Below are 143,279 nucleotides of genomic sequence, written 5' to 3' on the forward strand. Positions count from 1 at the left end.
CAGTGCAATGCCAACTTTTACTGTTTCAAATATGTGGATTTTTGCAGCAAATGCCTGTGGTCTGGGTCTGTGACAGTAATACAGTGCCATGGGGTAGTACTCGGTAACATTCACATTTTAGTTTGCAACCACAATAATTGCTGACATAAGAACAGAATTTCAAAGATGTTAAAAATGTAGTTGGGACCATAAAAACATTTTACTAAAGGTCAGATTCTCCCACAGCTTTCAGAGGGGATATTGGAACTACCCAGTTTCAGTACGTTTGTCTCACTGCACTCTCCTGCAACTTTAAACCTACAAATACATTTGCATATCTGAGTCTTAGAGTTTACTCATTTGAAATAAAGTGTGATACAGTTTTAAAGGGATGAGAGTTTTAAGGGGTTTCTCATGATTTCTAAAGATTCACAAAATGAATGTCAATGAATGGAATTTTAGGAAGCTTGTAAGTGTTGTAGATCCACCATTCAACAGTGGCTCAGTTAAAGAGTATTTCCTTACTGTAGGAGCTGGGCTATTAATTAAACAGCTTATTAAATACTTAAATAATTATAGAACAATTAGGCCTGAGATTAAAGTACAGTCAATTATTGTCAAACAATTTTACTAAATCACCATGACTACATTTTCTGTATTGTTGATATATTTGGTTTACACTGAGTGGAATAGTGAAATTGTGGTGAATGGTAGAACTTCTACAGTAAATGAAATGCATTAGCTGTGGGCACTGGTGTGTACAGTTCTTTTGTGTCGTAGATACTCAGGAAGTTATTTACAATCCATTTAGAGGATCTTCTGATGAACATTTATGCTGGTGAGTAATTCTACCTGCTGAGACTTGCACAGACTAGACATGAGTAAAGTTTTCATCTCATAAAAGTTTGCAAAGTCATGTCCTAATATGTTACTTTTTTTATATGTAAATGCATTGATTTGTAGCTCAGAATTATTTGCACTTTTCAACACTTTGCAGTTCTCTGTTCCAAGTTATTCTTTTCAGGTTTTTAATTAAAAAAAAAAAGGAAGAATACTAAATAATCATGAGTGGTCAAACAGTTTTCCTAGAAGTCCATAGAAAGTGGAGTATTTCCTCAGAAATTATCATCAGATGAAGGACTACAAATTCTTGATTTCATGTTTAGAACTACAGCATAGCAAAAAGGAATGAAAAGCAAATATAACAGTGAGGTTCCTCCGTGCCTTCACAGAGCTGTGAACACTCGCAGGGAGGTGATTTCCCTGTCCTGGTGTTTAAGCACTGAAATGTTTCTTCCTTGAGTCAAACTGGAATTTTCCTTCCTGCAAACTATGTCTACTCTGAGGAAAGTCTGACTCCGCAATATACCTATAGCACTACAGAAAACATTTCATGATAGGATTTATAGAAAATGTACTCTATTTAATTAAGATGCATGGTATATATATGATATATAACATCTAAAACATAGACACAATTTTTAGTAAAAAAATGTAGGCAAAGCAAAATATTTTGAAAATAAGTATCTACCAATTCCTCTTCAGATTAATATATTGTTGACACAGAGTAGTTTTCATTCAAGGCTATAAACTTTTGACTTATCTATGATTTTGTAGTGGACATCTTTATGCAGTGAAACATCTTTCTCAGTACCACCTGTTAGATGAATTGTGAGCAATACCTAGGTTAAAAAATAAGACTTATATTTTAGTTGTATAAAACAGCCCTTATAGTTTATTCTCCATCTTTTCATGAGGCTTTTGTGTGCTATAAAAAGCATCGTGGGCATCCTAAGATTCGTATAAATGAGTCAGAGCCTTGTGAAAAGCCAGGACAGCTCTATGTTCCCTTCTGTTATTTCTACAGGTTGACTTTTACCTTTGTAAATAATGGGATAAAATAAAATTTTGAAAAGACGGAAGAATGATGATGACTGCAAAGGCAGGGTATGTCACACCACTGTGCTTCTTGCCTGAATAAAGAAGTACTCTGAAGGTTTTGTCCCAACTGCATTAAAGAAAATGCCTGTGTCACCACTATGGTAACAGCTGGATAGCAGTGGGAAGTTATTTAGCTTGATGGCAAATACAAGGTTTTCAAGGGTGTAGGACATTATCCAGCAAATACATAGCTGGAAAAGTATCAGTGGTAATTTAAACTTAGAAAAATTTATTCATTCTTGGTTTTCTAAATAAATACTGCAGACACCCCTTAGGAGAGCCAGAAATGTACTGAAGCAGAAGAAATAAAACATCCAACAGCTCATTTCCTCTGTGTTAACCAGCTCCATGGATTCATATGACAAGGCACAATTTTAACAAATTACTGCCTTGGTTTGCTTTTCATGCACAGACATTTAACATTGACTGTTTCAAATAAAATGTCCTTTATTATTTGGCTTATCATGTCCATGTAAGAATTAATTGTCCTAAATTCCTGATTTTTTTTTTTAATCATTCATTGTTTGATGATTGCTCTTGTTCTTTTTCTGGAGACATTTCCTAAATTCTCACACAGAAGATAAGTGATACAAAGAAGTCATGCTTCCACATTTTCCAGATGTTTCAAATAAAATGTCCTTTATTATTTGGCTTATCATGTCCATGTAAGAATTAATTGTCCTAAATTCCTGATTTTTTTTTTTAATCATTCATTGTTTGATGATTGCTCTTGTTCTTTTTCTGGAGACATTTCCTAAATTCTCACACAGAAGATAAGTGATACAAAGAAGTCATGCTTCCACATTTTCCAGATGATTTCCATTTGGTAAATGCTGTTTAGGCAAGTAAGAATAGCTGGTACCAGCTGTTTCCATTCCTCTGGGCAACTGAAAAGAGAAACATTCTCTGACAGCGATTGTCAAACACCTCTTACAACTTTTGGAGTTTTTTCATAGCTAAACTCAGTGCCGCTTCATCATCTTGAGCTACAAAATGTCCCTGATTTAATTAAGATCAATGGATGTGGAGGATCATACTGTTTGGGAAAGGTTTGCTTGTTTTCAGCTCACAGAAAGCAGCGTTGTTTCAGTCAGAGTTGTTGTTATTTGCCTTTCTTACCCACTTGCCAGCACAGGCAAGAGCCAGCTTCAGGCTTTGGTTCCATTTCCAAACCCTGTTGACCTGGAAGTCTTTTAGTCAAGGCTTAAGTTGTTGGTTTTCTGTGTATTCATGCAACCTGCTGGTGAAAAATGAAAGGCAGAAAGACTAATTAAACTCTTCCACATAATGCCTGTTAAAAATGGTGCTGGGAGCAATGCCTGGAGTAATGTGATTGGAACAGTATTTGATAGGCAGCAGATCAATTATTTGCTTCACAGTGTTTCACTCCTTCAATGTGTATTTCTGTCTGATCAGAGTGTGTAGCTCCAAAGACTCATGTTTGGTTTTTTTCTTGATTAGCATTGACAAGGAAGGACAAAAAGACCCCCCAAAATCTCTGTTTCAGCAACAGCTTTGAACAATGGAGAAGTTTATAAATACAGGAAAAGCATAATTATATCTTTAATCACAGACTCACCAAATGGCAAAATGTTAGTTCAGAAGTAGAGATCTGTGAGACACTGCTGGGATTTGTTTGAAAGATGGAGACAAGCTGTTCTAATGGGCTTTACTCCCCGCCTGTGCTGGAACTATTGCATGGACAATTCCTGTTTCTCTGCTCTAAAGAATGATGAGACAAAAGAAAACTAATAAATTCATCATCATCATGGCCAGGCTTTGTGAATGAAGATTTGGGAAGGGCTTTACCCACACTTGCTGCAAGCGTGCTGGAGGCTAAAAAGGCCGATGCAGAATAGGCAAGTCCGGTCGCAAAAGGCACAGCAGAAAACTAATAAATTAATTAAGAAACATTCTGTTTTCCAGGACATACACATTCCTAGAAAAGGCCTTATCAAGGTCAGTTATTGGAATTTCAATATAATAGCATATAAAGCGTGAAAATGTGAAAAAGCCCTAGGAAATACTGCAAGCTGAGCAGTGACAGTATCACTGCAGTGCCATTTAGAGTCTTGCAGTGCTTCCTCAGTCTTCTCATGCAGAAAGGCAGAGTACAACTTGTAAAGCAGATATTCCTGGGCTCACAGCGATCACTCGCTCATTGATCTAATAGCTGGATATTCTTCAGGACAGGTCTGTATTGTTACACCTCTTAGACGACACACATCTCCCAGAAAATGGGATGACTTACTGCACTCTGCTGACAAAATCCCTGTGGTAATTTCAGCCCATCCTCAGCCTGTGGTCACGCATATGAAGGGTTTGTTGCAGCAGCTCCCTGGCAGTGTCTCTCCAGCGCTGGGAGAGCCAGGCAGCCCATGCTGGTGCCCCAGCAGCTCTGCAGCAAGTGTTACAGCTTGTGCTCCTGCCCCTCTCCTCTGCATGTGTGCAGTGGAACTCCAGGTGGCTGGAGCCCCCAAGGAGGTTGGCTGGGTGCTGGTGATGCAGGAGTGTAGGAAGCCAAAGTTTACAAAGTCAGCACTTTCCAGTGTGTGGGCAGTGCCTACTAGAGCTGTTGGTGTGGCTGTTGGACAGGCACTTATCCCAGACACTCATCCCATGGCATAGGTGCCTCATGCTGGTTTATTGTGAGAGGTAAGGGCATTTATTAGTGCTTTGAGAGAATATGAAGGTTTGAAGGTAAACCCTGAATTTGGTAGGTCAGACTCTGACCAACACAGTCCACACCCTTGTTTGGGTTGTGTACCCCAGATACCAAGTATGTTAAAAATGAAAGCGTGTCTGTGGGTAATGATAATCATGTGAGAGAAATCCTGAACACCTACCTAAACTCGGGGTTGGCAGACTGCTAGCAGTCAAAGAAGCTACTTCTGAAACTCTGGGTCTTGATTGTTCATTCTTGATCCCAGCCTAGAAACAGAATGGGTCATTTTGTCCATTGCTCTCTGTTCTGCTGGGGCATCACTTTCTGGTAGATGACTCTGAGTGTGTCCAAAGTCAGAAGGTACTTAGTAAATACACCTGCCTTTGACATGTGAAGAATATGCTTTTTAACCTTCTACTTAAGCAGCAGTGTAAAACGTTTAAAAAGTACAGAAAAGTTTGCTCAGCTAAGATTTGCATGGTCATGTTGAGTTTCCCCCATGTATAGGAATTCTCAGACATCATCAACAGGATGTGGGGAAAACGAATGACCAAAGTGATCAGTTAAAAGGGACACGTTTGTTAACCACAGCATTCATCTTTGCTCCTCTTTGCCTCTTTTCTCCTATGAGGGTATAACATGGAAGCATGCAGGGAATAGGGAAGCATGCAGGGAATGGCAAGCATTGCTCTGAACTTGGCTTTTCTTCTGCCTGTTGTATCAGACTTACACAGTACCTGTGTGCCAGTACCAGCTCGAAGGAATTATGAATAGAAAACCATGTATGTGGTTATATGCCATGTTTGTTAAGTCCAAAGTCCCAGCTCTAGATAATTATTTCCTTCATTAATCAGTTCAAACAGAACAGAAATAAATCACTAGTTTCATGTTTACCATTTTCCTCTTCGTTTGACATTTATCTTTGCTTGCCTGTGCAGTGAATTGTGAAAGAAAGTAAACACCGTTTGTCCCTGGTTTGACACCACAGGCAAGTGAACTTATAAGTAAGCATCAAAAGAATATTTAGTTTTTACATGCTTAAATCTAACTTTTCCACAGGGCATGTATTATCAGGTTCAGTACTGCTGCCATTATTTCACAGTTTTAATTTTAATGAGGAGGCATTTTATTGCATTGTCTGATCAGCAATGGATTTGGAAGTTACAGGCACATTTATCCTGCATAAGATTTCATGGCTAAAATTCAACAGGCTCATCATGTTTTTTCAACTTTTCCTGTTTCTGTACTATAATAATACCTCTATTTATCTCAGACTTCCCTTGAGACTTTTTCACTACCTTCATGAAAAATGTAATGAGAATGATGTCTATCACTGCTTGCAACAAAAGAAAAGAAAGAATATGCTGTAATAGTAAGTGGTGTGGATAAAGGGAAAGGATGTCATACTGTTTCAGAAGAGAGGACCAGATTTGATCTTCTGTGGACCAGCATGCAAATGCATGGCTTTCCTAGCAAATGACTGCATGTCTTTTTTCCAATGATAGCAAGAACACTGGATGTAATTCATGGGGAAAGGCAGCCTTCACACACCTGTAACTTATCAGTTATTTGATTTTCTATTGTCATGTTCATGAGAAAATGTTCCTAATCAAGGCACTGCTTTGTCATTTTTCCATGTTTGATTTTCTTTCTCTGCTGCACCCCTGAAATTCCAGCTCTGGATTGCATAGCTTTTTTCACTCCATTCATTAACCTGATATTAATGGTCCAATTGATTAGTCAATGAGATGGGTAGGAAATAAATGACATTATTTTCTTAGGGAATATGTCAACAAACACAGTTTCCCATATAACTTGTGATCCCTTATTGACGCCAGCATTGCTCGCCCTCGCACACCGAACACAGAGTAACTCTAACATTTATTTAGTCTCTACATACACATTCATTAGACTTATGCATAAACATTGTAAGTACATTGTTAAGCAGTTTAACATATACCACTATAGCTAAGTTACTTTTACAACCCTAGTGATAACCCCACCATAAATTCTGATCCCCTTAGATGTGGGAAAGTTTAGCTCTTCAACTTTTGTGTTACAATTCATGTGGTCTTTGACAAAGTTATAGGAGATAAAGTGATTTAACACTATCCTGTTTATCTCTCCATATGGGTGTAAGTTGGAAGTTTTGGTTAATTGTCTGGCCATATGTTTCTTTTCATGTCACTATAGGAGCTCCAATAGCTCATTCGTTTTACTGCCATGAATCACATTCATACTTGTCACCGTATACTATAGTTAATTATAACAACCAGAAGCTTTGAATCAAACTGGGATTTTAGTAGGTGCTGGACAACAAAGTGAGAAACAATCCTTATCCAGAAGGGCTCTGAGCCCTGGATCTGCAAACATTCTGGTGCATTGTGTTATTACCCTTCTCTCCTGATACTGTCCCAGACAATCTGCCACAAGTCTTTGGAGATACATGATCTGAAGGAAGTAACTCACTATTGTTTGTAAGCACAATGGGAAACCAAAAATGTTTGAGGGTGTTGCTCCCAGTAGCTGAGCTTTCTTGAGGACAGCAGGAAGGAGGTTCTCCACATCCAGCCAAGTGCCAAAATCTGTTGGGCCAGCCATGAGGGCTAAAACAGAGAAAAACGTTAATGAGATATTTTACTGTTCAAGACCATCTCAGTCTTAGTCATAATGGTTACATGATTTTGCCTACCCAAGAAAAAGAGTCTGAATTTTCTGTCCAATTTGGACAATTCTAGTCCAAAAAAAATCAGGTTTAACAGATTTAAGTCTTAACAAGCTGTTATTGTGCAGAGACAAGAGGTGAGAGCAAGGGGAGCGCAGGGACCAGAAACGGCCTGGGGAAGATGTGAGAGACAGGAAAGGGGTGCCGGGGAGGCGAGGGAGGGGAGGCGAGGCGGGGCGGGGATGGAGGGGTGAAGAGGCTGAGGGAGCAGAGCGATTTGAGGGGCTGAGAGGGTAAACGGCTTTGAGGGGCTGAGAGGGTAGAGGGGTTGGAAGGGTCGGAGCGGTTCAAGGGGCCGAGGGCTCTGAGGGCTCCCGCGCTGCAGTTCCCGGCGCGGCCGCCGCGCGGCGCCCTGTGCCGGCTGTGCCGAGCCCGCCGCGGGGCCTGCCGGGAGCCGCCATCTTGTCGGCGTGCGCGGTGCGGGCGGATCCGCGCTGGGGCCGCGCTGGGGCCGCGCCGGGCGGGACGGGACGGGATGCGCCCGGTGAGTTGTCAGGGAGCGCTGACGGGGCCCGGGGCAGCGGCAGGACCGGGGGCAGCGGGCGAGACCCCCGGGGCGGGATGGGTTGCACGCCTGCCCGCTGTGGCGGCCCCCGCTGCTCTGCCGGCTCCCACTGCCCCGGGCGGCTCGGCGGGGTCTCCGCTCGGGGCAGGGGCGTCGTACCCCCGCGCCGTCCTCACGGAGGTGCTGGGGAAGGGCCGGCGGGGCCGCCACTGTGCCCCGGCCCTCGCAGCCCCGGCGGGGGTGGTCCTGCCGGCTGGGCGTTGCCATGGGGACCGCGCCGCCACCGCCGGGACGGGGCTGCCCCGCACCGGCCCCCGTGCCCGGACCGGCCCCCGTGCCCGGACCGGCCCCCGTGCCCGGACCGACCCCCGTGCCCGGACCGACCCCCGTGCCCGCACCGGCCCCCGTGCCCGGACCGACCCCCGTGCCCGCACCGGCCCCCGTGCCCTCACCCAGCCCCGACCCCCATGCCCTGACCCCTTAACCCAGCCCCGAGCCCGCACCCAGCCGTGCCCTGCGGTCTCCAAGCAGGACCGTCGGTGCTCTGTGCTCTCTACGTTCCATGCTCTTTACATAAGTTGAAGGAAAAATTTGCGCTTCTGGTCGCCTCTGCTTGTTTTCACATATTTGAATATTGTCTCCCCTTGCCCGCTCTTTTATTATTTTTCATTTATTAGACCCATCAGACTTGCTAGAATGCCTTTTCTGCTTCTTGTTAATAAAAATAGAATTTTGATCAGTTTTGCTTTGTTAAGATTGCAGTAGTTTTTAAGAATTCTACAGGCAGAAGTTCACTCTGGCAATACTTTTTTCAGCTGTGTTTGAAACTTCCAGCCATTCTCTTTATGCATATATGTTTCTCTTTAAGTGTATTTCTGCTTCTGTACTACTGTCTGATGCTCCTGTGTTGCTGCTAGAAGCCCTATAAATGGTTGTAAGTACTCACTTCAGTCTGTGTAATATCTGTCTTGTTTAACTGTTATTAATCTGTATCCTCTATGAAGCACAAATGTGTTTGCAGTGCTGCTTTCATTATCCCTTCACTGCTACAACTGCTGTTTTCATTGCTGTGCTTTATGTAGCTAACTGGGAGCATTCTGTTTCTTCAGTGAACACTTTAAAACCACAAGGTCTTAGTTAGGGTAGACCAGCTTGGAAGGAAAAGCAACCAACTGCATGAAAAATCACTTTTTTGTCAAATACCTTTTTTTGAATCTGATACCTTGACAAAGAACAGTAAGATACACATTAACTTAATCTACTCATTGTTTATCCTGAAGTAAATCACCATATAACAGAGAAGACAACAGTGAAGTATTCTCTTTCAGAAAGCAAGTTTGGTGTGATGTATTGGTTGATTAAACCTCTGTTCGGGTATTTTTCAGTTTTCAATTGCTTCAATCTGCTTGATTGCTTTGCAGTTTTCTTTGAGATTATTTAAAGAACCCACAAGTACTTCCTTCCGTAGCAAGCTTGGCACCCACAGCACTTGCCAAGGAGGGCAAAGGAACAAGTTAATGATTGTTCTGTGTCTCCTCTGACCTTGCCCTTTGTAATCAGCAGCAAAAGGGAAAATTCTGATGAGGGTGGTTGGTTGATTGTGGGATTTTTGGGCTACTCCCACTGATACAAGGCAGACTTGCATTTGTTACCAGAAAAGTAAGAAACTGTGTGATCCTATCTCGATTTTTGGAAGTATGAAAATCATTTCATTTCAGGCCATATGTGCATGTGACGGGGCTCCTGTGTCTGTTGCTGCCCTCCCAGGGTGGGTGAGGCAGGGACAGGGAGCTGAAGAGTTCCAGAAAACCCAATTTATAATCAGATACAGAATTTCCTGAGAGCGAGAAGTCTGGATCGTGGGATTTTATTCTGTCTGCTGTTACAATCTTCTTTTGCTGCCCTCTAGTTTTTAATTCCAGGATTTTGTTTTGTTTACTTTGTATTTCCTGGAGTATCTCCAATTCATGTCCCTTGCTAGTTTTAGTCAAACATCTAAATTTCAGACTTTCCCTGACCTCAGACTCATTCAGCTTTAGAATATGTTTTAATTTGGATGTCATGATCAAGAGAGAGAGAATTTTAATTTTTTTTTGGCTGTAGTTTGAAGTTGTGCCTTCATAAACAATGCTGAAGGTTATGTGAAAAGGAAGATTTTAACCTCTGTTTTTTTTCTACCAACAGGAATGTAAATACTGGAATTTGTTCTAAAGATTGGTGCAAAATAAGGATGAAACCAGTATCTGCTTTCATTAATCTATTGCTATACTTGGTCAGATTGGATACTAATTCCTAAGGGAAAAACTATTGTAAGTACCTTTTGTATTTTTTTGTTTGTTTATTTCCAGAGTGAACAGCATACAGTCATTTGCTGCTTTTTATTTTTCATAGCATGTGGTCATTTTTGTGGAGTTCTAACCCAAAATACTCTGAATGCCATGACTGAAAGTCGGGCTCTATAAATAGCAAAGATTTTTGAATGTGAAAAAAGTAGCTGTGTGTGAAGATTGAAAGGCTGTTAAGACTGAAGAAGGCAGAGCTTGCATGGAGTGTCACTCCTGTCATAAAAAATGTAAAATGGAGCTGCACATCCCTTGCAGATCATTGTCCTTCCCCTTCCGTGTTTTGAAGAATTTCTTATTATGTAGAAAGGCAAGCAGAGTGTTTTCAACAGGTGCAACTTTTCATTTTTGGTACAATACTATAATTAGAATTAGTCTCCAAGTCATCCCAATTTCCTGACAAACTTAAAATATAGAGGATAATTCAAGACAGATTTCCAAGTTTACAAAATAATGAGGTCTGTTTGTATAAATACTACATGTATCGCCAAACTTCAGAACAAAGATTTGGGCAGGGCTCTCCCCACCTGGGTAAGCCCTTCCAGTCTGCTCAGTGGATGTTTTAGGTGAGGCTCAGCGTGCGCAGAACTGGCCCCACCCTTTAACTCCTCAGGTCCATCTGCCACGGCCGAGCGAGCTTGGACAGTGACAGGGAAGTCCTCGGGACTGTCACAGCACCCGGTACTGACCGGGGCTGACCCTGCTGAGCATCCGAGATCTGACGGGATGGGTTGGCAGGGAGGCTTTAACTGCCAGGGGACGGTCCCACTGAGACTCGACCTCAGGTCCTTGAGATTCAGAGTCCAGAGTGCTCTCCATTACACCACGGGACCACCCATTATAAATACGATAGATAGATAGATAGATAGATAGATAGATAGATAGATAGATAGATAGATAGATACCCACACATGTAAAATATAGATGCAGAGTCTTCTCATTCTTTAATGGCATAACATTCATGCCAGTGCTATGATAAGATACCAGGATGCTGCCTCTGCCTCGGGCTGTAGTTGAGTGACGGTGCCAGGAGCTCAGGGGCTGGGCAGGAGCTCAGGGGCTGGGCAGGAGCGCTGTCTGTCTGCCCCAGCACTGTCTGTGTCTGCCCCAGGGAATGCCCTCGGCAGGGGCGAGGCAGGAGCTGCTGGACTCTGAGCTTGGGTGCTTTTGCAGCTTGGCTTCGGAATCCAAGCGGTTCAGCAGTGTTGCAGTGGCATTAGTCATGTTGCTGTAGCTAAAGCTCTGTGTCATTGTATCTCCCTGATGAAAAATGCCGCCTTCTATATTTTTCTTCAACTAACTTTAAAGGATTTGTAAAAGAATGTAACTCTAAATCTGAAGCACAGCTCATACTCAGGAAAGGAGATGCAACCCAGGACACTGCAAGTTTTGATGGGCATTTTTTATTATGGGCTGTTCTCCTTACTAACCCCTATTGTCTGGGTAATTTGGGGTTTTTTTTGGCCAAAGGAGCAGTAACTTTCTTAGCTTACAGCATGCCAGTTTTTCCTGTAGTGGCTGATATTTAATCCTTCTGATGCATACATCTAAAGTTCTTCTGAAGACATTTAACATGCACGTTCACAAAAACAATTAGGTTTTTTCTCTGCCCTTAGCAGATGTAAATTTGTCCCACTCTTACCTACTGAGAGCACTGCCATGAACCCATTTTTATTGTTTATTGCTCTATTCCATACCCATATTACTTCTTCATGAAGAAAAATACAATGTGAAAATAATTCTCAAAATGGTGTGTGTCTGTAGGCCTGGTTATGTACATATCAGAGATGGGGGGAGTGTAAATGTCTTTGTGAATAAAGTAAAAAATTAGGAGGATATAATAACCCATAACCTTAAGCAGCTGATGGACTCCTTGTGATGACAGACCTTGGTGGGAGGTTAAGTAGGACCTGTTTGAAGAACAGACAGATGAGGCTGAGCTGATGGGTTACATAAGCTTTGGCACTGAGTCAAGAGGCATTCTGTAGATACAAACCCTCTTTCTAAAATAAACTAAAAAGAATCTCTAGGCAGAGGGGTTTTTTAAATGGCTATTGATAATTAGATATAAACATGCTAAAATTTGTAAAGACTATTCAAATAAATCCTGTGTTTCTGATAATTTTAATCTTTGTAAGTACACTTCCAGTTAGCACACACCTTCCTTGATCTAATTGCAGCTGAGCAGGCAGAAACTGAAGTTCATTGAAGTGACATGTGCATAATCTGTGTGTCAGCTGGTACAGTATGTTGTGTTTGATATTTACTTGGTGCACTACTCACATTTCAGAATTCAGTCAACAATAAACTCTAACTCTGCTCTTGCAGTCAGCCAGGCAAGGCGTAGAAGCCCCATGTTTATGTACCCTTTGGTCAGGAACATGAGGCTGTGCAAGGAGGTTTCTGATTTGGATGTTACTGCCATGCTTGTCATGTGGACGAGTTAAAAATAACTCCTTAAAATGCCAATCTGTTTTAGGGTTAGGGATAGAAATAATCATATCTAATAAAATATACTTGAAAGGGCAAGCGAGTTCTGTACTTTTCCTTTGAAGCATTTCAGATCTAGGTAATATGATAATGTCATATTTTTGCATGAAATTATACCTGTTAATATTTTTTAAGCTGAATTGAGTCCGTTTTCTTGGCAGAACCAACTTTGCATTTTGAATAAGTTAACATTTTTTGCTCTAAATGTTTGTGGGTTTTTTTCTGAACCATAATCAGTAGACGATATAAATTGGTAGTTTAGCTTGAAAGTGGGAGGTGTCTTGTGACAAATAACCTTCAGACGTTTAAAGGCAGGATTAAACTTGGCTCATCTTCTGGAAGCCTTTCAGGCTAAAATAGATTCTGTTTACTCACTGTATAAAAAAATTACTTGATGCTTCAATAGTAGTTAAAATATTTGGGTGTTAGAAGTTAAGATGATCTTTAACATTTCTGGATGTTCTATCTTTAATTCTCATGTGCCTAATTAAAATCAGTGCAGAAAGGTTTAATTAACTTCAGCATACATAAAGTATACTCTGAACTCAGGTTTGCTGCCAGTATGTGTTATAAAGTCGTGTATACCTGTTTTAGGTGACTGTTTTTTGTGAATTTATGTTTCTTAGCCATAAACTATTCACACATTTACCATCAGTCATTTTTGTTCTGCAGTTAATACCTGTCTGAGTGCTGTTGTGGTGCAGGATATTGCTCTAAATCATTGCTCCAACTGACTGGAGTAAGGCAACTGTTCCAATACCTGTGCAGAATATTGTTCAAATGGCTTTAGTAAAATAGCTTCTTTATCTTAAGAAAAATAAGTTCCTTCTTGAAGTGCATTCATGTTATACTAAAGCTGAGCAGGTCATCTCTGCTTTGCTACAGTTACCAAAGAGGTGTAAAAGGCATTAGCCATTCCAAGGCCTGGCTTACCCAGCTTCTGCAAGGTGCTCCTTGTCAACAGGGTATATCCAAGATACCATAATCAGACTGTTCTGGTTATCAACTAAGTACAAAACAGGAAAGTTAATATGTAAAAATTAAAACAGGATGAGCATTTTTATTGTTTCTGAACTAATTTCTATATAAATAAAAGAGGAATGAAGACGTGCTGCTATTCATACAGTGAAAGCATGGGCATTTGTTCTGGTTTTTCAATGGGCAGTGTGAGGAGTCTCTGAAGGATCTGAGGTAGGCTTTGTGTTCTTGTAGCAAGTCTTTTAGGCATGCAGATAAGAAAATTAGTATGCAGCTCACTGGTTTTGAGTAATACCAATTCTTTTGTGAGTGCAGTGTAGTATTAATGAAGATAAATGCAAAAGGTCACTTGAGATCTTTACAGAAACAGTTCTAGAGGCTTTAAAATAAGATTTTAAAAGAAAGTAAGCATGAACCTTTAAACTTTTATTATAAAAATCTATTTGTTTTCTATAAAAAATAACATGTTTTGTGACAGCTTTCATATTACTACATGTAATTGCTGCTTTGGGGTTTCTTTGCCCTTCAAAGTCACAGTGAGCATATAGGTCACATTTGTAGGGCAGTCAATGTAATTTATTCAGAGGCTATTTTTGAGTTTGCTAAGCTAAAACAGAAAGCTACAGTATAATTTCCAGTGTCATTACATTAGTCATGAACTGACATACAGAAGGAAATGAATCTGGTGCTCAGGAGTGCTGTGATCACGCGCAGCATTCACGCTGGGGCTCAACGTCACGTTTTCTCCACCTGCTTTTATGTTAATTATCTTTGTCATCTTGGCAGAGGATGCAGCAATCCTGCAATGCACAGGCATTTTAATTTCCCCCTCCCATTTCTCAACTCTAAAAATGGTTTTGTCGTTCCTGTAGGAGCTAAATCTGGTATTATGTAAGCAATTATTATAATTATAAGGTCTGCATTGACCTTATGGAAAGTATAATCAATATTAATGCAGGTATTGAGGAAGCTCAATTTTTGCCTTAGACAGATGAGGACTGGAAATAAATAGAAAATGGAGAAGGACACTTGTTCAAATAAATATATATTCCGTTCTTCCCTACAAGGCTTTCTCTCTGCTAATTGTTGAATTATTACTGCTTTGCGCTAAGAAGTTCATTTGAGCAGTCTCATAATAATTTCATTTACCACCTAGAGATGTGCATGAGCAACAGCCAAGACTTTCTAAGTCAATAATGTCACTGCACTTGAATTTTTACTGTGGTCTGACTTCATCCATGTTGGAATGAAGGCAATGACTGTGCCATTTGTGGTTCTTTCACAGGACCTGCTGTAGCCAAGTTGCTTTCTGTCATCCTCAGGAAGGTGGGGCTTGTCTGAGTGCCCTCAGGAGCCTTTTGGCACAGGAGGGATGGTGGGCAGGACTAACAGGAGTCACCCTGAGAAAGTGTAGGCAGGAATAGGAATGTGCAACAAGTGGTAAGAATGACTTCCTTCAGGAAGGGAAGGGAGGAAAAGTTGAAGGGATGGCAGAGGCACAGGAATTTTTGGTAAGAGAGTGTAGGCAGAGCATGGAAAAGTGGAAGCAGATGCTGGGCATGAACTCCAGTGCGGGGCAGCCCCAAGACAGTGACATTGAAAGCAGTGCACAGCTCCTTGTTAAAATGCCCCAGTGAAATACCTAACAGTTTATTTCACAAGCTATTTTGCTAAAAGGTAAATTAAGGTATGTTGTTACAATATAATAAAAGCATGAAATCTTATTTTTTTTATACTTATTATTTTACCTGTTGCTACCCACCTGTAAAGGGCAGGGGAGTCACGGCCTTCATAGGGGGCTAACAGATAGTTGTGTTTGAGACGTGGGTTCTAAAATCTTGCAAATATGGTCTGGTTTAGACCTGTATTTTAAATTGAGTAAGTTTGTATTTCAGGTTCAGAGGCCTTTTGTGGTAGGGTTTTACCCAGAAGTTTTGTTAAATATTTTGTTGATTTCATTCTTGCAATCTTTAGTAAGAAGTAGAACATGCTTTTGGAACTATAAACCAGTGTGTTTTCCAGGTAAATCTTTATAGGCCTGTAAAACATTTTGATCTTCCTGCCTTTCTTTACACTTTTTTTATTGTTTTGGTTTTAATGTTTATGGTGTTTGCCTTTGCGTGGCAGGTAATGAATGGGTGAGGTGGGAGGGAAGAAGGAGGGTTGTTATTTTAATACATAATGGATGGTAGTTGAATTTAACCAGTTTCCAGCTTGTGTTTGGGTATGATCTGTCCTCTCTGTGAGACTAAAACATACATTCTTTGTTTAGGAACTCTAAAGGAGGGCCCTGCTAGTGCAGAGATGACGTGCAATGTCCCCCATGATTTGGAGGCCTGTGCCACAGACACTGATGGTGACCAGGAATGGGCACAGGAGCGCTCTCGACTGGGAACTTTCGCTGAATTCCCTCCTGGCTGTCCAGTTTCGGCATCAGCACTGGCACGAGCTGGCTTTGTTTATACAGGAGAAGGTGACAAAGTGAAGTGCTTCAGTTGCCATACAACTATTGAAGGATGGGCGTCTGGGGATTCTGCAGTTGAGCGACACAAACAACTTTCCCCAAATTGCAAATTTGTTACTGAATCTGCTCTTCTGGAAGATGACGTGGATCCTGTCGCCCAGAACTACCAGCACAGAACTGAAAACGGTTCCAGTGATTCAGCCCTCCCTTGTGCTCTGGATGACTCTGATTTGGAGGCAGATTATCTTCTGAGGACTAGGCAGGTTGTGGATATGTCAGATATTTTGTATCCTAAAAACCGGGCTATGTGCAGTGAAGAAACAAGATTAAAGTCTTTTCACAACTGGCCCCTCGGTGGCCAGCTGACACCAAAGGAATTGGCTAATGCTGGATTTTATTATACAGGTGTTGGTGACCAGGTGGCATGTTTTTGTTGTGGAGGAAAATTGAAGAACTGGGAACCCAGTGACAGAGCTTGGTCAGAACACAAGAGGCATTTTCCTAAATGCCTTTTTGTACTGGGTCGGGATGTTGGAAATGTTTCAAGTGAATCTATTCCTGATGAGTTTGGGATAAGTGGTCTGAACAATGCACAGCACCCAAGGAATCCATCTATGGCAAAATATGGGAGACGTTTACAAACATTTTTATCTTGGACATACCCTGTTGAGAAGGAGCGACTTGCAGAAGCTGGGTTCTATAGCGTGGGTAAGCAGACCTTAGAATGGCTCATGCCTTCTACAAGTAAATTGTATATGAGAAAATCTCTTGTTTTGGGAAAAAGAGGCATTTTAAAAAATTCTAATATGGAATGATTTTCCAGAATTTCTTTACTCTGTCAACTACTTTTCACAGTTCTTGTGTAAAATTATATAGATTATATCAGGTATGTTCAGCAGCAAAGTATAAACTTGATCATAAATTTGTTTTTAGCAGTAAAACAGCCAAGTGTTTTCCTTGCCTGCTAAAACCCTCATAATACATCTTTCATAATGGCAATTATTGGAGTTTGTATTTCTTAAGAATTGAAGTGCTGTCCTCGAGACCTGAGGTGTAAGGAGTGGGTCTGTGCCTGCACAGAAGTCTGTGAGCAGGACAGTGCAGGTTGTGTGCCATTTCACTTTGTTAACACGTGTCTGCATTATGTCACATGGACACCAAGAACTGGCCAATGCCACTACTGCCCACTGCCAAAGCTTTATGAAGACAGTGATGCCAGGGGAAGAGCTTTTACTCTTAGACATGTGCACTCTTACTCAGATAAGACTCCAGTGTCTCTGTGCGTTGGTTTCCCCGTTAGATGGAATTGCACATGGCCATTCACCACCACTGAAATTCCTCCCTGAGAGCTGCTGTACAGGGTGTTGCTCTTACGAGGTCACAAAGAAAAGGGGATTATCGGAAATAATTTTTTGCTCTCATCTTAATTGACTTCTCTGTTAGGAGATCTCAGAAGAACTTTTTAATCTGATTCCATTTGTTTTACTTGTGGCCATAAATAATACCTTTGATATATTCCTGTATGGGAATTCCTGTATACCTTTGTATATTCCTATGTTGCCATATGTATGGCAATATTTGTACCCAGTAGAACTGTTTTTATTGATTTCTTCTTGGATTCCTGTAAGTCCCTAGAGATTGTTGTGAAGGCAAACTGACTGAGCAGCAGCTTATCAGACCATGGATGGTGAGGTGATTTCTGTGAAAACTCTTTCCTGTGGCCTGAGAATAACTTAACCCTCTAGGAAAAGTATCCCTATCTATCTCGTTTCAATAAACACAGTATGTAAGCAGTTTCTAGTGCAGTCTTGGCTTGCAGTAGACAAAGTGCTGGAGCAGAGGGAGTGCAGTTCTCCTCAGCTGGTTGTGCTGCTGCTGCACAGGGCCTGTTGAACTTTGTGGGGAGATGGAGGACCAAAAAGGCAAGCAAACATCCCTGATTCCCTGTGGCAGGCATCTTCAGGGCTTGTTTAGCATTGGATCGAGTTACTTGATAATAAATGAGCTTTTGCTTTTTATCTATAATTACTAAAATAAAATTCAGGAAAACTTCATGCTACTCTGATTTTGTATTTTTTAAGCTCAGTTCTCTCCTGGATATTTGTTTTAAATCATGTGTGTTGTCCCATGTTAAAATGTAGTTCTTTTTAGTTGAAATTGTGAATCAGTAAAATAAATACTTTAGTTCTTAATAATGTAATGTTTTATTTGAAAACTTAGTGTCATGCCTGCTAGAAATTGTTGTATGTTTTCTCAGGGAATGGTGATCACGTTGTGTGTTTTCACTGTGGTGGAGGATTGCAAGAGTGGAAGGAAAATGAAGATCCGTGGGATCAACATGCCAAATGGTTTCCTGGGTAAGGTATTTTTTACTGTTTTCTTGGTGCATATCTGAGTCTTATGTACAGTATATTGCATTTTAATGACAGAGCATACTAGTAAAGGTTTCAGAAGTTTGATTGTGCTTAATATTGTTTAGATTTGGGAAAATAATTTTATGTTGGCTTATTTGTGAGCTTTATTAAAGGGAAGGGAAGATCTCTGTGTCTGGTTTTAACTGGTCTCTCAGGAAGAAGAATTAGAGAGTTTTTGTGAATATGTATCTGATTTTTTTTCTGGTTATCAAAGTGCTGCATTGTAATGGTTGTTTTTATAACTTCATATATGTCCAAGTTATACCAAGATATAAAATGACTAAACTTCTGTCACAGTGCAAACAAACCTGAATAAGTCAGTGGTGGCATGGAATTCAAAACACAGTTCTGTGTAATTATAAAGCATGGAGGATTCCAGACTCAGCATTTTTTTTTAGAAAGACTGACAGCGTTGTCTTAAGTCTGTTTTGAGGAAAGCAAGAATAATATATGATACGGCTCAGCAGTTCGTACAGGTGGACAGAACCTGTCCACGTACAAAGACTCAGTTACTTATATAATTGATAAGATCAATGTCTTTCATGCATTTGTTGCCAAATTTCTGTGGTGAAAGGCTCTCTGGAGGTGTGAGATTGGTATTTATGCATTAGCTGTTCCCTCTTTTAATAGAGGTACAGGCAGCTTTTAATGATTAGCCTCTGTCACTCAAAGGAGATACCATTCCAAGTTTTTGGCTTGGTGCAGTAAATGGTTAAGATGTGTTTTCTTGCCATGTTTCACTTCTCTTTAAATGGGTGCGATTTTGGTTTAGGTTGCTTAAATTATGTCAGATTTGATTACTTCCTCTTAGGTCATTAACAGTGTTATTTGGGAGTTTGTTGCCATGTCAGTCTCCATGGCAGTGGGTCAGTGTGATGTAGGAGATTTATGAAATTCATGAAAGCTTCCAAAGTTACGTGATCAATTTTTGCTGCTTATGTAGTTTTAGTAAAACTAAATATTTTCATTTTTAGGTGCAGATTTTTGAGCAAGGAAAAGGGGATAGAATTTATAAACAATGTTCACTTACGAGACGTGTGTAATGATTCAACAGTAAGTGCCTTCCGTATTTATTGTTTTGTTAAAATAGAGAAAATGTTAACATAATTTTCTTAGGAAGTTTATGTGTCTATCCTTTAATCCTCTTGCTGCTTCTTTCATTAGCAGAAAGTGAAAGGCATGGAGTGTGTTTTGGTTCTGTCCATCAGAGTTTACAGATCTCCCATTCTCTGTAGCAGGTCATGGATCACAGCCAGGGGACTCTGGATATGGTGTATTTGGGTACTGAATAAGTGCCATTTCTCTTATAGCCTGGGAGCCCAAGGGCTGTGATGAATATAAGTAGATCAATTTTCTTTTCTTATTGGTAGAGCATTGTTAAACTTGTGTGCAGCCACTAAAATGTAAAACTGATTATATTTTAGAATTTTTCCATAGATTAAGGATCATGTAAGTGTGATTGTTGCAAAGATGGGTTGAAATTAAAATTTCAAACAATGTGAAAGAGATAACAAAATACTGGTAGTTTTGCAGTTGTTGAGAGGAGATTTAATAAATAACCAAGATCAAATAGCTATTTTCTGTTTTATAGCTCTGTAGGTTTCCTTCTACTTCTCCAGAATGGTAATTCTGTCTTTTTATATTTCCATTTAGACAGAAGCTGCTGAAGGGACAATACTTCCTAAAGGTACCTGTTCAAAGCAAACAACTCCCTCTATTTTGGAATATCCATATTTGAATGTATAGGGAAGGGAATGGTTAAATTTAAAAATAACTCTATTGTGTTTTTAAATAAAGCATGACAGGCAAATTGTTGGATGATGCTCTTCCATTGCTTCTGGAGAACTGCAGAATGAATTTTATTTCTCTCAGGGGAAATATACTCATGGTTTGGTAAATATTGTAAAGCAGAGATTGCTGAACCGTGGAGGAGGAATGTACAGGATGCAGTTTGTAACTAGTGAGTCTGCACCAAGCATGGAATGAGCAGTGCTGTGGGGTGGATATTAAGGAATACTGAACTGAAACAATCCTTTTTCCTGGGCCAGGAAGAGTTGGCAAGGACTAGGAAGCTGAGAAGGCTGAAGTAGTTTGTGTGCTTCAGTATTACACATTCCTGCAATGCTTTTCAAAAATACCAAGCAATAAAAAGACAAGACAGTTATCAGGGAGGGCAGTCAAGCAGCGTCTTTCCAGGGAGTGAGAGCTGTCACTGGTAACCTATTCTAGAAATCTCTCACAATGCTCATTTATGAGTGAAAATTAAGTTTAAAAATTTTGCTTTTTAAACAATATTGATAAGTAAGAGGAAGGGAAAAGTCTGACATGCTGAAAAGTGGTTTCCCAAAGTAGTGTTGTGTCTTACCAGGGACAGACCTGCTTGCTTGCTGGTGGTGCTGTGTTCTGGTTTTATAAAACAGAAATATTTATTGGTTTCTCTCAACATATGTGTGATTTTTTCCCCCCGAATTGAATTAAAATTAATGTAATGTCACCAAATACTTTTCCATTGTGCCTTGGAATTTTGGATGAATTTCAGTTAACATTCAGTTACAGAATTTATTATATTACATGAGACGTTGTTTAACTAGTTGATTCAAACAGCAAATCTAGGAGGATTTCTATATTTATAAATAGATGAAGGGACACTGGGAAACCTTGTGTAGAAGAAAACTCAAACCAGGAGTTTTGGGTGTTTTGAAATGTAGTTTTTCAAGTAGCAAAATTCTCAATTTAGAAATATGGTTCCTTTGGCTACATATTTGCAAAGGTGTCTTAGAGAACTGTAGTGAATAATGTCCAGTAATTAGATTCATCCTTGTTAAATTGTTTTTGTTTTTTTAATTTCTTGTTTTAGATGATCTCTTACAGAATCCTTTGGTACAAAGTGCCATAGCCATGGGTTTCAGTTTGTCTGAGATTAGGAACACCATGGAAAAGAGATTGCAGATGACTGGAGAAAGTCACACATCTGTTGAGGATCTGGTAGCAGACTTAAGTGCTCAGAAAGAAAATACAAGGGAAGAAGAACCAAATGAATTCCCAGTTGAGCAAGATGAGCTTATTCAATTACAAAACCTCTGTGTGTACTTTCATATCAGCTCTTTAGTCTGTGAAATACCTTTTATTGTTATCTGTTTATCCTGCCCTCTGATCCCAGCCTTTCCTAAGGTGAAGTTACCATATTGTAACTTAAAATTCAAGAGATTTGTGTTTGGACATTCAAAAAAAAACTGAACAAAGAGGGTGTTAAAATACTTGAGTGTAGCAACATTTATAAATATCATCTATAAAGTAAGTCATTTTAGTACCTCCAAAGTGTGTAATACTGCAAGTCTGGTGTGCTTCTGGGATAGGTTATACATGCTAACAAAAAATAGCCAACACTGTTGTGACAATTACATGTCAAAATACAAGCAAGAATAACTCCAGATGTGGGGCATCTGGTGGCGAAATGAAATAGCCAGTGATGCCCTGTCATACTTGGTGTGCTCAATATGAAAACATCTTAGTAGGGGATTATTTATTTGTCAGAATAAAATTTTGCTTGGGGTAGCAGCATTTTCCTTCTTGGCCAATAAGAAGAATTATCCTTGTAAATGGTGTTTCTTTCCAGTTATTTGTGTTCCAGCTTTGCTGGGACATGCAGGTCGTGCTCAGAAAGCCCTTCTGGTGCTTCTGCAAATAGACCAAACCCAGGAGTTCTGATTCAGGAGACTTGTAATTTAAGACAAGTATATGGGTGGCATGTTGGGCAGAGATCTTACCAGCCTACTCCTTTTAATAAGATTTTTAATGGACATTATGGGGAAAAACAACTTGCAGTGCAGCTGGACATTATTTTGGTGGTTGGCTGTGCAGAGCTTTCCCCAGCTGGCAGAGGAAGGTGTCTGAATTTTGTGTTTTCACATAGGGCATACTGGAATAATTAAGAGCTCATGTGAGATGCAAAATTGATTCTTTCTGTATTACAGATTTTTAAGCTGTTTGAAGTATGGGCATTTTGAAAATGGAGGCAGGGAAGGGAAGCACATCCTCAGTGTTTTCACTGGGGAAACTCAAAAAAAAAAACCCCAAACTTCTTAATCAGTACCAATGAGAGTTTTGGGAAAATTGTCAATGGAAGGTCTGTGAAAAGGATGGTTCCTGATTGAAATATGCATATCCTAAATTCTATAACTGTTTCAAGCTATTAGAGATCCAGATAGCTGAACACCCTGCTGGTATTGGCCTGGGGGATGTAATGAGATGAGAAGGGGTGGGGGGGAAAAGAGGATTCCATGCTGTGGCTGGGATTCCTCTGTCTTGTAATTTTTGTTCTTTTTAAGGGTGTGACCTTTAAATCATATGAAGCAAACCTTGTCCTTTTGTCTAAAGAGAAAAAAAGAAGAACAAGATTCAGTGGTACTAAGTCTGTTAACTTCTTTTTATGTGTTTATTTTCCTTAGACCTCAGTACTGAAGAGAAGTTAAGACGCTTGCAGGAAGAAAAGCTTTGTAAAATCTGTATGGCTAAAGATGTGTCCGTTGTCTTCATCCCCTGTGGTCACTTAGTTGCCTGTAAGGACTGTGCTCAAGTACTGAGTGAATGCCCTCTGTGTCGTTCAGATATTATGAAGAGACAGGAAATTTTTATGTACTAGTGAAATACAGGCTGGCACTGGGGATGCAAATGTTTCCTGCTCTATGGCTCTAAATATGTGTAATGCAATCTGAAAAATGCAGCTAATTCCAGGATGTAGCCATATGGGATTGAGATTTTTCTGCTGTCAAACTCTATCCATGTTTTTACACTTCAAATCATATTTCTTAAGTGAATCTTTTATATGTAAAAAGCAATATTAAAAGACAAATATGTATATTTTGTAACTTCAGTTCATAGACCTGATTTGGGAAAGCCCAAGTGATGGAAACCTTTATGTGATCATTCCTTTGCTCTACATTGGGATGACTCCGTATGACTGAACGTTTATGCAAACAGTCCCTGTATAAAATTTGTAAGTTAATATAAAATATTGTTGTATACATGTATATTATAGCTGTTATTTTCACTTCTTTTTAATGTTATGTAAGATTGAAAATATTGTCTTACTTCTGCAACTTTGGTTGTGACATAATTCAGAGAATACACATAAAGCTGCTGCTGCAATACTTCACCTCATGTTTACTTCTGCTATTTTGTTTGTCTGTTTTGATGTATGTCTCCCTGTCTGTTTTTTCTGGTTTGGATGTACAAACTGGCTTCAGTAAACTGAAGTTTTAGCCATCTGTTTTTCACAAAGATCCCTCTATATATAAAATGTACATTAATTTCATTGATTTTTGAGAACTCAGCAGAATTGGAGGAGATTTTATGTACCTTGTGCCCTTCATGAGACATGGGGCAAATTAAGGACTATTCTAATGAGAGTCACTTTAAAATACTCAATTTTTTTCCTACTGAACTGAGCATCCATTTTCGATTTTAAAAAGTATCACAGCTTTGTACTTCAGTACAGCTGTTTTACAATCACTCTCCTTAATTATGTGGCTTCCTTGTTTTGTGAAGTACTAATATGTTCTGTGTATGTATTTTTGAGTTCTGCACACTAAGAGATTCAGAATATAGAATATATAGAATATACAAAATACTGTTTTTCACAATAGAAGTTTTAAATCCAATAGACAGAAATATCTACCTTTTCTATTTTTTTAAATCTGTGCTGTGTAATGTAATGAATATATAAAATAAAGTGCAACTCAGTTGTTCCTTGATCGGTGTATTTGATTCTATTGCAAAAAAAATTATAAGACAGGGCTGCTTTCTGTTGTTTTTTGTTCTGTAACTTAACTGTTATTAATGTAACCAGAGTATTATTAAGGATAACAAATATATTTTAATTGGAGGGGAAATAAAATCTATTGTTTGTATAAATTAAAGTTGGCTAATTATAAAACTCAAATACATAAATTTTGCTAATTTTTTCTGATAGAATTTTGTCTTATGAATAGATGATGAGTAGAAATTCACAAGAATTTAGCACAGGTGTTTTATTTTGCCGCCTTGTGCCTTTTGAAGAGTTTAGTGTTGCAGACAAGTCAAGCATACAGGGATTTTTCAAGGCAGCTCTGGACTGGCAATTCTAACAGGCTTGTTCCTACACCCCTTTTTACCTGCAGGGAGGGTCTTCTGTGCTCTTCATGGGAATTGGAGGGGGCTGTGGGCCCATGAGCTGGTGTATCTTGCCTGAAATACCTTTTTTAGTTAAGGCTGCAAACCGTGTCACGCTGAGATCAGCTCAGTTGGTTAAAACTTGGTTGTAATAATGCCAAGGTCATGGGTTCAATCCCCTGTGTGGGCCGTTGACTGAAGAGTTGGACTCAATGATCCTTGGGGGTCCCTTCCAACTCAGAATAGTCTGTGATTCTGTGACTTGCTTAAGCAAATGGTTACCCAGCCTTGACCTGAGTCATGTGAGAGGCTCTTCCGATCAGCTGGATCCAACTTAGAGGCTGCAGGACTTGGCAGGAGGCTCAGCAAGTCCTGTCTGGGAAAGAGATTGACCAAATTTTGCTTTAACTGTTACAAAGCTAAATCCTAATAAGGGTGTAAATACAGTATGTAAACTGTCTGGGAAAAGCTGAGAAGTAGGACACAAATAGAACCTTTTAAATTGAAATTGAGAGCAAACACATTGTCTAACTAATATGGAAGCAGAGCATAAATGCTTCACATTAAAGCTTGTTAACTTTTAAAAGGTATGCTTCTATATTTTTATATACATACCCCTTACTGCAACTTTTTCCTTAGCATTATAAAAGATACATCAATATAGCAATTCAAATTGTAATCACTTGGGGATATTACAGAGTTAAAAGCCTGTTAGTGAGATGACAAAATAACTGCTCTGTAGGTTTAGGGTTAAAAATACAAAATACAATTAGAGTTCTATTCAGACTAAATGGGAAAAAATAATTAACATAGTCATCAAATTCTGACAGCTTGAATTAAGAAGATTTTTTTTTCAAATTACTTGGATTTTCAGTATCTTAAAGAAACAGAAGAAATTCCATGGCTGCTGATACTGGGCTGAGTGAAGAGATGGAAATGAAGGATGCAAATCCATGGAGTGGAAGCACAAGGGCTTTGAAAAGGAGGTTAACAGCAGGACAAAACTGCCCTGGGACTTGATTTTTATGAAAGAGTTACCTGAGAGCTATGCAAGATATTCAGGTATCAGTATTCAGTAACTTCTACTGACTTGTGTGTAAAACCTTTCTTCCATTTGATTTGTAGCAGCAGAACTGTTTGCTGCTCTGGATCTATGGGAGATTTACGAGGGTTTTCTATGATGCTTCCTGGAAGTGTTGTTTAGAAAGCATGGAAAGTACACAACACCTCATTGAGAAACAGAAGGCTAAACCCAGGAAAACCCAGAGAGTCAATGTTTTCATTGCACATACAGCTTTTTCTCACTGCCTTGAAACATGGAGCCTGAAACATGAGGCTGACTTACCCAGCTGGTTTGTATGTCTACAGATAAGTAGCTGTATGGACTTTTTTTCTTAATTTGTTTTGAGGCTTGATCCAAAGCTTATTGCACAAGCAAAAGTTTTTCGATTATTACAGCTTGGGTTTTGGTTTTGGATTTTTTTTTGTTTTGGATTTTTGTTTTGGGGGTTTTTTTGTTGTTGGGGTTTGGGGGATTTTTTGTTGTTGGTTTTGGTTTTGGTTTTTTTTTAATTGGAGTATTTAAACATTTCTTTCAGCATTGTCTGGTTACTTTTGACCACAGTGCTCCAATGTTTATTTTTGTATGCCGTATGTGCAGTCTGAAGCTACAGGACAAGCTTTCAAAGCATTGTTGTTAATTCAAGGCCTGGGTTTAAATTTACCCCTTATGTTTGTTTTCATTGAATTAACAAAGGTGTAAATACAATGGTGGTTGAACTGAGCTGTAACTGGGTGGGAGTTTGACACAGACACTTGGTTACCCTGTTCATGTGAGACATCAAGCTGAAGGGTTGTACCCTGGGATGGAACCTTGCACGGGGCAGTGGCGTTTGCTGCCTCAGCATTCAGTCACTGCCTGGGAGAGAACCTGCTCTGCCTCTCAGGGTGTGCAAGTTCACACATACTGTGTGTAGGGCCAACCTGAGGGGAGGTTGGCTCTGCACAGTGCAGAGGAGGAGCTGGAGATCCTTCTGGCTCTCGCAGTGTTTCTCTGCAGTGGTGAGTGTGTGAGCAGGGAGTTGTTCCACGGTGTTCCTTGTTGTCCTCTGCTTTGTGCACCACTGACTCCTGTCAGCAAGGCCCGATGCCCAAGAATGGGCTAGAGAAGCACCTCCACTGGTGCTCCTGAGGCTTTACCATGCCAGTCTTGTGCAGATCAGCTGGATTGGCCTCAGTTCTTGAACCTGGCTCATGAAAGGTGCTGCTCCTCTTCTCCGTAGGGTCAGATGGGAAGAGCCCTCCAGTAACATCACCTTAATTCCTTATGAAACTGAAGTTTGAGTGAATACTCTCCCCTTACTACTTTTTGTGTGGTTTTCATGCATTAAGTTTTACTGAGTAGCTTGAAAACTTCATGAGGAAAATCTTCCCTCCCCTGTTCCCCTGCCATGGCTTTGCACTGACTCAGGTTGTTGGAAGTACCTTCCCATCTTTGTGAATGCCACTGTGTCACTTTGAGAGATCTACTGATGCTGCTGTACAGCAATTAGTGTGCTGTAATTACAGTGTGAGGAGGCAAATGACCTGTGGTAATAAACAACCTGTGCCAAAATTCAGATTGTATCTTTAATTTTTTCTTAACCAGGAATTCCTATTAAGCAATACTGACATCAACATTATAGTAAAACTACAAGTGTTAACTCAGGGAACAGGGCTCTGTGACTAACTTACCAAAAAACTTCAGACAGGAAAGAGGACAGTACATATTCAGTTATAAATGGCTTGGATAAACAAAACCCCAGGGAAAATCCAGGGCAAAAAGGTATTAATTATATTGTGGAGATATCATATTTCAAGCCGGATGAAAACTACTTGGTTACTTTTGGATACTTATTAATTTACAGTTTTATAGCCTGGATAGCCTGGATGTTGGCTGAGATAAATTGCTTGATAAGTAAGAATTACTGAAAATGTATTGAAAGATACATGAATTAGGGTTTTGCTCTCAGATTGAAAAATGGTGCTTACTGTCAAAAAATTAAAAACACTTGTAGAGTCCCACTATGAAAACATCTAGAAGAATCACTACAATAATTACTGAAAAGCCAGGTTTAGTATAATGTGTATGGTCACCTGCAAATTTTGTAAAGGGAATTAATCTAACCTGCAGAGACTAAAAAGACAGCATTTAAGTTTATTCATGTGATGTCTTTTTGATCTTGTGAAGTTAGATCTTGCTGTAAAACTCTTGACACAATTTCTCCTATGTAACTTAATTTTGCAGCATATGAGAGTCATCACTTAATCCAAATAGTTAATCAGCTGAATACAAGCCTTTCAAACGTGGGTGTTGAGCCACAGTCATCTCTTCTTTTTAACTCTTGTGTGTAACAGAGAGAGGCTTCTGAGTCCAGGATTGACTTTGCTTCCCTGTCCTGCATAACCGACCCGTGTGATGTTGTTGGAGCCCCTGTGGGAGCTCTCTCAGTAACGGTGCAAGCCACCAGAGAAAACCTTGTTGCTTCAAATGGGTGTTTTGCAAAACAGATGTACCAAAAATAACGATTTGACTCCTATCTCTGCATCACAATTTATAACTTTGTTAAGAGCTGTTGTAAAGGCTTAATTGCCAATTCCAAGTTTCTTTTAGGAAGACCCGTGTTCCAGGTTGGCATCACCTCTGCTGGGCTCACAGCTGGAACCAGGAGGTGCAGGGAATGGAGATATGGGTGGAGTGGGGTTGGGAATCGCTGTCCTCATTATTTATGGTGAACATGCAGGTGTGCCCTTTGCCACAGAGGTGGAAACACTTTGGTCACAGCTGCTGGCACTGAGGCTTTGCAGGACTGTTGCTGTCACTCTGAAGGAAGTTGCAGTCTATAAGAAGTATTTTTATCATAACGGTTTTGAACATCTGTGCAAGCCACCAAGATGTCATAAATTGTTGTATTCCTTGCAACTTGTTACGCATTGTGCCACTTACAAAAACTCATAATCACGGCTAATGACAAAATCACACTTTGCTGTGCTTCCACATCCCACTGAGTCAGCTGAGGAGCAGAAATGGCCTCGAGCCCCAGACAGAACTGGCAGTATGGGGGACTTACAAGAAAGAGAGTCTGAAAGGAACCTTGAAGTTGGTTGATGGTGAAATCTAAACCAAAGGAAACTATGCAAGGGACAGAGATATAGGACCTTGGGAATGTGGTAAGTCAGCCATACAAGTTTATTATCTGAAAGACTAATCTGTTCCTTGACTGTACTTGTCAGTAACAACTCCCCCACTGCCTATACTTCTCCTTTAACCCTCTAAGTTCCAGCCTCAATAGTTTGTGGGGAAAAAACCAAGATACACCGTCCACTGTCATCATCCAAACCTTGTGTTTGCCTTCACACACAGAGGAGAGCTGTCCCATGCATTTCATGGAGGATTTTCTTCAAAGCTTAAACATAAATGTATACCTTGCTGTTTATAATTGTTTTGCTCTATGATCTTGGGCAGAAGTTGATGTTTCTGTCTTAGTTCTGCTTTAACTTTACCTAGACGCAAGCCAGCCTCCTTCCTTGCCTTTTCAGGCAGCCCCTGGCTCCATGTCAGAGTCTCAGGAGGGCTGAAATCCTAGGAAATCTGACCAGCTGCTTTCTGTTCCTCTGGGTGAGGCACCCTACCCATCCAGAGTATGATGTAGTTTCACTGGTTTTTAGCTGTAGCTCAGCTAAAGCTGCCTCCCTGCTCAGTGCTGGTTGTTGCTGTTTGGCCCTGCTTGACCTTATTTCACTTCTTGGCAGCTCCTCACCCCAGCCCTTTTCTGTTGCACAGGCTGTTCTCTGCTGCCTTAACCATGCCCTGCCACTTACCCAGCTTACCCAGTTTGAAACATGTTTCTCTGGTTCCTGTGCATCCTCCTCAGAGTTTGTCACTGATGCTGTCATAGTGCCTGATGCATTAAATGATCCTTGACTCATGATCCATCTTCCTGGACTTCAGCTACACAACACCAGTGTGTCTTGTCTGTGTCTTTAGAAACTTCCCTACATCTGGAAACTAGAGCAGATTGTGTCCTGGATCCCAGAGACGTGGCCTGAATGGTAACTCTTACTTGTTCCTGCACACAGGGTGAGGTGATGTCTGAAGTGAAAGCGGCTCCTCCTGACTGAAGAGAATCAGGGCTGTTCTTTATTTCCTACACAAAACTGGTGTGGCCTTTACACAGTTTGGTGATGGAACTTTAAAACATGACTAAGGGATTGTTATCTCTAAGAACAAGACATAGCAAGAACACCTCACCCAAAGAGGGGAATGAGCACAGGGCTTTGGGTAACACAGAGGACCGAATGAAGCCGCTGCCAATGCAATTCACAGGAAGGAATCTGTGACTTACTGGGGTTCTGCTCATTTCTAGAGCTGATAATGAAGGGGAGTTAAAACTTCCTTTTTAGTGGCACCGAACAAACTGTAATTCTGTGCTCCTTTACAGGTTTGAGAATCAAAGAAAATTCAGATGTGAGTTAAGTGTTCTGGAAAGACCTGGAGAGAAATAGGGGCACACAAGGGAGACTTATGTAAATGGCAAAAGAAAGTATTCACAGAACAGGGAAAGGCCTAAGGAGCTACAGATCTGCAATCTCTCTCCTGCAAATTATGGGAAAGTAACCCATTTTTTGGTTTTTATTTTTGTTTCTTATGTAATAGCTCATCTTCAAAAGGATTTAGAACAGATTTCCCTAGAGTGACTAAGCCAGTTTCAAAAACCTGGGAAAAAAAATCCTACTGGAAAGACTGCTTTTTCCCTCTGTACTCGACTCAACAGATAAAATATGACTGTGGCTTATTCAATACAGGCCATCAAAGTTACCATCATACCTTGGAAGGAATCCAGTATACAAATTCTGGTTTGTTTTCCAATTATCACAAGCACAGTTGTTGTTGTTTTTTTTTTTATTTAAGGTAAGTGATTGTGGGTGTTGTTGCTTTTTTAAAATTTTGTTTTGTTTTGTTTGGTTGGGGTCTTTTATAATAGAAAAGAGGAAATGGAACTGCAGAGGGGGTTCCTATTCTACTGCCCTCAAAGAAAAGGAAGCAGCATGAGCATGAATCAGCCATCTGGCAGCTTGAGTTTATTCTGATCTTCTCCAGTGGTGAACCTTTGGCCATTAATTCAGACATGGAATTGGTATCCGACTTCTCCTTGCTCAGTTTCCTAACTGTGTGACTGATCACTAAACTCTCTTTGGATCAAGCATAGTCAAAGTGCCTGTGGTAAAGTCTTTGTCAAATCCTCTCTGAATTGGGCTCGATATCAGAAATGGTGGCCTTTGAAGTTCCTAAAGAGTAGCTTTTATCAAAAAGATGACAGTCCTGTAGAATACTTTCTCCCAGTTTTCCACAGAACTTCTTTTCTGACAGACATAAATCCTTTCTAGGCAGGTCAGAATTTTAAATATCCCTATTTCCTTATCATGCTTTGATAGCACTTATTTTTCTTTTACATTTTTCATTGTATTGGAAAGGATGCTAGAGTGCTAAAACTATACAGAAACTTCAGGATGTTCTTTGTTTTTTCACAAAGTCTGAACAGATGGTAGGAGCCCTTTCTGGAATTGTTAGTTTAGAAAGAAGTGGTGTGCTCACAGAGGAATGCTTTTCATCTCGCCTTCCCTGTTGTACCAACTGGAAGGCTCAGTCCCAGAAGCACGATCAGTTCACAGGGAAACTGCAGCAGTTAAACTCTTCAGAGAGCCAGTTTGGTCCTCCTTAAGGTGAGGAATCCTCACAGGACACAGCTGACTGAAGAAATTCCTGTCCTCTGATCACTGGAGCAGAGGAGAAACGTTTCCCGGCCTCAGAGGAGAGCTCAGCACCTTCAGTTGTGCTGATGGAATTGCTCCTGTAGTTGTTCTCTAAACAGAGTCTGAGAAATGATCCAGGTTGGGAGGGGGAAGTTAAACCAGTCCCTTAGAAACCAAATGTCCTTCCCCACTTCTCTGATGAGGCAACAGTTTTGCTAAGACAGCAGCTGGGCAAACAGCTGAATGAAACAACTGGGTGGGAGGAAAAGAACTGAAGAGTGCAAAATCCTCTTAGGCAGGCTCTGTGACCAGGGGTTGGTAATGTGCCTGTGCACCTGGAGTCTGCTCTCCAGGGTCCATGTTTTATCACAAGTTTAAGAGTGCCTATTCTGCTGTGTGAGTCAGGACACATGGAAGTGTTATGGATTTGGGCTTCCAAGGCCTGAGTCAGTTTTGGAAATGGGCTGAACTCTACCATGGTATTGTCAGCACTTGCACACTAATTCCTTCAAAAACACACCTGTGTCACATTTCCTTCTGTTAAAGACATTTGCCTAAAATCTCTCAGCTTTGAGCTCCGGTGTGAACTACAGTGGTTTTGGAATAGACCAAATACCTGACACACTTGCCATACATGGATTTCATGCACAGCTGACTGGAGCTGCCTCCAAGTTGTGCTCCTGCCAGCTCCCCAGGAAGCTGCTATAATCTGGTGAGGTTTTGGATTGAGGTTGTAAAATGAGTTAGCCCTTTGTAGCTCAAGTAGAAGACACATTACTGGAATTCTGTGCAGGCAAACTGTCGTAGTTTGTTTTTTCATGGAGAAGTCTTATCTGGCAGCTCTCAGAAGTTGACTTTGTACAAGGGAGGCAAAAATAGATTCAGCTCCTTTCTATTTCTAAGTGTCATTTTACAATCATATATATCATATTTAAGGCTTACTTGAGGTTTAATGTTTTCATTCACAGTTCTACAGTTTTCAGATAGACATTATCACATACACATGAAAGAGCAGCAGCTGCACCTGTAGCTGCAACTGAAACTCTGAACAGAATTGTATGACCAGGCATTCAGGATACTATTTTAAAGTGTTCCCTATAAGGGAACTTTTCTGCTTCTTTTTTTCCCCACAATTTGGACAGGAGGTACAAAAACATTCTCTAATGTGAATTCAAGCTATATATTTTTGTAGGCTTATCTCATGGACCAACTGACAGATTGTATCTAGAATTCCTAGGTGACAGCAGTTTGTATGATGTTGGGTTTTTTAAAACATTCCTTATCTGATCACAGTTGCCATTGTAAGCGTTACTTGCGTTTCTTTGCGTGTGCCTCATGTTAGTTTTGAAAAGATTAGAACTGGTGAATAATCTTAAGTATCCTGCCTTTGTTGGGCAGGTGAGCAGAGTAACTCAGCTGTCTGCTTAGTTATGCTAAGGCTCTCCCAAAAAAAAGTAGATAAATACAAAAGGGTGATTAGAGACTAATTATCGGGACAAAACTATTATTGTGCTGACTGATCTCAATATAAGCTTACGTGCAACTATTCAGCATGAGTAATGTGCTGAGCATTACACAATACGGTGAAAAAAAAGTGTCACAAACTGTGTATCAGGTTACTTTAAGAATTCCGTACTGCTTATATGGGTTGTTTCAGGTTCCTAAGAATCCTCACGTAGGGGAGAAAAGGAATCGCACTCAGAGCCCGGGAGGGAATGCTCATGGCACTGGGAACACGCTCGTGGAGAGCAGACAGCGAGGACGATCCCGCATTTCCACACCGGGACCCTCCGCCCGTGCGGGCTCTCTCGCCTTCGTCTCCCACGCCACGGGCTCCGCCGCTCCCGGCCTCGCCTCCTGGGGCCCAACGCGGGTCCGGCGCCGCTGGGAGCGCCCGGCCCGGGATCCCTCCCGGGGAGCGGCCCCAGCGATCCCAGTAGCTCCAGTGCCGCCACGGCCAAGTGCCCCAGGCCCGCGTGTGGCCGGTTCGGTCCCGCCGCCTCCCCCCGCGCTCAGAGCTCGCTCCTTTTTAGGCCGCGCCGCGTCCCGAGGCCGCTCCCGCTCCCAGATCCCGATCCCGATCCCGATCCCGCCCCGCGCATGCGCCGCACGTTGTTTACCCGCTCGACGCGGCGGCGCCGCTCGCGGCCGGCAGGTGTCGCCCCAGGCCCAGGAGAGCCGGCCCGCTGGGCGGCCGCCAGGTGGCGCCTGCGCCCTCCATTCGCCCGCGAGCCGCCGAGCAGCGAACACCCCAAACAATCCCCGGCGCCGCCGCCAAATTAAATAACCCCGACCCGCCCGCGCCCCGCGGCCCCTCCGCGCCCATAGCCCGGCACTGGCCCGCACGGGCGCGCAGCCGGCCAGACGCGCCGGGCACGCGGGAGCGGAGCCGTGAGCCGGGGCCTTCCTCGCTGCCTGCGCCGACACTGGGCAAGGTAAGTTAGAAAATGGCGGCGAAGCTTCTGGAAGTTTGGCGGGGGGACTCGGGATCGCGGTGCGCGGCGGCGGGGCCGGGCCGGGGCGCCAGGCCGGCTGGCCGCGGGCACTGCGCGCAGCCAAGATGGAGGACGGCGGGGCCGAGCCGCGAAAACACTCCAGCCCCCGCTTCCCCACCCCCCGATCCCGGCGCGCCGCGGCGGGGAGGGGGAGTCGAGAGGAGCGCGGCCGGGAGAGCGAGAGGGCGCCGAAAGCGGCCCCCCTGCTCGCCCGGGGCCCCTTCCTCCTCCCCAGAGCCGGCCGCGGCCCGCCCGGGCCCGGCGCTCGGCGAGCTAAAATGGAGAACCGCCTTCTCCTCCTCCTCCTCCCCCCTTCTGCCGAGCCGAGCAGGGGCTGCCGGCAAGATGGAGGACTCGGGCATTGTGTGCGTGGGGTGTGTGTGTGTGTGCGAGCCGAGCCGAGCCGGGCCGGGCCGGGTGGGCAGCAAGGGGAGGGAAGGGGGTCGGGGCGGCCGCGCTGGGGACAGCGCTGGGCCGCGCACAGAAAATGGTGGGGCGGCCGCCGGTGCCCCCGGGCCGAGTGCCGGGGGAGGCCGCGCAGGGGGGACTCGCACCCCTGACAGCGCCCGCCCGGCTCCCTTCGCCCGCTCCGCGCTGCCCAGCAGCCAAGTTCTTCCTGCCAGCCCGCTCCCGGCGGCTGCCCGCGTAGGGAAGTGCCGAGGGACCGCAGTTTCTCTGCTCCGTCTCTCTTCCCCGAGCTGGGGCAGCCCCGGCCGCCCTTCCCCGTGACTGCGCTGGCGGGACCGGCGCGCCCTCGGCCCGAGCGAGTGAGGACGTGGGGACCGACCTGCGCCTTCCCCCCCCTACTCCCTTCGCTGTGCCCCCCGCCCCGGCGCCCAGCTCGGGCAAGGCCTTTGTGGGGCGAGTTTTCCCCTCTGAGTGACTTTGGCCGAGCTCCTCGGCGGCTGCCCGCGAAGAGGAAGAGTTGTGGCAGTTTCCGTTCAGCTTCCTTTATTTTTTTTTTTTTGTAATGAAAGGGCGCTTGCCAACTTGTGCCGGGGACTCCCGATGCCGGGAGCCGCGTGTTGCTGGAACCCCGCTGGGCTCTCGCCGGCCCCGGTGGGGGAGGGCGGGGAGGAGGAGGAGGAGGAAGGAGAATGGTTCTTACTGGGGGGTTTTGGCGCCACTTTTGTTTTAGATAGTGCTCCTCTGCCCCCTCCTCCTCGGCACGCACTGAACTGAGCTGAACCCTGCCCAGGTAGGAGGCGAGAGCTTTCCTGGTGTTTCTCTTTTCTGGGCGCTTATTTTCCCTACATGGATTAAAAATATCTCTCTGTAGTTGTTGCTGCGGTCAGGGACGGAGGCCCAGGGGGGCGAGCGGCCACAGATGGCTGGGCTGGGAGGCCCATTTTTCGGGAATTCCTGCCCGAGCTGGCCCCGGGGCCCGCACGGCTCTGCTTCCGTGCCTTCCTCTGCCCTGGCAGCGTTGTATAATCCGTCTGTCCCGTGCAAATCCGGGACCCACCGACCTATTTTTTTATTTTTTCTCGTCCCCCCGGTGAGCGGGGGCGCTCGGGCCCCTCTGTCGCTGCTTTTATTTATTTATTGTACTGCCCCGGCTCGGCTATCGCTGATGTTGTCTTCCTACAGGATGAGGCGAGCTAATGGAAAGTTTCCTTTACCGGAGAGTCCGGTGCTCTGGAGTTACCGGGGGAGGCGGTTTGGTGGTGGTGGTTTTTTTTTTTTTGGTTATGTGCTTTTTGTTTTTGTTTGGTTTTTTTCAAAATTTCTTTTTGGCAGCCCCTTCCCGTGCGCCCCCCGGAGCCACACCCCGGCGTGCCGGGTCTCCGAGGCGCCTGGCCCGCCGCTGTTCCCCCGCGTTGTGGCCGTGCCCCGGGCCGGGCGGGCGGGGGCCCAAGTGCGTCACGGCGGGGCCGCCGGGCCTGCTCCGCCGCGCCCGCCGCCCATTGCCCGCCCATCCGCCCGCCGCCCATTGCCCGCCCATCGCCCATTGCCCATCGCTCCGCCGCCCATCGCCCGCCCATCGGCCCCGCCGCGCGGGAGGAGCCGCTTCCGCCGGGCCGGGCCCCCCCGGCCGCTCCCGCCTCGCCCCCCGCGCTGCTCCGCACCCCGCGTGGCCTCGTCCCGGCTCCGCTGTTGCAGGAAAACGCCTTTTGGATCGCTTCCCTCGAAGCCGTTGTACGGCCGCTTTCGTGCTCTCCGGGAGTTTTTGTTGAATCCTGTTTTAAATGACCAGGAACGAGAGTTCCTGGCGTTTCCTACAGCGAGGTGTTTTCCAAGCATGGGTCTCACTGTTAACTCTTGGCAGTTCGGTGTCGATTTGTGATTGATTGCTTCGTTCTCGTTTGTAGTACTTGGCCATTTAAAACAACTTTTCCCCCTTTTCATATTCTCTTTTCTTTAAATCAATTATTTATTATTATTCCTTGAGTGTTTATCTGGTAGTGAGCTGTCCCAAGACTTGCAAAATACCCATGTGCAGGCTGGCTGGTTATGTGCAGGTAAATAAATACCACGGGTGATTGTGCAATTGACAGTCATTAATCTCTGTCGTCTTGGTATCCCTTGCTCGTTATCCTCAATTCATAATTTTGTGAATAAATCTTAGTGGTGATGAGTTCCAGACTCGCAGTACCACGGATCTGGTATGGGGGCTCTTCAATGGGTAGCAGAGTTTGTTTCCCGGTATAGCCATGATAATAGTTTCATTACTAAATAAAACATGGTGTGGGAAAACAGCTGCCATGCTCTTAGCATAAACCTGCAGCTTTTTGCTGCTGAAAGAGCTGTAGCTGAACGGGGTAGAATCCGCACACTGTTTGATGAATTTAACAAAGAAAGCTTCAAAGTTGTACAAAGGAGAAAAATATTAATTGAATCACATCTCTACCAGATAGATCTTTCTCTGTTAGCTGATGGGGCTCATGTTGGTCCTTCTTGGCAAAACCAAGTGATGTTTTACAGTGCTGACTACAGGTGGGCTCTACAACCTCTGAGACAAACCCCTGAATTTCTGTTGTTTATATTAAGGTAGCTGTGGCAAAACTCAAGGTTGGCTGGTGTATAAGCTTAAATTCAAACAAGCAACCAGGCATAGAACTGAGGGATGGCAGAGGCTTTAATTTTCATGTGATACTTCCTAGCACTCAGATAACTCCCAAGTTATGTACTTGGGCCGGAGTTACATTTTTGGAGCTTTTTCATGCATTTACAGCTTTAGGGAGATAATACTGAGTAAAATCAATAAGCAGTGTAAGGGTTTGTTAGATTTGTATTTAAGAAGTTCAATTACAATTCATGTCGAGCTCTCCTCTTTTTGATATAAAGTCTTGATGCTTCGCAACTGAAAGCTGAAATTGAGTGAGTTGGCTCAAATCAAGGATACTGTGGTATTTTAATCCATTTTTAAAAACTGAGTTCTGGGAAATGATAAAAATTGGGTAGTTTCATAGATTATTAAAATACTCAGAAATGAATTATATTACTTGAATAGCAATCCATTTCTAAAGTAGGAGTATTCAATTAGCTGGCTGTTAATCTAACTCAAATTCCATAAATATATCACATTCCAGCTTTATGTGTTCAAGTCTTTAAATGTGCGTAATGAAGTAATTTCCACTTGGAGGGATTGTAAATAGACTTGTCAGTTAAATACTCTCCAGTTTTATTTTGTTTCAGTGTAACTTACCAACAGCAACTGAATTCTTTAAAAAAAGTTATGTAGACAGCTTCTGTTGAATATTACATGTTATTGCAGTTGCCTGTAGAAAATAGCTGCAGGCAACAAACCACTTGAAGGTTCGTGCTCCTGGTGGTGGGAGCAACTGTGTTAGACTTGGTTAAGTCATGAAATGGTGTTGGCACATCAGAGCTTTATGAACTTTTTAAAATTAGGCTTCTCTTTGTCACTTGTGGCTCAAATTTAGAGTGATTTTAGAGTCCTCGTTTGTCATGTTCATTTGTTGTATTACTGTCTCAGTTGTTTTGCTGCTGGCAACCATAGGAGAGATTAGTTTTTCTGAAACTTGTGAGCCAGCAGAAACAGGTTGTGTATTTTACAGAAACATGAAATACTTTTGTTGATTATTTTCACCAAATGAATCCCGAAAAGTAAGCAAATATTTCTCTGCTGCCTACTTGTACTTGTTGTTGTGTTAGTGGAACGCCGTGTTTTGTCAGATGAGACGAGGTTTTGAACTCTGTGTGATCTCTGCCTACAGAGTGACCATTTCGTCTCTGATTGGTTTGAAAACTTAGAAGAATATTGTAAGTGTGAATTTCTAAAATGGTTCTGTTGGGTTTTGGTGGTGGGTGTTGTTTGTTTGCCTTTTTAAAAAGTTTTTATTTTTTTATATGTGTAATTCCGAAAACATACTGGAAAGAGGAATCTGTTGTCGATTGTGTCTCTGTCGTCGAGATGTGAGAATTTCCAAGAGCTTCATCTGCTTCAGTAGTTGTTTTGTCATGGAAAGAAGTGATTGATAGCAGCCATCAACATACCAGTTTAATACTCTTAAAGCTCTGCTTACTTTCTCCCTATCACTTAAAACACTCACATTCTGAAAACCTCATATTCCTTATATGAGGATCATTGACAAAGAGAAAGAGAGAATAAAGCGACAACTTAGTCCTTGGGAAACTGAGGTGAGCAGGGAATTGGAGTTTTAGGTTGGAAAATACAAAGCTTGTACATAGCACATCTATGGAGGAATGGAAAGCTCTTTTCCATGTGCATCACAGTAGCTTAAATGGTGATATACAAGCTTATTGCCTTCGTTTAGATTCAACGCCATCCAGTGTTATAGATAAACTACTCTTTTAAACTCAAAGTGTAAGTAAAAATGGGAGTTCTCCGTGGTCCCGGTGCTGTTCTGCCCCTGGAACAGTCAGGCGGTCCGGGCTGTGCTGGGGCCTCCTTGGCCTCCCGCCCTTTGGTGCTCTCGATGTGCGCAGAGGTCGTACCGAACCGAACCGAACCGCGACCCGGCGGGGACGCGAGAGCCGCTCCCGCAGACCGGGCCGGGCGGGGCTGCAGTGCCGGGCCCCGTCCCCAGGGGGCGCCGCGGCCGGAGCGGGGCTCGGGCAGAGGGAGGGGCGGGCAGCGCGTCCCGCAGGGTTGGCTGGTACGGCTGGAGCGCCTAGGCCGGCACTGGCGCCTTCTCAGAGCTTGCTTGGAGCACTAAGCACTAAGCCAGTTACACTCCTGCACCATTCGGTGCTTCATGTTTGAAGATTCGTACAGTAACTTCAGTTGGCTTTTTATATTGGAAAAAAAGTCTACTTTCAGAAAGTTATGTTTATGTGGTTTAAGGGTTAGCCTTTAAATCTGATGTGACTTTTGACAAGGTCAGGTATTTACTTAAGAGTACTACAGTGAAAAATTTTGTTTTGAGAGTTGGAGATGTAAAATGTAGTTGTAATTTATTTTTTAAGGTATTCTCATCTTGTAGTTCATAAAAATCTGGTAAAGTTGGATTTTTTTTCTGGTTTTTTTTGGGGGAATGAGTGTAAATGCAAAGTAAGGGAAACCTCTGAAGGTGACCCTCAATTAGATCATCACACACAGTAGTAGGACTAGTGCTGACTTGTTGAATTTGGGGAGCTTGAGGGGCTGTTACCTGACTGGCTTCTGTCTTGACATTTTTCACTGTTCAGGTATCAGCACGTAAAATGTGTTCTCTTTTGTTGACCCTCTCAGTTTGGTGGGTGGGATCACTAAGACCTAGACCAGAATCTTAAATTTGATCAGTTATGCTGTTGTATTATTTCACAGAATACTTCACCAGTTTTTAGTATCTCTGTATTTCCAAGTGTTGCACTATTAAAATCTCATATGAGACCTTAGAAGAAGGGAGGGTGAGATGTTTCTTTCATCTCTCAAACATTTTCTGATCTCTGGCAGCCAAGTTTGGAGATAGGATTGTGGGAAAATTTGATCCCCCAGGGTACCCTGTTGGCTTTTATGTGCAGTTAGTTTTTCCTGGCCTTTACTGGCTACGGACTTGAATGGAGGAGCACAGGCAGCGTCTGTTTTTAAACTTCCTTATGCCAATTAGAGTCAGAAATGAAGGACATGCAGGACCACATTTGTATGCAGCTGCCTCTTGTCTTACTGTGGCTTCAGAGGGAAATGAAGTCAGCTGTCAGATCACTGCTTTGTCCAGGTATGCACTTTATTTTTGTCCATTTTTTTGGATTGTGTAGCTGGCTATGATTTCCCACTTTGAAGGCCTTATTTTTGTAAAAGATAATGATCAGAAGAGTGAGTAGATGTAAGAAGATTGGCAGGGTAGGTTGTGATCTGTGATTGAGAAGTTAATCACAATACCTACCCAAAAAAGTATCTGAGAACATGTTGGTTGGTTTCTTTAGTGGCATTTTTTTTTGTTGGCTAAGTGAATGGTTTATTTTCTTATGGCTCTGAATCTGATACCTTGTTAGTCCTGCCCTTACACAACCTTTTATGCACTTGACTTTATGCATGTACTTTTTGCATTTTCATTTCAGTGAAGATTTGTCATTGAATTAAAGCAAGTGAATATGTGTGACATTAGAAGTCCATTTGTTTTCTGCAGCAGTTTTTGGTAGTGTTTGTGTGGCTCTAAAGAGGAAAGTATTTTTGTGTCTGTTCCCAATGTTCAAGGGTTGATAGAGCGAGCTGATGACCTTTGCCTGTGTTCTGAGAAGGGTCTCAAATGGTGCCTATTGCCATGTAATGGTATCTCTGCAGTCATCTTAACTCACTGGATTCCAAATCTCAGGGTTTTCTGTTAACAAAATAATGAAATCAGATATACTGACATTTCATAGAACACAAAACATTTCTGAAATTATTGACCACTTTAAAAAACAACAACAAACCTTAGGTATACATGTTTTATTTAGCTGGGATTGCATTCCAAAACTGACTTGAATTTGCTGCCAAGGTTTGGTGAAATGCTGCTCAGGTTCTGGCCAGTGAGTGGGTGAGTTTGGGTGATGTGCAGGTCACCTGACCAGACCTGCCGGTCCCCCCGTGTTTCTCCCTTCTCTGGTGGTGCCCCACTCATCCAGCACACACCTGTCTGGTGCTTCCTGGGCAGGGGTGGGGTGTGACACACGTGGGCATGTAGGAAAGGACTCGATGCAGTTACTTTCCTGTTGCTCAGTACGAGTGACCTGCCTAGAAAGAAGTGGGTAGTTTTTGTTTGAGGTCGTGTTGCAGTTCTTGCTAAGGGCTGAATTGCAGGTTTTATTCAGCACAAGATTTCAGCCTGAGTTTTAAGACCTACCTTGCAGCACCATATCTGGGAAAACAAATGGACTTACTTTGTTTACAAATAAAAATAAGCCATTCAAGATAAGGCTTTTTTAGTCTTTCATGCTATTACCTGTTATTGCTTTAGGTAAAACTCCCAGTTCATCCCTTAAGAAGGATCAGCTCTGGAAATTTGGACCATATCAAGTCTTAGTAAGCAGATAATAAGCAAGTAATATAATTGGCTGATGTTTTCTATTGGAGTGTAATCTTTGAGCAGGGAGAGTTCATTATAAGGAGTGTTTATACAGCGTATGAGTGTGAATTATGAAGATCTGTATTTTTTCATGTGTTACTCTCATTATTTTGCTGTGGACAATTGAGTATATATACTGAAGATACAACTCCCCCCCAGTCCAAGCAGTAAGTGTTAAGAACACAACTTTGCAATTCATGTGTGCATTTGAGGTCTCTGGTTTTTAATTTGAAGGTTACTTTATCTGCCATGAGTCCTGAAATAAGATGTTTTTTGTAAATATGGTTATAGCAGCTAACTAACTTAATTTGTGGAATAAGGTGGTGCCTGTTGACCACTGGCCATTCCATTCTGATTTGCTGAGAAACAGAGACCTGATTAATTACGATGTTTTTTCCAAGGGAGGAAATCGGGAAGACTTGATCAAGGCTTTTTTTTCAGAACAAGAATGACCAGTGACTGAAGCCTTTGTATCACATGGCAGAGCTGTGCTTGCAGCAGAGAAACAGGAGAGAGAGTTGATATGGACTGTTGTATCCTGATTTAGGGTAGAGAGAACAGTTTAAATGTATTTGAAAAAGAAAGATTATCATATTAATAATTTAAGAGTAATAACATAAGAATTTGTAAAATGTTGTTATTTTGTACTGTTTTGTGATGGGAACTATATTCTTACAGAAAAGTTCCAGTTTAGTGTGCGGCCAAATACTATTTTATTTTTACTGTTTCTTACGTACCTGTTTGAACAACTATATCCAAAATACTTTCTTTTTAGCACCACACACAATAAAGCTTTGCATTATGAATGCACAGTTGCTTCCTAGAAGTGACACCACAAAGAAAATATTACTTGTGGTCTTGGTCACAGAACTGCATAGGTGGGAAAGGTCCCCTGGAGGTTTGGTCCAACCTTCTTGGATCTTGTCCTGTAGGTCAGGAATTTGTCCTTTAAAATGTCTCAGAGGATGGAGCTTCTGCAATCTCTGTGGCAACCTGTTACTCTGTTCTTATTGGAAGGGCCTTTTTTATTTCAGGTCATAAAGTCATCTTGAATTCCTATGAAGTTTCATGCCTTTCCACCCTTTGGTAGATGTTTGTAAAATATTGATGACAGAGGCCTGGGAACCGAATGTCCTGGTTAGGGCTGGTGATTTTTTTTTTTAACTGAGAGTTTTTGAAAAGGAGAGAGATGTGTATGGCCACTCATTGGCTCTTTGGTTGTCTGCATTTCCCTTCCCTCTGGTTGGATTTGCTGCTGCTGTCCAGGCTCAAGCTTCACTACTGCGCCTGTGACAAAGTCCTGCAGGTAAAAGTTCCTTTCTGAAGCATTTACCTGTTCACTTAAGTGCCACTCATACACTGATCAAAATGATTCTTCTTGTAGTTTTCATGTTTAAGCAGTGATATTTTTATTCCTTCTCAGAAGTACTTTTTCTAGAAATCTACAGTTCATTTGAAACTATGGTAACCAGAAAGGAAAGCTGCACAAGTGTCTCTCTTGAATCTGTGATACAGGTCTGTTCTTACTTGCCTAATGAACAGTTGGCTGAAGAACAGGTGAAATTGGCTTTTCCATGTAGATCTACCAAACATAGAAATCATTTATTAAGGCAATTACTTGAAAGACAATGAAAAATGTTTGGGTTTTCCCCCCACTGTATTAATTTGTTACTCTGTTTAAGCTGCTCTGTTTAATAAGTGTGCTTCCATTTGAATTGCTTTGATAAACTGTATTTTCAAAACTGATACATATTTAATATTTTAAAATGTTTATCAACTAAAATGCGAGCTCTGTGTGTGCTGTTACTGCTCTGCGTGAAACAGCAGATTCTGTGCACAGACAACCTGTGGCTTGACAGTTGAAACATAATCAGAAAAATCAGCCTTTAGGCATTTTATTTCTCTTGCTGCATTGCATTGTCTCAGTTATGCTGCTCAATTTCTGTTCAGCAATGCAGTGGTTTTATGAAAGTTCATAAACTTGTGTACTCAGTATGTTTGTACTTCAGAGCAGTAGCAGCTGCTAAGCAAAAATTTTCAAAGGTGGCAAGACAGATCGTTTACATCAGTGTAGTATAAAAATATATACAATATTATAGACACTTTCAATGTCAGTAGCACTGGATGGAAGAACATACAGAAAGTTCCCTTCTTACATGGTAGGTCACTCATTAAGATTCTCTGTATTCACCCACAAATGCAGAAACAACCTCTGTAAAATTGAATTCTCAAGGGTTTTCCTTTCTGTGCCAAGGGGCTATAAACTATGAAAAGCATACCTTGCATTCAAAAACTGGTTGGGGAAGTTTTGTTTACAAGAGGGGATTTATGCATTCTTTCATAATCCTACAAATGGGCTTAGTCCTCCCCTGTCTCTGGTGAAGAGAAGTGTGGAAAAATTCTAATGGTTCTTCTGGATGCCAGATGGAGTTGATGGTCCTGGTAGCTTGGGGATTTAAGAAACTTACTGAAGCTTTTCAGTTCCTTTATAATAAACACTATTTGTTAATATATAAGGAATTAAATGTCCTGGGAGATGAAATAGGATTACCAGGATGAAGGAAAACATAGTGAGGAAGATGGGAAAGGTAGGAAAGTGTAAGAATGTGTTTGTGCTTACTGGAGCCATTTCAGAAGTATATTCTGTGCCCAGTTGTATCACCTTCACATTTTTATGTCTGTTGTGGAATGTGTTGAGGTGACCTATTAGATACATAAGTATCTATAAGTAACTGCTTTAATGTAAAAACAGTGGTGTTGGAATACATTGTCCTGTCAGGTGTGGGAGGTGCAAATGTTTATCTTGAAAGTTTAACTTTTTAGTTCTGGAGGAGAGAAATCAAGCCTAGCAATCCATTGAAAATGTGAAGTTGTTTTTCCAGCGAGGGTAGTTGGTGGGGAGACAGTCACTTAACTGATGTGAAAGAACAGAAATTCGGCAGTTTTGTAGCTGGAAATAACTGGAAATAATTTTTGAACGTAACTCCATGTGCAGAGTTTCCTCCCTCTTTCATAGGGTTCTTCCTTCCATATTTGTTCACTTCCAGCTGCTGCTGCTGCTGAACCTTCCCGTGTCACAGGGCCCATTCCATGGTGTGACTTTGTCTCTGTGCCCTGGCTGAGTGTTCTGTGGTCTGCCTTGTGCCTGTGTTTGCTGCCCATTTGCACCTCACAGGTGAACTGGTTTAAGGTGAAGAGAAGTTTTCTGTGGGTTAAATCCCTGCTGAGTCAATTTGGCTGCTGCTTCTGTATAGAAAGTGGTACAGGAGCTTTTGGCCAGTGAGGATACAGAAGTGTTCAGTATTTCAGTAGCTGAAGTGTTGTGTCAGTTGCCTGATCCAACACTAATGGCAACGTTTTCTGTAATGTTAGGACCAGGAAAACTTTTTTCCTGCTGTCATCGACTACTTTTCTACCTGGTCTTACTCATAACAACCATTAGGGTGATATGCCAGTTCCAAAAGTGGTCCTCTAATCTCTCTACTGATATCCCGTTTTAATTATTTATTTATCCCCCCAACCCCCAAATGTTACAAAGTCTGTCACAGGTCAGTTAGAGCTCTGCAAGGAAATTCAGGACTGCAGGTGATTTGCATTAATTTATACAGGCAGGAAGAACATGTACATTTTTGTTTGGTTTCAGTCTGTTTGCTGGTTAGAAGTTGTACAGGTGTTGATGGGAATAAGATGGAAGGGGTAAGAGAAGATTTTAGGAACAATTATAGAAGACTTTCCTCTCATCAAGGTTTTCTTCCAGCCTTGGAATGGTTAATCAGATGCTGTTGTCAAAATCCTGCTAGACCTCCTCCTTCAGCTGGATGCTTCCCAGCCAGTTGTGGTTAGATCTCATTATGAGCCTTTGCACTCTGGAGTTTTCTGTGGTTTATGGAGGCTGCAGTGCCAGGTCTATCCACAGGCTTTGGCCTGTTCACAGAATACAGACCATCATGTACAATGGTCCTTAGTCCCATCCCTCCCAGCTTCTGAGATTTGTGGGGCATGCTGAGGCTACAGGTCTCACCTTTGGGAGTACTTGATAATTAAATCAGTCATACCCTGTTTTAATCTCATAAAATATTAATATTGTCCTTCAGAGATACTTAGAAGTGCCTGAACATGTCGTGTGCCTCTTCTCTTTACCTCACTTTGGGCTCAGTTCAGACGATTTTGTTTCCTTCCCCTCTCAGGAGAAATCTTGCTGAGTGTTGTTTACAGTGTGGAGTCCTAGCGAAGGTGCTGGTTTCCTTTACGTGTTTGGGAAGAGCTTTACTGTTGGTTGATCAGAAAGTGTGACATTGTGATTCACTGCCTGATTCCTCGCCATTTTAGGGTTTAGATCTGGGGAAACTGGTCACCTCTAGGCAGAACTGTCACCATCGCGGCTTGGCTTTGCAAAGGAAGATTTGGGCAGGGCTCTCCCCACCTGGGTGAGCCCTTCCAGCCTGCACAGTGGATGTTTCAGGTGAGGCACAGCGTGCGCAGAACTGGCCCCAGCCTTTAACTCCTGAGGTTCATCTGCCATGGCCGAGCAAGCTTGGACGGGGACAGGGAAGTCCTCGGGACCAGAACCTGCAGCCCCCGGTCGGCATTGCCAGGAGGTCTCACTTTCAAACACTGACTGGGGCTGACCCTGCTGAGCTTCTGAGCCCTGGTGGGCTCGGGCATCAGGATGGCATTGAACTGCCTATGCAGAACTGTAATTTGTTGAAAATAAACTTCTATGTGAAAATCAAACTGACAGCTGTAGGCTGTGATTTTGCTTTGTGAAGTTGTAGTCAGAAATACCAGACAACAGGCAAGTCACATTTGCAAGATTTTTGGAGTTCTGTCAGTCATTTGAGGGTGTACAGAGGTGTACAGAGCTGTGGGTTGTTCAGTGTGCGTTTGTGCAAGCCATGTTGGAGCAGAGTTTCTTTTCTGGTGTTGAATTTGTAGCAGGCAGTGGGCATTGGCTCTCTCCAGTTTCGCAGGTGCTCCGTGGAAGGGCTGTTGTGAATTTAGCTGCAATTGCCTGAGCTCTGTTTCTCCTTACTGCTGTTGAAATGTTTCTGTGGGACTTCCCTGCTTGGAAGGATGCCAGAATGAGTGTGTGGGAAGACTTAATACTTGCTACTTACATAGCATTTTGTATGTTCAAAGTCTTCTGCAAATATTAACTAATCTTTATTTAGCATTTGTGCCCAATTTCTGTCAGTATAAATCAGTAACAGCCAGTTATGACCCCTACTTTTTTTGATGTCAAAAGAACAAAATGCTGTAACTAGTACAGTAGGAATAATCTTTATTATCTTATTAAAAATACCAGTTTTTGTCACTCTGCTCTTTTGGCTTCATGTGGTAGAAAAAAGTTATGAATAGAGCGCAGTGCTGCTCTTCAGGAGGTCTGTGTGCTGTGGGGTGCTGGAAGGGATGGCGCTGCAGTCATTGTGTGTGGTGCTTCAAGCTTTTCTCTGCTAGTTTTTGTTTCTGTGATATTGAGGTTTATTTCCTTCCAGTCTGGGGAGCTGTAGCGTGTTCCTAACAAGTAATGGTGTGAGAATAATATTCATTCTGAGTTTGCTTCTTAAGAACTGTCACGCATCTTAAAACACAGTCTGAAGTTGAAAATTCTTATCGTTACTCACAGTACACCTGTACTAAAAAGTTACCAAGGTTTACCCTACTTGTGTTCTGGCATTATAAATGCTTGGGTTTAGTTAATTGATACTTACTAAATGTAACCACTGTGATAAATTCATTACTCTGTTCGTGTTCTAGTTACGGTGGGGTTCTTGCAGCACTAAACCCCGAGTAGCTGTGTATGTTTTTGTTGGGATTCCGTACTCTGGTTTTTGTCAGTGCAGTTCATCAACTGTAAATGGCTGTGTGTTGTATACAAGTATTTTGTAGCAACAAAATAATTGGTTTGATGGTACAGTTTTCAGAATTTTGACAAGAAAATTCTATTAGTCTGTAAGTAAGTTTAATTGTAAATTGTAATACACATTAAAAGTTGACTGTTTGTTAAGAGAGAAAAAATCTGTAGAGGAAGGTCTAATCTGTTATGTTGCTGTGTTTTGTCTTTGACCAAACAGTTTGCCAATTTTGTTATGTATTAATTTGCTATTGAGTTTTAGTTAATAAGGTTTTGAGTTGGTTAATAAGGATTTTTTTAATTTGTTGTGAAGTTCAGTAGGTTTAGAAGTTAAATGGCTCTGGGGCTTTAAACCTTCACTAAGTGTCTAAAATGGAGCTTTTTAAGACAAGTAGCATTGTACAAAAATGGAAAGTGTGCACAGGTGGGTATCCCAAATACAGGCCTACAGTTCTAAGAATTGTTCTCATCTCAGCTAAAATGGACAAAAACAAAACAACTTTGGGATGAATGCAAAACCAAAATTTTTTTAGTTTGTTTTCTGGTGGTAACATGAATTGTGGAAGCCACACAGGTCAGTGAAGAAAATAGAAGTAGAACTAGTTCTTGTTACCTACTCTTGGAGTTTTAAACTTCTCAGTGGTGAGCGCTGTCTGTGACTGTAGAAACCTGGTCCTGGCTTCATACGGAGTAATTGTAGATTCTAATCATGTCTCATGTGTGGAAGAAACACTGTAGTAGTAATGGATTACAGAACCTGAATGAGACCACTCTTGGCTGTACTTGGTAAAATGAGCCAGTGGTTCGCTTTTCTGCAGGGATTTAACGTCTATTTCTGTCACATCTCTGCTGCTTTCACTGCCATTTTATGTAGGCTTTAGGCAAAGGTGATCAACTGTTGGCTTGTCAGAACATTATTCAGACATCACAAACCCGAGTGAGTTATGAATTTTCATTACTGTTGTCAGGGATGGCAACTCCTAAAGCAGGGACAGGCCATCCAAACAGCGTGGACATCTCTGTTTCTTCTGACATAATTTGACAGTTGGTTGTGTCTGCCGTGGTGTCTGACTGATGTTGGGGAGAGCTGCTTGTACCAGCCACAGGACTCTGCTGTCGAGACAGCTCAGCTTACTAAACGTAGGAAAGCTAATTCATTCCTAAAGAAATTAATAGATTGTTGCTCAACAAAGGGTCTGGCGAGTGCCCTTGACCAAGAGATATGGCCAGAAGTAAGTGCAGGGGGAAGTGGAATTGTTCTTTCCTAGTAGCAGCCCATCTGTTTTATTGTATTAGCAAACTGCTATGGTTATTGTTTGTAGTTTCATTCATTATTTAGAAAAAAGAGGATAGGTAATCTGTTCAAAAATGTGCCCTTAGCTGATAATTGAAAGGGACAATGTAATAAAATTTGAAATTACTGGAACATGGACAGGTTGTTGCTATTGAACAGCTTCATTTTTTACGGTTAAATGACAACTTGAGAAGGCGCAGAAAAGGCAAAGATTATGAAATAGGGAAGTAAGTGGAAGTGGTGGAAGTGCTTAAGTTTTAGCATGGATTTTGTATAATGTATCCACAACATGTTTTGCATTCTAAGTATTCAATAATATTGGTGTAAAACTCTTTAACCGTTGGAGAGCACAATGGTTTTAAATGTATATGCAATTTTTAGGATTTGGTGGTTTCTGCACAAAGGACTTAATGATGTTTAGAATTACAGAATGTGTGTTACAGGTTAGACATTGGACTTGGCTATTACTGTACTGTAGAACACAGTCTACTCTTGGAAACGTGGGATATTTGTGTTCCCAGACTGCTAAAACTTTGCCATATTGTTACTTCTATTTAAGTGGTTCTCTGGAGCCACTAGTCTGGGAAAAGATTATGCTCCAGATAAAATGCAGGAAGATTCTTCACATTTTAAGTGCACACATAAATGACTGAATCAGTTAAAACAAGTCAAACAGTACAAGTTGCATATTGCTATAAAGGCACTGCTGTTTTAGGCATCATACAAAGATTGCAATGGTCACATTCTGAAACAGTATCTTGTAGCAAATCAGAAGTTAATATCATTTTATGGTAGTAAATAAGCAAAATTATTATTCGTGTGAAAAAAAAGTTAGCTGAAAAATATATTTCACCAGTGTTCACCACTCAGATCTTGAGAGCTTGAAACTGGGTGTTCTGTGCATGTCTTTTCCCCCTTTGTCTCCATTCTTGACATTCCCCCTCCCTCACAAAACACAAAATTCAACTGATGCTGGGTAAAGGAAGAGTTTCTGTTGTCTGTAATGCTGCTTTTGGTATTGCTTCAGATAGTTAATAATTTTATAATTTACAAAACAATCATATATTGTGCCCGGCTTTTGTGAATGAGGCCTGGCAGCACCTTAACTGTCAATAAATCAGAAATGCCACAGCTGCATGTCAGGAAGGTGTTGACTTTCTCTGCCTGTTTGAAAAGTCAGCCTGTAATTCTCCAGCAGATTTGTTTAATCTTCTGTCCTGACAGATGTGGCATTTTGTGTTAATGCACAATTGTCAGAAATGGAGTTGTGGGCCTCTTTCTAAGGCCTGTCAGGGTTCCCTGACTGTGGGATCTGGTCCTGCTTTGTCCAGTCTTACCACCTGCAGCATCCCTATCAGAGGTCTCTGGATGTGCTCCTGGGTTTTGTTGGCACAGAAGGCAGAGGTTTATGCTGAAACCTGGTTGATGGTGTGATTTAGGGATCATGCTGCAGTTTTTGACTGTCCTGTAAATACTGTCTTGTTGTGCTTGGAGTCTTTCTCTGATAGCTTAAATTTTGAATAAGGTGGTTATTTGTTCTGAAAATGCTGTGCAGTTGTTTGGTTGGACTCTGTATGTTGGCACTGTGGGTGGGCAGACCTGCTGGTGTCTGTCACCTGCCTGTATTGCTTTATGGAGGGCAAAATTAAACCCCAAAGTTAGTTACATTATCATGAAAGTGTCCAAAAACTGATACATTACTGTAGTACTGAACTTCTCTTCTTTGAGAGCTTAATTAAAATAAAGATGCAACATACTGCAGAAAAGTCAGTACTACTAATTTTGCTTAATAAGGACTAAATTATATGGTATATAAATATTGTCCATTTCTGAATAGTAGTCCATGGCTGAATATTAATCTTCTGATTCTAATTTGGTAGCATTTGCCTTCCTAAAGTAATTCTTTACCTACACCATTTTCATTTGTTTCCTCCTGCTCCCTCATTTCTGCCCCCAGAGACTCAGATTTATGGGTAGCAGGTCTTGTAACGCTGTGAACTCCTCTGTCTTTTGGAATGCTCTGAAAGACACAGTAGTGCTTCCCTGTTTAATTCCATCAAAAAAGAAAATTTTTCTTTCATTGATGTTTGCTAATTCATCTTGTGAGGTAAAGGGTTTTTGGCACAGGGAGTAGGAGCAGGGGAGTTGTCAGTAACGGGATGGAGGCTGATGGATCCACATCAACAACTGCCCCTGACAAGGCACAGGGAACTCCATCAGGACCTTGTAAGAACACGGGCTGAACTGGACAAAGCCTGAGGGACACCCTGGGGTTTGGGGACTTGTTCATATGTTTACTATGGAAGTCAACTTGATCAGTTAGTGCCAGTTGGGGCAAAAGGCTGGAAAGGGAGAAATGAAATATTTCCTCTGGTTTTCGGATCCTTCTTTCTGTTTTTCACTCACAATTATTTAGCTGGGTGTGCAGCTTCCTGTGCAGTATTGCAAAGACACCTTTAAATTGTGTTTGTAAAAATACATTGTTAGGCTTCTGTGGCTCTGCCTGCCTGTAAGATTCTGGAATCCCACAATCTGGTAAGTCGTAAATTCAAGTTCATAAAGCAGTTCTTGAACTAAAATTTCATTTTACTGTTGTATGTATTGATGGACAGGATAACAACCAAACATTTTTTCTTTTTCCCAGGACAGGTTTCCACATTAAGTCAGTCAACTTTAACTGAAAGTATTAATTACTTTGCAGTTAGAAGTACAGTGTTGTACTTTGGAATAAATATTTCTAAGAAATTTTCTGGTAATAACATTCTCCTTTAAAAGCAGACAGGTTCTGATCTACCTTGGGCCTGCAGTAATGTGTGCTGCACAAACTGGGCTGTGAGACCAAACCCAGGCTTAGCAAAGTGGCTGGTGAAGGCCCCAAACGAACGGGCAGGTGGGGTTTGGTGGGGTTCAGTCAGACTGAGCTGTAGCTCCTGCAGAGCTAAGGAAAGAATTTAAAAAGGTGTGAGCTTCGGTGGTCCTGCTGTTGAGTTTAGGTGGTCTTAGTGGTAGAAACGTGAATCTGAGATGAGCTACAGTGATTCAGTTCTTCAGAGTAGCCAAAATCACCTTGAAAAGTTGAGTGTAGTGGTTGGTCATCCATGTGTAGCTTTGTGTAGCTGGGTGCACTATCCCTTGCTTAAAGGTCTGTTTATAAAACACATTCTGCTGAGAAATTCTCTTAATTTCTTGTCAGTACCATTTATACTACATCAGTGTCCAATTGGGGAAAAAACTGTGTGCTTTGGGTGCTTCCTGTTTTTTCACATAACTAAATGAAGCACATGAGATTCAAGACGTAGCCACTAGAAGAGTGTTTTGAATTCCACAGTGTTCTTAACAACTTAGTGGCTTAAATTAAAAAATAATTTTTCTTGTCTTGCACCATTGGTTGAGAATGTTGTGGCTTTTTCAGGGAACAATTCAAGCCTGCCTTGTCTGAAGGGCAACTGTTAAGGTAATAGCCTGTTTTATGGATTAGGTTTATAGAGTTAAAAGGCTGCCTTTTAAAAAAACAAATAATGGTTATGTATTTGCAAGTGTTTGTGGTGGACAACATTTTAAAATACATACACATTCTCCAAATGGATTTCTCTGAACATCACTCCTGTAGCATTAGAGCCATTGATGAACCAGCTGATGAGTTACTGCCTGGGCTTGTACTTGGCCAGTACTCCCCGTGCTTGTAGGATTTTTAGTTTGGGAATTGCAGAGGCCTTCCAAAAGTTTGTGGTAATTGTCACAGGTTAAAGTGAGATAAAAAAAGTAGTAAAAATGCATAGTCATGATTTCCTTCTGCTCAGTGAAGGCTGTGGGGGGCCTGTGCTGCAGGAATAGATGGACAGAGGTGCCACTGTGAGTGCTGTATGTTAATGCTCAGGAAGGCTTTGAAGAACTGGATATCATCTGTTACAATGTCCTTTTTCCTGCTCCCCACGTGAAAATATGGACAGCACTGAAGCAGCCATAGGAGGAAATTTGTCTGGTGTAAAATGGCTGGGGGAAGACCAGAAGATGAATACTTTTTATTCCAGGTTTGCAGTTTTCTCTGGGCTTTGTGTGTTCATCATTATTTCTGGTTTCAAACAGTTTCATTTCAAGACAGGTAACCTGTGTCTGATGTCACATATAAAAGTTTGTGAAAGGGTTTGCCTGAAGGGAAGTTCTGGCCAGGTGGGGGTTGGTCTCTTCTCCCAGGCACTCAGCAATAGGACAAGGGGGCACGATGGGCTCAAGCTCTGCCAGGGGAAATTGAAGTTGGAGATGAGAAAATATTCTTTGCAGAGGGTGCTCAGGCATTGGAATGGGCTGCCCAGAGAGGGGGTGGATTCCCCATTCCTGGAGGTTTTTCAACTGAGGTTGGCCGTGGCACTGAGTGCCATGATCTGGTAAAGGGACTGGAGTTGGACCAAGGGTTGGACTTGGTGATCTCGGAGGTCTTTTCCAACCCAATCCGTTCTGTGATTCTAAATGACTGGAAGTTAATAAATAATCTTTTCAGTGTTTCTTAAAATACTATTTTTCAGAAGTGGTTTTATGTCTGTATTAAAAATACTCAAATTATCAGTATTTCCTGTGCAAGGCAAGAGTTTTGCCATTTGTGTCTTAGCAAAGGTTTTGAGCAGTATATTCTCTCTACTGATGACAAAATGCACTTGTGTTCTTCCTTTCATGGGAAGGAGAGGACTGGAATACTGTGGTAGTGCCTGATACCTGTGGGCTTTGAACTACTAAGGTTAACCAAGTCATGTGGCCTCTCACCATTTTCCTCTCCCCGTGCAGAGTGGGGGGCTGTCACCTGCCCGTGCACGTGAGTTACTGATGCTGCTTTAATGGACCATGAGATGTTCCTGGAGAACATCTTGGAAACAGTTTCCTTGGGGATTTAATGCATTTGCAGCATCCCACCCCTGATCCTTCTGCTTACAGAATGTAATTATTTGCCATTAGGACTGAATATTCAAGCATGGTCACTATATTGTGTTTCCCTCCTCATTTCTTCCTTCTGTTCTGCTCTCCATTAAGGATCTCCCAGTGTGTTTGGTTTTTGTCTACTTATTCCATGCTCTGTGATGTTTTTCCTGCTCTCATTGTTTCAGCATGAGTTCTGTCTAGTTCTTAGTCTTGCTGACAGAAATGTTGATACAAAATGAATTTTTATACAAAAGGTGTTTTCTTCATTTTCCTAGATAAAAGTTCCTTCCTTTTTTTCTGGTGATCCGTCAGTCTCTGGGTGCTTTATATCATTTCTCCTGCATTTAGCTCTGTGTGTTCCAGGAAACTGAAAAATCACATTCAAAATTTTTGGGGTTTGCCGTCGTGTTGCCCAGGTGAAAACTGCTAACAAGCAGTGTATCATATTGGGCCTTAGAGACTGTGATGTAGTAGACATCAAATAGTCTTTCAACCTGGATAATTTTAAGTATTTTTATTTGGTTTTGTTTGTTCCAGCACACACCCAAAGGGTCTTACTTTGTCTACATTATACTACTGTGTTAGTAATGGACATATTTTAAACCATGTCATTTATTAATAATAAAAATAATATTTAGCCTTCTATTTTAGTAAATTTGAGGGATGGTAGGTATTAAAATTTATATATGTTTAGTTTCAGGATAGGGAATCATCTTTGTGTGTGAACCTTGATGTGTTAATTGGTGAGAGTTGTGGTTTGAATTGGCACTCGGGGCACTTCTGTCTTTTCTCCCTTGCAAATATTGGCTGCCATTTTGAACAAGAATATTGTTTTGGTGAAGGGGAAACATTTAATAGCATAAAACTATGCTACTACTTGAGGGTTGTAAATATTGCAGTCCAGCAAATACTTGAAGATTTCTTGAGCTGGAAATTGCTGCATGAGTTCAAGGTTTTGCCTTGTCTGTGAAGTGAATTGCTTGATGAGCACTTCATTTTTTCAGGGTTATTGGAGGAAATGAAAATATTTTGGTATCTGCTTCTGGAAGTAGAACTGGACAATTGTCTTTTTCTGTGCAAATTGGTGTTTTTCCTCCTGTTTAAATTAAGGCCCTTGATTCTTGGGGAAGTCAGGTGAAGATACATTGATATCAATAAAATTCTCAGTTTATACTACACAGTGCTTCACATGTCAGTTGAAAGAGCTTTAATTTTCTCCATTAAATGTTCTTCAGGAAAGGCTGAGGGGAGTAGCTGTTACAGCAGTTCTGAAATGTGTATTTGGGTTGGGCTGTAATACAGAATTAAATACAGAAAAACTGTAAAGAATGATTAAACCTTCATGCTGTAGAATGTATCTTGGTAATTGGTAATCACCACAGAGTTAATAACATTGTTATATGGTCTGATAGAGAATGGCCTGCAGTTACTGTGCTTGGGAAGAAGAGATGAGTATTTGTATGTGCTACAGAGAAACCTGAGGGATTTCTGTCAGGCCTCACAAGGTAAAATATCTTTTGTGAATTGACCTTTTTTGTAGTCCTTACGAAATGCCAGAATTGTTTCCTTAATGATGTTCTGGATGTTGAGAGCTTTATGGATGTGTTGGTGAGAAAGGTGCACAAACAGCAACAATTTTGATGGAATTCTATTCTTTTTTTATCAGTTAATGAAAAGGCTTCCTTAGGGCTTGTCACTGCTGGTGTTTGCTGTGTGTAAATTCAGTACTAAGACTTGGTACCTACTTTGTAACGTTTACAATTCTTTCTTATTTTTCTTAATATACATGGATCTTAATTGGAGTTAATTGCCTTGGAGACCTGTGCAGAGCTCTGTAAATTGAGTGACATCTCCAGTTCTTGCTGAAGCTTTTTCATTCCTCACGTGGTGTTTGGGTGTTGTGATTTCATTTTGCAGTTGAACAGCTGTGCCTTTGCCATTCTTGCACACCATTCCTAGGGATGCTCCAGCTGTGTTGTTGTTCTTGGACCTTTCCATGCAATGCAAATTCAGTTCAGGAGTGGCTAATTACTCGTTCTGTGGGCTATTACTCATCTTCTCTGACCTTTTGGAAGGTTTGGTGCTGCTGCCCGGCTCCCTCTCTCTGGGCTGCTCTCACCTTTGTTCCTTCCCCGCAGCCAAGACTGGCAGAAAAGGAATTTTGCTGGTTTGTGGCCTAACAAGTGTGTTGTGCCCCCATCAGCTGCAGGAAGTGCTCACACACCTTTCTGGTTGTTTCTCTCTTCTGCCATGTTTTCTTAGCAGGCTGTGTTTAATAGCAGGATCTGCGGTTCTAGGGTAGTTTTTACACTTAGCATGTGAAGCCTTAAGTTAATTCACGTAGTAATAAAATTTATGTTCTGTAATTAATTTTTTTGGCAGGCATCTGTTTCACAGTAATGAATTGGTAGCAGTTCCTAAAATGTCTGTTGACTGTCTAGAGAATTGTAGGAAAGCTGGCATTTAAAAATGTTTCTCATAACTGAAAGAAGTGGGCAGCTTTATATTAACCCATCTCTTCTCAGAAAAAACTTCAGAAACTTCCAACTGAAATCTATACCTGTCTCTGTATATCTAAATCTTAAAAAACAGTGAATTGTTTTTCTCTTGACCTCTGAATTTAAAGTAGTTACTATCTATCCCTTATTCTCAAAACCACCCTAAAATAAAGAATCATGTACTAAGGATAGAGAGTAGTTGTGTTTATTAAAAATGCATAAAATACCCCAATCCCAACCAAACAAAAATCTCAGTTTGGCCTCGTGTTATCTGTTATTGCTGTTGTCTCCAACAGCAGTTGAATCCTGTGGCTCTGATTGCAGGTTCATTTTCCGTTGCTTGCAAGACTAAATTCGTAGCATTTAATGATCCAGGATTTTCATACCCTGGGGCAAGATTATCGTGAGTGGAGGTCAAGCTGAACAACCGCCAGACCTGATTTACACTCGGATAAAAATGGTCTTGTCTAACAATTAGATTGAATGTTATTACCTCTTTCCCCAACTTGTGCTGAAAATTGTTTTGTATTGTTTCAAGAGCAAGGCAGTCTGATGCTAAAAACCATCCCTTGAATGGAATATTAGTCTCACCTTGGGAGTTTATGGAATGACAGAGGATCAGGTGTGTGTGTCAATGGCCTTGGTGTAAGTGTTGTGGAGGAGAGGAAACCTGCCCAAAATAGAGTGTATTTTTAATACATAAACTCTTCCTGGTGTGATATCCGTGTAAAAGCAACAGTCAGTGATACTGAAATAGGGAGAACAAAAAATCTTGGAAAGACGTAACCCCTTTGATTATTGACAATTTGAGTGTGTTTGGGTAGGGTTGATACAGTTCTTCAGATCAGTTGATTGACCTGTAACTGATGTTTGGCAACTGTGTAATAAATCATGACCAAAACAGGGAGATTTTTTAACATCTGTTAGGTGAGCAGTTGAACTGTACCCTGAAACATTAAAGGTAATTACTCCTAGTTATATGTGGGCAAACTGAAGGAAAGGTGGTAAATATGTTTCAGTCAAGCACTGTGTTACTGTAACTGAGCATTGTGTCGCTGTTTTGCCAGGTGATGGGAACTTGCTTCTCCGTGTAGGAATTTCATTTGGGTTGAAACAACTCAAGGTATTAAACGTGTAATCCTGATTGTCAGTACAACAGCTTGAGAGTTCTGTACCCCTGATTTATTGCCAGAGCAATTCTTACCATGAAGTGACTTTGAGTAGAAACCCAAAGTTGGCATTAGGAATGCAGAGAGATTACTGTGGTGTAGCTTATTGTTCATCCAGTGTTCTTATGGAATTGGTGCCTGGGGCATTAAAATGATGACTTGAAAAGATTTGCTACTTAATGATACCCAGGCATACTTAGTTATTTTTTTGTATGAAGGTATCTTAAACACGTATGAATCCTAATCCAGTTACCCAGTTTTAACCCCCTTCCCTTTTCCCATAATGTGTAGGCAACCCTGTGATTACAAACTGGATGTAATTGAATTTTTTTAAAGTCAATCAGAGTTTCAGGAGCTATGAGCTTGCTGTAAGTACTGAATGATTTTGCAGAATCTCACCAGGTTAAAAAGTTTTTATTTTGCCATAATATGTTGTGATTTGAAATGTTGGAATCCTGAATGGTCATCACAAGCTACTGGTGAAAATAATTTGAGAACAAAATCTGTTAGGCATAAGTAACAACAGAGCCTGCAGAGTTCAACAGAGGAGTAATAAATAATTATGTGATTGATGGCTAACTAATTAAGTCAGAAACACTGCTCTTGAGTAAGTATCTGGGAATAACTTTATATGGAGTGTTCAACAAGATTGCATTTCTATTTCGGAAAATTAAATATGTGTTTGAAGAAAGTGTATTGACTTATTTCAGCATTGCATCATTGCACAACATAAAATGGAATAGAAAGATCAAAGCAACCTGAACGAGGTATTGCCTATTTGGAATAATCCCTTTTCTGTCCAACTGTTCAAAATACTTGGAATTGCTGCTTACTGAGAAATGTCAGAGAAACTAAAGCAGGACTGAAAACTCTCCATGTGACAGTGTGTTGTGTTCTCAGCTGCTGAGTTGGCCGTCTCTGGTTTGAGTGTGGGGACGTGGGGGATGTGGTTGGTACAAAACAGGAGGGGAAACCTGTGCTAAGAGTAGGAATACATTTAATTACAAACCCAAATTGTTGGGGAAAACGTGGTGACAGGCACAGCACTTGCATTCTAGCAATTCTTGTTTTAATAATTGGAGGTAATTGCAAACTGATAAGGCAAATATGGTTATGGACTGAAAAACACAAGAAGATGATGCAGTTCTGATAATAAACTAGAATCTGAAACTACAATGACTGAAGCATTTTCCACACAATTGTTGGACAACTGTGGGTTTTGTTAGTTGTCCTCTGATGATTCCACCATGGCAGTTGACTTTCCATCCCATCCCTCTGGCAGAGGTTACCACCTGTGCAAGGAAAGTCAGCAAAATGGGGTTTGTCAGCCCTTCAATCCTTCTCCTGTTTGCAAGTTTGAAATATGTGCTTTAATTGTCACTGAAGATGAGCTGCCATTAATGGAGATCTGACTGTAACACAGAGCAAATGAAACGTGAAAACTTGTTCTCTCTTGATTGGGGAAGGGTGTTGGTGTTGTTTTGGTTTTGTGGGGCTTTATTTGTTTTTTGTTTATTTGTTTTGGTTTTGTTTGGTGGTGGTGGTTGTTGGTTTTGGGACTTTTTTGGGAGTTGTTTTTTTCATTTTTTTTCTCCATTGGAATGGTAATACTCAGTCGAGTTAAGTTCCCCTCTGGGCAGCATCCTGTCAAGAATCCTAGGAAAGGGTTATCCAGCAGTAAAAATCCCTGAATTTGACACACCAAATCCTGAGTATTAAAGTGCTGTATGAATTAAAATACAGTTACTGTAAATACTGCTGCAGTGTGCTGGTATTTTACAGTTAGACAGACTGACCAACTAACTTTAGCAGACAAAAATATTTTTTGATATGTCTTGTATTAAGAGAGTAAACAGTGATGGCCAAAAAACTTTTTGTGTTTAAGCTTGGGTAAAAACAATAGCTTGGTTTCTTTCCTTATGCCCAAGGTGGCATTTTTTTTCTCAGCTGGAGGGAAGAAAAAGGAAAAAAATAACCACTGATACTGAGCACGCAAGGCTTGTTCCATGTGCTGGAGGTGACAGGATGGGAAGGGATTGGTGAGCGTGGGGCAGTTGTGAATTCCCTCCCTGGCGCTATGGGGGACACCCCATTCCAGAATTCCTCTCCTGGCGTGGGGGAAGGGGGAGGAATCTGCACATGTAGCTTGTTTAGGAGACATCTGGCACTACTGCTCCTTTTTTTCTTTTAAAAGAAAATACAGGAAAAAGAGGCTGAAAGTAACCACCTTATCTCAACAGCTTCTGTTGTGTTGCCGAGCTTGTAAGTTTGATAGTTGTGGTTTTCATATTTTCAGTGTATTGAATATTGCTCAAATAAAATATTTACTACAAATTGTGATACTTGCATAATGTCACCAGTAAATTTTCAACAGAATGTAAATTTAGCTGAAGGCCATAACTGTCTTTTGAAAGAGGAGGGAGCTACTAGATTTGTTTGCATGATGAATTTACTCAAGAGCAAACATGTAAAGGTATACCTTTTTTATTTTTTTCTTTTTTAGATTAAATGAAGAAACTTTAATTCTGGTTAATTTAACAAACTGTACTTGTGTATTTTAGATTTGTATGGAGTGGATGCTCCTGTGTCCTTGCAGTGCCTAAAGCACAGTATTTGAGGCACTTAAAAAGGAAGATAACTTCAAAAGGACAAGTCTCACTAACCTTTGCTTCAGAATATTTTACACACATCAAGACTTGCTCAGTATTTGTCAGCTTACTTAGTGGAATGAGGTTGGTCTCTAAAACACTGAGTTTTTATCCTTCATCTTCATGTTTTAGCTTTCATAAAGCAGGACTGGTTTGTTGTAGCTCTCCTAGTTGGCATAATTTGTTACCTGCCACAAGCAATTACAGAGTTGAAAAAGTTTATTGATTGAATAATGCCGATATTTTTGCAGTGTTCTTAGGCCATATGCAAATGGCCAGGCTGTTTTCCTCTGGATGTTTAATGAATGTCAGTAGTGAACTTGAGGTGCTGGAGCGGGGCCAGAGAAGAGCGACAAGGCTGGTGAAGGGACTGGAGCACAAGTGCTGTGGGGAGAGGCTGAGGGAGCTGGGGGTGTTCAGCCTGGAGAAGGGGAGACTCAGAGGTGACCTCAGCACTGTCTGGAACTACCTGAAGGGAAGTTCTGGCCAGGTGGGGGTTGGTCTCTTCTCCCAGGCACTCAGCAATAGGACAGGGGGGCACGATGGGCTCAAGCTCTGCCAGGGGAAGTTGAAGTTGGAGATGAGAAAAAAATTCTTTGCAGAGAGTGCTCAGGGATTGGAATGGGCTGCCCAGAGAGGGGGTGAATTCCCCATCCCTGGAGGTTTTTCAGCTGAGGTTGGCCGTGGCACTGAGTGCCATGATCTGGTAAAGGGACTGGAGTTGGACCAAGGGTTGGACTTGGTGATCTCGGAGGTCTTTTCCAACCCAATTGATTCTGTGATTCTGTGAGGTTTCTGTACATGAGGCTTCAGCCCCAGTCATCTCTCCCACAAAATTATTTTAAGAGAGTACTGTTTTAGGATGAAAAAAGGAAAAGGAGAGGGTCATTTTTTAGACTTGGTGATGAGAGTATGTTTTTTTTAATCTGATAATGAATTCATTAATGGATTATTAGCATTCTTCATTGTGGATATATTCAGTTCCCTGCATTGTATGGGGGAAAGCCATGCACATCACAACTGCTGGTTCATATAAAATCAGTATTCAGTGCTGCAAATCTGAACAAACCAATTGGGATTTTAGCCCAAATGTTATGAGGGAGAACAGGAACAAAATGTTGGGTATTAAAAATGTTGAAGTTATGACTGAGAATGTATGGAGCACAGATGTTCTGAGGTTGGCAGAATTGCAGAGATAACTTTTTAATGAAAGATAACAAGGTTTTTATCTTTATTTCTTCTGTTTTAGAAGTGAAGCCAACTTTTGCATACATGAGTAGTTTGCTTGAATTTTATTTGGTAGGGATGGTTATTTAGATTGATTGTTGAAAGAGCCATAATCCACTTACGAAAGGCTTAGGTCTCAGCTGTCACACTGCTGGGTTTGGATGCAGCACAGTAATTATTCCTTTTTTCTTAAATACTCCTTTTCCTTTTTGATGGCAGAGATTTCAGCTGGGCCAGGGAAGGATTGGTGATGGCTCGTGCTTGTTTGTGCCGTGGCAGTGTTTGGAGCTCACTGTAAATGAGGGTTTGCACTGCAGTGGTGACCGGCTGGGAGGGTGTTGAGCCTGCGCTGGGTGCGGAGTGGCCGCGTTCCCGCAGGTGCCCCGGGGGAGTCCCGGGCAGGGAGGGCCGTGCTGGAGTCTGGGCCCATCGGAAAACGAGCTGGCCTGGGGCAGCAGGAGAAAGCAGGTTGGAATTGAATGAAACATTCTTACACCCCAAAACCACTGCATCCTTCCCCCCAACTCTACTGTGTGTTTTTTTTCTTTTAATTTTTATTTTATTTCAGAGGTTGAGAGGACTAACACAACTTGACTCATACTTACATCTTTTTCTGTTTGTTGGTGTAGCAGATTTAGCCTCTTTTAGTTGCTGTCTGGAACCAGTTCAACCATTTTTATGTAGTGTGAAGCTTGAGCTAATAAACTGGTGACTCTCAGCAGACAAAACACAGAACTGAGCTGGTCTCTTTTTGCTTCCTGATGTTGAAAGCCTTGAGATCCTCCGTGTGCCAGGGAGTACAGGGGGCCTTCAAAGGGCTCTCCAAAGTGCGCTGACCTGGCCTGATACAACCTGACTGGGAGATGAGCTTGAGAGTTTTTGCTTTCCACTCTTCAGTAGTTCTGTTTTATGGGGTTTTCCCTTCAGTAATTTTATTTTATAGGATTTTCTCTTTTTCAGCCATTAATACTGACTGTATCTGGGAGTAGCAGCTGAAGCTCTTGTAGTACACACTGTGTAGTCCCTCCTGAAGAATTTATAATCAAATGTAGTTGATCTTAGAAATGCCCAAACTTCTGTGCCCTACTGACCTGGACTTTCCTAAAGAGAAAATCCATGTGGTGGGAGGGGAAGCTGTGAAGCAACTTGCAGGCTCACATTGATCTGTGGAAGAACAAAAAACAGGACTGGCTAGATGGGGGATGCCTTGTTGGTTGGAAACTCTGCCTGTGCTGTGTGTGCTGGAGTAATTCATCACTGTTGGCTGCACATTTGAACAATGCTAATTCTGCTTGAGGATTTACTGGGTAGCAATTTACCTGCTTGCTGTGGGCAGTGTGATGTCTTCATTCCCAGCTTTTGCAAGAGCCACGGTTTTGAGAGGATGTGCAAAGGACATTTTTGAAAAATCAGTATGCGAAGGGGCACATTGATCTATTCTATAGTTTGGAAATTTAGGGCATTTAGGCAGCTGGAAGGTGTGCTTGCCTTGTATCATAAATGAACTAGTACTTCTTTTTGCACTTGTTTAAGTAGGCATTTGGGGCTATGTGGGTTTTCCCCCCACTTTTTGCCCCATTTATTTATTTTTTTAAAGTCTTGGTTATCATCTCTTACTTGGCTTTTATTCTTCCTAAGAGCCTCATTTTCCATGCAGTCAGACTGCAACATCTGGAAGCAATCTCTTCCTTGGCAAGGAAAGATGTGACAGACACAGCGAGGTGTAACTTCTACTTTTGTTATCTTACCTTTGCATTTTTTAAGACATCTAAACCCAAACCATTTTAGAGATATATGGGAATTTCAGGTGCATTTTAGCAAAGCTCAGGAATATTGTTGGGCAGGATCATTAATAGTAATGTGGGTAATAGTGGTAATAGTTGAGTTTGTTGTACAGTTCAATAATCTTTCAGTGTTTTGTAATGCTTGTATCAAGTGTTTTAAACCCATGTTTTACTGGACAGTATAAATGGTTAGATACCAGTATAAAAACCTCATAGGACTCAAGCAGTAACAGTGTACTTATATTTCAAAATAGTATTTCACTTACTTCGTTAAAGATATTGATGTTATTAATGGTACTTTAATGAGCAATCCTATGACTCTGAGGCACTGCAGCAATCTCTTTCCCTTCCCTAATAGTTGTTCCACGTATTTAATAAAACCAGCAAAAGTAAAAAAAATACTTTGAACGAGAGGGGCATTATTTGATGGTGAAGTTGAGGGGGACAGAGTTATTGGGGTGGTACAAAGTCCTTGTTTGTTATTCACTTTCCAAATCTCTAAACTTGGGGTAGAGTCTCAATGTTCACTTTTTTCATGTGCCATTTAATTTTTTTCTCCTCCCTCCTGATAAAGCCTATTTAAGTTTTTGCTTTCACAGCATTGACCTGCAAAAGCAAATTTTACTTTGTGTTGACTGTTGCATATATTACCCCTGGGGACCTGTGTGTTTCCATGTGCTTGGCTGTTCCTGGATGGCTGTTTCAGGATCTGTAGCTCTGTCAGCCGGGCTTGGGGCTGAAGGCTGGTGAGAAGTGAATGGTTGTGTAGGTACAGGTGCTATCTGCTGTGTAGGAAAAATGTAGGGAATGCACGTGGAAAAGGAGTGGAGAGTGCTTTGAGCAGAGAGGTGAGGCTGGGCAGGTGCCTGATGGATTCCGGGACAGAACGTGTTGTGTCCCTGACCATGTGGGGTCCAGGCAAGGGGCTCCTCTGTCTGCAGGGCCTCCTCTCCCCTCCACAGGTGGGCAGGGGTGGGAGTGGGAGCCTGTGGGCACTGGGGTCCCACAGAACAGCAGGCTCTTGGCAGTGGCTCTTCTCAGACCAGGGTAGGAACAGTAGCAGAAGCCACGCAAGGGCTCTGCTTTGCCCCTTCTCTTCAGTGTGTTGGTCTCGTGTCCCAGCAGAGCTCTCTGCCTGCCACGCTTGGGGATGTGCTGACCTTGGCAAAGCTCCTCCCTGGCTTTGGTGTGAAGGGGTTCAGTTCAGCTGCTCTTGGTACCACATCCAGTGACTTTGTGGCTGCAGAAGGTGACTCAGTTGGCTGATCCAATGGAGAGCCATGGGGGTAGGAAATGGTTTTGTGTTTATAATTTGCTTGCTGCTGGTTTGTTGGAGTGCTAAAAGGATTAGGAACTTTGCTGTGTGTTTGGGGAGTGGGAAGGAAGAGTAAGGCTTTCAGTAACAGCCCACAGTGCTAGAAAAGCATGTTCAGAGGTGCCTCTTTCCCACTTATTCAGCAGACTTGTTGCATAATAAAGAGCGAATATTGTAAAAAATTAATAAAGAGCAGGCCAAGGGAAGAAATGGTAGTGATGGCATAAAATCAACAGCCACCATAACATGTTTGGGGTTTTTTTTTATTTTTAGAAAGATGGAGAGAGGTGGTGTGGAGGGAGTGTAGGACCTAGAAGTTAAAAGAAAAAAAATGTGAAGAAAGACAGCAAATATTAAGAGCTGTATAAATTTGGTCATGTAGGTTCTTTGTTGCCATGCAAACTGTTCAATGGCTTTGGCACCACGGGCTGTTATTGTGTGTATCGACCATTCTGTGCTGGTAAGTAGGGAAGAATGTGGATTGATGGTGTCTCATTCAGGTCTTTCTGTAAAGGAACTACAAGTCTTGTTGGTTAAGTAAACAGAACAAAACAACCACACATCTAAAGGTATTAATTGCATTATTGTTGAGTTTAGTCTTGATTGTGCTATCTTATTGTGATCAGAACTGCTGATATGGTTGTAATGAACTCATGTTAAGGTGCAGTTACATTACAGAATTCTACTTGAAGTTATGCCTTCGGTATTTTACTGAAATTGCAGAATTGCTTTAAACCTTGTTAGCAGCTGAAATATTAGGTTGTGTAATATTGGTAGAAATGACAGACTTTCAGGCCTGTTGGGAATCTGCGTGTTACGCAGTTGCTCAAAATCTCACTTAAAAATCCATTTATAAAAATGGATGCAAAGGAATAAGAAGAAGCAGACTTGTTTTGGGTAAAAATCCCAGACACCAAACCTTATTTCATCACACAAATATTGTGTCTCAGAAAAGGAGTGAGGGGCATAATGTAGCTGATAAAACCTTTCTTTTCTAAAATACTTCACGGAGAATATTGGACATATTTCTGATCCTTTATTTAATTTTTGTCTCACTTGCATTTTAACTGTTGCTGCTGTGCAATTGGTCCTCAAGCATCAGCGTGTCTCATTCGTGGGTAGATAAATAATTCAGAAATGAACTTCGGCCACTTCAGCATCATAGTTTTAGAAGTTCATATTTCCTGAATTTAGCAAAGTCCTTGATTTTACAGGTGTGATTAATTGAATTACAGGGGGAAAAAAATCAATACATCACTGAACAGCCAATCCTCCATTACCAAAATCTTTTGTAGCCATTTTTTTAACTTTGTATCGCTGCCTTCTGGAGAAAATGGTAACTGCGTTACTGATTTGCCTGATAGAACTTCCAGGTAATGGTGCCAAGCAACAGCAACACAAAAAAGTGCCTGTGCAGGGACCGCCCCCAAATCAAACCCCACCTACGCGGAACCTGCTGGGAGCTGTTAAATAACCCTGGAGTGAGTCCATTGACACAAGTGTTTGAAATATCTGGGACTGATCAGGGGATTCTTTGTATTTTGTGTGTATTTATATACATGTTTAGATGTATATAAATAGGGATATTCCTTTACCAGAGGCTGTTCCCAGAATTACATTAATGTGTGTGTAGCCCCTTTGTGCGTGTCCCAGGCACTGTCAGGGGACAGGTCGCCCTCACAGCTGCCGAGCCCAGCACATGTCACTGTGTGAGCTGGGCCGGGGATTCTGTCAGCTCTTGGCAGACTCAGCACTTGGCCAGTGTGTCTCAGTTAATCACAGCCATACCTACAGTAATTATTCATGTGATAGGCATTAATAACCTTTAAGATGTAAATCTTTTTTCAATGAAAATGCATTTGGGATCTTGTTATTGTTTCATGCTCAACTCTTGCTGTCAAATTATTCTAAATACCCCCCCCCCCCTTTGTAATTAGAAGCATTTTATGTATGATTTGTGTTCCTGGGCTACTCTTATTTTTCCAATGTGTTTTTAGTTCATTAATGTCTTGTTAGCAGTTTTAAATAGCAAGGTTTAATGAAGGGACACCTTATTTCTGCTAGTGTAATGTATTTTGAAATTCCTCTGCTTGCTTTTGGAAGGTGAACACTGAGCACAGTCATCCTTCAGCAGCTGGATGTGTTTCCATCTTTGGAAGAGTCACTGCAATCAAACATGTACATACCTTTATTTCAGAAAAGACACAGGAATCTTCTGGTGTCTTAACATAATTAAATATAAACCTAAAGGAAATGTGCTATAATATTATTGCAGTTTTAGCAATCTGTTACAAAGTTTATTGCAGAGAAATAACTAGGTCAACCTCTGGATGACCTGTCTTTTTGAGTTTCTTCAGTTAGCTTTAGGCTAGAGCTCCACCTTGTGATCCTTCAGCAGGATACATTTTCTTTTTATAGTTAATAATTTAATTATGATTTCACAGAGTTGAGTGACCTCAGAAAGTTTTCACAGGCTTGAGAAGACATGCTTGGGAAAATTAAAGTTGGAATTCTGTGAACATGCCATAAAAGAAAAGAAACTGAAGAGCTGATTTTTATGATGCGTTTCAGTTTGGATTTAACTTGTTAAAGTAATCTGCTCATTAGAGCACATTTATTCAATAACTGGACTTTCACTGTTTGAAATGGCATCTGCAACAATTTCACTTTTTTCAGACTTCACTGTGATGAACTTGATGTATTTTAAAAGTTCTGGTGGGATATTTGCATGGACTGTTTTCCTTTTTTACTGACTTCCTGAACCAGACACTTTGTTGAGTCATCCAGAATGTGAATGAGGAAGATGTGGCTGTCAGTAATCCTGAGTTTCCAGAAGGCTGGAAGGAATGAATGGATGAAATGATACTGATATGAACAGTGACAGAGAATGACCAATGTTGCTCTTTTACCTTTCCAAAACTAGAGAACATGAAATAAAACTGGAAAATTATAAATTCAAGGCAAAGAACATGACTCTTTGTAGTCTGGAGTTTGGTTGTGGGAGTTCTTATTTGGAAAGTGATCACTGCTTAACACTGAGTTCAAAAAGTAATTGGAAATATTAATAAAAAAAAGGTCTTATGTAATATAGGGACAAACTCTGGCTGACAAAAAATCCCTGAGTTATTTCTGGGTGCCAGGAAAGTATTGAGGGAAACTTTGCAAAGAACAAATGTGTTTTTCCTTGGGCAGCCTCTGTTGGCCACTGCCAGAGAGGACACTGCTGGTTGAGCATCAGCAGCCCTTGTCTCATTCTGGATGTGTGTAAATCTTGTAAAATTATCCTTTTCTAGGACAAATGAAAGGGTGTTGGTATTTTTTTTGTCTTTTCTGGAGTCTGAGCTTGACGCTGGAGACCCTTTCACTCTTCCCTCACACCCTGTTGCCAGGTGTTCACCTGCAGCTTCTGCTTTCCATAACACCAGTGCAGAGTTGCACTCATGAGGGCCAAGTTTCTTCTTCCTTCGAGTAAAACAGTTCTTGCAATGTTTGATCTCGGTAGTTTAACACTTCAGCATCTTGCAAGAACCTGTTATTTTTTTTCTGTTTTATGAGGTGATTCTGACCAAGCTGCCGTGTTTTCTCTCATGGTTTGTGGTCTGTATTAACAGTTCTTACAAGAAGTTCAAGTTGGTGTGAACAGCAGCCAGCTTGTTTTGTTAAGTGACTTATTTGGCTTCTTCGATGTAGAGAATAAGTACTTGAATCATGTGCCCATTCATTTCATGGTTTTGTTTCATTTTTTTTCCCTTTGAAATATTTCTGTGATTGTAAGAAACTGTATGGAGATTTTTGCAAAATTCGTCAGCTTTGGCTTTCATAAAAGGAGCCAATTTTTGTGCAATTGTCACTGTAGTAGATTTGTTGCGTCTCAACATTGAAAATGTGAACTAGAAAAAATTGAATAAGAGCACATCGATAGACAGGTTGAACTTGAAACTGGGCAGAGTGTGGTTTTTGAAGTTTGCATCCTTGCTTGGCACTGGCACTGAATCACAGGCAGGCTTCCAAAAGGACTTGTGTGGTTGTGTGGCTGTACTCCTTTTTTTTTGATTTTTCTTTTTTCTGTTTCCCCCTCCCTGTGCACCTGAACAGGTGCCAGCCTGATGACCAAGTGTCTACCCCATCCTGAGGGACTGTTGCCTTCTAATCTATGTCACATCCTTTGAGGCCTGCTAAAACTGAGGCCTAAATAAGGCCTAAACGGAAACTAAAGCCAAAACTACCACAACTTGGCGCTAAAATGTGCCTTTTTTCCCCAAATTGGAGTTGCTGACTGTGGAATCAAAGTAATTACTGAAAAAAATGAAAAATCCAAAGTGTGGAGCATTATGATATGTTACTGAGTGTGTGGTTTCACAGACAGCCTGGATGGTATAATAGAGAAGGAAGTTTTACCCTCCTCTCCCTGGCCTGTGGCTGTGCAGTCCTGTGTTTCCTGTGCCTTGGCTCTGGGTATCTGCTGTTGAACCAGTTTAACTTGAGAATCCCAGGGAAGAATACTCGAGGTGTATTTTGCCTGTTTTAGTGGGGAATTGATGTGGGTGGTGGTGAATGGCAGAGCCTGCAAAGGTGTCAGATCACTGGGCAGGGGCATCACCTGGCTGCAGAGTGTGAGTGGGATGCACTGGGCATGTGTGCCCATGTGGGTTTAGGGAAGGAAGGAGTGGAGTGGCAGAGGTTGCTGCTCTGCTGCTGCAGCAGAGACGTTTGGGATGGAACAGGACGTAGTGGTTGCACATACCTTGAGGTCCATCAGCCTGTCTTGAGCCTCCTCTCTTTGTGCCACTGTTTCCACTTGGGTTCTCTGCTTTTAAGTAATTGTATGAAATGTGGAGAAAGAGAGCCCAGTGAGTTCAGGGTTTGTGGTTTGTCTGAGCTCTGGCAGCTGCAGTGGCCCCTGCACTCAGAGTGGGCACTTGCAGGGGAAGCAAAGCCGCCACTTGCCCCTGTGCAGGCCGGGCTGAAACGCAGCCTCTCAATCAGCCACCAGACATGGAGCAACATGTGCTTGGCATGCCAGAATTAAACCTGTCCCTCACGTACCTCATCACCCCAGCAGGCTGCACAGTCAGCACACTGAGTCTGGAGCTTTTCCTCCATGGTATTGTCTTTAAAACACCTGAACATCACGCTCTCTTCATTTCACTGTGCCCAAGTGAGCCTGGGGTAGCCAAGTGATAAAGACCTTTAGGCTGAATGGTTAAATCTTGTGTTTGAAGTGTCCAGGGGGGTTTATTCCCCCTTAAAAATAGGAAAGTAATAGAAATAACATAATTTATTAGTAAGTGCAATATTATAATAAAGTTTAAAGCAGGTATTTAACAATCTTTAGTTATAACACAGCGGTGTTTCTGATGCTTTCCTTTATACCATGTGGATAATATTATCTTCCTTGATATTCTTAGTCTTGACAAATGCTTTATGTGTTAAAACTGTTAAGTCTGGTTTTTCAGCTTTGAAAGTCATGGAGTTGTGAAACATCTGGTTATAAGAACTTGTTTTAAGAGCTTGTATTTATGGAAAATGACACGGAATTGCAAATTAGAAATACAGAGTTGGTACATAAAATGTCCTTAAATGTGCACAAACTGGGCTTTAAGGTAAACATCAAATCTGGTTTTGGTTTGTCAGCCAGAAATACCCTGGTGTCCTGAAGTCTGGACTCTGCTGTGCACAGTGTTAAAGGTCAAACTAAAATCGAGTAGAAATTTAAAAATTAAAAAATTAAAGCTGCACCTTGCCAGGTGTTAATGAAAACTGTTCCAGTTTGCTCATCCTGTTGAGAAAATAGTTGTTGCTGTTGGGTTTGTTGTTTGGGTTTTGTTGTTTTTTGGGGGTTGTAATTGGGTTTTTTGTTGTTGTTTTGGGTTTATTTTTAACAAATTTTTCTCTTTTTATTTTACTGTGATGCTTTTACCATCGTGGGGATACTTGGTAGTATCATTTGTGGGGGTACTTTGTAGGCTCATGGGAGGAGTCAAAAATCTTTAAGCAGGAAAAGCTTGGTTGGAAAGGGTTTGGTGTGATCCACATTTTCTGTGTGTCCAAGTTTTTTACCCCTTTATGTTTGGAATAATTTTCACTGCATTATTTTTCAATTCTATTTTAGAAGTTGTCTACTACAAAGGAAGAAAGAAAAGTAAGCTTGCACTTCAGACTGCTTTTTGAATACCTTTCTAATACAGTGGTGTTCCAGAAGATGATAAAGAAATGATAGCAGCTCCAGAAATACCAACTGATTTTACTCTCCTTCAGTAAGTACTTTAAGAATTTGTACTTTTTTTTGTAAATTTACTGTCTCTTTTTAGTGTTATTGTTTACTTTCTTCTAGAAACCTGGAAACAAAATGAGGCATAGGATTCTAGATTTTTTTATATTAAAATGTTGATAAAGCAAAGCATTGTTTTAATTTTTTCTTATTAATTCAGCAGTAATTAAAATATGTGTTTTAAAATAATATTTTTTAAAACCTGATTTTAAGTAGTTAAAATATTTGTCCCTAATAACTGGGGTGGGGTCACATAATATTTAAAATACCTGATGCTGAGGGCTTGTAGTTAAAGCCAAGGTTGTAGCTTCTCTCAGACATCCATCCTTTGGTGGATTTGGCAGAATTTTACCAGTTCTTTAGTCCTCTCATAATTTTTAGGAAATGGACATTTGAATTTCTAAGATTTAGAACTAAGTATAGATTACATTTTTGGACAGAGAATATTTTAAGTAGACTAAAAGGATCCAGTTCCTCCCCTTTTATTGTCGAGGATTGACATGGATATATTTCTCTATAGGCTGTTGAAATGGATTAAGTTGGTTATGAAATCTCAAGAGATGCAAAGATGCAGTTTTGTGTCAGGTTGTTTGTGTGGGTGTTTTTTTTTTCAATGAGAAACAAAGATTGGAAATAAATTGGAAGATGGTTTAATATGAAATAATGTTTTTACAACTGTTTATAATGGATTTGTACTCTGTTGGTAGAGTTCATTGCTTGGTGAAATGTTTGGAATTTGTATTTAGTTCTTTCCTTTGAAAATTAGAACATCTAGGAGTGTTGGAAGATAATGGTTTTTTCCACCTTTTTCTCTCTTTCATGATTCCCCTGAACCCCCAGGCTGGAGCCTCTCCAGCCCCTATAGGGATACACAGCCACAAGAGCAGAAATGGCAAGATACGTTTGTGATGTTGAAAGGCAGAAAACTCCTTTCAGGCACCTGCAATAGTGAGAGACCAGAGGTGTCTGGAGTGTTTTAGGGATGAGTCTCCTGTGCCCCCTGCTCATCTTCCTGATTGTGTTGTTAATTGGATCAGGAAGTGTGGATCTGAAATATGCTCTGTGTGTTCAAATGAGATCGAGTAGCAGCATTTCAGTTAAATTCTACAGGAATGTAGAGGTCGGGAATAAATAAGCCAAAGATTCTCTATTAATAATCAGTTGATTTCACACACCATCCTCTTATCAATGTTGGCAATATTTGTGTGTTGATGCAGAATATTTTAATGGGGAGGAAATTAAACAAATGACTGTGTATTTAGTATGTTTTTAGCTTATAAGCTTAAACAGGATTGCAAGTTATCTTTCTGATGAAGAAACCTCACCTAAACTTCTTCTCTGTACCTTTCAACTTAAGTGCAAACCTCTGAACTATTTCCTAAGTTTCTACCAGCATGAAGAAATCTCCTGAGACACTTTGATTGTCAGGGAAAGTGATGGGGTTTTTTTTGCTTTGGGGTTTTTTCCTTCTCATTTTAAGCATTCGTGGCACATAATTTTTAGAGCTCTTTGCTTTTGGAGCTGCTGCAATGTTTGTCACATGCCACGAGCGAGGTTCCCAGCCTGTTCCTGGTTTCTGCCCATCCTCATGTCTTTTAATCTTCCAGTAAGGCTTTCTCCATGGGTGCCTTGTTTGGAGGGGGCAGGACGGGGTGAGGGTGGGGATGTCTCTGCTCCTCAACAGCAGACCTGAAAAGCAGCTTCACTGTTAGTGTTGACTTCCTGGACTGAGAGTACTGTGATTCTGTGTCCTGTAGTTAAGAACATTTCTGATGAAATGTGTTAATGGTTTGTCTTTTCATCCTTGCAGGGAGTCTGAAACACACTTCTCTTCTGACACAGACTTTGAGGATATTGAAGGAAAAAACCAAAAACAAGGCAAAGGCAAAGTATGTTCAGTCTTTAGGGATACTGAAACATTTCCACTCTATGAATTGAAGAGTTTAGCTCTTGCTTTGAAGTTGAATGAGCAAGAAATATTTTCTGAAAATGCAAGTGTTCTGTGAAGAGAATTCATATTTGTATTTGCATGGAAATGCTTCATCTTGACCGTTACCATGATATTTTCTCAGTGCTATGAAGGCACAAGGGAGGGTAGAAGAGACAAGGATAAACTTTGATTTGATCAGTTTCTGCATGTTTTCCATCCTATACTTAAATTTGGTGGTAATACAGTATCTTTTGGTTGGTGTCATGAATTCTGTCTCTTTTCATTTGAAAAGTGAGCAGAAACCAATAACTCAGTTAAAAGGTTTTTTTTAAGTAGGTCACAGACAGCAGATTACACTGCTGGGGTGGGGAGGTCTAGGCTCAGTCACAGCCCTTCTCTCCCTTCTCCCCACCTGCCTTCAGGCTCTGCACCCACTGCATGTGGCTCCTTCCCTGACAGGCTGTGCCCTCCTCTCCAGCTGCCCTGTGTGCCTGTGCCAGGGCAGAGGGCCCAGCTGTTCAGAGTGCTGAGAACTTTTATACAACCATCATTTAATTTGTTTCTAAAAGATTTTGTTTCTTCTTTCTGTAAGTCATACTTGGTTTGGGAAATCAAATACAAAGACACCAGCCTGCTCTTCCTCACCCCCACCTGCCAAATTAAAAAACAAAGGTTAATGACTTACAGAGACTTTGTGATGTGTTAAGGGAATTGCCTTGGCTGTTTTCAAGAAATTGTGCATAATCTGTTTTACCATTTAAACATGAGAAAAATCTGTGTCATACACTGTCACTAATCACATTTTTAGTTGCTGGAGGATTTTGAATGAGGGAAGGAGGAAGTGGAACCTGCTGTTACTCTCCATTTTTTATTTTTTATTTTAACTTCTAATTTCATTTATATATAATTAAAATCTGGTTGCTGTAAATCCAAGACCTTGTGTGTATTTGTCATGGTATGGATTGTGATTTCATTGTTTGTTTTTTAATACTTCATAATAGCCAATAAAACCTGTGTTGTGTGTGTGATTGCAGACCTGTAAGAAAGGAAAGAAAGGACCAGCAGAGAAGGGGAAAAGTGGAAACGGAGGAGGGAAACCTGGTGGTCCAAATCGGATGAATGGACATCACCAACAGAATGGTGTGGAAAACATGATGCTGTTTGAGGTAGTTAAAATGGGCAAGAGTGCTATGCAGGTAAGATCTGGAGTATCTCTGTGGCTTGGATTATATACAGTTTAGCTGTAACCATACTGGTTTTTCATTTCTAAATGTTGGGCATGAATAATCACATACGTAATGAAGAAATTCATACTGTGATTCAGAGTAAATTTTCAGTAGCCTGAATGAAGGTTATTTTAGATTACATGACTTTAAAGTCCTTTTTGTGTGAGTGTATCTAAATAAAAATGTGGTTTAGACCTATAATTGTCATAGAACTTAACAAGGAGTCTGTAGTTTGTAGATGCTTCCAGAGCTTAGACTGGCTGAAAATAAACAGTCACTTCTCTTCTCTCACCTGAAGTAAAATCACCAGCTACACCTTAACAGCTCCTCTTTAAAATTTCCTGACCCAAATTCCAGCCAATTCCAGTGTAGCAAAGTACATGAGCCAAGTCAGCTTAGAGGAAGTTTAACCTGTGTGTTGGGCACTCTCCCCACTGCATTTACCAGCAGGACTGAAGTCAGGCTACTTACTAAGAAATGCAGCACTTTTTTTTTTTTTTAAATTCAGTTGAATCACTGAAGTGTTTACTTGACTGTGAGTCTTCCAGTGGAGACAGGGTTAAAGTGGCAGCCTGTCAGCCATGGAGCCTCCCTGCTGACTCACTCATGTGACTCCTGGCAGTGTAGAAGAGAGACTATCTTTGGGATTGGCAGTGCAGGGTTACAGCTTCTGTGATAGTGTGCAGGGGCACTCTGCAGTCCTCAGAGGTCTGCAGGCTCCTGCTTTGGAGCTGGGAACACAAACAGGCTGCTTGGATGTGTTTGCATGAGGAATTCTGATCCTTCTATCATTTGTTTTGTTGTCATATTTCAAAATGGGTGGAAAGACAATAGTTCTGTAACTGTTGCTTGGTGTGCTGCATGTTCAGCCAGTTATCAGTGATTGTGTCATCTTGGCGGTTTAAAATGATGTGCAGTCAAAATACTTTGCTTTCCAAGAGCAAAATGGGCCCTTGCCAGGCCTGATTACTCTGTTCAGTTGGGAAAATGATACCTGAATCTTTGTCAATGTCTTTAAAATCACGAAGAAAAAAAAATCTCAAAATATTTCTAAAATAAAGTCCACTCTGTGGCCCTCAGTGTTTACTCACCTGGAAAGGTTTTGATAATAAGTTAATAATTTTATTTTGTTCCATACCTTTTTCTGACTTAGTGCCTATCCTCTGGTAAAAACAGATGGGTCATTCACTGAGACAGAATGTTGCAAGAAACTACTGTTTAAATTTAAATTAAACAGATTCTGAAAACAAGGCTACCTAATTGAAGTATTTGTTCCATTCCTGTAATTATCCAGTTCCTGCCTGGTGACCTTCTTTAGAAGCCTAATTTTAGATGTTTTCTTTCTATTTCCCCTCTCCCTGCACATCAGTCCAATCAGTACTAGTTCATAGATTCTGCTCCTGCTGCAAAGACCATGACACTTGGAGCTTTTCGTTCTTTTGGTCTTGCATCATACTGTGAACAATCTGAAATTTTGGGAGGAGGGATTTTTGACTTAATCTCTGTTCAGGAGTTTTCTCCATGGCAATATGCTGTACTTGTACAAGCACTGAGAATACAGGCAGGAAGGGTTGGAGATGCTGCATAGTCCAGCTGTCTGTTGGGAATTCTGAAAGATTCCATCATTTAGGGAAGGGTACCAACATCCTAAGTCAAATGTGAGAATTTGATATTAAAGTGAGTCTCTTGTGCCTATGTTAATAAAATTGTGTGATTCTGTGTTTCCACAACCTTGGCAGCAGACAGTTTGTGCTGTACACAATAACTGCATGTAAATGCTGTTTCCTCAAAGCCACTATCACAGGTTTCCTATTAATTTGCTTCACATTGAGGTTTTTAATAAAATGCTGTTGTTCCTCTTTGGCTTAGAGACTAAAGAGTAATTAATGTCCATTCAGTGTAGGGCAGTGCTGCTCATCCTGTTTTGGCAGGTGTGTGTGCAGTGCATTTCATCAGTGGAACACATTTTTGAAAGAACCTGATTCTGTAAAATATACCAACTATTTTTGCATTCTTCCTCCAAAAAAGTTGCAGTAGGAAGATGTGATATTCCTGGGCTATTATGTTTAGGTGTCAGTTTTGTACTTGTATGTTTATAGAACAAAATGAGTTCTTTTCTTGAGGACTGATATTATGGCAGTAAAGGATCATTCAAACATTTAGTTCTGTAGTAATCAAAAAAGAGTTCAAGTTACGTAAGAAATGAAGAATCATGTACTGGAAAGCAGTTAAATAACACAGTCTTCAACTTCTGAAAACTGAACAGTGCCTTTTTATTTGTTTCCTTTCAGTCTGTGGTGGATGACTGGATAGAGTCATACAAACATGACAGAGATATAGCACTTCTTGATCTCATTAACTTCTTTATTCAGTGTTCAGGCTGCAAAGGTAAGATACTGAAGTGTTCACTCATCTATTTAAGTAACATTACAGTGTGATTCTCAGTCTTTAATGTCTCACTGCAGATGCTGTAGAACTGCTCCACCCTGCTGTAGTTTGCCTTACCAGGTTCTTGGAGTGAGCAGGAGGTTTAGAAATATTATACTATAGCTTAAAATGTAGATCAAGCCTTTCGTATTTACAGCAGATGGGGTGCAGTAGTGATACTTAACAGTGCCTTCATCTTCCTCTGTACCTGCTATTATTTCAGAAAACCATCTCTCTTAATACTGATAAGTTTAGCTTGTTCAGTCTTGGAATTCTAGTTTGGATTTATCTATTCTTATCATTAAGTATTTTAAGATTGCTTCAGAGCCTTTGTAGACATGCTTTATTTAAAGATACAATGGTGAACTTCATGGCAGCCTCTCTACAGTAAGGTTGTATTTCCATGTTTTATTTTCTGATTCTTTTTTGCCTCATTTCCATGTCCTCCCTTCTTTTTCCTCTCACCTCTTTTTGAAGAGGAGTAGGTAATTTACCCTGTGGTGTCACTGAGCTTGATAGAGCAGGACTGGATGTCATTTGTTCTGCTTAAGCATTTCTCTGTCCTGATAAACTCCCAACATGCATAAATCTCCAGAAAGCCAACAGCATTCCTCAGAGGTTATCCATGCTTTCAAGAGCAGTGACCTTTTGATTATTGTTACAAGATAAAGCTGCAGAATCTTCTAATGCTTTCTGTGGAGATCCTTGTCATGAATTTTGCAGTAAACTTCGGGAGATCTATTTGATTTTTATATCACTATTTACACCCTAACAATTTGAGGCCAAGACAAATAAGAGTTGTATGAAATCACTCTGTTTATTGGAGTGCAGAAGATAATAAGTAGCAATACAGCTGTTCAGAATTGTCTTACACCATCTAGAATCTGGAGCCCTGAAAGGTCAGTTCAGATGGTGTAATCTCCTGCTGATAGAGAGGTCTGGCCTGAGTGTCTGTGACTTCTGGATATGAGTGAATGGGTCAATTCTGGGGGTGTGTCCATGCACACAAACACACTCCTTAAAAAGAACACAGGTAAAACACGTATTTATATTTATGGGGCCAAGTGCTTGTTATATACGAATGCTAAAGGAAAAAATGTGGAAATTGTTAAGAAAATGCATGTGTAATCTTCAGGTTAGCTGAAAATTGGTCATTTTTACATCGTAGCAGGAGTCATGTCATCTGCCACTTTCATATTAACAGTGCTAATGATCAAATCTCTAAATTGTAGGAGTTGTTACAGCAGAGATGTTCCGACACATGCAGAATTCTGAAATAATCCGGAAAATGACCGAAGAGTTTGATGAGGTAATTTAATGAAGTGCTGATTATGGGTTGATATTAATTCTGGTTTTTGGCTGTCCTAATCTTGCTGGATCACGTTGTTAGAGGTTTGTTTCAAGGATAAGTTCATCTACAAAAATGACAGGACTTTTATGAATGAAGATATTAAACTGCCTTATTTCACTGAACTTGTAAGATTAGGAATTAAAGCTCTGCATGTCTTTAACTTGTTTTATTAATCATTTAAGAAATTGATATTGACTTTCAGTTTTTAAATAGTGGGAAAACTGTTACTGTGGGGCTGTGTGGGATATCTCCCATTTGTGCTGTGTGTTAGTCCTTAAATTTTCTCTCTTGAAATGGTTGCTAAATTTATTTCTATGCATTCATTAATCTATAAATTGTGAGGTTTTGAATTTGATTATTCTCCAATTGAAGATTAATGCCTCTTCTTTCATGAGGCTTACAACTTTTTTTCCCTTTAAATTGTGATTTTCTGTTCCACTGAGTATTGGAGTAAATGAGATCTGTTGGGGTTTTTTTGGTGGTGTTTTGGGGTTTTTTTAGTGGATTTAAGTGATACACCTTTCTTCCTGTGTTCCAAAGAACATGCAGTAGCTTTAAAACCTCCTTCTCAAATTTGTCCAGTACAGAAATAATCCCCTTCCACCACATTGAAAAAATTCTTAACTGAGGGGAAAATGTAATAAATACCCTTTTCTTTAAAAGGATTTTAGTGTTCCTTAGAAATATCTCAATGCATAAATAGATTTGATTACTCTAAGGGAATATTGTATGAAATTATAAAAGCCACAGCTGAGACTGTTTGTTCATGGGGTTTTTTATCACCATGTCATGCTCACTTCTTGTAACAGAATTCTAATGAACAACTCTCAGATTTTTAATCTCGTTTCATGGATACTTCCTTCATTTTTCAACCTATATTATTATTTAGCCTCTTAAAGAAACTGTTCACAGAAGCACTGACTGACACAAATGATTTTTTTTCTCCCTGTCATTTTACCATTATTTGTAAAGGCTACTGAATCAGGAGAGGAACATGCTTTGTTACATCCAAGGTGCTGTAGTAGGTCATGTTATGATGTCAGGAAGTTTCAGTCTGATATCTTAAACATGTTCTGTAAATTTTATTGTAGTCATGAACTAACTGTTCCTAAGCCAGTCACCCAATTGTTTGTGTGATGGTTCTAGTGTAACCTGAAGCAGATTTGTAAGGTGTATAATTGTTTTTTTCTTTTTTGGAAGTTGAACAAACAGAAAAGGGAATGAGTATTTAGCATGTTGTCTTTGCACTGTAATAAGCCTGAGCTGCCAAGTGGATGCATATTTATGGAATCACATTCTTCTGATGTATCATTTGTAGTGCCTTGGAGATTTTGGCTTTAAAGTGGTTCCCATCTCTTTTTAATCTTTATTTAATGAAATGATTTTTAAGAGGTTTGAAAGAGTTTCCCATTTCCTTTTCTGTTTTTTAATAGGACAGTGGAGATTATCCGCTCACTATGGCTGGCCCCCAGTGGAAGAAGTTCAAATCCAGCTTTTGTGAGTTCATTGGAGTGCTCGTCCGGCAATGCCAATACAGCATCATATATGATGAGTATATGATGGATACTGTCATTTCACTGCTCACGGGGCTGTCAGACTCACAGGTCAGAGCCTTTCGGCACACGAGCACACTGGCAGGTCAGTGGATTGGATCTGTTTATGTATTGCTTATATTTTATATTTTGTGTTGCACAGGAAAGAATTGTCCTGGTTAAACTTCTCGTACTTGACATTCAGCTCAGTTTCATTGTGTGATACAGTTTGCATCTAATGCAACTTGTTTTGGAACAGCTTTTTATCCTTACTGTTTTTTTTGTTACTGAAAAACACAACATTATTTTAAAGCATTCTTCACCAGCTGTCTGGTACTTAATAGAAGGAGACTTTCCATTTGATTCAAATTTGTCTTTGGTCATAAATAAGAGTGTAGGGATCCAAGGATTGGACTTGATGATCTTGGAGGTCCTTTCCAACCCAGTCGACTCTGTGATTCTGTGATCTTTAACCTCAGATGCAGTTGAACCTGTTTGTGCTCTGCATTAAGTCAAAGAGAAGTTGTAGTTTATGTTGAATGCTGCAATTTTTACTACAAATTTAAATTGTACTGTATGTTGAGGCCACGGTACAATGTAAAATAGCATTTACAGTATTTGCTTTAGAAATAATTTGAAAGCATGTTTCATCAGATATGCAATTACTAAATATCTGTATGGTTTTAAGTCATTGACCTCTTCATGTGAATTTTTTTCCAATCTGTTAAATTATGGAGAAATCCCTTACGAGTTAAGTGTAAAATGTTTGAAAGAAATATGTCTTTACATGGACAGAGAGTAAGTTTCTTGTACAAGGAAGTCTGAAACCTGCATTGATGCCTGAAGAAGGGAGGGCTGTGAATGGCCTTGTGCAGCCTCAGCTCATGTCAGGCTGTTGTAGCAATTTTGCTTGGAATGAGGTGAATTTAGGCCATACATGGAACTGAGTTTCTGCCACACTGGAAATAATTCTTGTTCCCTTCCCTGGCCCTGGCTGACTCACAGCTGGCTCCAGTCCTGACTGTCCTATCAGTTGTTCTGTCTCATTGGTGGCTCTCTTGAATTTACATCAGCACACTGCACGTGGGGCTGTGCTGTGAGATACCCCCCAGCCAGGGCATTGCTTATGGAGAGAGGAAAACATTTACACATTCTGCTGTATCATCAGTTCTGACTGTTGTAACATATGACTAAAACAAACTTAGATCTTAAAAAAGCAAATTTTTACACTTGCTTCCCCCACCACCCCTTCTGTGGTTTTTTTTTGAGCTGTGCCTGAATAAAAGCTGCAGAAATTGTCCTGTTGCATGTTAATTTCTGTAGCACAAAATATTTTTCAGCAGTCTGCATTTGTTCACATCAGTAGTCAATTCTGTTGATTTTGTGTAATTACTTGTGTGTTTCATCTGAGTTTACAGCTTATTTTCTTGAAGATTGTGTTTTATATGGAACAGAGAGCCAGCAAAGTCCCTGTATCCATATTTACTGTTATTTGTGGTACTTTTGGCTTCTGTGATGAGCTCAGACTTGTTCTTTAATCTTGATATCCTTGGAGATCACAGTGTGAGATGATATTTCAGTATAACTGCATGTCTTTAAGTCTTGCTCATCAGCTTTTTGCTGGTGATACACACACAAGAATGTTCCATGTGAGCTCTGCCAGTGCAAGCCCTTTCATGCCTTGTTACCAAAATTCACAAAAAAAGCAAGTACTCTATTGACTTTCTGCTTGTTTCTGGAAAAGGGATATTTGTCTGCACCCTTTTAAAAAGAGTCGATACAGAAATAAAAGCACACAAAAAATTGCATGTAAATGTATTTTATATTTTGTTCAGGTTTCTGGCTTGTAGTTGGCTATTGTGCTTCCTCTGCTAATAAAGGAATATTTAGAAAAACCTGCCCCTTGTTAAAATTAAATTAAGAAAAAAAAGACTGTTGTGCTATGGTAGTGTTGGTTGTCTGAGACATTTCCTTTTGAAGAAAAAAAATTGTTGTATTTTTAAGGTTGAATGGTGTCAGTGTTACACTCTGTGATAACAGAATCCTTTTAATTTTTCCTGGGCTGTTTGTAAATCTGATTCTACCTTCATTATGGAGGGGAAGCACATCCTATATCTCAGTCAAGAATAATGCTTCTAACATAAAATTGACAGAAAAGAACAGAATAACCATGTATTATCTATTGTATTGATAAGTAATTATGCAATGCTTGGTAAAAAACTGCGAAAATTTGTGTATCAAGGAATTTACAGTGAATGTGTTTTCATAGGTACAGAAAGGGTTGGCAGGAGGAGGTGTCAAGGTTTTTGTTTGTAAGTTTTCTTAGATGAGGTAGCCTTTTAAATAATCCTTAGTTTTTTCACTTTTTTTTGTAGCCATGAAGCTGATGACTGCTTTAGTGAATGTGGCATTAAATCTTAGTATTAACATGGACAACACACAGCGACAATACGAAGCAGAACGAAATAAAATCATTGGGAAACGAGCTAATGATAGGCTGGAACTCTTACTGCAGAAAAGAAAGGAGGTTGGTGCAACTCTGGCTTGTGTGCACGTGATGAGTGTTCATAACTGGCAACTAATAATTAGTGTTGTTCTGTATGTTTTGGTAGCTGTTAGTCACTCTGTTTAATTCTTTAAGTTCACGTTTAAAAGACTTTGGAAGGTGCTTCTTACTGCCTGGTTTTCTATAAAAAGAGATAAATGCAGACTCTTAAAAATAGTACTGTTGTAGTAAAGTTAGTAAGGGAGACAACAATCAGTAAAAGCTACTTTTTTCTTGTATTTCTTGACTAGTTTCCTAAACCAAGCTCAAATACATAACAAAAATTACCATATGTTGACTGGTTTTGGTTTCTAGAGAAGATCTCCAGGATCTTGGGGCAAAATTCCGCTTTCCTAATGTCAATATCAATCTCTGCAGAAAGTGTGTTTAAAGGCTTTAGATAAGGCTTTTTTTCATCTACAGAAAGCACTATCAAAACTGAAAATGCAGTCTACTTCTATTTTCTTTCTTTGGTGTAAAAGAGACTTGCTGATTCATTGCTGACAGCGCTGTCTTGTTCAAAGCCCTAATTCATTCCGATTTCAGTATTTATTTTGGGGGAATTGGTAGTTTGTTTTGTGTGTGGGCTTCTTGGGGGAGGGGGGTAGTGTTTTGTGTTGGGTTGTTTTGTTTTGTGGTTTGGCTTTTGTTTGTTTGGGTGTTTTTTGTTTTTATTTTTGGGGGTTTTTGGCATTAGAAATAACCTCACAATCGAAGGAGACATCTCACCTTTGCTCTTCAATGTTTGTGCTTTTGCCTGTTAAGGTTTTTGTTTTCTTGACAGTTCAGACAAACTAACAACTTTGACAACTCTGTCTTCTGTTCATCTTGCAAAGTTTTTGAAGTTTGGGACTGATCCCTTAAACACCATGTCAGTAGTTCTGCCACATGTGTGTACAGGGCCAGTCCTCATTCGAGTAATACACAGATGAATAAAAAAGGCAGGGATGTTACCAGAAAATAAATCAAGTTTTTAAGTAAGCTAAGAAGGACCTTTCAGAAACCTAAGATGTCTTTGTTACACTTGAAGAACAGTTTTCCAGTGGTCACAATTAACTAATGTTTGTATGCTGTGGTAGACACAATTCCTTAAATAATAGCATATTGAGAACATTTCAGGAAAGGATTTAATGATCACGCTTGTAAATGTTGGTTTAGTTTGCCTAACATCAGCACCACCTGATCTGACTGTGAAAGTGCTGCTCACTGTTTGTGTACTCTGTACATTCTTTCAGCTTCAAGAAAATCAGGATGAAATAGAAAACATGATGAATGCAATATTTAAAGGTGTTTTTGTGCATAGATACCGGTAAGTTTCTCTTAGTAAGTAATTTGTTGCTTCATTAATTTACTTTGGAAGCTGGTGGCAGGTTATTACTCATCTGTTTGAACTTCTTGCCCCAATTCTCTCCACAGAGATGCAATTGCTGAAATAAGAGCCATCTGCATTGAAGAGATTGGAATATGGATGAAGATGTACAGTGATGCCTTTCTCAATGACAGCTACTTAAAATACGTGGGGTGGACGATGCATGACAAGGTGAACTGCACTGAGGAAAGGGGCAGGACCATGAAGCACAGCCCCATGGGTTTGGTTGTTGGTCTTGTCCAGCTGGGTTCAGATCTCCTAACTGTTTGCATCTGTCACTGCTTTTGTTATCACTCACAAGCACGGGCATTTCAACATATATTTAAACCAGATTTGAATATTTTGAATATTTTTATGGATTTTTTTTTAAGGAACTGTTTTTTGTAATGTAATGATCTTTTGTGTTTATTTATCACTGATGCAAACGTCTACTTTATAATAGTTAACTATTTAAAATCAGTGTATATCACTTGGAATAGTGCAGTCTTTTGCCAAGTTAAGAAACTTTCTGGCATTCTCATCTAGCATGAGAGAAAAGTCCCCTTTTGTGCTGGTGAGGGCCTCAGGCTGTTACCACTATCACCTAGAGATTCCTGTGCTTGGAGGGGTCAGTAGATATGGTTTACAAACACTCCCTGATTCATTGTTGAGCAAGCACATAGTCTGAGTTCTTGCACTGGAGACTCCAAGCTGTTGAAGTTGAACAAACAAGGGATGCTCACTCTTGCTATTTTGTTTGTGGGTTTGGTGTAAAAACCAAACCTCTGGCAGTGGGGTGATGGAAACTGCTGAAGTCAGTAGTCCTAGACTTTTCAAAAGTCATTCTGTATCTATACCTTAAAACCTTCTAAAGTAGGTGTTATATTTCAGGAGGAATATTTCTCTTATTATCTACGTATTAATTCTGATCAGACAAGAGATGGCCATCAGTGATACAGATGTTGTCAGTTTTAAGTGAAAGAAAACACATAGAATTCTACTTAGAAATATCTTGAGCATTTAGAAAGAATAAAACAAGTGTATTTTGACTTACAGAGATGCTAACTGCAGTAAGATATTGGGGTTTTGCTTAGGTTTTTTCCTTCATTAGATTGTTACAAACAAGGAGATATTCTTATGTCATTAACATGATAATCGGCAGTGTATCTTGACAGCATTTAATCTTTGAATTAATTCAGGCTGTAAAAGAAACTTACTTTGTATGATGTGAAGATCACATCTGTATCCTATACTTGACTTTTAATTCAGTTCTTTATTTTCTCTTAGCAAGGGGAAGTAAGACTCAAATGCCTAACTGCTTTGCAAGGGCTTTACTATAATAAAGAGCTTAATTCCAAATTGGAACTCTTCACCAGTCGGTTCAAGGTTAGTGTAACTTCTTATTTTTTAGTGTTACTATTATTTTTAAAGTTGGATTACACTTCTTTCCTCTTTAAAAATATTTTCTTTTGTGTTCTTAGGATAGAATTGTGTCAATGACTCTTGATAAGGAATATGATGTTGCAGTCCAAGCAATAAAATTACTCACTCTTGTTTTACAGTAAGTACATGTATATTTCCTTATTTGACTTACAGCAGATATTGAAACTTAAAAGTGTTTGTGATCCCTGTGGGTGAGGCAGCACCATGACACTTCAGATAGTCTGAAGTCTATAGAAATGGTTATCTTGCACTCAAACAAATGGGAATTTCAGAAGTAATCTGTCTAGACCAATGCTGTTACTTACCTCCCACAGTTAGGCAGGTGTAGGGAACTTGGGATTCAGCCTCCATAGTTGGAAGTCATCATGGAATGCTTGAAATGAAGAATGTGGAATGTATTGAACATTAACAGTAGTTGAACCTTTGAGCATAACCTTCTAGCAATGAGATTATACTTCATCAGTGTATTTTGTTCCAGGAGACTTTGAAAGTAAGGCTGAGTTTTAGCATGATAAATTGAAGGAAAAGGTTTCAATTCTCCTTCATTTCCGTTTTCCTCATTAGAGTTCATAATCTGTTTACTCAACCTCCTGGGTTTTTTTTTCTTTCCTTCTTCCCATCCCTGCCCTAGGAGTAGTGAAGAAGTTCTGACTGCAGAAGACTGTGAAAATGTCTACCACCTGGTGTACTCAGCGCATCGGCCAGTGGCAGTTGCTGCAGGGGAATTTCTTTACAAGAAGTAAGATGAAGAAATTACAGTTAACTTCTTGTTCCTGTAGATTTGTGTGTGTATTAGTGCTATGATTCTCATTAGTTTTAATTAAAAGGAAAAAACTGAATCATGAAATGACCTTAACAGAGAATGTAACACTACTGTAGTTTCTGAAAGGTTGTAGTTACTCTGAATGAGAAATGGAGAGCAATGTTGAAGGCTGCACTGGGAAACTTGTGCTTTCAGGGAGTATAAGAAGAATGTTCCTCTGGCTTCCCCTTTCCTGTCCTTGTTCTGAAACATAATACTTATGGGCTTTTGATGTCTGAAACTTGGGTTTTCATCCTCACAAGTATTTTCCCATTTGTAGTTCCTCCCCTGTGCCCCTCTCTCTCCATTGACTCCTATGACCATTTCAGAAAGTATTTTTCTGTTTAAAAAAATAAGAAATCCAACATATGTCAGGTGTGCAGGAGAACAAAATAGAGTTTCCATCTAACACCTTTCAGACATTCTTATAATAGGAAGAAGGAAGCTTTGCTGCTTTAAAATCTCATGTGGGGAGGTTCAGAAAATACAGTTTGCTAAAGAGGAGCTGAGGACCTCAAGCACCTGCAATTATCTGTGATGTTTGTAAAGCAGTTTGTTATAATTATACATTCCACTGGAAACAGTCACTGAAATGGCCACTCAGTGTACATGAAATTGCTCAGATGATACTTCTCCCAAATCACTTCCTTTCAAAATAAAATGTGGAGCTGAACAACAGGGTATTAAGGGTGTAAAAAAATATCCTGATATGAATTGACTGTGGCAAAGGCAATGAAGAAGAAACTTGTCAAGAAATAATTTTTCTTTTTAGGCTTTTCAGCCGCAGAGATGCTGAAGATGATGGAATACTTAAAAGGAGGGGAAGACAAAGTCCAAATGCTAATCTTGTGAAGACATTAGTGTTTTTCTTTTTGGAAAGTGAAGTAAGTTGGGTTTCAGGGATATCCTGGGTTTTGTGGTGTGTGTGGGGTTTCTGTTGTTGTGGTTTGTTTTGGTATTTTTAAATTTAATTTTGTTGTTTTTCTTTAACCCACTCATTGATTAATAATCATGAATCTGTCCTGGTTTTCCTGGTATTTGAGCAACCTGGGGGTTGAAAGACTGTTTTGTGTCGTAGTTTTTATTTGAAGGATCTGTCAGTACAGTGTTGAGAAGGGTTGTGAGTGCTGCTCTGACAAGTACTCTGTCATTCTACATGCTGATGTGTAGTTGTAAAGAAATTGTGATTTAGGAGTTTTAAAAGGGGGAGGTGGGGGAAGGAAGGGAAACAAAACAGAAAAACACCACAGCCCCTACTCACCTATCTCACAAGTTCTGGCAGATCTTGTAGCACTACTCTTTGTAGCAGTTGGTCTGAATTCATATTTTTATATTAATTAGGGAAGAGAGTCTTTTGTTTAACCAGAGCTCACAAAACTTGCTCTGTGTTTTTGCCACAGGCAGGAGCTAAGCACGAGAACTATCCTGTATTCTCTTCTTGTGATGAACTTTATTGCTGATAAAATACTTAATCTGTTCTCGTTTTAGTTGCATGAACATGCTGCTTATCTTGTGGACAGCATGTGGGACTGTGCAACAGACCTGCTGAAGGACTGGGAATGTATGAGCAGCCTCCTGCTGGAGGAGCCTCTCAATGGAGAAGAACGTAAGACTTTCTTTAGATCTTTGTGTATATTGCTGTGCAGTTTCTTGATGTATAAAGAAATGTGATGTTTACATTTATGGTCCCCATATGTCCTCTGTTTCCATGACTGTGAGAAATCGGCAGTTAAAAAATGTGAGGAAGAGTAGAAAGAGATCACTTCTGGTACGGGGGTGAGACACAGAAGGACAATGGTGGGAAGAAAAGGAATAATGATCCAGTGTCCTGTTGCCTTGTTGTTACACAAGTTCAGGCTGTACTTTTGGCATCAGAGAAATGAAGTTGCTTGTGTAACTGGTTCATTTATTGAGTGTTGCACCTACCATATGGAAAAATACCATCATTTCTTTAAACCCAAACAAAACCCCCAGCATAATTCTGTAATTCATAGGCCCTGGTAAATGGTCCTCTGAAAAATGGAAAGGAACTAATATGGAAATAAAACTTGGTATTCCATCCTGTCCTGTGACTCATCCAGGGATGTTCCCTCAATTTTAAATATTTTCTGGTACTATTTCATAAGGTACTTTCTCTATCACCTCTGCCATCCCCACCTCTGGAAATGAGCTGTTGGCCTAAATGTCTGTCTTCCTTTTTAAAAGCCAAACATACTTTGATCCTTGTTGGAAATGAAAAATCAAGCTGTGTGTTAACATCTGTTTCTTAAATTTCAGCTCTAACGGACAGACAGGAAAGTGCACTGATCGAAATAATGCTCTGTACAATTCGGCAAGCGGCCGAGTGTCATCCTCCTGTGGGAAGAGGAACAGGAAAAAGGGTAGGAGGCACAAAGCTACAAATCTAGAGATGTGGGACTGGCTCTGTGGGGACATTGTGGGAAGAAGCAAAAGACTGTAGGCTGTTGTTTCTGAGATTTCAAAATTCAGCTTTGGTCTCCACAGCCTCGTGCCTGACTGTCCTGCTAGTTCACTTTTTCTGGACTTTGGCATTTACTTAATACTGTTTGAACTGCTGCATATGTTTGTACTATTAAAGGTAATATAAAATTGATCTTGAATGCAGTATTGGTTAGAAAGGAAGACAAAAATCAATGTTTGAGAAAAGCTAAAACTGTTTTCAGTTGAAAGAGCAAAATGAGGGAAAGGAAAATACACCCCATAGTCCCTTGGAAGGAGGGCAGTCCACCCATCGACTGTTCTGTGACTGTATAGAGTTCAGGCAGCCCTCTTTTGCAGAGGAAGGGAACTGCTCTCAGGAGTGGTGCTTTTTTGGTGAGAAACCCATTTAGGTACAGATTGAAAACTTGTATGAAGGTTGGATTGGCATGTGAATTGGGTAAATTGTTAAAAAGAAGGGTTTGCTGTTCTTTGGTTTGTCATTCCAATCATGGTATTTTGTTGCAAGGGAAGGTAAATCTTTTGTTCTAGATTATCACTTCTGCTTTCAGTATTATCTTGATAACATTATTGGGTCTAACTTTGAATTGAATTTTTTGAATACTGAGTGGTGTGGGGTTTTTTGTTTGTTTTGTTTTTTTTTTTAATTATACATTCCCTCTCCTGCTTGCATTGATAATTTACAGTGTTACTAGAGGTGTGTGTGCCTAATCCTCGTTTCATTAATGAAACTTTACTCCAGAACTCAGAGTTGTAAAATCCTCACAATACCAATATTTTAGGTGCTGACAGCAAAGGAAAAGAAAACGCAATTGGATGACAGGACAAAAATTACTGAACTTTTTGCAGTGGCACTTCCTCAGCTGCTTGCAAAGGTAGGTTTGATTGTTTCCATTTCTTGTTGATGGATTGCTGCTAAAATGTTTGCAAGTATAATTTCTGTAATTAATGGCATGGTTTTCCACAACTACTATTCTTTTTTCTTACTAGTCTTTATTAATATTTGCTTGTTCAGTAATGAATTTTGTCCAGTACTTTTTCACCTAAATGAATTTCCTTGCCAATTTTACAGTATTCCGTAGATGCAGAAAAAGTCACCAACTTACTGCAGTTGCCACAGTACTTTGATTTGGAAATTTATACAACAGGACGATTAGAAAAGGTAAGGTAACATTCAGCAGCACTTAACACAGAAGGAAAAATCCCAGATTTTATACTTAAGTCACTGGAATTTTCATCACCCTTCCAGATGTGTGGGTTTTTTTATGTAAATGAGACTTTATTTATTGTAACCCCTATTGAGAATGAGATTTGGTCTTCAGAGCTGTGACTGGCTCCTGTTCTTAGAGATACTGAAAGTTTGTTTTCTAAGGCCTGTCTGGCAAATTTTAACAGAAAATATTGCCAGTTAGATGAACTTCAAGAACATTTATTATTGGGTTATGGTCATGTTTGAGATATGCTGCCTGGCAGATAAAGTTTGTAGAAATAGTTCAGTAAGTTCTTTTTCTGCTCAATAAAACTGGTAAACCACCATCTTCATTGCATGAAAAAGGGAAAAACTACCCTATCACAAATCATACAGTTACTGCTCTCATTTTAAGTGCTGTGATGATAAAGTTGATGAAGACATTCTGATCTCTGTTTTCTCCTTCTCACATGTGCTATTGCATTGTGAAGCAAGTAGCTGGAAATCATTAGAGTGAAAAAGTGATAAATTGTATAGTTGACAGCACAGCCATCAGTGACAGAGCAGTAGAGAGCAACTCAGGGTGAGGGGAGGGATATCAGAAGGACTGAAGTTGGCTCCAGTGCTGACACTGGAGTGCTGTGAAACTAACTCTTCAGTTGTACAGCTTTTAAGTCCATGTATAAATGTTAGTGTGAGTAGGAGGTAAATGATTCTGTATTGTTCAGTTGTCATTGCAAATTCAAGTGTTTGATAAAACCATACTGACCACTTGCAAATTTTTAAAGACTTTTCAAAATGCACTGATTTTTTGGTCTTTGACAAACTCCTACTTAATTTTTGATAAGGAGACTTAATTTCTCAGAAGTTTCACTGGCTTTCTGTAGGTGTTTTGTGTTCTGTATCATAGTTACAAAAGTAATAAATAGAATTTACCTTATAAAATTTAAGGTTTATTAAAATATGTGTGTATGTATATATGAATACATATTTTTTCCTGTGGCTCATCTTCCTTGTAGCATTTGGATGCCTTACTGCGACAAATCCGGGACATTGTGGAGAAACACACAGATATAGATGTTTTGGAGGCCTGTTCAAAAACATACCATGCTCTCTGTAATGAAGAGTTCACAATCTTTAACAGGGTTGACATTGCAAGAAGCCAGTTAATAGATGAATTGGCAGACAAGTTTAATCGACTTCTCGAGGACTTCCTGCAAGAGGTATTTTAATGTGCAAGATCAACTTTTCCTGCCCTTGTAAATATTTCCAGTCTGTTTCTGTGCCTTCCTCTGCAACTCAGTGACTTGGGGATGGGAGCTTCCCTCTGACTTTCCAGACTGTAGGTGCAATAATACAGCAGTATCGTTGGTGTGATTATTTGAACACAGACTATTCTTGTATATTAGGACACCGAGTCTTTAATTTTTATCTCCCTTTGGCAAATGTCTTTTGGGAATTTGAGATAAGTTTCTGATAAACTATGAAATTACATAAACTTTCCTTCCTTAAATTTTGAGGCTTATGTTTTTGAAAGTTGTAGTATTGTAATTCCACTAGGACTCTGCTCAGATGTACTACTGCTACTGTTGCTGGTCTTGCCTGTGATTGTATGTTGCTGTTGTTAAATATCAAAATCTCTAAAAAACACTCCTCCTCCCTTCCTGAATGCAAGCAGATGCTGTTAGTAGCTTAAAAATAACTTTGTTCCCACACTGTGCTGATCTGAAAAATGAGAATTTTCTGATGGAGTATTTAACTTCACTATGTGGGATCTCTGACACTCAGACAAAACTTGTTTCTCCTCCTCACCAGTGGTGAGGAGCATAGGAAGTGTCTTTTTGACAACTTCATTCTCTGCACTTCTCAGGTGCATGTAGTTTATCAGGCTCTGCTCCTTTTTTCTTTTGCTCTTTGTCCTGAACTAGGACTCCACTCTAGAAACCCTAGACTAGAAATGCCATCCATTTGTTGCCCTTTGTGAGGAAAAGAAAGAATGAGAGGTAAAGCAGGGAAATGAGCTGTCAGACAGTTGGCTTGAAGGAAAATGGCAAATAGTCTGATGGAAGTGTTGAAATCTGTAGTTCTTTGACAAGGTTGTACAACTACAGAATAGTAAAACTTGCATTATCTCTGCTAGACTGAGAAGGAGTTTCTTGACCTCAGATAGTTTATCCTGTGTAGGAACAGATACTTTTTGGACCTTTTCCATTTACTCCTTTTCTTTCACCAAATGCAAGTTTGTCGGAACTTGTGGGAAGATTAGAACAAACTACTTTCCTTACCTCTCTCAAAGACTTTTTTTCTCTGATTAAAGTAAGATTTGAAGTACTGACCTGTGGCCCATCTAGTCCAGTGTCTTTTGTCTGACAGTGGCCTCTGCTGGATTCTTCAGAGAAAATAGAAGCACCTACATTATACCTTGTATTCAGCTATGCTAGACTTTGCTTTTTTTCCCCTTCTCCCTCCCCCCTCCCCTCTTTCTCCTTCTGCAGCTGTTTTATAGAATCACGGAATCATTTAGGTTGGAAAAGACATTTAAGATCGAGTCTGTCTCTAGACATGAACTGCTGCCTTATCTCTCTAATTGTTCTAAAAGCAAATGTGACATTGTTAAATAATTTAGAATCAGCTGTTTACCCTCCCTATGCCCCTCAGTTTGTGTTTGGTTTTAGCTCCCCAGTTCACTTAGAATGCACTGCTTGAGATCTCTCACTGTGTGATTATTAAATAGGGGGAGGAACCTGATGAAGATGATGCATATCAAGTCTTGTCAACACTGAAGAGAATCACTGCTTTTCACAAGTAGGTTCTGCACACAACTCTTGGGGTCTGTGGTATGGGGGGTTGTTTTTGTTTATTTTTAACTTGGTATCTCTTTTTCAATGCAATTTCATGGAGTTTTGTTGCTTTGCCTTTTTTTGTGGTGATTGAGAGGGAGGTTGTGGTTGGGGTATTTTTTTTCAAACGAATTAATTATTATTAACCACTCCCACCCCCCAGTTAAGCTTTTAGTAGTTGTTAACCTCAAATTGCAGAAATGATATTAGTTAAATTATATTTTTGCTTCATTTCTGATGCTTCCAGTGCTCACGACCTGTCAAGATGGGACTTGTTTGGCTGCAATTACAAGTTATTGAAAACTGGCATTGAAAATGGAGACATGCCAGAACAGGTCTGTAGTTAAAATGTGTTCTTTAGGCACAACAACAAATAGCTTTTGTTGCTGTCTTTTATTGGCCTTTGTCATCTAATGCACTTTTCCCTTTGATTTCAGATTGTTATCCATGCACTGCAGTGTACTCATTATGTAATCCTTTGGCAGCTGGCAAAAGTTACTGAAAGCAGTTCCACAAAGGTATGCCATGTTCCAGTTGTATTAGTAAATAAACATTTGTACGTAGCTGCAGTGTCATGAAGACAGCACTGTGATGGAATTAATTAAGACTTAAGAATTTTCTTTATAGTGATACTTGCCTAACTCTGTTTATTTTTCTAGTAAGTGTTTCAGAATTCACAGTTTTAGTAGTTAAATGCTTGACTTATAAACCTGGTATTTCCCTCAACTGTTACATTTTTATTATTTCCATGTCAATGTTACATTTAATCTGATAGAATTTTAAAGTAATTGTAAATAAATATGATAGCTGTCAGGTGTAATTACAATGCTAAGGAGAGGTAGAATGCAAATTATAAACCATAGTATGGTCAGTTTTACTACTCTCAAATAGTGGGTTGGAATTTTTTCACAAACTGGAATTTGAGTGACAAGTCAGTGAGATCTAAGAATTTGCTCAGTATCGTATTCTTATTGCTCAGTATGTTGCAGTTGTACTTGGATCTCCATCAGGTTTTTAAATACGTTGTTAAATAAAGACATGAAAAGATGAAGTTAAATTTCGGATTCTCAGGAAATGATGAGAAGGCCTGTTCTGGTTCTATGTATAGTAATCCTGAAGGGCAAAGCTCTGGCAAATGTCATCTCTCTAATTTCACTTCTTGAAAAAATCTCGGAGGAAGGATTAAGGTTTCTTGTGTCCACTGGGCAGCATTGCTTGAGGAGGGTGATCAGGTGGTTCACTGTGTGAACAACTTAATGAAAAAAAGTTTTTTGAAAGGCTGGATGGTTTAGAATGAAGTTTGTAAGTGCTGAAATGTTTTGGTGATTTCTTCAACTTAAAAAAAAGGAAACTATAATCTAACTTACTTTTTCTGGAAGTCCCCTGCAGTCCTGTGCCAAGAGTGCTCTTTGACTGGGAATTATGCTGGAGTTGCACTTTGTTGGTGGAGTTACTGTTCGTCCATCTCTCTTTATGCCAGAGAGGAGAGAAGTAAATGCTTCAGGTTTTTTAAACACTTTGATTGCCATACTTGTAATTAATGTAAGAAAGAAGTTGTATGTGACTGTCACAATTTACTAGGGAGAAAACAAAGGGAATTCATGGCATTAATAATTACATGATTAATTAATAATCCATTGTTACAGTGCACTCATTTCACTATGAGGATATATGCATTCTTCCTTTTAAAAATTGTTTTTGTTTTAGGATGTGGTAGTTGGAGCTCCTGGTAGATGCAGGAGTGGAAAATCATTCTGTGTAACTTGTACTATTTTATAACAGAGCACCTGTGCCAGACTGTGGTGGTTTTCCCCTGTCATGTTGAGACTTCATTAGTCCAATCAGTAATTACAGTCTGGAGGTGTGTTAAATAAATGTGAACTTGCACACTGGGCCAGTTTACCCATGTGTGTTTTAGTGGCTTTTACTGTTTGCAACCCCAGATCAGGTTGTGCAGAAGAGCTTAATGTGTGAAAGATCTGGAGGCTTTGGTAGCTTGTTCCTTACAGGGTAAACAGCAGTCTTGAGGCTTTGTAATAGTGATTAAAGCTTTATCACAAGCCTGATGGCAGAAGGAGAGCTAAATACTGACAATATACTTTAGAAATTAAGATTAACTTAACTGTTTTGCAGTAAAATGTAATTTGTAATAATTTCAGCAGGAATTGAAAGAACTTACTTGAAAACTGGTCTTTTATTAAGACTTTTCTGCTTCTGCATAATAGATTTTTGTTACATTAAAGCTTTTATAGGTTTGACTTCTGAGCTACAGCTATTTTGTTTTATTTAACTGCTTGACTGCTGCCAAATGTATCAGGTACCTACAGAAGTTCCATTGACTTCTGTTCAGTGACAGTGGAATATAACAGCAAAAAAAAAGGCACAGAACCAGAAGCAATAGAAATGCTTAAAGATTTGCTTGGTTGATCAGTTTGTTTCTTCAGTTGGTTGGTTTGGGATTTTTTGCCCTCTGACAATAGTGACTGTCAGATTGTGCTGTTGTGAACAGGTTGACCAAGTATGGGAATTAGGTTCATGGTACAGGCTGCTAAATTAAAGACTATATAAATGGTTCAGTTTTAATTAAAATGTAAACCAACAATACTGTATGAAAGAAATTATTCCCCTGTGTAATTTTCTTAACAACAGTGTAGTCGTCTGAGGGTAAATATTGAGAGAAAAGGTTTTGTGTACTAAAGGTATTTTAAAATAATTTTATACTTAAATTCCTGTCAAGAAGCAACTGTTGCTTTTGTGAATCGTGTAGAGATTAAATGATGTGTTGTACTTGTGTGTTACCTTCTCTCTTGAAGGGAGAGGCTTGTTTCAGTTTTGATTTCAGAGATAGTTTTTAAACTTCTTTCACAGGCATTACATCTTTGTCTGGTTACACAGTTGGTGTTTTGTGTTAGGACTTTGATACTTTAGTTGCTAGTAATCTACTTTTTGGGAAGTTACTGCAACACATAAAGCTACTTTTTTTTTATTTCCAATGAAAGAGGGGAAGAAAACACCAGCTCTTCTCTGCTGCTACTTTATCCCAAGCAACGAGTTAAAAAAATAAAATACCATATAGCCTTGTCTTTTTTAGTTATGAACAGTGCCTAAAATCTATCTTCTAGGTTGAAAATACAGATATTTTAAAGGAAAAGTGCTTTATGGGCTGAGGAGAGGTGTTGGCGTTTTCTAAGTTTGTTTTTGAGAGGGTTTTGTTACCGATTTTGTAATAAACAACTTCATGATTTTCATCTCAACTGCCATTTCTTTTTGCACCACACAGGTTGACCAAAGTGGGGAAACGGCTTCTTGCTATTTGTATTTGTAATAGTGATTTTAAATAATGCAGTGGACTTGGATGTTACCACTACATGGGAGGTCTGTGGTGGAACACTATGAAAATTTATGCACTAAGTGTGACTATAAAATCAAAAAACCTGATCTGTTTTATATGAAATCATTCTCTTTGAAGGAGGATCTTCTGCGTCTGAAGAAGCAGATGAGAGTATTCTGTCAAATCTGTCAACACTACCTGACCAATGTAAACACTGCTGTTAAGGAACAGGTTAGTGACTGGTTTTTGTACTTGTAGTCTTCTAATGTTGTACTTATAAAGCAGTTGGCAAGTTCCTCTTGCTGATATTTCTGGTGCTTATGTGGGAATGTGGCATGTCCTGCATGTTCAGCTTGAGCAGTGAAATATACACTGTACCTTGTGTGCTTCCCTCCCTACGTAATGTTTGTAGCATTTGAGAATCAATTTAAACTTGATTCTTTGTAGTAATTTTAGGTAGCATAAACTTCTATTCCAAGGGACTTTTTGTTTATTTAAGTAATGACTATGCAGGTGCAGGGTAAAAACCTGGTTTTGAAGTTAAGTGGAAGAGTTCCATTTCAAATCTCCTGCTTACCACATGCTCATGAGCACATCTGTCCTGTGGAGCTGCCTCTGGATTCGTGGGCTCAAAACTGGAAGAGCTGAGGACAGCAGTTTGAGAGAAGTTATTGTTTTAGTTCTGACTTCAAATGCTTTTACAGTCCAGCATCTTTACAGTTATATTTGTGTGCTTATCCACTCAAGAACCATGAAAACAACTTTCCTTCTCTTACTGTAAACCTGTCAGGACATACAGGGGCAACTTCTCTGTCTGTCTCACTTGTAATTTTTTTTTTTTGTGGTAACCCTTGGGAACACTCACACTGATCTGTTGGTAGTACTGTTGTATAGAGATACTCTGGCAAATGCCTGGAAGTCTCAACAATGATGTATTGCCTGGAAAAGATGTGGGCAGTTTTCTTTTTGCCAATTTTAAAGTCAGTCCCTCAGAGTTTTCCTTTGCAGGGAGAGTTTGAGCTGGAACCAAGTTCTTAAATATTTCACACATAAAATACATAAATATTTAGCCCATGTGAGTAATGGGTGACTGTTCAGGAGACCAAAGTCCTGGCTTTTTTGAAGAGAAATGCTGGCATGAAGGTTTTAGGGATTGTTCTGTATTTTTTTTCTTCTGTTTCAAAAAGAATTGAGACATCATATTGGGAAGCATTTGTCCTGAGTTCTGAGGATAACATGGTCAAAGGAAGAGCTTAAATACTCCAGGGGCTGAGTCTGTTCCAGTCTGTGGGCAAATAGTTCTTTTGCCAGTTCATTCCTAGGAGTTTGAGGTTACTGATAGCAGGGTTAATTCCAAGTAAATGCCTTTAACAATCTTTAGAATGCTAAAATGAAAAAACCTAAACCCAAGCAAAGGAAGTATCTCTCTTTGGGGGAAGGACCAGATTATCTTCTGGGTAGATGGTTTAATTAAACAAATAGAAAGCCAGAAGCCTTTTTGCTTCTAAAGATTGAAGTTGAAAATCTGGTCCACTGAGTTGCACATTTGCAGCTTTTGAAACCCTTGCTAGAAGAAGAAAATCCCTGGAACTTAATAGGCATGTTCTATGTCAAAGAGCTATCCAGTGTAATAGTCCCAAGGTGTAGGGTGGGAAAGTACAGGTAACAAAAATCACTGAAGCTGAGCAGGACTCTTTAAGGCTGTATAATTCTGAGTCTAGTGAATTGTCTAGAAAACAGAACTGCCTAGTTACACAGGGTGCCTGTCACACAGGGTACCATGGCATTGGTTCCAATTTCCTTCTCTAATCTCATGAAACGGCGCAAGGAACTTCTTCAAAGGAGCACATGTATTTTTGTGACCAGGAAATTAGTAATATTTGCTTTGAGGAGTTAGAGAACAGATCTGTTCATGGAAGTACTTGAGAGATTAGAGAGTTGCCTGGTCTATTAATTTGAAGGTGTCAGTCTGTGTCAGGTACTGAGACCCTTGAAATTTCTGGGAAGGTGGAGTACAGGCATTTAAGTCTGATGCCAGGTGCATAAGGTAACTAGCAAAGCAGAGAGGTGGTTGGACTTTTGGAAGCAAGACATTATGATATGAAGGGTTTGAATGACCCTTTAGATGTTCTACAAATGTGATGAAAACAGTTATAAAAAAAAAAGCAAAAAGGAAATTGTCCTCAAAGTTCCCTAGTGACCTAACGTAATACCCATCAAGCAGAATTCGAGAGTTTCAGGGTCCTCATGTTTTAATCTGGCAATATTTTCATATTTAGTTGGCTTCATCTGTGCAGTATTTTTATTTGGAGACCCAGTTGTGATACAGGAACTGCTGTGAGGAGCTGTGCTCATTTTGACTTCCAGGTGGTCTGTGTAGTTGTTCAGAACTTCAGTGGCCTGTGTAAACTTGAGTATTTTGTCAAGTGCAAATACATTATTCTAAATAAGATGCACTTTCCAAGCAAGTATTTACTAAGGTTCCTCTTCAACAGGCTTTCACAATTCTGTGTGATGTGCTGATGATCTTCAGTCACCAGATCATGACAGGAGGACGTGACATGTTGGAGCCGCTTGTTTACACTCCTGATTCTTCACTGCAATCTGAACTACTCAGTTTTATTTTAGATCATGTCTTCATTGATCAGGATGATGATAATAATAGTGCAGGTTTGTACAAAACTTATGTTTGCTTTATATTATTTGCCCTCTGATTAATATATTTGTTTACCTGTGCATTTCTGGTTTTTTTTGGGTGGAGGGTGTGTTGTGGTGTTTTGTTTAGTTTTGGTGGAGGTTTTTTGAGATCTGATTTTCTGAATCCTGACCACTAGCCCATGTCACTTTTATATATAAATGCTTCAATGTGAAGCCTTTAAGCCTGACAGTTCTCCTGTTCTGGACTCTCTCAGATGGGCAGCAGGATGACGAAGCCAGCAAAATCGAAGCATTGCACAAAAGAAGAAATCTTCTTGCAGCTTTCTGTAAGCTGATTGTATATACTGTGGTGGAAATGAACACAGCTGCAGACATTTTCAAGCAATATATGAAGGTAAATCTGAAGCTTAGTAGTGATCCTTCATGGAACTACTTGCATACAGTGGCTGTGGATTTTCTAATGATTACTTACTTTTTTACTGTACAAGGTAACTGATTCAAAATGTGAACACTTCAAAACTCTCTGGAGTTGTAGTCCTTTAAAAGTTCTTTTTCTGTATGTAGGGATAAAAATGACTGAGATGAGTTTCACAGTTCCAGTGTGTGGGTGGTGGGGAGGGAGGAAGGAAACCTGCTAATTATCTTTATGTTGTTTTAATATATTTATTTTCTTATCCTGATTGATGATTTTTTTTTAAATTCGGTTAATTGTTTAGCAGGCCTTTTGAGAATCTTCTCCCAAAGATCAACTCTGATGTCTGGCCTCATCAAATAATTTAAGTTTAAACTTTGTAGAAAAGAAACAAGTTTTGAGTCCCACTCTCCCCATATTACCTTTATATCTGTTTCAATCTTACTTAAATATAAAAACCCCTTTTGGCTCCTGGGATTGAGTTCTCATTTTGTGAACATGATAAATCTTTGCTCCTTGGTGATTACCTTAAAAAATTTAAAATTTGAGCAGCCTGCTCTTGTCTGAGTGACCTACATATATTTTGAGTCTCTAAATAACTAATTGGGTCTTTATTAAACCTGAAATACTTAAAGAACTGAGCAGGCAGCTGTCTTCTCTGGAAAAATTACAGCTGAGGTGCTGCCTGTTAGTGCCTCCCCACCAGAGTTACAGGAGTTACTGCAAAGATTAGAATCTAATCTTGGACCCTGAAGGAGTGAACACGTGTCATTAACAAATGTGTCATGGCCTTGAAGATAAATAGGTCATTCTGCCTCTAAAGTAATATGAACAACAAGAAGGAAAAGAATGGATTTACTCCCTCTGACTTGGGTTTGGTTTTTTTAAATTATTTTGGTGGTGGTTTAGGATATAATTTTAATGTAATCATGAACATGTTAGATTTTTTTCCTTCTGAAAGTGTTAAATGTTTTTAATAGCAAATTCTAGATTTTATTTTCAGAAGAATTCAGTAGTTTTGTTTTCAGCTAATATTGAAAGTTAACATTTTGTTTTGTTTTTTTCCCCTAGTATTACAATGACTATGGTGATATTATTAAAGAAACCATGAGTAAAACAAGACAGATAGACAAAATCCAGTGTGCTAAAACACTTATTCTTAGTTTGCAGCAGGTAAGAATTTACAGTATTTTCGTGCATGAAATTCCACACTGTGGATCATGTCCTGTTTAATAACTAGTGTGAGGTATTGATGAAAAAATTCTTATGGAAGGTAGGGATAAGGAGATCTAAACTGAAACACATTTGAAAGACTGCAGAAGTCTTCCTATGCTTACCAAATATTGTGCTACAAAACATGTGTGTGAGAGCCCAGTAAATACAAAATTAATATAACTCTGTGACACCTTTATAACTAAAAGAATAGTTTAACTAACAATTTACTTATTAACAGATAACCAAGGGAAAACACTTCTTGCTGTGTGGTGGGGGGTTTGGTTTTGCTTTGGTGTTTTTCTGTTGGTTTTTTTGTTTGGTTGGGGTTTCTTTAACTATTCTGAGAATTAATGGGAAGTTTTAGTAATTCAGTATTTCTTAATATTTGGCAGGGGCTTCACACATACTTGATATTAAAACATGTTTTAATGCTCCCTTCAGTGAATGAACTTGTGTGTGTGGAGACCTGATGAATTCAGTTGAGTTCAGAGTTGGAGTCATCTGCTCCCTTGAACCATCTGCAAGAATTTTACTCACAGATCAGATAATAGAACAACAAAATCTCTGCAAACTGTAACCCAGCATAGATCTCTGCTATCAGTAAAGGAAAAAAACTGCCCAAATTTGTCTTCTCTCTCCCCACATCTGCTTTTTGGACTAAAGGTCATAAAGCCACATAGTGATTATAGAGCTAGATATTTATCCTTATTGAGACCAACGAGGAAAGGACTTTATTACAGTAAGGACTGACTTACCTGTATGGATATTGCCAGTACAAGGGAAGTTGAAGTCTTTCCTTTTGATGGCAGCATTGACTGTTAAGTAGCTGGTGGAACTGCAACAAAAAATGTGCAACTAAATACTCTACAGTTTTTGCTGGGTTTCATGAGATTTTGTGAAGTTGGGTAAATGCTCGACCTTTTTAGTCTTTGTATCTCGTAACTAACCATCCCTTGTATTTTAAAGGTCAGACAGAAAGTGAATGTTCTGTACAATTATGTACATAATGGGGAGACACTGAGGCAATCCTCATGTGGCAATAAGAACAGTAACAAGAGGGGCTCATGTTATAAACAAACAAACCCATATGTCAAGCTAAATCTATAACTAGCATTTTTCCCAGAAAAATTTTTTGACAAAGAAATCAACTAGAAAAAAATAGTAGAAGTGATAGTGGATAAAGGGAAAGGGAATACCTTAAGTTTCAGTGAGCCACACCAACATAAAGGAGAAGTTTGCAACTATGGCCCAAACATACTTGTAAATAAGTTACTGCTCATAGGCCTAGCAAGTCTGGTTTTGGTTTACTCTGTGTGACACGAGAGTGTGGAGGGCAAGTGTGTTTGACAAAATTAGGAAATGACAGAAAAACAGATTGTTGAAGGGAATTACAGTCAAATTTGGTTGGATGAGTAAAGGATTGATAAAAGAAAAGAAAGGATTGTAAAGTTCAGAGTATTCAGCTTTGCCAGCTGTTGATGAACAGTTAAAAGTCTGATGGTCAGTGACAGTTTCTAGTGTCTTTGGCAACTTCCCTGAAGACATGTTTCCATTTTAGAATTTCTTCTTTATGCTTGTATATTGAAAAGATTAAGTAAAAAAAAAAGGGAATTAGTTTGTCAGACTGTAATAGTAAAGGCCAAGTGATAATTTACCCCATTTATTTCTTCTCTATTAGTGAATGTAGTCAGGCAATTCTACCAACTTTTAGTGTTCTCAGTTCCAGGACACCTCATTTAGTGAAGCACTGAAATCTGTCATCCAGTGTATTTACAGCTGGATGTGTGCTTGGACAGTGTACATTTTCAGGGTTAACTCTGAAGTGCAGACCCTCCAAGAGCAGCTTTGCCTTGGCTGTCCTAACCCTCCACATTTGTCTCTTGGTGTTGTCAGATTAAGGAGGGAGGGGCTGTAAACATACTGTTTTATTGCTTTAACTTAACTGCGTGTATTGGTCTGAAGTTTGGCATGATCTCTTAATACATGAAACCTTTCCTTCTCATTTCATACAGCTTTTCAATGAAATGATTCAAGAAAATGGTTATAATTTTGACAGATCATCACCGACATTCAGTGGCATAAAGGAACTTGCTCGACGTTTTGCTTTAACATTTGGATTGGATCAGTTGAAAACAAGAGAAGCTATTGCTATGTTACACAAGTAATTGTGTGCTTTGTGTTGCTTCCATTTTTGTAAACATTTCTTGGCTAACATAAAATTAGCTTTTCAGTCTTTCAAAACCAGTTTGTTAAAGACATGTTTCTTTGTTAAGAGTTGTTATAGCCTATTTATTAATTAAGAGATGACTGTAGATTTGTGTCTTGAGTAAAACCCAAATGTTAAATATTGCTGGTGTTGTCCAGCTTCATTGTATAAATCTATAAAGGATAGCAGGGTTGATGCTATAATGAAAAAGTATTTTTAGTGTCTTATCCATGACAGTAAGAACAGATCCACTTCTGTGCCAGCAGTGGTTGTGTTGGCCCCATGCAGAAAACCTGCAGTGCAAGGTAGAAATGACCGGAGTGTGTCCAGATTCAAATAGTGAATACTGTTGACTTTTATTGCCAGAATATGGAAACAAAAGATATTGCTTTCTTAACGTAAAGGAAAGGGGCTCCATTTTGGTAGCTCACAGTGCTTATAACTTTTGTTTGTGCTTTTTGTGACTTAATTTTTAACTTTTTCTTAGGGATGGCATAGAATTTGCTTTTAAGGAGCCTAATCCTCAAGGTGAGAGCCACCCACCATTAAATTTGGCATTTCTTGATATTCTGAGTGAGTTCTCCTCCAAACTTCTCAGACAAGACAAAAGAACAGTGTAAGTATTTTTAAAATATTCCTAATAGTTGTAATGATAGCCACAAAAGACATGCATCAGAATAAATATTTATGTGTATTGTATTCACCTAAAGTGGAATCTTTGGCACATCAAGCTAAGTTTGCACTAATGCAATTAAATATAATCATAGAGGGTAAATTGTATTTGTCCTTGTTATTTTCATTTTATGGTGGATGAACAAAAATCATATTCTGCATTTGCTGTTATCAGGCCTTTTTGTTAACTGGATGAGGAGCACTGGATTAATTTTAGTAGTTGTTTATCTTGACAAGCTGACATCTTGTTACAGATACTTTGCATCTTTGTAATGATTTTTTTTTCTTTTAAAGGTATGTTTACTTGGAGAAGTTTATGACCTTTCAGATGTCTCTACGAAGAGAAGATGTGTGGCTTCCTCTCATGTCCTACAGAAACTCTTTATTAGCTGGTGGAGATGATGATACTATGTCAGTAATTAGTGGTATTAGTAGTCGAGGATCTACAGTAAGAAATAAGAAGACAAAGCCAGCAACAGGCAAGCGGAAAGTACCTGAAGGTAGAACTTTTCTCATCTTAAACTGTACCAGAGTAGATGTTCTTGTAAACTACACATGTTGTTCCCTATTTGTTAGTGTGAGTGTATTGGTGTGCTCTAATGTGGTTTTTTAAGTTCTCTGCATGTCTGTATCTTAATGGGAAAGCTGTTTGTTTGGAGAGTCTGAATAACATGACACTTGATTGACAAAAGGAAATAAGGGCACTACACTGTGTTGAGTCACAGAATAGAAAAGTATATTAAATACTCCGGCCAGTGATTATAGATCCAGGCCTTTTGAGGCACATGTAACACTTTGTGGTAAAAAGTCAAGCAGGTGATTCTTAGTAAGCAGAACATACATGCATTTAACTTGTGTTTAAGCATTCAGTTTCAGACCAGCTTGAAAAAAAACCCCTTTACTGATGTTCTTGCTGTGTTTCCCTCCAGCTGAGGAGAGCAGCAGTAGTGACGGCATGTGGCTGAACAGGGAGCAGTCGATGCACACCCCAGTCATGATGCAGACCCCTCAGCTCGCTTCCACAATCATGAGGGAGCCCAAGAGATTGCGACCCGACGAGAATTACATGGGGGTCTATCCTATGCAGCCCGAGCACCACCAAGCTCCCCTCGATTACAAGTACGTAGATGAGTAGGTCTGCTTTGTGTTAGTGTTCATACACAAACCCAGTACATGTTTAAAATAGAATAATGGTCTTTTTAAGCACGCAAGTAACGTGGATGTTGGCTCAAAGGCAACAGGAAGAAGCCGCGCGACAACAACAGGAGAGGGCAGCGATGAACTACGTCAAGCTGAGAAGCAACTTGCAACACGCCATGTGAGTGAGAGTCACCTGTTCCTTCCATGGTCTGGGGAGGGGAGGGTTATTAAATGCAGTGTTACACCTGTATCTTTTAAGAGGGATTCACCTCTTCTGGTTCTTGACCAGATTTTTTTCTGTGCCCTGACATTTGAAGCAGTGGTAAATGAACATGGCATTTCTTGCTTATTTTTGAACCTTTTGATTGCAGAAAATTGAATAGTAGTGAGCTTTGTAATAAAGGGCTTAGAAATTCCCTGCTTTCCTAAGGACTGTGTGGATCTACAGAAAAAAGTACAAGTTGTAAACTAAAACCATGGACAGATATCTTGAGAAGCTTTACATCTTTCCCCTACTTGTCTTTAGTTGTGTTATTAGCAGTACTTATAGTTTCATCAGTGACTTTTTTAATACAATGACACCAATTAGTATGAGTCCTTATTTTTCTCATAAGATGTGATGTTGCATGTAGAAGCTGTGAGAAAAGAGGATGAAGGACTGTGTGGGAATATTGGTAATGATTTTTACACATCTACTTTATTGCAAAGATGTTTTCCCTTGCCTTATCATAAGGCAGAAAAAAATTTTACTTTAGGTGGCAAAACTTAGATTCTTTATCACTTGAGCATTAAGTGCAAAATTAGGTGTGGTTTAGATCTGCTTATCAATTCCCACAGACTGAATTCTTTCAGAATCCCCATTTAGCAATATATCACAGTTATCCAGGTTGATCTTTGTTAGCCATTCTCCCTCACTCTGTTAGTATCTTCTAGCTGGTTAAATACCAGCTTTCTGTAACAGTAGCTGTGCACTTATTTAATTACCTAATTCCTGTTTTGTCTGATGGAATTATCATTTGTTGGGAGTTCCTTACTGAGTATTAGCTTTTGAAATATTCAGATAAAACTTAACTTGATTTAGTGCTACACAGTGTGCTTTTCCTTTTCATTTCAGTCGACGTGGCACAAGTCTAATGGAAGATGATGAAGAGCCAATTGTTGAAGATGTGATGATGTCATCAGAAGGGCGGATCGAAGATCTTAATGAAGGCATGGATTTTGACACCATGGACATAGACCTAGTAAGATACTTACTTACCTTCTTAGTGGACTTAGGATTTCTATTTCTGCTTTTAAAGTAAGATATTTGAATCAAATTTTTCTTCTGGAGAAACAGAAAAAACATTCTTGTTGCTCTCTGCATGGTTTAGGGGCTGTGCTGCTGTCAGTGCACAAGTGCCATCTACTCAAAGTGCCGTACAAAAAGCAAGAACACTTCCTGTAATAATAATGTATAATAATATTATGATTACATTTATCCCTGGTGTATTTTTACCCGTTGAGAGTTGACCTTCACTTGCTACAGTGTAAAACCTCGGTTTTCTTGTGAGATTGCAATTAACCTGTTTGTTTGTTTGCTTTCTAAAGCCACCATCAAAGAACAGGAGAGAAAGAACGGAACTAAAACCAGATTTCTTTGACCCTGCTTCAATCATGGATGAATCGGTAGGTTAACTTACGTAAGGGAAAGTAATGTAAACTCAGTCTTAAAGTTACTGTACTCTCATACTCCAGATTTAAATGGAAGAATGCAATCTTCAGGTTGTCTTCGTTAGCTTATTTTGGCAGACTGGTACAGTCAGAGCAATATTTTATGCTGTAATTCAGCTTCATAAATTGTAAGGTAGTCAGTGTTCTTTGCAAGTTTATAGAATTTTTGTTCTAAATATTTATATGTAGCTGTGTAAAAACTAAAATCCTTTGAGTCTGAGGAGAAAACACATCTGTTGTGAAAAAGACCCTCAGAGAGGTAGCAAAGAGCATTAAAAAAATAAAAATTTATGCACACAGTATTACAGGCAAGTTTCCTGTTGTGCTGAGCTTGCTTAGTGACTGTTGTCATTACAGCTTGGATGGTTTGAGTTTTGTGGGGGTTTTTGGTTGGCCTTTTTTTATTTCAGTTTTGTTTTTGCTTTTTCAGTTTTTTTAATTGGCATATTTACTTTTGTGCATAAGTAAGATAACAAAGAAAATGGAGATAATACAGATACCTGTTTATAGAGATGAGAGGTATTTTTTCTTTCCATATAAAGTTTTAGGTCCAAAACATCCGAAGTCTGTAGTTTCTGCTTGCAGCAGTTGCCCTTTTATCCGACTTGATAAATCTGCAGTCTCTATTCTCTTTTAAAAATCTGCATGAGGGATTCCTTCTGTCTTGAACCACTTGTAATGTATGCAGCCAGTTTTGACCTTGTGTAGCTGGTACAAAATTACACTGGAAATAACAAGCTGCAGCAAGCCAGCAGAGGACAGTACAACAAGGCTTCCTGGGAATCTTGGACAGCTTGGTGGAATTTGGAAGACGGTTATGTATTTTTTTACAGTATTGTTGCAGCGTGAACCTGTTCTTGTTTATGGGAGAGAGAAGTCCTAAATACTGTTTAAATTGCAATCCATATATTTTGTACCAGGCCTTTGCTTCAGTAACAATGAACAGTTAGGTTTGTGTCTGGCTGTCATGTGTTCTGTTCCTCAAGTAACACCAAGAAAGTATCTCACTTGTTCTCTGACGTTCTGTTTTAAAATAGTTCCTCCCCTTCTCGATATTTTTATTTTGCTGGATTGATCTGTGACACACCAGTCATTTTTTAGCCTCACAATGCTAAAAATTTGGCGTTCTGCAGGTGCACGTCACTGATTTCAGAACTCTGTAGCTTTCCCGTTCTGAACACGCCGCTCCGGCAGGTTTGGTGCCCTCGGGTTCCTTCCCCTCCTGCAGTTCCCGGGCGCGGCCGCGCGGGGGCAGCCGAGGGCAGCGCAGCGCCCGCAGCCCCAGCGCGAGTGACGCGAATCAAGCCAATTTCGGGAAAAAAAACCCAAAAAACAAACCTTCTCAGAATGAAGTTAATTTGGATTATTCTTATAGCTTATTCCTGAGGTCCGCTATTTGTGGAGATGCTGCGCTTGTTTTTATGAGACCCCGGTGTAATAAAGCTGATGGGTTTTTTTTCGGGTGCACATGGTATAAGATGAGAATTTTAGCCTGTCTTCTCACCTTTGGGTGTGCCCAGTTATTCCTGGCACCAGAGGCAGTTCTGCCTGTGTGCCACAGTGTGTGATGCATCTAAAGTGAATTGGATTGAAAAAACAGTAAAAATTGGTTTGTGAAGAGAGAAGTGTGAACAGCAGTGTTAAGGTTCAGGAAAATTAAGTCCCTAGTGGCTCTTTCTGATTTTATAAAGTCCTATAAAAGCTAGGACAGTCACAAAATCTGCATCTCCTGGGGGTGTTTTTTTGGCATACCAGTGGTAATATCTACCCTCTCTCACATGGGAAGTGGAAGCTGATTGTTTCAGGAAAGCCTTTTCTTTCCTTAGTCACGCAGTCTCCCAAAGGACAGTTGTTTGATTTTGCCTGATGATTGTTTAATTTTTCACTGTCTTCCTGAGAGAGTGGCTACATCTCATAAGGAATGTTCAGTTTGTGTCCTGGTTGGCTGCTGTGAGATGACCTGTGGTTTCTGTGGTTACAGGTGCAGCAGCAACCAGTGTATGGAGGGGTTTGTCCCAGGTTTAGTTGCTGCAAATAACACACTTGATTGCAGGTTAAAGCCAGTAGAATGCCATTGTCAAAGAAGTCTGAGTTAGGCAACTAACTAAAAATTCTTTTGCAATCATTACCTAAAATAATTAAAACACAGACTTTGTCATATTCCTATTGGAGTTATTGAATTTCAAGTGTGAGAAAAATACTTCTAATGAATGAGGAGCCCTTTTCGTATTATTACCTAAAATCAGAAGTGTGGTGAATCTGGTTTGGAAGAAAAATAAACTTATAATGCCTTAACATATTTTGAAGTGTCTTAATCTTAAAACTAATTTCATTGTTTTTTTCTTAAATGTGTAGTAGACTAAAAATTGACACCATTTCTAACTTTTTTTTTAGGTTCTTGGGGTGTCAATGTTTTAATACCAGAGCAGCAAATAAATCAGTGGTGAAGTCATTTTCTAAGTGGAAGAGGAAGTTTTTCAATACAAAATTGTGGTAGATACAGTGAAATTCTGAACAGATTTTTCTCTAAGGAGAATGACATGCTTTCAAGATCAAGTGCATTGAAGGGGCAGTTTTGTTTGCCTGAAAAAAAAGAGAAATGTAAAGGACAAGTAAACAATTTGAGGATAAGCTACACTTTTTGTTGGGGAAAAAAATCAATATTTTATTTATGTGCTATCAGTTTATTTCCGGATCATAAGAAGTATTCCCTCTAAGTTCTAATCTAACAGTCTGAGAGGTATTTGGTACAGATTTGAGCCCCTCTCTATACATTTGCTGGCTGTACTAAATAATCATAAGCTCTGCTGGATTGCTGTTCACATCCATGAACTGAAATGGTAGATGGATTGGTTTTCTTACAGTGATAGAACCAGAAGAGTTGTCAGTATTTTCAATTAAATGCAAACTTCAGCAACAGAAGGTTTGTATTAACTAATCATGGAAAAAAAATACATAAAGCAGAATTTTAACAGCTTTTTAATCTAAAACACATGTTTATTCCAAAAGCATCATGTTAGCCTTCTCAGAAAGGTCCATAAACTCTGAGCTACCAGAACGTAACAGATCTCACTCATGCTTGCCCATTACCAACCCTGAAAGTTTGCTTGTCCTTTAAGAAAAATGTAATGTTGTGAAATTCCTTCCAGTAGTGCCACTGTATTTTGTCTCCAAATAAAAGAAGCTTATTGTAGTATGTTTGCAGAAAAATTCTAAACAAAAATTATACAGCTTATTAGAGTGTGGGAATAGGGATCTAAATTTTAAATAAAATTATATATATATATAAATTGGTGCTGATTTTATAATTGCGCAGTTTGTTTAGTTTTTTCTTACTTTTAAATTCCAACTTAAAATTATGAGGTTTCAGAAATATATTGAAAGTTTAACAATGTTTAAAAATAGAAGAGCATGAGAATTCATGCTTTAAAAATGATTTTTAAATTTGTATTTTATATTGTTTTATCTATCTGTCTTTGCAAGCAGTCTTCAGGTTAAAGATACTTCTAACAGGTTACAGTACATTTCCTCTGTATGTAAATTAGATTGGATAATAGAAATTCATAAACAACCCATAATATTCTTTGAAAGCTAAGCTTTAAACTTCGTTTTGTGTCCATTCACAAATAAATTAAATTTGGTCTAAAACAGAAAGTGGATCTATGCCATTTTGACATCGACTCATTTTGCAAGGCTTAGGCAGCTAGACATCATTTTAAAGGAAATATTAACTTATATTACATATGTATATTTTTTGTCAGTTGTCTCTCAGTTCTCGAGGTATATTATTTTAATCATTCCATGCCTTAATACGCTTGCAATACAAGAATCTCCCCAGATGGGTGAATACAAAAAGGCTTCCTGTTTTTAGACTCAGAAATTAAACATTCGGCTGTGGTAGCCAAAAACCATAGATTATCTAAAGGATCATGATAAAATATAATTATTTTACTAAGTCATGGGGTAACAACAAACTCAGAACTAGATCTGCCTAACTCATTTTACATAAATAAATACTCTCATGTCTAAAAGTACTGCCTATATTGTTTTTCACACCACTGCATTTAACAGAACTGCTGAGAGGACTGTATATATGATTTTAAACCTAAGTTGATTTTTCTTACTCTTGAAGGAGTGTTTCTTTGTGAAAGCAGTTCTTACAGCTTTGTTTTCAACCAGCTAAAAATGTTTTATATATTTACCTTAACCTGTTGTCCTCCACATTCTATTGTCCTAATTGTACTGTTTTCTGATTTGTATTTATGTCTTGAGACAGTAACTTTTTGAATAAAAATAAACCTACAGTATGTTGTATGTTTGATCTTTTTAAATCGGGGTTATGGGAGGACAGTGAAGAGAGGGGTATGAGTAATGCAAATGTTATGTTTATAGAAATCAAAATTTTTTCATGTCTTTTAAGTGTTTGTCTCAGAGTTGGGATAATGTATGAAAAACTGCACTGTTTTATATTTGTAATAAATTGTACAAGTTTTTAAAATGTGAATAAAGCACTAATTGGGTAATAATTTAAAGCAGAAAAGTTAATGCAATCATGATTGTTTTAAATATGCTTTAATTTGAGATAAACTTGTTAAAAGAATTAGTGTAAATACAGAGTGAGCTTTTCAAGAGGTTAGTACCTGCAAATAAAATTTTTAAAATTTGTATAGAACTTTTACATGCCAAGAAATCAGTGGTTAATTATTTTTGTGTTACATTTTTAAAGGTGTATCAATAGCCTTTCTGTTGGTTTCTTTTTCCTATTAACTCTTATCTGACGTTACTCAGAACGCTTTTGATTCAGACATTGGAGATGCTGTACAGAGTCCAGTTGAAATACCACTAAACATGTATGTGACTTTCCATCCCTTAAATTTGTCATACACCTGGGAAACATTCTGAGCTTAATTGGCAAGACAAGCAAAGAAATGAGGGAAAACCCTAAACATCTCTGCCCTTCCCAGTCCCTTCTCCTCAACTACTGAGCACCTCTGGCTGGGTGCTGAAAACTCCTGTCTGGTACAAGACTTTTTAAAGCAGTAATTTTAAAATCTTCAAGTTAATACTTCTAATCCTTGCTAATGTAACTTTGGATGTTTTGGGTTGCTTTTTTATTTTTTAGTTATTATTATTGCAAGTGTTCATTCCTGTCTCTAAATCCTGCTGTAAGTTCAATAGTATCTTGTGGAAAATTGTTTTAGTAGGTTCTAAGTTTATAATGCAAGAAAAATACCTTCACTATACAATGTAAAGTCTGTTCTAGTTATACCATTTTGGTACAAAAGCCTGTAAATGAAAGAAATTTGAGTTTGGAAGAGAAATGTGGTAAAAATGTAGAAAACAGCAAGCAATTCAGAGAAAGTAAAGCCTCTCCCCTGGTTTGCCAGAGAGGCCACAGGGAAGGTATTGACATAGAATGAATTTCAAAAGAATAGTCTCCACATATTCTGTAAAAAGTATTTCTTGATATTAAACAACCAAAGACAATATGTAAGAAGTTAGTGATTGCTGTTGTTTGTTTGTTTGTTTGTTTGTTTGGGGTTTTTTCTCCTTTGGTGTGGTGCTGATTCCTATATTTTCTTAGGGGTCATAAATCACCATCTTCTTAATCTCAGTATAAAAATTTCCTCTTTAAAATCTGCCCCTCTCTGGTTTCCCCGTGATTTACACATACACTTGTCCTGCCATGGGATTGCAGGATACCAATCCAATTAAATTCCTACACATACTCGCTTTTTGAGGTGCTTTGATTCACAACGTTTTACTGATTTTTAACCCATAGATACATTATTTTTTTAATATCCTACTGAATATCAAGATCTTGTTCATTCTTTGAAATCTTTGTCAGAATTGTCAATTTATGCTTCAGAATTCTTTTGATAAAAACACAGATGGGTTCTTTAAAAATAATTATTAACTCCTACTTAACTGCTTTAATACTCTTTAATGAATTTGTGATACTGAAATGTGGCTCATGCCATTGCCTCACTTTTCATAATCCAAAGCAATTTCTAGTACTCAGATTGTTTCGTTTCACATGTATTTTTTGTCAACCAAAAAGGGATTGTATTTTTGATGGAGGTGGATGATGACACATACTCAGAAAAAAAGGTAATGTAGTACAATACTTGTCTATAATAATAATTCTTTTTTAAAGGTAACAATTCCATTGAGTTGTGCCTGTCATTTTCCTCAGCTGTCCTTCTCTCCTGTATCCTTTCTTCATGTTGCTGAGCTTTCTCGAATTTATTTCTATCATTAAATCTTAATTTTCATTTTTCTTTTAAGTTTTTACCAGCTAGACTTCGAGTCGTTACTGATTGTGTCAGTGAGTGCCTTCCAGCTAGAGATGCAGTTGCTGCTTTTTCTGGGTTTTTGTAGCTACTGCCAGATTTTATGGATGTAAATCACAGTGGCAATACAGTGGTAAGAAACTCTTAACTGTGCCCAGAAAAATGATCCAAAGCATGTTAGAGTGGTTGGATGGCTGGCTGACAGAAAGCTCTCCCATCCTTCCAGAGAATATGCAAAGTTCTTTAATGTCATCACACTTCCCAAACCTGATTGTGTAATTTCTGCTGAGCTTTGCTGAGCAGTTTTGGTCATTATAATTTGTATTAACTGTTTTTTTTTCTGAAGAAGAAGCTGCAGTTACCAGCTTTAAAGTGAAATCTGTGTTCAGCCAATAACAACTTGAATTCTACACTTTGAGAAAAGCTGTTTAAAAGAACCTAATGCAGGAAAACATAAAAATAAAACCTCAGGGGCCGAGTTAGGAAGGTGGTAGTTGGTAGTTACTTTCTGAAAGCGTTCAAGTAATACAACAAGGCTTGGGAAAATTGCTTAATTAGTTTGAAGACAGTTCCTTGTCAGTTGAGGTGGGCAGTGACAGGTGAGATCAGTGCAGGTTGTTCCAAATCTAGTGGTCTGTGGGCATAGCCAGAATGATCTGGATACGTGAGCAGTGTCCCCTTTATTGCCATTCTTAGAGTGCCTTTGAGAAAGCTTTTGATTTTGTTCTTTTTCCACACCCCTACACAGTTTTATTCCTTCAGAATACTACACTGTTTGTTTCTCAGAAATTTAGCAGGTGTGGTGTCCTTGTGTTCAGTTAGCCCTTCTCTGAACTGCTCATTCAATATGTTTGACCAAACTTAAACTTTTTCCGTGGACCTTTCACTCAAAATCACCTGTAAGGTCTGTCCCCAGTGAGGCCGCAGCTCCTTGTGCCGTGGTTGAGAGCTCAGTGCCCTGGTCAGTGCTGGGGTGGGGCTGGCCCAGAGCTGTGGCCCCTGTGACAGGGTGTCCCCTCAGCCTCTGATCCTGTATTTATGTGCTGCAGTGCTGGCAGCTCCGTGTGAAACCTGATTTACCACCTTGTGGCCGCTGCAGTAAGCCCTGCGATTTGCTGCTGCTTTTTGAACAGCAGTTAAACCACAGTTCTTGAGTGATGTATGTGCCCATCATTATTTTAACACACTCTTTTCGCAGGCTTATATTCTGTTTTCTTCTGCTGAACACCAAAAGCAGAAAAGCAAACCACATCCACTTGTTTTTCATACTATGCACAAAAGCACTCAAAGATGTGGCATATCTTGTATTTAGCCTGCTCTTTGTATTGTTCATCTTAAAGCACTGAGCTGTCTTTTACACAACTGTTCTCTACGTATCAACTGACAAAACCTGTCTTTTCATTATTTCTGTTGGCAGTTTGTAATCTTTTGAATCTTGAAAAGCAGATTTTTTTCTTTTTTTGGGGTGTGTTTTTTTTAACTGAAGTCTTCCATTACAGACAAGAATCAAAGTGCTCTGTGAAACCCAGTGTGGATTAGGGAAGTGGCTTTGTTAGTGAAAACACTGTCTTGTCAGTTCTGCCTTGTCTGAGGGACTGATGGTGTTACAGTTTATGGGCTTATTGTGGAAATGCTTGTAATCAGAGAAGCTACAGATTTAGACTATCAGTCGTTTTCCTTGATTAGGAACTTCTTTTCCTTGCTCATATCAGTAGCTTGTATGTGATGAAAGCAGCTTGTTGAAGTGCCATGAAGTAAAAAGGAACAGATGTTCTATTTAAAGTTGCTTTCATTACAAATTCTCTCTTATTTGTTTATTTATTTATTTTACCTTGCAATGCTTCAGCTTCTACTTCAGACTGACTTTTAGCTGCACAGGTCTGTAGCTCTCCTGGGTTGGATTTGTAGATCTGACAGAAGGGGTGCCCTCTAGAACAGAGAGACTGCCAAGGATGCAATTTCAGCTGTTTGTGTTTCCTTTTCCTGGGGTCTGTGTTGAGTTAACCAAAGAGAATAGGCTGTTTGTGTTTGTTCTGGCACACTGCTGATTTGTCACAGATTGTGACAGAGCTGCAGATATTGTGGATTTAGACAGTTTAGAAGCATCGTCTCTTCACATGCTGTTTTTGTAGTTAACAGATTTAGGTCACTTGATCCATTAGTAAAGTTCAAAAGACATGTCTTTCAGATTTTTCTTAAATCCCTACTTGCAAGGAAAGTCAGATTTTTTTTTCTTTTTAAATTTGATTTGCTGTTCATCTCTGATTCATTTACCAGAAATGAATCATGTGTGGAGTGGCCCATAGAGCCATACCACAGCACTCAGTGATGCAGAATCAGAACTGTGGTAACTTGGCAGGGTGAGTCTTGGGGGGGGTAACGACTCGTGTTGTACAAAACACAAACACTGCGCACAGATGACACCAGGTCTGCCTTACACAGCATGACTTGTGCCTGGAGAACAACCACGAGGGGCCCTGCCTGGCAGCTTGGCCACCATGGGCTCCCTCCTCAGGCTCTGCCTTCTTCGTGGTGTCAGACGTGTGGGTGCCCATCTTCTCTCTGAAAGAGCAATTAATTATTATTAATTATCTAATGTCACAAAGCTGACAGTGACCTTGTCAGTCCTGTAACTCTGGGTCAGTCACCTTCTGACTCCACAGAAGATAATACCAAAAATGCTGCTTTTGCTGGTCAGTTCATTTTCAACTGCTTAGTGTGGTCAGCTTGAGCCAGGCAAATGCAGTCATGTCTTGCCTGCCTGGGGACTGAAAGAATTTAAATTTTTTTCAGAAAAACACTAAAGAAATAGAGCAACTTGATTGTGGACTACGGCTTTCAAGGCATTGTGTTCTAGGAATGAAGAGGCAGATCTGATGCATCAGCATTAAGTAAACCTCTTACTGCTGTAGGACTCAGTGGGGAAGAGCAGTGGGGACCCACCTTCACCCACGTACATTGAAGTGGTGATTATTTTCTGAATTTCAGAACAGTCATTCGTTCTTGTAGTGAGAGACTTTTCCTGTATGATTTTAATGTAGAGGGTGAATGTTACAGGAACTTGGCCTGAATGAGCCTTGTCTTTCAAGGCAGATACATATTGTTAAACAAAGTGATGTTCGTGGTACAGCTGATGACAAAGAATTCGGCTTCCAAAGGGCAATACCAGCAGTTATGCAAAGTAAAGCTCAGGTTTGGTAGTACCAGGCAGCTCAAATCTGTATTGTACTTTAAAGTGATACTTTCTAGCTTTTGCAAAGTCAAAGCACTAATTCTCTTTTCATTGTAGTGCCATCACATTTAGGGGTAAGATTTCCCTGATTTTGTATGAGAGACAGCTCTGGATAGCTAATTTGTGGTAACTTATTCATTGAATTTAGCCTCTTTGATTTGTTCAAACACTGGGTGTTTTCTCAGTTATTTCTGTTTCTGATACTCCTATTCCTAGCAGAGATTCAGGGGGTTTTTTTCTGTCACTCTTCCAAAATACAGGGAGTTTTTCTAGTTATCTTTGGTCCCTATTGTGCTTTTTTAATATATATCATTTTTGGACAACTGAGGCTTTTTAATGTGCTTTCAGCATAGTTCTTGACACCTAACACATTACTGAGTGGAGATAACCTTCATATTGGCAGACAACTTGAGACTTCTGTGACAGCTTCTAGTCTCCAACCAGATTGAGGAAAGGTTGCAAGTAATTTTTTGACATCCAAAATGTTGTTAAAGCAACAAAATTTTTGTTACTGTATCCAAAACAGACATAATTTTTAATAAGACTGTGAACGTCCCAGCTGAGCACCCTGTGCTGCAGCTCTGTCCCTGTCTCCATCATTTGCCCCAGCCAGGAGGAGCCTGATCCCCCAGTGCCGGGGGCTGCCCTGTCTGCCAGCCAGCACTGCCTGGTCCCTGCCCTCTCCAAGAAGGTCCTGTGCCCTGCAGAGCCTTCTGGGGGCTCTCCCAATTCCTCACACCCCTCTTGGACTGGGGACCCTGCAATCAATGTGGTACTCTGGGCATGGCCTTGCCAGAACAGAGCCCATCACACCTCCAGGTGCTGCCAGGTGGGCTGCCCTGAGGAGGGGAAGATCCTCTTTAATCCACTTAGGCCAGGATGAAGCCATTTTTAGATTCAGCTGATTCTCACCAGGCATTCCCAGAATTATGAGGCAAATATATTTTACTGTACATTGTATTAAAAACTCATTATTTGAGAGAGTATTAAACATTCCATGTATGCTTGTTTAGTCACTTGACCTGCATGAGCAGAGGTTTTACTGCACCACAACAAGCAGAGCTGGTCTTGAGAGGTGTGGAACCTCCCTGGCCCTGCTGACATGCAGCTGGTGTTCTGTCACAAGTACAGGAGGTCTTTAATGTACTAAAATTGTTTTTGCCTAATTATTTCTGGTTAACAGATGTTTGTGTTTAAACTCCACACAGTAGCAGAGTGGAGTGGCCCTTCCCTTCCTCAGGGCTTGGCCATCAGTGTAGGCACAGCCTGGGTGTCTCTTGACTGTCGTGATGTGTTACTGCCCTGCAGGTTCACAGCTAACTCCCCTTGGGGTATTTCCCCCCTCTTTTTTTTTTCCCTCTATCACTTCATCCCTGCAGTTCTTCACAAACAAAATCTTAACAAGCACATACAAAAATGCAGAACTGCTCTTGTTGCTTTGCAGTAACAGAAAAAAAATATAAAAATCCTTTTTTCAAAGTAGGGAAAGTCATGTCAAACCACTGTGGAGTAAAGATAAAATTGGTTAACAAGACACTTCATAAAGAAGAATAATAGTGGTGAAGAGAGCAGCCTTTTTAAAGGATACTTCAGGGCTTTTGTGGTGAGAGCAGGGCTGAGTCTTTTCCACCACGTTTTAGAAACTGTCTGTGGGGACTTTATCTCTCCCCTGTTACTTGGGCCCAGGGGTTGTCAGGGGGCACTGGGAAGGGAGCTGTGTGTGTGTGGGCTGTGTGTGTGTGGGCTGTGTGTGTAGTGTCTGACTGTTTCCCGCAGCCTCTTTCCAGTTTGAAATGCTGAACGCTCTTCTCACTGAGAGCAGCTCTGCAGAGGCTCTGACCTTTCAGCAGGTGGGGGATTACCTCTGTGTTAATGATCAGAATGGAATTACTTCTGGAGTTGAAGGGAATTAATTTATTAAAATGGGCTGAGCTCTGTGCCTTATGAAAACATTAATATGTAAAGAAAATATTAAATTACAGGAGCCTCTGATAAAAATAAAGGAGTCACAGAATGGGAAAGGGGTTGGTGTAATAGAAAAGTAAAGTAAACCATGAGATGTTTGCATGGTTTTAGTGGCTGAGAAGTTTGAGGGCAGATTGTACTTTTCAGTACTGTTGGGACGTGATTTACAGATGCTCTGATATAGATGTGTAATGGAAAGTAGTCGCTGTGGTGAAGACGGCTGTGCTGCCACTGGAGAAGGGTCAGGTAAGTGATGTTGGGCTCCTGGGGAAAGGGCCTCATCATTCTTCCACTTGCCCAGAAGTTTGGGGAAGGGAATACTTTGTCTTCAGGCTTGAGTGCAACAAAAATGTAGCTAAATTTATTCTAGAACACCAAATAGCCCAGTAGTGTATGTCGTGGTGCCTTATGCTGTACAAATACTCTTTATCTTCCCCTTGTGGATCCCCCACTAGCCTGATAGACGCCTGTGCTTCCACAGCATAGAGCGAGCTGTGGAGCAGCGTGGCCACCTCGCTGGGCTCGAGGGTACAGGGCCCCTAGAAGGGCTTCCTTAAGAGACTTGAACCACAATACAAATTCCATATTCTCACCATCGTGCTTCTGGAGGAGTATCTGGGCTTGTTTCAGGTCCTTAAAACCTTTGTTATGGATCAGGGGAAATGAGTGCTGTCTATGCTGGTTATTCCGTTTCCAACACAGGGTCCACTTCTCAATTCTCCAGTAGAATCTCTGTCAAGGTAATGGGAGGTCCTTGCCACAGTGGAGTGGTTTTCAGTTAGGGCTTTGCCAAGTGGTTCTTTCTGAATTATCAAAAAAGATGTGCATCAACCTCTCCTGGACTTGTTTTCTCTACTAGTGTGTTCTCTCGGTGGCCTTCCAGCTAATAATAAAAATAAATTCAAAAGTCTGAGCATATTCAGCAGGAATTCGGGATGGCAGTTCCACAGAAGTCAGTCATTCAACTTCACATATTTTCTCAAAATTTCCTTTTTTTTTTTAGATCTGTCTTGTGAATGGATTTGTCATAGCTACAAAGTTTTTCAGCCTGGAAAATAGTGATTATTTTTCCCCCTTTTACGGCTGCCTGACCCAACAGTAGGACAGATCCTTGCAGTGGTTTGGGGAACAGCAGGCCCTGTAAAGTGGGTACCAGTAAAGCATAAAAGCAGTAACATGAGAAAGCATGTGGCTACTGCGATATAGTTAAGATATAAGATATATCTGTATATAATTTCATCAATAACAATTACCTTCATCAGTTCCTTTCAGCCTTGGGCTTGAAATCTGCAGCCTATTCAAAGCACTGTCCTCGACTTTTTACTGCCTTCCTTACACCTTTCTTCTGAAATTGTTGTAATCTCCTAACTCATTAGACATTTGCACAATTCATTGTCAAATACGTTCTTAGTGTAGGGAAAGCAAAGAAAAAACCCACAGTTTTTATTTAAAATCTCAATAGTTTTAAACTGAAATTTGACTTTGCATTCAGCTCCTGAGCTGATGTCAGGGCTGAGGTAATGCCAGCTCCTGAACCAATTAGGACTAATCACTGTCATTTAAAAAGGATAAGCTTTCCATTAAATAATGAATGTTTCTGTCTCCACCCCCTCTATGGTAGTTGAAGTCTCCTTGGTGCTGTAGATGGATTTGTTTTAAGCCAGGCTAAAACTTTGCAGGCTCCTTCTTCCCATCAGTGAGGCACTGTTAGAGTGATAAATATTGGAGGAAATGGGAGCAAAATGATCTTCTTTCTTGAGGAATGAGCACAAAACCTTGGATGAGTTGATTTTCTTTTTGTCTGTTTTGCGTTCCATGTAACTGGATCCATTTTACAGCAACTCCTTGTCCTTGTGTGGAGCATTGTGGCCATGGGGGCTGAGCTGGTGGCTCCACATCTGTGTGTTCCTGGGGAGCACTGAGGAGGTGGGCTGGGCTAGGGAGCCAGGGAGGACAGCCAGTGGGTTCCTGGAGGTGGACTGGGAGTGCCTGATGAGCTGTGGCAGCCTGGGAATAGGTGCCTTCCATCACCAGGAGAGCCTCGGCTGTGACGGGAGGGAGGACAGCTCTGCCGGTGGATCCTCACTCTGGGTGGTGGGAAGGTTTTTAAACTGCTGCTTATTGCCCTGTCTGAAATGATGTGCAGGACAGTGGTGGTGCTCTCAGAAGTGCTTGTGTTGATGTTCTGCAATAGATGAATTCTCACCACCCCATTCCAGAGGCTTCTGCCTGTCTTGGTTTAAGAGATGCCGTGTGTTAAGCAGGGCTGTTGCTCAGCAGGACAGTAAAGGTCCTGCAGCACTCTGGGTGCAGCAGAGATGGAGGGATGGGGGTTCAAACTTCTGTGAATGGTTTCATGGCCTGTTGGTGGGACCACAGGTCTTGTGTTGTCCTGTCTTACATCAGGTAAAGTGTTTCTGGATGGGAAGTGTGGATGTGAACATCCACAGACTCACATGGGGAGCGGTACTGGCTCAGTGGGTGATGTCCACTGCTTGATACGCTCCACAGTGGAAATCTTAGCCAAAATGTGATCCTCTGTCACTGCAACTGCTCAACAGAAGGCTGAGCTGTGGGAACTGCTGAGCAGGTGTCTGACCTGCAGACGTCTTCTCTTGTGCCCGAATGGTGTCTAAGCCATTGGATAAATTTTCTCAAATCATTATAGTGTCTTTCAGTAGTCATGAAGTCTGTGATTCCCTACAAGGGTAATGGAAGCTACATGGAGCTTCCAATCTAAATTTTAATTTCCTAATAATTTGGTATATCACAAAGGACCACCTTCTACAACTTCTAAAAGTTCATGTGCAAATTAAAATCAACTTTCCTCTCGAACAAGTGCTGCATCCACACATCTGAATAGCACAGTGTCCCATGGCTGAGCAAAGCACAGGAGTTTAATTTGGGGACTTATTTCATGATATCCAGGCATACCTGTACAGAAGCACCATCACACAATGCCACTGAGTGCCCTCCACAGATGAGGAGATTCTACAGCCCCCTGCTACTGGCTCACCAACTCCTGGGAGCCCGCCAGCTCAGACACAGGGATGTGCCAGAGTTGCACCTCGGGAAAAACGGACAGGAAAAGGGTTGAGGTAAGGTGGACAGTAGCAATTGGCTTGGTTCATTTAGGAGCCTTTGGACTCTTTTTGCTGTTTCTCAGCCACACAGCGGAGCTCTGTGTTCATCTTACATCCATAAATGAAGCTGAGAAGTGCTATAGGTTGTAAAACATCCACTTTAAAAACCAACGTGATAGGAGGTGTGACATCATGGGCCGAGCTGTGGGCTGGCCTGTGTGGTGGCAGAGAGCTGGTGTGTCTTCCTTGTGAGTGTGTTTGAGGGGACAGACTGGAGGTGGATAAGAGGAGGGATGGGAATCAAATGAGATACAGGTTAGGAAATGAAAAAGGACCGTCAGAGAGGGGAAATCAGGGAGATTTGTTAATACCAGTCAAGGTGGTCATCTACTGATTAGGCAGAGCTGTGCGTGTCCCAGGAAAAGGAGCCAGTAAGGAAAATGGACCTGCCAGCAAGTGGATAGTGATGTGATTGAGGAGGAAACTGCTGATGCTGCTCTAAAAACCTGGGCTTTGAAGGAAACTTTAGCATTGAGTGGAAAATCTGAAGTCACTAAAAGGAAAGGAAGAGGAAGTTGGGGAGCCACAGAAGGCCCAAAGCTCTGCACAGACTGCTCAGTGCTGCTGGGAGCCCTGCTCAGGTAGGTGAGGGCAGGGAAGGCAGCTCCTGCCTGCATGAGAATGGGGCCCTTTGGCAGGACAGCTGCCCCCAGCAGTGGGGCTCTAATGCTGCTCAAGGTTGCTCACTTGCAGCTTTTTAAATCTCTTTCATCACAAAATCCCATGTGTTTTATCCTGGATTAAGTGTAATACAATATATAATGTAATACCTGCCTAGAGGTGAGGTTAGTCAGAACTTGCCTTGGTGCCATGAGGCACTGAGCCAAAGTTCAGGGTTTTTGTGCAGAATGTGTGCACCTCAGCCCCTCTTCATCCCTGTGCTGGGAGCAGGGAAAGGGCTTGACTCCACTGTGCTGCTGCTTCCTCAGTTGTTTTTTTTTCTTTGAAGAAAGAAGTGAAATGATTTCAAAGTTGATTTAGTCAAACACCTCCAGCCCACAGTTTAGGTTTCTCTCATTTGGGGAAAAGTGTTTTCTGTCCCTGACAGCAACTTGCTGTGCCCCCAGGCAGGGCTGTGTTGGCTGCAGCCCCCGGGGCTGCCCTGCTGGGTGAGTCCCCCAGCTGGCCCGGGGCTGTGTGCCCAGGGAACACACAACAGCAGAGTCATTTAGGTTGAGAAAGACCTCTAAGATCATCAAGTCTGTTAACAGAACACTGCCAAGGCCACCACTAAACCACGTCCCCAAGTGCCACATCTACACATCTTTTAAATCCCTCCAGGGATGGTGATTCCACCACTGCTCTGGGCAGCTCTGCCAGTGCTTGATAATCCTTTAGGCGAAGAAATGTTCCTTAATATCCAATCTAAACCTCCCCTGGCAGAACTGGGGGCCATTTCCTTTCATTCTATCACTTGTTACCTGGGAGAAGAGGCCAAACCCCACCTCATTTACAACTTCCTTCCAGGGAACTGTAGAGAACAAGGCACCCCCTGAGCCTCATTTTTTCCAGACTGAACACCCACAGCTCCCTCAGGACTCCCATAAGACTTGTGCTCCAGACTCTTCCCCAGCTCCATAGGCCTTCTTTGGACATGTGGGGAGCATCACTCAGCCACAGTGCTCTGTTTCCCATGCAGCCCATGGAAGGCAGGATAAAGGATTTAGGTCTGTCCCAAGGAATGGCTGCAGGTTTTGAAAGAAAGTCTTCATGTGGGGACGGCTGGAGGGTGCTGTGTCAGGGCACAGTGTCTGGTGGGCATGGGTAGATCAGTCTGACACTCTTAATATGTCAGGCTGAGCTCCATCCTATGGGTGTCTGCCTGTCCATCCCACATGGCCCTCCAGACATCTCTCCTGTTTTTTGTGCCCCAGAGCCTGATTGTGAACATGGCACTATCTTGGCACAGGGCACTGCTGGCTGGAAAAAAAACCCTGTTCTCTGAGTTTGTGAGAGAAGTCTAAAGTTTTCACGGCCTTTCCTGATGGTGCAGGGAGGGATAAGGAAAAAAAAAAGAAAAGTGAATTTTAATGTTTTTAAAGGTTTCCCTTTTTGCTGTGGGGTTCTGCAGCCTTTCAGGCACCTGAGTAAATGTTTGTTTTGATGAACTGCTCATGCTGCATCTCTGTGGTCAGACCGAAGTGGTTTTGAGCTGGGTCACTAATGAAAAATAGATATTTGCATTTCTCTTCCAAACTGTGTTCAAAGCACCAGGCGCGAGTGATGGCACTCGGTGAGTGATTACGGCGTTTCATCGCTTGGCCTGTGACTCCCATCTGTCTGCTGCTTTGATGCCAGACCTCCAGAAAGACCCAGAACTCACCTGGGGATGGGATTTTAAATGTGGATCATCTAATTCAAGTACAAAGCAAATGAACAGTCTCATAAATATGATCAGTCACTCAAGTGTTTAAGTCAAAGCACTCTTTTTGAAAATCCAAATATCTGTTCATCTTCAATCAGAGCTGCCAGCTTCTGGTTTTTTTCCCAATTTATTTATTTTTAATATCTCGCTGCTAGTGGGGCTGCACTCCACCCTTCAATGCCAGGGGGAAAACTTGTGCAGCCTTGCTGGCAAGAGTGTCTTGAGAAAGCAACGTGATTTGTGTTTGTGCATGAGCAGTGACAGAATTGAAGTGTAAATAAGGGTTCAGGCTGTGTAAATCTGCTCTGCAGTGGATGCTGCTTGGTGGTAAATCCCTGTGACCCAGAGGGAGGAGGTGGCAGGAGCCCTACTGGGCTGTGGCAAAGCAGAGCTGGGGGGTGAGGAAGGAAGCAGTGAACACACAAGCCCCCACCCCAGTGAGACCTTCAGCACTGGCTTCTGTGGGGTTTGCACTGTGACTGAGCCCGTGGTGGTCCCGCTGCTGTTCCCCAGCTGTGCCTTGTCCCCTTGGCATGTGGAGAGGGGGATTTCAGCATGTCAGGGATTAATGAGCAGAGCCTGTATAGGGCCTGGGAGCAGCAATCCTAAAGAAAGGGAGGGACAGCAGTGCTGGGATGGTCCTGTAGTGCCCTAAAATGGGCTTTGTTTGCTGGTGATAGAGGCCCTTGGCCCTTGAAAATGCACCCAAAGCTCCTTGCAGCTCACACTGTGACTGTGGCAGGCACTGGGCAAAGGCTCGCTGGGTGGGAGGGTGGGCTCCTGCCCCTGCTGCCCCGGCTCCCTCAGTAGCTGTACCTGGGGAGAAGCAGCTTTTAATGCATGAGGGAGATTTCTAGAGAAGAAAAGTGGCCAGCTCCAAAAAGGAGAGGTCAGGTGCTGGGCAGAGGTTTGGCCTCAGTGCAGCTGAGGGCTGTTTCCAGAGAGAAGGAGCTATTTATGGAACAGTCCAGAAATAGCTGCATGATCCGTCTGTGGTGCTGCAAGACCCTTGTTCCCTGCCAAGACAATTTGGGGTGGCTTAGCCATTTAAAGTATTTTAGGCACAGAGCAAGATCAGCTGCCATCAAAGCTTGCACAGAGGACCAAGAACTGTCTGGGCACGACAGTTGGCAGGAGCAGCCCCGAGCCCTCTGCCCAAACCCCACACCAGCCGTGCTGTCCTTCCCCCAAACCATTTTCTTTCTGAAGGTGTTTGCAGTCACTGAAGTCTAATACCAGCATTTTAACTTATGTTTGCAATGCAAATATGATGGAGAGAAAAACAGTTCAACTCTTCTTAATCCCTCTATTTATTGTCCCACCCACCCAAGCCTGGCTTTCCCATGGGAGCCGCAGATCAGCCTTTTCATCCTCCACCTTCACAGAATGGTACAAGGGACAGGGGGATGACAATTCCCACATCCAGATGAAAATAATGCAGAGGAAGATGTTTAGAGGGCTAGAGCCCATCACCTATGGAGACATGCTGAGAGCTGGGGCTGTTGGGGAGGAGAGAAGGCTCCAGGGAGACCTTATAGCACCTTCTAGTACCTAAAGGGATTATAAGAAAGCTGGAAAGGGGTTTTTGACAAGGGTATGCAGTGATAGATGAGGTTATTTGGAAGAAATTCTTCCCTGTGAGGGTGGTGAGGCACTGGAACAGGTCGCTCAGAGAAGCTATGGCTGCTCCATCCCTGGCAGTGTCCAAGGCCACGTTGGATGGGGCAATGAGCAGCCTGGTCTAGGGGAAGGTGTTCCTGCAAATGGCAGGGGCTTGAAACAAGATAATCTTTAAGGTTCCTTCCAACCCAAATCATACTGTGATTCCATGCTTTGCCTTGAGCTAAGAGCTCCTGCCTGTCCCAGGACCCTTCCAGCCACTCACAGCTGCCAGGAACACATACAGAGCTGTTTCCTCTATGCTTTGGGTCACTCAGGGATGCTGACGGGTGCTGGGGGGAAAGAGGAGTGCTGGTTCTGTTTTCCTCTTGGATGAGCTCATGGTTGGTGGAGCCACAGGAGACTTGGCAGCACTTAAAAATAAATGGAAAGGGTGGAAGAGAGGGAAGAGGTGGAATAGAGGGGCTGGACAAGAAAGTGGCTCTGCTGCTGCCCCTGGAGGCAACACCCAGAGCTGGGTCTTTTGGACCCCCTGGGTGCTGCTAAATACTGTGGGAGGTCTATGCAGCTCGAAGGGGAGACCGTGCAGCGCTGCCCTACAAGCCCATGGATCAGCATGATGCAGACACCTGTGGCAAAGGAAATAGTTCCATGGATTTCAAGAGGCTCAATCAAGACCAAAAAACATGAGTGTTAAGATGAGTTTTGTTGGCTGTAACATTGCATTGATTTGCCCTGTACTGTCACCGCTCTGCGTAGGAGCAGGACACGTCCCCACGGGGCCACTTACGTGATCAGATCTGTGCTGCACACAGCTGGGAGTAACTTCCCTGTGAAATCACTGTCTAAGGGACAACTGGCTTTGTCACTGCATTTTCTGGTTGTGTGTTCTTTCCTGATAAAAAAAGAAAAAAGAGCTTCATCCACCCTTTCCAGCAGTGCAAATTTTGTCTGATACATGCAGTTTGAGGACTGGGGGGCAGCAGACCTTTTGGAAGCTGTTAAAAACCTGTGCTCAACAGTGATTAAAAAATAACTCCATTTCCTTCCTGCTGGTGAGGTTTGGACCTTTCCTTCCCACCTGAGCACTGCTGGGGCTTGCAGGCAGGTAGAGAGGGCGCTGCTCCCTGCAGCTGCAAAGAGATGATGAAATGAAATGGAAACTGAGGTTTCCTCAGTAAGTGCAGGGACTGAGCTTTGCCTTCCTGCAGGAAATGGGCATCTCTTCTTGGAGGTAGAAAAGGCCACCAAACCCATACTGTAGGATCCAGGTGGAATTGCTTTCCCATGAGACAGCAGAACTGAGCACCAGCTGTTGCCTATGGTTGACTGTGCTTAGCCTACACCATGGCAAACCCCAGGGAACTGCTCATGTGATCTTGGGTTTTTATAGAAAAATACCAATATATGCTGTTAGCAAGAAGCACCAGCCAAAGGCACGGCTCTTTCCACTGCTTAAACCAAGCAACTAAACCACAGCAAAGGTAAAACCTTCTAACTGGGAAACAGAAAGTGGGGCAGTCATGCTTTCTATGATTTGTTTTATTTATTTGTTGATGGTTTGTGTGTGAAATGGGAGTCCCCACATCATGCATGCTCCTATTTGGTCTAGCCAGCTCTTCCTCAGGGTCGTGCCTGCTCTGCTCTCGAAGGAGCAGAGATGCTCTGCCTTGTGTTAATATGGTAAATGCGACCATAGTTCAGTGGTTTGGTGTTTCAGGGGCTGGAGGTTTTGCCCCATTGTATTCTTTGTGGTGTTTCTTTTTCACGCACTCGTAGGAGAGGCAAATGCCAAAAATTGAAACCAAACTGCAAAGTTCATCTAAAAATGATGAATAAATAGCGATAAATAAATAACCCTGACCCAAAAGTGAGCTGTATGACACCTCACCTTGGGGTGAGGTGTCTTCTCTTGGTTTTGAGCCATTACTGGGCTGCATCCCAGGGAAGGAGTAACAATAACATGTCAGGGTGGTATTTCAGACAGCAACCTCACCCTCTTTCCACCTCCATGCCCCTGCATCCCTGAGAGTGTCCCAGGCTCCAGTTCTCTGCCTGTGGAGGCTGTGACCCTCCTTGTCCCTCAAACACCCCCACACAGGGTCAGTTATGGCCAAGACTTTATTTCAAGCAGTTCAAACAGGGTCGCTGTACTTGTGCCTCTGTCTGGAAAGTAAAAATAGGGAGATGGATGTTACTGTGTCCCAGCTCCTGTCTCCCAGTTTTGGCCTGGGTCAAACAAGGACACTGGGCCAGGGCTGGGTGTTCAGCCAGACTCAAGGCTGAGCCAGGTCTCCATTGTAAAGCCTGTGTCCCCTCATCTCCTCTTTAATATTTATGTCCAGACTGCAGACTTTGGAAATACTTCCAATCAATAAAATAGTTTGACAAAACCAATCAATAAAACATTATAAAAAGCAGTGAAAGATGGAGGAGAGATCCATTGGTTGTAAAATGCTACTGCTGCATGAATTGCTGGTGGTATCCAAAATCCACTTGTCCCGTGGGGTGAGGAATAGGAGGGTTGAACACCTTCATCTGCTGGAATGGGATATGTAGGGCTCTAATGGCATCGGTGGGGCATTCAGGTTCTTCCCTAAGAACCAAATCCACTGGCAAAACCTCTTGGTTGTGGGTCTAGAACAATGGCAGAGCCTGTGCAGAGGCTCATGGTCTCCAAAGCATTCTTGTGCCCCTCAGCACCCTCCTGCTGCCATGGGCTGGGGGTGGCAGGGCAGTGCAGGGCTGTGGGGGTCTGAGGGGCTGCTTGGACATGAGGGAGAAGCCCTGAGGTGCCAGTGTGGCTGGGCTACTGGGCTACTGTGCTGAGGCTGGGCAGCAAGGCCAGCCTGAGGACTGAGGGCTGAGAACTGCAGGTAACACAGGTGATGTCCCATGGCAAAAGCATAAAGCAGTTCCTTGGGGTCTGGCTAACCTTTCCATCCTTTTAATCTGGAGGAAGTGGCAAACAAAACCTTGCAGGCCCAGAGCAGGGCAGATCAGAGTGCTCAGCAAAGCCTGTGTGATTGCTGAAAGCAGGCATGTTATTTTTCTTTCATTTAGTTAAAGTCCACGAAATGTGACCTGTGACAGTTCTGCAAGGAGGAAGTGGTATCACAGCATCACAGATCACTTCCTTGGCAAAGGCAATCGTTGTGTGTTTGTGTTCTTTGTGGCTGCTGCAGCTGTTGATCCGTGAGCGCTGGATCAGGCTGCCCCTCTGCCCTGCTCCCCCTGGCACCCGGCCCTGGGAGGAGGCAGCAGGGAGGTGTGTGGTGCCAAGGAACAGGCAGTGCCCTCTCACCCAAAGGTTAAACCTCGTGCTGTTGTCTGCTCTTGGAGGATGGAGAGAATTTAATTCAGCAGCTCAAAGCCTGGTACTACTCCAGCCAGGTGGAGAGCTGTGTGCAAGGCAGGGGAGGGCGGGAGAAGGGGAGCTGAGGAGGAGGATTTGCAGATCCTGGAATGGTGAATGAACAGGTTAAACACAAAACCAAACAACTGCTGTGCTGTATCTGAGACGAGAGTTGGGTGCACACAGTAAACAGCAGCTCAGCTGCGGATCCACTGACTCCATCCTCTTTTGAGTTCCATGGCAGTTGTTCATCTCAGTAACTACTGACTTTGCAGTGTTGTTTGGGGGTGGAGGGAAGTGGCTTCTCTCTCTTCCTTTATTTCCTTTGATAGACCAAACAAAGATTCACGCTGCTTCCTCCTTGTCCTGTGAGGCTGTGCAGCATTTTGTGTGACCCCAGGAAAGGCAGAGCAGTGCAGTGTCCAGGTAGTTTTGCTCCTCCTCACACTGAATAATGGCTCCCTTGCCTCCTGCTTTCAGGACAGAGAAATGTTAGTTTCATTAAAGCTGGCACAATACTTGCAGAGAGGTTTTGTTTGTTTGTTTGTCTGTTCAGTGTTTTTTGGTTGGTTGGGTTTTTTAAGAGCTTTAAAAAAAAAAAACTTAGAAAGAAAAGATGGAGAGGAAGACAGCGTGAGCCATGATATGCAGTGACTTTCATCATCACTACATGCAGATGAGTTTGAGCAGGATTTCAGAAAGCCAGTAAAGGAGGGAACAGAGAAACACTCACGTGAACTGGCACCTTCTCATCTGTGGTAAACCGCTGTGTGCCTGCAGTGTGTTTGGTCGAAATCCCCCATCAGCTACTCTGTTGCAATCATGGCAACCTCCACAGTCCAGGATCTCCCAGGGTCCTGTGCCAGGGTGCCCAGTGCCCAGTTCACATCGTGCCTGGTGCCTGTGCCACTCAGACACCAGCAGAGCTTGGAGAATTCTGAACTGGAACCAGCCTTTTTTTCCATGAGCCCTGCTGAAGTCTCCTGGCAGTGGAAGTTCCTTGCATCTCTTAGTGCTCCCACTGGATTAAAGCTGCTGGTGTTAGAGATATGTATTTATGTTTCTGTGGCAGAGCTAACAGTGCTGAGCTCTATGGGAGAGTTGTAAATATGAGCCTTTCCCTGTCATCCGCACTTGTCTTGATTTTAGAGCACTTGGTGGTACCTGGAGTATTTAACAACACCCAGCTCTGACGAATGGTTACAGAGGCATATCAGATAGAAAGATTAGCAGCTCAGCTGTCTGATTAATATGTAAATGTACCCAGTTATGTGTGAGGGCTCTTAATGAAGTAGCTCACACTTCTGCCTCTGTATATCAAAGGTGATTGATGGAAAAGTACTTCAGGTGCCTGCTGGAAAGCGTAAAAGTTGTTTTTGTCTACATCTTGCCTTCAAAAAAATTTCTAGATCTAGAGCTGAGATTTCCTAAGGGAGGAAAACCAACCCAGTCTGAGTTTAATCTAAACTAATCCAAATTGTTGGCCATGCTCCTGGAGTATCTGTAAATTCTCAGATAGGAATAATCCATCAGGATCTCATATAACAATCCACATGGTATCTTAAATAAACCTTCCTTTTGGCTGTAGCCTGCAGCTGACACCTACTGTAAATTATTTGATGATACTTTATATGGAGAGCTGGAGCTAAAGTGGATGTTGTGGTGAAAGCAGGAGGCTCCAGCCCCGTGGAAGATGTTCCTGTGCTGCTGCTTCCACCTGGCTTAAGTCCCATCACAGCCCTGGTCCCCAGCTGCCACCTGGAAGCAGAGCCTTCTGCTGGTCTACCCAGGGCAGCTTCGTGGATCAAGAAAATCAAATGAAAATTCTGAGGCATCACTGATTTCCCTACTGGAGAAGGAATGCCACTTGAGATCTCAGCCCTTCAGCACAGAACAGTGACAGCACTCTGTGCGTGGGTTGGCACCTTTGGCATGTCCCTGTGCCTCTACTGGTCATCCCTAGGCAGTTAAATGCCTCCCTGACTTCTGATCCCGTCAGATCTCAGACGCTAAGCAGGGTCAGCCCCGGATCAGTACTTGGAAGGGAGACCTCCTGGGAAACGCTGGGTGCTGTAGGTTCTATTCCCGAGGACTTCACTGGCACTGTCCAAACTCGCTTGGCCGTGGCAGATGAACCTCAAAACTTAAACGGTGGGGCCAGTTCTGCACACACTGAGCCTCACCTGAAATCCACTGCGCAGGCCGGAAGGGCACAGCCACGTGGGGGACAGCCCTTCCCAAATCTTCCCGAAGTTGAGCCACACACACACGCTGGTCATCCCTGTGCCTCTGGGGAGTGAGGCTGGCAGAAGGTAAGCAGTGCCCCTCCACCTGACAGCTCTGTGATGTGCCTTTCCTGGGGGGGAGGGCAGCCCTGGAAACATCCCTGAGGTCACCATCACAACCAGGCTTTCATCCTGTCCCTACAAACCACAGGGTGCATTTCAAGATCATTCTGCAAAATAAAGACCATTCTGCTGAAACTGGCCGTGGGCATGAAATTTTGCAGTAGCTGTAAAATTTGGGGTGATGCTGCAAGCAGAGCAGTGTGTGATGTCTGCTCCAGGACAGGGCTGTGAAGTGCTTGACTGCTGCAAAATCTCACACAGATAAAGTGCACTACAGCACCTGGCTGTCAAATGAGTTAAAATATTCAAGCCCTGTTATAGCTTTCCTTTGCTGCAACCTTCTCACTCCCACAGGAATCTGGGGGGCTCAGAGCACACACCATTTTCCCTGGGGATCCCCAGTCTGTCCCCCTGGGAGGTTCCCCCTGCTCGGAAGCCCTGGCCCTGAACTTTCTCTAGAATGTGTCTCTCATTGCTCTCCCCTTGTTCATGGTGTCTCTGAGTTGGCTGAGGTTGTAAATGCTTTGTCTAAAATTTTCCATACCTCTAGCCAGGTTTTTTTGGTGTTGGTTTTAAATAGTCAGACCTTCTCTAAGAGCAGGGGGTGGAGTGGTGTGAAGTTTCCTTATAAAAGGTATTTGCTGGTATTCTCTCTGTGAGCAGAAATGTCATCTTGGTTGGTGGACAAGGGAAGAGGGGGTGACAAAACAGAAAGGAGGCTGCTCTCAATGTCACCAGCAACAAAATGAACCACCACCACATACCTGCCATTCCCAGGGCTGGTTTCAGGTCTGGGGAGGAGGATTTGGGACACAGGGCCCCTTCAGTTGTCTTGCAGGAGAGCCCTGCAGAAGGTTTGAGGGTGGATGACCTGTGACTCCAAACAGAGCAGCTCAGTGACAGTGGGTGCCAGTCCCTGACCACCATCTGGACATTTCTCCATAAATAAGCACCTCTGCTGGTTCCAACAATTTTTTTTCCTATCATCACTTTTACTGACAATCATTTTCATAATTTTTTCCCCTGAATGCAGCAACCTGGATGTTACTTTGGCATTTTAAGTATTGCTTCTTATTTTTCCTAGTTCCTTTGACACAGAAGAATCAGCTCCTTGTAAGCACTGATATAGATAATGGTTTATTGTATTCCTGATGACAAATTGGTTTAAGGTAATTATTACTCTGATGTTTAAAGCTTTCAATGTAAATCAATGCAATTAAACATGAAATAATACTTCATAATTCATATAGAGAAAAATCTTTGTCTGCAGCTAATGTTTCAGAATAAAATTTTATATGAGAATTGTTCAGTCCCTATGACACCATTGTCTGGCTAATGGTGCTGAACTGGGACTGTACACTGTTTTTTCCTGGCTACCATGTGAGTGGGTCCCCAGCACTGTCCAGAATTGCTGAGTGGCTGTGAGTTCCTTCTCCTGATTCTCCATGACAGTAGAAAGTCAGTGACTTCAGCATCTTGTTCCAGACTTCCATGATCCTCCTGCTGTGAGTTCCCTGCACTGCCTTCTCTTCCCACCCATCTGTGAACGGGAGGTAGGAGAGCAAATCAATGGACATTAGGTTGTGTTCCCTGTCAGCAGGTCTGTTCTTCAGCTGGAAGATGTTTAAGGGTTTACAAAGCACACAGTAGACAAAAAGCTTTGATGTCCCAGGCAGACTGGGGAAAAACACAGTGAAGGATGTAGCCCTCCTGTGACAGACTGAGGAAGGGGACTGGTCCATCAGTCCCTTACATGATGAGCCACTATCTGCAACAGGTGGAAAACACCCGGAGTTGACTATTTATTCCTGCCTGTGAAGATTTGGTTTCGCATCTCCCATTTTTTGAATGTCCGTCACTGTCAGGCTCTGGGCTCCCCTGGGCATGAGGGTTTGCCCCCTCCCCTCCCATCCCTCACTGGCAGCAGCAGGAGGTTCACTGTGCTGAGAAGGAAGGACCGTGGCTGGGGGGCTCAGGCTGTCCTGGAGGAATGGCAGTCTGAGTTCTGATTTCCGTGATGAAATTATTAATAGATTTTTACCCAATGACTGTTTGGTCAGTTTGAAACATTATTACTCTCAGTGTAGAGTGAACTTTAGGAACTGTGGAAAAGTGGGTCACTCCTGTACAAAATGATACTGTAGTTTACAGACCTAATAGATATCTATATATACATTTATATATTTATATATATTAAAATATGGACGTAGTGCACTTACTTTGCTGTCATGTAACAGCTATTAATAATTCCTAACAGCACAGATCTTAGATCTGGGTGGAGAGTGTCTAAAATTTCTGCAGTTCAGTTGTGTCTTAAGGCTTCAAATCCTTTGATCCTATGTTATAAAGGCAGGCCTAAAGTTATCCAGTATTTCAAAGCCAGCTTTCTTAATCTGACACTGCTTTAAAATCTGGCCACTAAGCACAGCCAGCCTCTGTGTCCCTTGCTAAGGGCCAGAATTGTAGGTGTGCATTGCAAAATCCTAAAGCAACTTCATGATGAATTCAGCTTCACCTTGTAATTTGCATTGAGCCCTTTACAGCTGTACCTGAGCCTTTCGTGGTAGATTTTTTATTTCTTTTTCAATTCTAAACAAATTTAAAGCTTTTTCATGGCAGTAAGTGTGCACCTGATCTGCCGTTTTCAAGCTGCAGTTTATGTTGTTAATTCCAGCCCTGGGGCGTGAGGAGGGCTTGGGGCTGCCAGACTGATGGGCAGCAATGGATCTGTGCCATTCCCTGGGAGCAGCACCATTCCCCACAGAGCTGCCAGTACAGGGGTGGGGGCAGCCCCAGCTCCAGCCACCCCCGGGGGGAGTGGGGAGAGCAGCCAGGACTGGGCACCTGTTCCTCACCAAGGCTCCCAGGTACACCTTTATCACAGGAACCCACAAACTCCATGGGTTTTGAGCTGGGGTTCATCTTGAGCACAGTCTGGTTCTGGGGACCCTAAAAATCATGTATAGCTTTGGGTAGAGTAAGAGATAAAACCCCAACTCTTATTTCCCTTCCTGCAGGAGAGCATTGCTTGGGTTTGTGCTACAAATTGCTCTGTGTTTAAGGAAGACTTTCTGACAGTCCTGGTGAGTCCTGTTTGCTCCAAAACACTTGGGACAGCAAAGTTGTGACCGCACGAGGGATGTTGGCTGGCCATAAACTTTCCATGTTTTCCAAAGCCAGAGAGAAATTGTCAGGGAAGAATGTATACTGGTCTTTTGGCTGTTTTTCAAGGGCAGAAATGAAACTGTACATCGTGTGATAGGGGCATAAACCACCACGAAACACAGACCTGTCAGAAGAGGTGTAGTGCTGTTTTTTTTCCTTTTTCCACTCTCTTCATTCCTGTCCTTGCAAGTGGGACAAATGCATCTCATCGGCTTCTGGGAGGTTCTGGGGGAAGGGAAAGAAAAGACTAGGAAACAGGCAGATAAAACTGGAAGCAGTAGGATGTGATGGATATATTTGCATATTATTTTGCGTTTGTGAGAACAATCATAACCCACTTATAGAAGGATGACATCAAGCAAATAACATGTCAGCAAATCAATTTTAAGACCCTTCATTTTTTTTTACAAAATAAGTTATTTGCAGTTATTTTCCTTTATCATTTAGGCCTATTCAATCTGCCTACTGCGATTTATGGACTGAAATTTTGGATAGCTTTTTCTGTCTTGCCAAAAACCAGGTAAATAAACACAACCTTACCAAATGGGACTGGAAACAGGGGGCTCAAGGGATAAAGATGAGAAATGTACTAAATGGGAGATGCAGGCAGTGGTCAGACACCGGCAGCTTCATGGGGTGGTGCCAGTTTTTAATCATCCATCTAAATGGCACAGACCCCCCGACCACCAGGAGAAACTAGTCCCTGATTCCTTATCTTCTAACATTTCCTTGTCTAATTCTGGCTTCAAAACTTTTCTATATTTGAGAAGATGGGGCTTGTTTTTGTATGGGAAAGAAACTAATACAAACAGAGCTCAGTAACTTTTAGAATATATTTAGAAGAAAAGGTATTTATTTGGTCAGGTACCAGTGGAATCCCCCAGAAAATACATTTTGATAATGCAGAAAAGGCAGTCAGTCCATGAAGAAACATTCAATAAATTTGTGAGGTTTGGGGAAAACAAGTTTCAGCTGTGGTCATACTGCAGGATGGAGTGTCCCACTGTGACCCTGCGTGTGAGGCACAGCACGGGCCACCCCTGCGTGCTCTCACCAGGGAATCTGGGGCACTGGGCATGGCACTGCCCCACAGCTCCTGGAGCTGGTCACACTGCATTTCACTGGTGCTTGAGCCATCACAGAGGGGCAGCAAGGAAAGCAAGCTTGAAAACCAGCTGAGGACAGCTCAGCTTGACACCAGTCCCAGACAAACATGGACCAGCACACGCCAAGGGTGTGACTAATGAAGGATGGGGAGTTCTTCCATCACAGTAGGGTTACAGAAAAGAACCTCATATCTTTTTAATGAGATTGCAAATTAGACTGCTAAAGGTAATAACGTTGTTGTAATTTACAGAGATATTTCGTTCTTCAAAGCTATTGATTAAGGAATTAGAGTTATATAAAATTAGTATAGTACATACTGAGTGGATTTTAAGGGAAAGCATTTAGAAGCTTACAACAGAGTTGCAAACAGGGGAGGAAGGGAGTTTGTGTCTGCCCAGCCTTGGTAGGGCTCAGGTCTTGCTCTGTCACAGTTTAGCACTTCTGTCAGTGGTTTTGGGGAGAAAATGGAAAAGCTAAAGACAACATTAAACCATAAGAAAGGTGAAGAATGATGTAGTAAGTCACAGAGGCTGAGGATTTGGGCTTTGTAACCTGGCACAAATAAACAAACAGTGCTTTTTAATAAAGTCAAACATTAAGCTCTGCATCCTGGGAGCCAGGAGCCAGGCTGTGTTTGTAGGGCAAGGATTGCTGCCCAGATGAGCAGGGAGCTGGGGAACAACAGGGAGATTATGGAGAATTAAAGCTCTTCATCCAGCACTTTAGTTTGAAGGTATAGAAATAATTTTGCTGGGATACGGAGAGGAATTTCAGCACTGGTAAGGAGACATTGCTGTTTCTGTGTTGGATGACAGGTGAAGGCTTCTGAAATGTGTGCACTTCTGGTCTCTTGAGAAACCACCACTGCTGTGGAAGGCCCTGAGAGTAGGTCACAGAATCATACAATCCTAGAATGGTTTGGATTGGAAGGGACCCTAAAAATCAACTAGTTCCAGTTCCCTTTGCTCAGTGTGCTCGACTCTGATGGTGCTGCCCATGCCGAAATCCCAGTGCCTTCCAGAAGTGCTCTGAAGAGGCATATGGAAACACAGCTTTGGCTGGTAAGTGCTGCTGGAGTCAGAAGAAGATCCTGTCACAGACTGCCAAAGGTGGGTATGGTCTGGACACACCAATGAGTACAGAGGCAGGGAAAGAGGCATCCAAGTGATACATTTTGCATTTCCCCTTTGCTGCTGCCTTTTGCTCTTCTGTTGCTGCTTGGTGAGAGCCAGCTGTAGCCAGCAAGCATTAGAAATATTTAAAAATCATCCTCTTTGCTCAGGGGAAAGGTGGCATAGCATACAACTGCCATGTTCCCCAAGAGATCAATAACACCCTGCAGGAAGCTAAATCGTCCTTTATTAATCTGATGAATTAGCCCGATACAGGGAGGAAGAGATCAACAGCATGGAAAATAAATGCGTGCCCTGAAGCAAAGCTTGTCAGCTATGGAAATAGAAGTGTCTTTCCTTTTATCCATAACAAATAATCTTGAAAGTTAGGCTGGGAGACCAAAGTGACTTCTGAGGTTTGTCAGTGTGACATGGGTAGAGAAACTCTCTTCTCTCTTTGAAAAGCAATTACACAATCACACAGAGACAAGCAGTTTCCCTGCTGTGCTGCTGGATTAAAAAGCTTGAATATCTCCCTCGTTATACTTCAAGAGGGCCTAATTCAACCAAGAACTTTGGTATATGTTGCAGCATCAGAGTCAATCTCAGGGAACTCAGTTTTAGCCTTGAAGAATCAGGATCTGGGGAAAAACATGAAATGGAATGACATCAGATTTCTATCTTGTACTGAAGAGGGAAAAGAAGTTTTCATAATAAGAAATAAAAAGCAACACCTCTAAGCAGGTACAGTGAAGAGGCAGCCCTGGCCCTGGGTTTTTCCCCTGACCTCATGGGGACAAGCCATACACTGCCAAGAATCACTGTGGCTTTCACTCCGAAAGTGGCATGATTGAGCCAGTCCCTAAAGAATGTCATCAGCCTTTTGGAGGTCTCCACACCACCTTTGGTTGCATTGGTTTGACCAAATTAGGGCTGACTATTTTGAATTTTGGAAGAGGAACTTTCAGTTTGTCAGTGTGGAGAGACTCCCACTGTGAGTCAGGGACATGGCCTGGAGGTGGACTTGGCAGTTCTGGGTTAATGGTTGGACTGGATGATATTCAAGTCTTTTCCAACCTAAATGATTCTGTGACTTTATGATTTGTGCCCCTTCCCTTTCAGGAGCACGGTGCAGCATCACCCAGCCCTGCTCTGTCTGGGCCAGAGCAGCCTGAACCCAGCAGCTCTGCAGTGGAACTGGGACAGGAGACTGTGGCTGCTGAAGAGTTTTGCTTCCTGCAGCTGCATGGGCTCTGCTGATCTTGCAGGAGCTTTTGCATACCTGCTCATTTCCTAGTAAAATGAGCATGAACACTCATTCCAGAGCCAGGACAACTGAAATGTCAACTCTCATCTCATTTAGTGTTTTCATGAGTACAAATTTCTTGCTTTAACTGTCAGAAACTGCTTGAAGAAATTTTAAGCCAGATTTAGGATTTGAGGGCATGTCAGAATTGCAAATGGCTGTACATGGCAACCTGTATTGATAGATATGGCTCTAAACTGCCACTTCTGGCAGGTGGAGGGGGACATTTTTTGAAGGTGTGCTAAAGTCACTCTGCAAGGTCTTCAGGTGAAGAAAAGCACATGGATCTTGATATATTTTCCTAAGAGAGGTAAGGGCTACATTTTCCCCAGCGAACTCCACAGAGTGAGTCAAAACCAAGAAACGTTCAACCTTTTCAACTTGCTTGTATTTCTTATTTGATAGAAGATGCAAACACACAAACAATCCCTTACAGTTACTGGGTCTGTGTAAGCCACAAGGTATTGCCAAATAGCAAGACAGGAATTCTGCAGGTGTAAAACCCAATTCAAATGATGAACTGCCTCCAGTGTCACTGCTTTGCTCATTTCCCATCCCTATGGGCAAATATGAATTTTTTCTGAACCTTTAATCTACAACACTGAATAAAGTTATGTAAATCTGGTGCAATGAAGAAGGCTTTTAAGTTGTGATAGGTATATCATGGTCCTCTCCCATTCTGTGAAATTGCTTTACAGCCAGGCCATAATCACAATGACAGACATGCTTGATTGAGTTTTGTCTCTCTGCTAATCTATGGAGCCATTTGCAGGTGGAAATGAAGAGCTGTGTGTATCTGGGAAACTGGGGATGCACTGAAAAATTATCCTTTTAATACTGAGCATGGAGATTCCCTTGTGCTATTATAGGAGTGCGTTTTAGGATTATAGTCTTTGGAAGCTTCTCATTATAACTGTGATTTATTTTTTAGTGGGTTTTCCCCATAAAGTAATACTAGAGATTAAGGAGCATATATTTCAGGTGATAGTGAAAAACTGAAGATTAAGGCAAGGTACTGTGAATACAAGTGCATGAGAGATGGTGAAGATGACTCATTTCTCTAATGCGCAGGGTGAAAGCTTAACTGAAAGGGTGAAGAGATGAGAGGCAGAGCACAAGTGGTGTTTTATTGTCAGATCCTGAAAAATGTCATTTCAAACTCTCGGGGGAATTCTGCCTGGGCTCTCTTGTTATGACTACAATTTGTTGTACATGAAAGAAAACGATGACGAAGGGACAGGTCCTTGCTCAGCGGGATGAGGAGAGCCACACGATCCAGGCAGGGTGGACATGCAATGGTGTGTACCAAAGCAGCCAGGAAGGCTGGCTGTGCCCTTTACTGCTGAGGGTGAGCCAAGGAGAGGTACATCAAAATGGGGAGAGGTTGTCTTGGGTCTACAGTAGTGGAAGGGCTAAGTGGGACTCACCAGCTCCTGAAGTGGGTGGTGCAGGAGGTTCAATCCATCCCTTGCAGCACTGGAAGGGCCTTTCTCCCCTTGGTTTTGCACAGTGGGGTGTCTGCACGTTGCTGCCAGAGCCTTGTGTGGCTGCAGTGACCCTGTGCAGGCCCGGGGGGTTCATACTGCCACTGTGAGATGGAGATAACAGCCCTTCTTATCACAAGGCTTCTCTCAGATATCAAGATGATTAAGCACACGCATTTGTAAAATGCGCCCCAGCACCTCTTATTATTGATGACAATGACAGCTGGGAACAGTGAGTCAAAGTGAAAAAGCAAGACAAGGTGAGGCAGTGGGGAGATGGTGGCTCCCTGTCACCAAGGCTCTGCCATGGTTCTTGCTGCCCGGGCTGCTTCCCAACCAGAGGAGGGGCCCTGACAATAAGCAGTTTGCAGATGAGGCAAAGGGGTTGTGGGTCCTCCTCGTCTAATCATGATATAAACTGTCCCCCTCTCCTGAGAAGGCTATCCCCCGACAGGTGTGCAGGGTGGGGCAGTGCCAGAGCAGATGCCAGGAGGCTGAGGCAGGGAGGGTGTTACTGGAAGTGACTCTGCTCTCCTTGTGCAGGTCGGTTGGATTTTCCCCTTTCCCTTTGAGAAAGTAGAGGAAGAGTAGACAAAGTGAAACAAAGAGTACCTTGACATTTTGGCTCCCTGCTGGCTCCCCTCATCTGCACCCAATTACCTGCCCAGTGAGATTAGTGACTAATGGGAGATCTGATCACATTTCTGTGAAAATCAATGGCAAGCCTTCCCTGATGCCAGACAAGCCTTCGGTGAGGAAAATGCTTCTTGTGAACTAGTGAAGTTGATGGAAGAAAAAGTCTTCTTAAGAATCTTTTGTGGCAATCAGCTTTTAAATTTAGCCATTCAGGGACTTTTGATCCAATCTAAGTGGAAAATTGTAACCTTTGCTGAAGAGAGTGATTCTGCTCAGTGGTAGGTGGTAGGGTGCTCCAAATCCTGTGAGCTTGAACCCAGAGGGAGGTTTGTTTTTAGGTCTCAAGTTGACTAAGTTCTCCTCCTTCATTTAGACAGGGTAGTGTTACTGCAAGGGAGGATGTTCAGATGATCATTGCCTTGGGCCCTTCAGAAAAATTGCCACATTTTACATAAAGGGCAACCTTCCTCACATAGTACATCTCTGCAATTAATTGTCTTGACACATGATTAGTACCTAGGGGCAAGGACAGATCGTTCTGTTGATTGGGCAGGGATGCGTTATTAATTGTATACACTGGCTCAAGTCAAGGCACACAAACCAGCGGCTGCAGTTTCTGTCACCGTGGAACTGATATTTGAAAGAGCACTACTGATTTGTGGTGGGGCAATGCTCCTTTGCCATCCCAATATGATTAAGATTGTCTCACTGCAACTCCTAAGAATTAGTCTTTAAATGTGATGCCTTGCAACACTTGGTATTTCTGGTACCATGCTGCACCCTCCCATTCACTCTGGTTTGCTTTCCCTCCTTGCCCAGGCATGGCATGTGGCAGACAGCAGTGCAGGCAGCTTCTCCCCAGCTGGCAGGGAGCAGTGTGGAGTTTTGTACTTAAAAAGTGGACAAGCTGACCTTGACTCATTCTGAAATGACGTGAAGTCCGTTTAGAGTTTTAATTCCATTTTCTGCCAAGAAGTCATTTTGAAAGAAAACAAGTTCATGAAAGATGTTGCAAGATCCAACAGAAGAAAAAACCCTACCAACCTGGCAATAATAATAATAATGATTGCATCGTGTCATTTCTTTTCTCTGCATCTGCTGTAGTTGAAGCAATTTTATAGCTATTGTTACACTGTGCAGGATCTCTTCTTAGTATTAATTACCAGACAATATAATGCAATTCAAGCCTTCCATCCTTCACTGAAATGAATCCTAAAGTATTTCACTGCTGATTACAGGCTGTACATACCAATGAGGATGCTTGGGAGAGCATACCTAGATATACAGGAAGCAGCCACAGAAAGGCAGGAATGATGGCACCTCAGAGGTGACCACAGCACCCACAAGGTCCTGAATTTGTACAGGAGAAGCTGCCAGGTGGAGGCCAAAGGGAAGTTTAAATCCCATGGTGGGAGGAATATGTGATATGTGATATGGCATGAAGATGGGGCCAAATATTAAGAGTTTTTTTCGAGTGAATGCTATTTGTTGTGAGTTGTGCATCACAGCCCCTGCAGCCCCTCTGCTAAAGGGAGGCACTTCCTTCCACTGTTCATCCTCTGTTTGTTTCCAGCTGTGCAGGCTCTGAGGGGACCAGCTGATGCTTGCACACTTTCAGTTACCTCCTGAATGGGCGGCTCACACGCTCGTTTCTGAACCAGCCTGGCACCTCTGGAGCTGGTGGTGTTGGCAGGTGTCCGGCAGTCCTCAGGGTGCGGAGGACATTCCCACCCTCTCCCCAGGCACACAGCCTTGGGGTGCCCATCCTACCCCACACCCTGCCCAGCTGCCCAAGCAACTGGCTGCCTGTGTGCAGCCTCACACTCTGCTGCCATTATTTCTCATCCTGACAGCATCACTCTCTGCTCTCATTACATTAGAACTAGAAATTGTCCACACCAACTTTTTAGAGTGACACCTAAAGGGAAATCCATGTTACATGCTGTTACTAAGTGCCTCAGGCCCCAGCAATCTTTTTTCCTGCCAGCATTGATTCAATAAGTAGCATACGGAAGTATAACAGTGACGGATATTAGGTTATATCTCCCTTGCTAACTAGACTCCAATTTGTCTTCTTCATTTTTATTCCTAGTGTTTTGCATTGTTTAATGAAGAACAAACAACATAGGAGAAAAAGCACCTGCAAAACTGTAGCTTTTTGGCTTGTGCATTTCTACCAAGCCTGAGTGTTTCACCGATAGGACTTTTATATATTGGAAATTCAAAAAGAAAAACCTCTTGGTCTAAGAAATGTCTTGATTTATTTGGGATGTCAAACTGAGAATAAACTTCGGAAGCTTAAGCACATTCAAGAGCTGTAGACCATTGTAGCTGGTAACGCACAGAGATGTCCAGGGCCTTAGAAAGCTCATGTACAAGCCTGGGCAGGAAAAGAAAATAAGCCAGATACAGAAAGAAAACAGCCAAATAAAGGCATCATAAGAAATACTGACTATAAAACCCCTGTTTGACAAGAGCAGACCAGGTTGGTTTAGCTGGAGCTCGGTGTGGTGCAGCTCCTGACCTGCCTTCCGCAGAACGTGCTAAAGGCTGCGTGCCCTGGTTTTCGCAGGGACGTGATGCTTTGTTTTTTCTGTTGATCACCTTTGTGCTTGTGTCAAACCTCATGGAAACAGAATTAAAAATAAACTACCGTAACCCACCCCATGTGGGGGTGCAAGGTGTGGGACCGCTCAGGGCACACAGCGGAGATGGACAGGCAGCCCCTGTGTGCAGGAGGGTTGCACAGCTGAGGTGCTGCCCAGCCTTGTGGTTGGGTGGGTTTTCACATCTTGCTGAATTTTGTTCTCAGATAGTTGTGCAGAATTTCCTTCATTTCTGACTTCTGTTCTCCATTATATCTGTGGTGATCGTGCAAGAGGAGAAGTGACTGAAAAGTTCATCCAACCAGTAGCCCCAGAATCTCAACCCTGCACACCTTCCACAGCATGAACACTATCCCTAATGCCATTTTCCCTCTGAAGCTGGGGCTTAGGAAGCTCTGCATGAGTGGTTTGTTGCTGGGCCGTGCTGTCAGGTTATTCCTGCAGTTGCTGAAGGTGCTCCAGACAAGTGGTGCTGCCCCAGGGCTCTTGGTGCTCTGTGCCAAGGGTGGCTGGATGGTGGTGATGGCCCCTCTGCTCTTGGGGCTTGGAGGAGGGGTTCACCCCCTAATGCTTCTTTCCCCATCCCATCAGAAATTACGCCCCTCCCCTGCTTCTGCTCACATCCTGAATTTTTAAGCACCTCCAGGTAGTAAAGACTTCAGAGATGCTTCTGAAAAAAAGCCCTGAGAAGATAACACTGCAAGAGCAGTAACAGTGACAGTGTTACACTAACCTGTAATAAAAGTCATGTGCCCTGTTAACCAAATATCTCATATTTTAATTTAATTTGAACCCTACTAGGACACATTTGCTCTTTTGAAGTGGACTAAAAGTATTTTCAACTAAAGATGCGTATTTTAAATTCATTTTTAAATTATTATCTTAAGAGACACTAATGACAATGAAATGATGCATATGGGTGCCTGGGGCAGCACTAGGGCAGAAACATTCTTTGATGTGAATTAATTTATGTAATCACCTATTATGTAATCACCTGTCATGTGTTTTATTATTGTTAATAGTTAATTTGCATGATATTAATATTTATTATTGCTCTGGCCCCCAGAAGAATTCCAGGGCTCTGGACATCAAAAGAAGCTCTGACAAACTCCCCATGTTTCAGCGGCAGCTGGAAGGTGCTGGGGCAGTCCAGCCAGGCACTGTGCTGGGTGATTGTGTCACTCCACAGAGGCAGAGCTGACCTTCGGGTCTGAATTTCAAATGCTGCTAAAACTGAAATGGAAAGAGAGTTCTGAGGGCTGCTGTGCTTCCCCAGGTCAGAGTGTCCTGTAATGTCTCTGGCGCTTGGGGTGTGGATGACCTCTGCTTTTATTCATTTTTCTGGTAGGCAGTAATTTTATGAATAGTTTTCTAGGTAAAGCAAAGGTTGAACTTTTGAATCAGATGTACATGGCATGACCTTTCCATCTCTTAGCCACTGTCAGGCTTCGTTGAGTGCTCTGCCCCCTGACATTCAGCAAGGCAGTAAAGAAATGAAAAGTACTAATATAACCTTTATAAAAATAGTTAAAATGATAATTTAATTTTTAATCTCCCACTATGGTGTTAAAATAAGCTCAATAAACTTTGGTGGTAAATTACATTCAGAGGGAATTCAATTTATATAACATTATGGTTATGATAGTCAGCAAATTATGTCCTAAACTGCTGCTTCAAGAAAAAAAAAAAAGACACATTTAGGGTGGGACTGTTGACCTTTCCAATTTTTGGATAATATTTGAGTCACTATTAATTTTTTGGTAGTTGATCTGGAACCTGAGGTCCTTCCTTCTTGCATATTCTGCCCAGGCAATCAAGAGGATGTTGTACATGAATGCCTCTCAGCAGCCAGGGTAGATGAGTCTGAGTCTTATGTACTTGAGCCACAGCATTATGTTTCATTTTATTTTTATAAAAGACTTGCAAAAAAAAAAAAGGGGGAACAAAAAACTATTTCAGGGGAAGAGGAAGAAACACAAGAATGAATTTAACAAGGTTATAAAGTTGTTTGATAGCGAAAATAATTTCTTGGTCTTTATATGAAGTGACATGGTTTGCAGGGTGATCATCACAGACCAGGTGTAAAATCAGGCTGAGCTTGTGACTGGAGTACCCACTGCAAACTGAACATGCCATGGGCTCATGTGTATGAAAATGTGCTGGCAACAAGAGCTGTGTGATGACTGAAATCTGTACATGAGATAAAAGATATGCAGAACTACATATACATGACTATGTGTTGCATCTGACAGGGAGGGATCTGAAACTAGTTCACAAACATGTATTTCTCAGAATTGTTTTACCCAAAATGCATTCCTGCTGCACTCCATGATGGTACAGCAATCTTTATCCATCGCCCTGGATGCAATTTTGAGCTCTGTTTTGTGTAACTGGACAAACGATACTCAGGAAGGTGAGGGACACGTGTCCAGCATTGGTTTGGTCACTTGTTTTAATCTACCAGAGATATCACTGTTCTATTTGCTCTCTTGCAAAATTAAGTCCTCTCCCATGTAGGCAAGGCTTTAATTGCCTGTAGTGCTTAGGCAGAGCTTGGAGAGGAACCATAAATGTACGTTGATAAATAGGTAGGACTAGAGAAAATAACGATGCCTGAGCTGTCCTGCACCTGTGTCTGCTTGGCCTGACTCCATCCATCACAGTGGAAGGGGACATGTGGCCTGTCAAGGGGGGAAGCAACAGGGAAGATAAATACAGTGAGAACACACAGTAATGTCAC

At 41.3% G+C, this 143,279-nt stretch overlaps 2 protein-coding genes and 1 long non-coding RNA gene across 12 annotated transcripts; all 3 read left to right on the forward strand.

Annotated features, from left to right (window-relative positions):
- The first annotated feature begins 7,707 nt into the window (after nt 1–7,707).
- XIAP (X-linked inhibitor of apoptosis) lies at nt 7,708–27,257 on the forward strand. 6 transcript variants are annotated; one of them, XM_071569391.1, is made up of 8 exons: nt 7,708–7,794; nt 10,000–10,124; nt 15,898–16,797; nt 18,347–18,446; nt 19,478–19,556; nt 20,157–20,190; nt 21,361–21,585; nt 22,952–24,256. In XM_071569391.1, the coding sequence occupies exons 3-8, from the start codon at nt 15,930–15,932 to the stop codon at nt 23,143–23,145; spliced, it is 1,500 nt and encodes a 499-aa protein (XP_071425492.1). In that variant the 5' UTR covers nt 7,708–7,794; nt 10,000–10,124; nt 15,898–15,929; the 3' UTR covers nt 23,146–24,256. The 6 variants fall into 6 exon arrangements, 5 of the variants coding, with proteins under 5 accessions (XP_071425492.1, XP_071425494.1, XP_071425495.1 ...); XM_071569393.1 differs by having other exon boundaries at nt 21,361–21,548; nt 22,952–23,066; XM_071569392.1 differs by lacking the exon at nt 7,708–7,794 and adding an exon at nt 8,699–8,749.
- Nucleotides 27,258–33,669: 6,412 nt separating this feature from the next.
- On the forward strand, nt 33,670–109,109 carry STAG2 (STAG2 cohesin complex component). Of its 4 annotated transcripts, none has more exons than XM_071569727.1 (34): nt 33,670–33,880; nt 70,207–70,351; nt 72,176–72,254; nt 73,330–73,491; nt 75,813–75,909; nt 77,181–77,257; nt 78,733–78,937; nt 81,207–81,358; nt 82,612–82,685; nt 82,793–82,916; nt 84,012–84,110; nt 84,206–84,285; nt 84,799–84,906; nt 85,742–85,853; nt 86,458–86,575; nt 87,247–87,350; nt 88,212–88,304; nt 88,502–88,591; nt 89,638–89,841; nt 91,353–91,423; nt 91,706–91,793; nt 91,896–91,976; nt 94,928–95,020; nt 97,285–97,459; nt 97,702–97,841; nt 98,931–99,032; nt 101,087–101,235; nt 101,768–101,896; nt 102,247–102,452; nt 102,882–103,071; nt 103,157–103,270; nt 104,207–104,333; nt 104,680–104,757; nt 107,197–109,109. In XM_071569727.1, exons 2-34 carry the CDS (start codon nt 70,308–70,310, stop codon nt 107,218–107,220), a joined length of 3,789 nt encoding a protein of 1,262 aa, XP_071425828.1. In that variant the 5' UTR covers nt 33,670–33,880; nt 70,207–70,307; the 3' UTR covers nt 107,221–109,109. The 4 variants fall into 4 exon arrangements, with proteins under 4 accessions (XP_071425828.1, XP_071425831.1, XP_071425830.1 ...); XM_071569730.1 differs by having other exon boundaries at nt 103,187–103,270; XM_071569729.1 differs by lacking the exon at nt 107,197–109,109 and adding an exon at nt 105,345–105,615.
- Nucleotides 109,110–119,644: 10,535 nt separating this feature from the next.
- LOC139678629 (uncharacterized) lies at nt 119,645–136,522 on the forward strand. 2 transcript variants are annotated; one of them, XR_011699057.1, is made up of 5 exons: nt 119,645–120,016; nt 132,141–132,206; nt 132,736–132,808; nt 134,211–134,456; nt 135,630–136,522. It is a non-coding gene; the product is annotated as an uncharacterized lncRNA (long non-coding RNA). The 2 variants fall into 2 exon arrangements; XR_011699058.1 differs by lacking the exons at nt 132,141–132,206; nt 132,736–132,808.
- The last annotated feature ends 6,757 nt before the right edge of the window (nt 136,523–143,279 follow it).

The sequence above is a fragment of the Pithys albifrons genome, chromosome 14 (genome assembly GCF_047495875.1).
Source record: "Pithys albifrons albifrons isolate INPA30051 chromosome 14, PitAlb_v1, whole genome shotgun sequence".
NCBI lineage: Eukaryota > Metazoa > Chordata > Aves > Passeriformes > Thamnophilidae > Pithys > Pithys albifrons.

Excerpts from the sequence above, each read along its gene's own strand:
- XIAP (XM_071569391.1), top strand. The coding sequence starts at position 15,930 with ATGACGTGCAATGTCCCCCATGATTTGGAGGCCTGTGCCACAGACACT. Across the intron at positions 16,798-18,346 it reads AGCTGGGTTCTATAGCGTGG|GGAATGGTGATCACGTTGTG; the intron begins GTAAGCAGACCT and ends ATGTTTTCTCAG. Across the intron at positions 19,557-20,156 it reads ACGTGTGTAATGATTCAACA|ACAGAAGCTGCTGAAGGGAC; the intron begins GTAAGTGCCTTC and ends ATTTCCATTTAG.
- STAG2 (XM_071569727.1), top strand. The coding sequence starts at position 70,308 with ATGATAGCAGCTCCAGAAATACCAACTGATTTTACTCTCCTTCA. Across the intron at positions 77,258-78,732 it reads TGACCGAAGAGTTTGATGAG|GACAGTGGAGATTATCCGCT; the intron begins GTAATTTAATGA and ends GTTTTTTAATAG. Across the intron at positions 104,334-104,679 it reads ACACCATGGACATAGACCTA|CCACCATCAAAGAACAGGAG; the intron begins GTAAGATACTTA and ends TGCTTTCTAAAG.